Source organism: Cornus florida, unplaced genomic scaffold (genome assembly GCF_030987335.1).
Source record: "Cornus florida cultivar Cherokee Brave unplaced genomic scaffold, ASM3098733v1 CherokeeBrave_3.0.0_Hap2_Chr11, whole genome shotgun sequence".
In the NCBI taxonomy this organism is placed as follows: domain Eukaryota; kingdom Viridiplantae; phylum Streptophyta; class Magnoliopsida; order Cornales; family Cornaceae; genus Cornus; species Cornus florida.
Window position 1 is genome coordinate 72,925,100 of NW_026775581.1, and position 144,179 is coordinate 73,069,278.

General features: G+C 34.4%; 6 protein-coding genes across 25 annotated transcripts; 3 read left to right on the plus strand and 3 right to left on the minus strand.

Moving 5' to 3' along the window:
- Nucleotides 1–15,028: 15,028 nt before the first annotated feature.
- Nucleotides 15,029–17,380, minus strand: LOC132285888 (uncharacterized). Its single transcript, XM_059788115.1, has 2 exons — nt 16,941–17,380; nt 15,029–15,672 (listed from the first exon to the last, which is right to left on the minus strand). The coding sequence occupies exons 1-2, from the start codon at nt 17,106–17,108 to the stop codon at nt 15,127–15,129; spliced, it is 714 nt and encodes a 237-aa protein (XP_059644098.1). The 5' UTR covers nt 17,109–17,380; the 3' UTR covers nt 15,029–15,126.
- Nucleotides 17,381–31,625: 14,245 nt separating this feature from the next.
- On the plus strand, nt 31,626–38,471 carry LOC132284359 (uncharacterized). Its single transcript, XM_059786462.1, has 3 exons — nt 31,626–31,911; nt 32,103–32,361; nt 37,922–38,471. Exons 1-3 carry the CDS (start codon nt 31,822–31,824, stop codon nt 38,311–38,313), a joined length of 741 nt encoding a protein of 246 aa, XP_059642445.1. The 5' UTR covers nt 31,626–31,821; the 3' UTR covers nt 38,314–38,471.
- A 2,721-nt stretch (nt 38,472–41,192) lies between these two features.
- Nucleotides 41,193–79,297, plus strand: LOC132286821 (L-arabinokinase). 6 transcript variants are annotated; one of them, XR_009472868.1, is made up of 31 exons: nt 41,213–41,470; nt 42,837–42,944; nt 43,253–43,321; nt 43,658–43,741; nt 44,163–44,239; nt 46,070–46,136; nt 46,378–46,435; nt 46,560–46,627; nt 46,725–46,787; nt 48,025–48,078; nt 48,181–48,283; nt 48,371–48,480; nt 48,549–48,668; nt 49,268–49,324; nt 52,155–52,327; nt 52,420–52,588; nt 53,271–53,354; nt 58,079–58,204; nt 58,469–58,599; nt 58,669–58,750; nt 62,597–62,684; nt 71,607–71,650; nt 71,765–71,860; nt 71,955–72,031; nt 72,805–73,005; nt 73,332–73,497; nt 76,272–76,343; nt 77,064–77,267; nt 77,953–78,085; nt 78,627–78,690; nt 78,841–79,091. XR_009472868.1 is itself a non-coding variant. In XM_059789218.1 (30 exons), the coding sequence occupies exons 1-29, from the start codon at nt 41,363–41,365 to the stop codon at nt 78,073–78,075; spliced, it is 2,982 nt and encodes a 993-aa protein (XP_059645201.1). In that variant the 5' UTR covers nt 41,213–41,362; the 3' UTR covers nt 78,076–78,085; nt 79,166–79,297. The 6 variants fall into 6 exon arrangements, 5 of the variants coding, with proteins under 5 accessions (XP_059645202.1, XP_059645201.1, XP_059645200.1 ...); XM_059789218.1 differs by lacking the exons at nt 78,627–78,690; nt 78,841–79,091 and adding an exon at nt 79,166–79,297; XM_059789217.1 differs by lacking the exon at nt 78,627–78,690.
- On the minus strand, nt 79,212–81,170 carry LOC132286823 (uncharacterized). Its single transcript, XM_059789222.1, has 4 exons — nt 80,996–81,170; nt 80,158–80,268; nt 79,662–79,876; nt 79,212–79,470 (listed from the first exon to the last, which is right to left on the minus strand). The coding sequence occupies exons 2-4, from the start codon at nt 80,245–80,247 to the stop codon at nt 79,212–79,214; spliced, it is 564 nt and encodes a 187-aa protein (XP_059645205.1). The 5' UTR covers nt 80,248–80,268; nt 80,996–81,170.
- A 43,900-nt stretch (nt 81,171–125,070) lies between these two features.
- On the plus strand, nt 125,071–134,098 carry LOC132286574 (glucan endo-1,3-beta-glucosidase 5-like). Its single transcript, XM_059788925.1, has 2 exons — nt 125,071–126,272; nt 132,918–134,098. The coding sequence occupies exons 1-2, from the start codon at nt 125,929–125,931 to the stop codon at nt 134,053–134,055; spliced, it is 1,482 nt and encodes a 493-aa protein (XP_059644908.1). The 5' UTR covers nt 125,071–125,928; the 3' UTR covers nt 134,056–134,098.
- A 146-nt stretch (nt 134,099–134,244) lies between these two features.
- Nucleotides 134,245–140,009, minus strand: LOC132286575 (uncharacterized). Of its 15 annotated transcripts, none has more exons than XR_009472811.1 (10): nt 139,467–139,806; nt 139,022–139,310; nt 138,628–138,690; nt 138,324–138,366; nt 137,307–137,371; nt 136,960–137,076; nt 136,083–136,211; nt 135,414–135,668; nt 135,174–135,247; nt 134,245–134,852 (listed from the first exon to the last, which is right to left on the minus strand). XR_009472811.1 is itself a non-coding variant. In XM_059788930.1 (10 exons), the coding sequence occupies exons 1-8, from the start codon at nt 139,595–139,597 to the stop codon at nt 135,437–135,439; spliced, it is 888 nt and encodes a 295-aa protein (XP_059644913.1). In that variant the 5' UTR covers nt 139,598–139,802; the 3' UTR covers nt 134,245–134,852; nt 135,226–135,247; nt 135,414–135,436. The 15 variants fall into 15 exon arrangements, 5 of the variants coding, with proteins under 5 accessions (XP_059644913.1, XP_059644912.1, XP_059644911.1 ...); XR_009472810.1 differs by having other exon boundaries at nt 134,245–134,918; XR_009472813.1 differs by having other exon boundaries at nt 134,245–135,247; nt 135,414–135,487; nt 135,581–135,668; nt 139,467–139,805.
- Nucleotides 140,010–144,179: the final 4,170 nt, after the last annotated feature.

Below are 144,179 nucleotides of genomic sequence, written 5' to 3' on the forward strand. Positions count from 1 at the left end.
ATAGTTTGTAGAAATATAGAAATTACGCCGCGGTCAAAGTCAAAAAATTACCTAGTTAGAATAGTTTCTTAATAACACACACAAAAAAAGGGAAAAAATATGTTGAAGTTCAATCTTGTGAATTCCAACCTTTATAGAATGTTTGCAGGGAGTGTATCCAAGATAGAAAAAAATAAAAAGAGTGTATAGTCAAAATGTTATTTTGTTTGCAAATATTGTTAAAAGTACAAGTCTTATAATGGGTTAAAATTGTAAACAGTGTTAGGCACTCGGATCTTTTTTTATATAAAATTTTGTTTAATAAGTTGTTAGAACGCTACACCATTACATCGAAAATGCTACATTGATACCAATGTGTTGCATTCTCAAAATAAAGTTTTTGCATTTCGGTATAATCCGCTATCTACTCTACTTTGAAGATCAAATGTAGGATTGAGCAGCAATCACGCTTAAAGCAATAATGCAGAATGAGAATAAATGTTGCCAAATAGAAGTAAATGTTATAATATAACAATGCAATACATTAGTTTTTGAAAATGGTAAGCACCGAGGGTGTATAAAGAGGACAATATTTATATGTATTGAGGCAAATCGTGACAGATGGTATTAGAGCTCATCCCTTACTGAAAATAAGAAGAGTGTGCACAAGCCCATGCGAGTCAAGCCATCGAAGATATTAGGTCCCAAAAAAGAGTGAATGTGATGTTTCACATTATTTGATAAAGATTTAAAAAATTATAATACGAAAAATGTGCAAAGCACAAACGTCTCACGTTGTCAAAAGGAAAACGGAAAATGCCTCAACTTTTAGGAATTCTTCCAACACTCTAGCACCATATTTACCATCAAAAATACATTTGTAACATCGAAAATGCTACATTGATACTCTTGGGGCTTCTTCCAACACTCTGTCAGTCCGTTTATTAGAATTCTAATATGGTATTAAAAATCCCAATGGTGAGAAAATTTGATCTTTTACTTTACAGAATCTGATTTGTACCTTGCCATACTTGATTGCTAGAAAGTCTTCTAAGGCAGTTTCTGGGCCCTATATATATATATATACAATTTTTTTTTTTAACTGGCTATAGGACAACAACAAAACTTCAAACATTAAAATCACAAGCAGCCAAAGCCAGAATATGAGCAGGAATATGCACAAGGGTTATATCTTGAGATATAATATCTTTGAAAAGTTTAACTAGAGCGTTAGCAACTTCATTACTATGTTTTCGAACATGAATAAAGCTAACTGAAAAAAAAAAAAAAAAAAAAACCTCATATCAAAAGAAATAACTTAAACATCGATAGGTCATGAGTCACTCCCCATCATGCAGTGCATACGGAGACAGAATCACGTTGAAACCACGTAGAATTATAGTAATTTTGTGCCCTGTATTGGCTCCAAGCTTTGTGTGACTACTTTAGTGACACTTTGTTGTGACTTGTGACACCATTCTTAAGGTCCCTAAAAACAGAGGCACTAAAATCTTGCAAAGTCATTCATATGTGTTTTAATTATTCTATCAAACAATCTGGGTCCCACACTAGTACGTTGTTCCCTTTTAGATTCCTCTAACTCGGTTTTAACTTAAACCACTTTAAAAATCACACCATTTTAAGAAACACATATACATGGAATGAAGGGATGTATCACCTTAATCTCACTTAAATCTTTTGATGGGATAGTATGAACCCGATAGATACTGTAGTCTGTGTACCAGGGTCTAACTTTGCAGATTCAACTTTGCGGTAAGTTGGCAGAGGGGTGCCCCCTGCCTGAAGGTGGGGATTCGGGGGCTTGGCCCCGACCTAAATTTTTTTGGGAGTATTTTGATAATTTTTGTATTTGTTATGTTGCCTTAGCAAGGGTATTTATTGATTCATGCAACCCTTTAGACGTAACCTTGAATTTTGAGTGAATTAAATAAATCTGTGTGCTCTTGTTGTGTATGTATTTGACCCATTTCTTGTATTTTCTGTTTAATTTCGCAACATCCTCTAATAATGCCTCTGATTTCCACCTTCTTTGACTAGTGACCTCAATTTGCACTTAACCAACGTAGATATATATGTGAACCAAATAACTTTACCCTTTTTACATGACTAAAAAACTCAAACAATCACGTTATTTTTTTCTTTTCTTTTTTTTTTATTTTTATTTTTTTTTCTTTTTCTTCAGTAAATGAGTATGCATAGAAGAAATAATAATAATAATAATAATACAAGTATACAAGGGTATTCCCTAAGGATGGACCATGTGCCCCTATGTCAAAACAAAAGCAAAAGAAAATAAACAAGTCCAAAGAAAATAAATTAAAAATAAAAAAACAGCCCAAGTCCATATTGGCCTAATGTGGATACCATAAAATTCAAAACAATTACCTATTTTAAGGGTCTTGAACTCTCAATTTTGTACCATCTATTGATTTAACCGTGACAAAATATTACTCCCTCCATCTTAATATAATGACTTCCTAAATTGAGACTCTCATAAGTACTACTATATGATGGAGATAGTACTATTATATAATATATTGGGATGGACATAGTACTATTATATATATAACACGACAAAAATACTATTATGGCTCATGGTAGTGGGTGAGTCAAAAAAAGAGAGAGACTAAAAAAAAAAAAAAAAAAAAACTTTTTCTTGATTTGAGTGTGATAAAATATGGTCTATGGAGGTATGTGAGCCAAAAAAAAAAAAAAAAAAACACTCTTAGAATTGACCATGACGAAATATGGTTGATGGACGTGGGGGCGCCAAATATTCTTACTTGAGATTCTAAAGTCGATCTTGCTAGACACACATCCATCGGATTTGAATGGAGAGAATTTTCAATATATATATATATATGATCAGAACGTCTATTATAAACGGTATCGGAGCAAATTTGCCTTCACCTTTCGAAATAAAGAGTTCAATAAAAGTCGCTAAAAAATCATATTGCAATGATATTATGTTTCCATCATAAACTAGTAGTGGGCAAAAATAAAAAAGACAAAAAGAAAAAATTACCAGTATCTTTCAACACGAACATTGATGAGATGAAGACCTGCAAAATCTAAACCATGTGATTAAAGTACGCGAAATTCAGAAGAGAGATTTAGCTGTAGGTATACTTCTTCTTCTTCTTCTTATGTTTTTTTTTTTTTTTTTTTTAAAGTTAAAATAATTACTCACACGCTCTATCTCCACCGAGATTTGAACTACCAATCTCACTTCTAAAAAGAAAGGAGTGATACCGTTGAGTCAATTGGTCCTTTAGTGATTATAGGGATACTTGTAAAAAGGACGATCTAAGAAAAAATATCATATAATATTAAAAAAAAAGAAAAAAACCAACTGAAAAATAATTGTATTATTAGATTTTGTAGTTGAACTAAATTTGACAAACTATTGTTTAGAACTCGGCTTTCAGATAACAATTGCAGGTTAAATTTTTTCCCAAATTCCTTTTCAAATGTTATGCAGCAATCATAAACATGATTTATATATATTACATTTGTTCCAAAATAAGGATTCTAGTAAGGGAATTAATGACGATCAACAAGGTCACATGGCTGCGTAAGAAATACATATATTTCTACTACAGCGATGAACTCATGACGGATATTTATACTTTTCGAATTCTCATAAACACGTATTCAATACTTCTTAAACATATTCATACTTTTAATATATATATATATATATTATTTTTAGGAATAATTTCACTGACACCCCCAATAGTTTGGCCAAATATCAGTTTAAAACATCTTTCGAAAATAACTATCACTCACATTGCAATCGTTTGCTCCGTTTTTCACTCACACCCCAAAAGTTAGTTTACAGGTGTGTCAAACCACTTTTTACATGTAAAAAGATATTCTTATCCTTTGACTTTAATTTGACCATTGACTTTGGTCCACCCTCATTTTTTTAATTTATTTTTTTCCAAAATATCATTGTTAAAAGACAATATGGCCCCTTAAAAATTTGTAAATTTACAAATTATACTATATATACAAACAGACATATATATACCCCTATATACACACACTGAGACATATATATATACTCCATACATACACAGAGACATATATATATATATATATATATATATATATATATATATACTCCATATATATGTAACAATCGTATAAAAGACGGCGGCCGAGACGTCCGGTTAGGCACAGAGACGATGGCGGCGAAGGGAGATCGGTTGGGCACTGCAGCGATGGCTGAACCAGAGAGTGCGGGAGGGTCGCCGAACGGTGGTGGTTTCGGGGGAAGGAAGATGTCGAACCAGAGGTTGCTGCGCCGTCGACTGTAGATCGCTGTCATGCGTCATGGGTAACAGTCTTCTCGCCGGCGGTTTGCGTGGACGTCATGTGTGGATTGTCGGTGTGGGACGGCGGGTCGTGTTCACCATCTTGTGCCGACTATGGTTGTGAGTTGCAATCACAGGTAGGTTGGGTTACTTGGGGTTGCCGATTGGGTTGTTTGGGGTTGCCGAATTTGGTTGCTTGGGTCGGTCTCTCCTTCATCGTCACCGGAATCTTCATCAATCGTAGTCGCTATTCCTCAGTGGATGCTTCAGTTTCCAATGACATTGGTTTGTAAGGTGACTCGACAAGGGCTTTTCTATCAGTTCCTGTGCTCTCAAACACACCCAATTCAAACCCTTCATCTTCCAGAATTTGCAGAAGCTTCGTTTACAGGAACCCTTGATTTTCTCTGAACGGCGGCCGTTTCGTTTCTCAGATAAAGCATCACTCAAAGCCCTAATTCGAAGTCCAAACCAGTCCAATTCGTTCAATTTCGCTTAGACATTTTTTTTTCATTCAATTCATTCAATTCCAAGCGCCATCCAATTCTAATACCAAATTAGTGTGGACAATTCTAGAAAATTTAAAACGTTAGATTCGTTGATTGTGTATGGGCATGGGAAGGGTTTACAGAGAAACCTCCAAGCCCTTGTCGTCTTCATCGCCTCCGGCACCAGAGATGATGAAGTTACGGATTTTATTTGTGGTATAATTGTCGGGGGTATAATTGTCTTTTAACTAATCTAATATTTTGAATTAAATGTTATTTAAAAAAAAGGGGGCAAATTTGTCTTTTCCCATGCTTTTAACGGAGACTGTGACGGAAAAGCAAAAGTGGACCTAACTGATAGTTATTTTCGAAATATATTTTAGACTGATATTTGGCCAAACTACTGGGGGTGTCAGTGAAATTATCCCTTATTTTTAAGACGTATATGATACTTCTGAGATATTTCAACTGCGTATTTGATATTTCTCGGATATTTCATAACACATTTTTAATAAGTTTTGAACATTAAAATATAACTTTTTCAACAAAAATAACATATTACAACTGATGAGAAAAGTCCAAATTATATTAAGTGATGAATAGAGAATGTTATTTTATATGTTATAAAACAAACTCCTATATTATATTAATGATTTCATTTAGCTAGATTCATTAAATTTTAAAAAATTGACCAAAAAAATATTTTTTTATAGATATAAAAATATAATTTATTATTTTTCTATTGTCAAATTCTGTCGTACTCGTATCCTAATTTTTTTTTTTTTTTTTTTTTTCATATCGTCATACCCGTCTCGCATCGTTTTTGTATTGGTGTATGTGCTTCTTAAGTCTTAACAAAAGTGGTCTATAAATTCTTTTAGGCTCTGTTTAGTTAGGTAGAATCAACTAAAAAAGAAAGGAAACTTTTAATTTTATAACTTTTTTAGAGTTTGGATAGAATGAGAATGAAATGTTCTAGAAAATTTAAATTCTAGCAACCCGTTAGTTTCCCCAAAACACGCGAAAATAAAATTTTCTCGTGAAAGCAATGTCTTTCTATTTTATCCACCAACTATATTGATAATTGTAAGCCACCAATAATTATTTTATTTTATTTTTTACTGAATTTCAAATAATTACAAACCAATAATAACTTTATTGGTGGTAGAGTTTGAATTAGCTTAGACTTCTATAAATAGTAATTTGTAAGTGTCAATTAATTGAAAACTATATTATTATTTTTTAGATATATATTACTACTAATTAATTCTTTATTATTCTACTATTTATTTTATTATTTTACTATTTTTATAAAATAAGAAAAATGTAACATAAGGACAATTTAGGTAAGTACAAATATTTTTAGTAACTTTTATGCTCTTCAATACAATTTTCTTGAATAATTTTTCACCTCAACCAAATGCATGTTAGAAAATTAATTTTATTTTCATTCACTTCACTTTTCTTTTCATTTTTCATTTCATTTCTTTTCTTCCTCGTTCTATCTAACCAAACGAACCCTTAGTCTTGAATTTGTTGTTTTTTTAATTTTGGACCTAGTAGCAACTTTTAATTCCATAATCCGATAAATGTAGATTTTTATTAATATTTAGTTGCTTTTTTGGAATTTTTAAAGGTGAATTAATAAGGTAAATGACATTATATATTGAATTTTGAGTTAATTATAACGACACCCCCTAAGGTTTGACATATTGACAGCCATATATAACTTAGCTTTTTTTTAGACAAAGACACCCACTGTGATAATTTTGATCCAAACAAGCCTTTAAAATGTTAAAAAGACGAAATTACCCTTCAATATTTAATTCAATATTATTGTAAAATATCATAACTCATGAAAAGTCAAATTTGCCCTTATATATATACATTATTACCCTTATATATATATCTATATATATATATATACATATATGTGGAAGAGCAGCAGCCGCCGCTACCACCTCATCGACGCCGCCCTACTACCAGTCTACACTGCTACACCCAATTCCCCAATCTCTCTCCTCCAACCACTGCAAAGCCACACAAAACCCAACAAACATGATGAAGTGGAGGAACGATGGAGTGGTGTTTTTATTCTAAATTTTATCCTCTGTCTCGTCACTTTCTCTCTCTAGAATATACAACAGTAATTATATATAACACCAAAATTGAAAGGGTTATGGGATCTGTATTCAGTTTGAGGGCCATAACCAAAGAAGAACTAGAAAGGGCTCTGTACAAGGCTAAATAGATCATCTCCTCCAACCTCGTCGTCGTCTTTAGGTACTTTCTCTCCCTCTATATATGTATATTTATACATAAGATTCAATTATTCATCCTGGGAACAAATTTAATTTTACCATGGGTGATTGAAATGATCTCCTTTCAGTCCGATAATTGTGCTCCACGAACTGTCTGACCGCAACGCCGCTGACGGAGGCAGGGGTTTTAGATGACGGTGCGGGTTAGGGCAGAGGCCGTTGCCGGAGAGTATGCCGAAGTTTTTATTGGCCAGAGGCCGTTGCTGGGCAAATCAGAATTCGAGCCTGCAATGAGGAATCAGTGGTGATTCCGGCGACGATTTTCTAGTCCACGATTTGCGATTCCTGTAACGGCTCAATGGCATCCTTGTCATCCACATCAGTTGAAATAACCTTCGAGACTCATCAAGGCCAACGGCTTCTTCTCTTCGACAACGATGGTGATCGAGACGTCCTCAACGCAGAGCTCGGAACGGCAGCGGTGGCGGCGCAGCACGGCACAAAGCTCAGCCTTTCCACCACCGTTCATCAAGTTTGGTGAGGATCTATAGGTTGGGTTTGGGGTCTAGGCATCATCTTCTCAAGTGTATGAGATTGGGGGTTTGAGATTTATATATATATCTATAAATTTGTGTGTCTATGCAATTGACTGGATTTTTTGTGGGGTTTTCATGGGTTCAATTGACTGGATTTTTTGTGGGTGGTTGCAATGGTGGGTGGAGAGAGAGAGAGAAGGGGTAGGCAGTATTGATGGTGGCGACTGATGGGTGGTGGCTGCGGTGGTGGCTATGGTAGGGTATTTTGGTCAATTAAAAAATAATTGTATTGGATAAATTGGTAATTGAATGTGTCAAGGGCAATAATGTCAATTCAAGACCATTGGGGTGTCTTTGTTAACTTTATCAAATCTAAGGGGTGTCATCGTTCAAAAATGACCCAACTTATATATCGTTGTCATTATGTCAAACTCCAGGGGGTGTCGTTGTAATGAACCCTTGAATTTTTAATTGTCTACAGTAAAAGATTTCAATTTGTGCTTTCACTTTATTTATAGCCCCGAATGCACTTAATATGAAATACATGAAAATAACAACTGATTTAAAAAATAATAATAATAAAAAATCTAGTACATAAAATCTCATATCAAAGAGAAACAAATTCCATGTAGCCAACTAAAGTTTCTCATACATGACATTCAACTTTTATATTATCTAAGTGATAAAATTTATAGAATAATTTAAAAAAGAAAAAAATGAAAAACTTACTGACTATTTTAAGTTCTTGAAAATTTGGATTCACTAAACTCGTAGAGGTTCTTAGATGATATGATTTCGGGACTATTATCTTGAGATCTCAAGCTCTAAAACTGATTTAAGTTATGTATAGCTTGTAGAAATATAAAGGTTACATCGCCGCCGAGTCCAAAAATTACCTGGTTGAATAGTTTCTCAATAACACACAAAAAAAAGGAAAAAAAATATGTTGAAGTTCAATCTTGTGAATTCCTAAGAGGAAAACAACACTTATATAGAGTTAGGTGGTTTAAATAATAAAATGATCTATTTTAAAAATATATTTTCATTTTGGTTGAATAAAATAAAATAATTACATATGCAATAATTATTGTTTAGGTCCAAAATGCATTCCAAACACTTATTCCAAAATATTAAAAATTATTCTCCTAAAATCAAATACTTTCTTTAAATAATTTCTTTACATGAAAATTGGAAAATAAGATATTTCCTTTAACTTTGAACCATATTGCTGCAACTTTTGTACACACACACACACACACACACACACGTGCGATAACTTATATAAATAATATAAAAGATTCAATATAGTAATATAGTTAAACTCAAGAATATATAAATCGTCTTTGCTGTAGTGCATGCCTTGAGATGATAATCAATTTTTGGCTCAATTAATTATAACTTGTTTTATAAATAAATAAATAAAATAATTGCTAGTGTATCATTTACTGAAGCAACTATTTAGTTTTTTTATAATCTCTCTTTACCGTGGATTGTGTGTGTGTGTATAGGGATGGCAATGGGACGGATTTGGAGAGGGTTTCCCTAAATCCCGCCCTGCCCCTTTTAATTTTTGTCAAGTCTATGTCCGCCCCGAGACCCGCGACGGGTTGGATTTTCATGTCCAGTCCCGCCCCGTTGGGAAATACTATGCCCCCGTGCCCGCCCCGCTAACAAATTTTTTTCTCCCACTTTTTAGAACTTAAGCTCATGCTATTTAAATAAAAAAATAACATGCACATAACATATAAGCCCCGCCCCTAGGATATGTATACTGAACCCTTACCCGGCCTGTGACCCGTGACGGGTACAAAATTTGTATCCATGCTCGCCCCAATAGTATAAAAAATGTTCCTACATCCGTTATTAACGGGGCGGGATAGGGCGGGGCCCCGGCGGGGCGGTAAAAATTGACATCCCTATGTGTGTATATATATATTCATAGAAAAGTTTTCACATTTGCAGTTTTATATTAGTATGAATTAGGAGATATGGTAACAAAAATTCTATACATAATGAATTTTCACTAATTTTTTTGTATATTTCTAAATTGACATTTGCAGGTTTGAACCGATATAGATTAGGGCATACGTCAAAGTTTTTTGCACAAATATATATATATATATGTATTGTTTTTTATTTTATTTATTTTGGTAATATATACACTATATGCAAAAATGCCAAATTGAAAGTCAACTCAAAAATTTTGTTTTTCTAAATTTTATGAATGAAAGAATTATTTGATTTAGAAAGTATATTTTGGTATTTTGAAATAAGAGTTTGGAGGGTATTTTGGACATAAATAATAGTAATTTATGCATATGTAATTATTTTACCAAATTAAAAAATTAACTTTAAAAATAGAATGATTTGTTATTAAAAGTTCATAAATCTACTTTTTAAGTGTAGTTTTTCCAATTCCTAAAACCTTTATAATGTTTGGAGGGAGTGTATCCAAGAGAGAAAAAAATAAAAAATAAAAGGAGGGTGTATGGTCAAAATGTTATTTTTTTTTTTTCAAATATTGTTAAAAGTACAAGTCTTATAATGGGTTAAAATTGTAAACCATGTTAGGCACTCCGATCCTCTTTTATATAAAATTTTGTTCAATACCTTATTTGAAGTTGCACTATTACATCGAAAGTTCAAGTGTGTTGCATTCTCAAAATAAAGTTTTTGCATTGTTGCATCTAGATATAATCTGCTATCTACTCTACTTTGAAGATGAAATGTTGGATTGAGCAGCAATCACACAGTCGCACTTAAAAGTAATAAATAAATATTGCCAAATAGAAGTAAATGTAAATGTTATAATAGAACAATGCAATTCTTCACGTTTTGAAAATGGTAAGTATGTGTATAAAATGGATAATATTTATATGAGTTGGGCAAATCGTGACAGATGGTATTAAAGTTATTTTTTTTATTAAAAATAAAGAGATTGTGAACAAGCTTATGCCAGTCAAAGCCGTTAAATCTCAAAAAAAGGATTTAAAAAGAGGGATTGTAACATTTCACATTATTTGATAAAAATTTTAAAAACCGTAAGTATAAATTAAGAGTGGGCAAAGCACAAACAGTGACGTCTGGTATCATCGAAAGAAAAACAGACAGTATCTTTAGGGCGTCTTCCAACACTTTTGCACCATATTTACCATCAAAAGTACGTTTGTAACATCATCACAAAACCAGTCAGCTAGCCCTAAGTGGGAACTGTCACTTTCACTCTCTCAGTCATTTTAGTACATTCCTTTATTAGAATTCTAATGTGGTATTAAAAATCCCAATGGTGAGAAAATTTGATCTTTTACTTTACCTTGCCATATTTGATTGCTATTCAGTCTTCTAAGGCAGTTTTTTTATTTTTTTATTTTTATTTTTTAACAGAACATTACAATCACGAACAACCAAAGCCAGAATATGAGCGGGAATATGCACAAGGGTTATATCTTGAGAAATATAATTCTTAAAAAGTTTAACTACAACGTGAACAATTTCATTATTATGCCTTCAAACATAAATAAAACGAGCTGAAAAAAAACTCATACCAAAAGAAATAACTTAATCATCCATAGGTATGAGTCAATCCCCATCATGCAGTGCATACGGAGAGAGAATCACGTTGAAACCACATAGAATTATAGGAATTTTGTGCCCTGTATTGCCTCCAAGCTTTGTGTGACTACTTTAGTGACACTTTGTTGTGACACCATTCTTAAAGGTCCCTAAAAACAGAGGCACTAAAATCTTGCAAAGTCATTCATATGTCTTTTAATTATTCTATCAAACAATCTGGGTCCCACACTAGTACGTTGTTCCATTTTGTTTGCATTATTATTATTATTATTATTCATCAGTTACATTTGAGGGAGGAACTGAATAACTATTTTACCGTCCAAGATCGCCTTGTTAATTGCCAAAAATTAAAATTAAAAATCCTACAAACATCTCCACACGAGTGGAGTGTCTCTTTTATAAGTCAAACAATTACAGCTTGATATCTCTGTTATGAGACAAACTACTGGCTTAGAGGAGTTTTTGCCATTTACATGACTTAAAATTTAGATTAAAAAAAATGAAATTAAGCAAAAAAAAAAAAAAAAAAAAAAAAAAAAAAAAAAAAAAAAAAGAACAGTAGACCTGTTCAAACCCTCTTAACTCGGTTTTAACTGAAACCACTTTAAAATCACACCCATTTAAAAAACACACACATACATGAAATTTTTGAGGTGGATGTATCATTATTCTTGCCTTAATCTCACTTAAACCCTTTGATGAGGTAGTGTGGAGTCTGATATATACTGTATACCAAGACTCAATTCTGCTGATCAACTTCATGACAAGTTGGCAAGGGACACCCCTGCTCGAAGGTGGAGGTTTGGGGGCTCGATCCCGATCTGAATTTTTTGAGGGATATTTTGGTAATTTTTGCATTTGTTATTGTAATTTTCGCACTTGTTATCTTACCATAGTGAAGGTATTTATTGATTATAAACTTTTTATTATCATAGTGAAATCCCTTCGACCCCTTAGACCCCTTAAACGTAGCGCTGAATTTTGTGTTTGATCTATTTTTTGTATTTTTTATATAATTTCACAATCCTCTAATAATGCCTCTGGTTTCCACATTCTTTGATTAGTGACCTCAATTTGCACCAAGGACCAGCCTAGATATATATGCGAGCCAAATAACTTTACCCTTTTTTCATGACTACAAAACTCAAACAATCACGCTTTTTTTTTTTTTTTTCAAAAAATAAGTATGCATAGAAGGAAAAAAAAAAAAAATACAAGTATGGAAGGGGTATTCCCCAAGGGACCATGTGCCCCTTTGTCCAAACAAAAGCAAAAGAAGAGGAAATAAGTCCAAAGAAAATAAATAAAAAATAAAAAGCAGTCCAAATTCATATTGTCCAAAATATTGGCCTAACGGGGATACCATAAAATTCAAAACCAATCACGTATTTTGAGGTGAATTAACTCTCAATTTTGTACTATTTATTGATTTAACCGTGACAAAATGTTATATATATATTTAACACGACAAAAATTTGGCTCATGGTGGTGGGTGAGTCAAAAAGAAGGAAAAAAAAAAAAACTTTTTTCTTGATTTGAGTGTGATAAAATATGGTCAATGGAGGCGTGTGAGCCAAAAAATAAAAAATAAAATAAATAAAAAAAGCCTCTCTTGAATTGACAGTGACAAAATATGGTTGATGGAGGTGGGGGAGCAAAATAATCTTACTTTGGGTTGATGCATGGTGACAAAGAATGCGATTATAAAGAAGAAAAGGAGAGCCCTCTGCTACTGCTTATGATTTGCCTTGTTGTCTAACACTTGGAGTTGAAGGCCATTCAAACGACTTAAAAGATTTGAGTGCCTCTTAGCTGCCTATCATATAGGAGATTCTAAAGTCGATCTTGCGAGACACACATCCATTTGGATTTGAATGGAGAGGATTTTGAATATTTATATGATCGGAACATTTGTTATAAGTGATATCAGAACAAAGTCTGTCTTCATCTTTCAAAATAAAGAGTTCAATGAGAATTCTATTGCAATGATATTAAATTTCCATCATAAACTAGTAGTGGGCAAAAACCCAAAAAAATAGAAAAAAAATTACCAGTATCTTTGCTATTTTTTTATTAAAAAAATAAGTAAGTTCTAAAAAAAATTTAAATCACTACAAAATCTTCATTTATACTTTGCTAAATAAAGGTAAAATTTTGTAATTATAAATTTATTCAAGAATTGATATATAAGTTTTTTTTTTAAAGTTCGTGTCTAATTTTGTAAGGGTATATTGAAAGTTTAAGTTTTATATCTTATTTAGCAATGGTATAAAAAAACAAATTTAGTGATTGACGTAGGACATAATTCTGAACAGTTCTATAAGTTCATTTTTTTTCTAGAATTGAGTGTTTTTTTTTTTTTATAATGTATTGAGAAAAACTCACTAGTTTTAGCTTCTGAGTCAAACGGGCCTGTTTGGCTAGTGCTTTGCTTTGTGTTTTTTTACTTTTACTAGTATAATGTAGCGAAGCAAAAGTACGAATAATGTTTGGTAATATTTGATATGCTTTTGAATAGTACCAAAGTGCTTCCAAAATTGTGGCCAAAATCGAAAGTATCAAAATGATGTTTTTGTTTGCTTCTGCACTGTAGCAAAACACTATTCAATTTTTTTATTTTTTATTTTTTTATTTTTATTTTTATTTTTCTAAAATAACAATTTTAACTAATTAATCATTCAAATTTTCAAACTTGCAACACTTTTTACTAAACATGTTTTTATGTTTTTGCTTCTAAAAATTTTGTAACAAATTTACGTTACCAAACAAGCTTCTAAATAGTGTTGAACACACTCTAAAAGTATAAATATTACTTCTACTTCGGGTCAAAGCAAAAGTACAAAGTAACTGTCGTTGCCAAACGGGCCCTTAGTTTTTGGCTAAAAATCGTCATTTAGGATTTCGAAATCACATTTTATTATCTTATAAAACAGGACTTTATGTTAAAAACATTCATTTAGAATTCTGAAATCGCATTTTATTATTTTAAAAAACAGGGCTTCATACTGAAACTCTTCGTTTAGGATTCTGAAATCGCGTTTTATTATCTTAATATCTCTAAATTATTGGTTCTAAATAAAAAATTTAGGACTTATTTGTCTTTTAATAAGAAAAATAAGATTTATGTTGACTTTTTAATAAAAATTTACCCCTACAATGAAAATTTTGTTATAAACTAACAAGATATCCACTTGTAACCCAAAAATATGGATATGCTCATCGTGACCAAGCTGAAGGACTTGGACTTGAATTCTCTCTTTTTCTTTATCTCTATCACGTGCGCGCTAATAAATTGGATGGCTATTCAATAAACTACATTGTAACACCAAAATATATCATATTATACTCAAGCAACATATCATATTATGTTATAAAATTACAAGTTACAACTTTATTAGATTAAAAATTCAATATATTTATATAATTGGTGTTACATCATGGATATTGTGATCTAGACGCGCAAAACAGATACAAAAAATAAATAAATAAAAATAATAATAATAATAATAGTAATTAATACACCAGAGGATTCAGATTCCAATGTTGATAATTTATGTTCAAAAGTTTTGGACCAAGAAGTGATTCGAATCATTAAAAAAATAATTGACCGTCCCTACATGAAAAAATAATTCACCATTTCCAAATAAATAAATAATCTATAAGATTTCAGACTCATAATTGGAAGAAGTTTGTCCACTTCGAGAATGAGATAGAGTGTCATTATATATATATATATATATATATATATATATATATATATATACGGTGCAAACAATTAATATTATAGCCATTGAAGAATCCAATAAGCTCACTTTAATATATAGTGCAGAATGAGATGATTGACTTGATTAATATTAAAAAAGCAAAAAGCAAGCACTAATTAATGCCCAATGACGTGCACATAACTAAGCACTCAAATCATGTTATTAAAATTAATATATAAAACTTGTTACACTGATGATTCAAAGTCACTACTATTTCTATTCTCATCAACCTTTCCACTAACACTTCCAAACACGAAGTCAAGGTTGTAAAGCACTGGGACCATAGTGACTGAACACAAGAACACTAACACAGGCCCAAAGATCCAAAGCAGAAGCGGAAGCGCTGCGTAGAAAAGCCGATTCCCGACCGTGTTCAGCACGAAGCCCTTCTCAAGAAGCTCATACACGTACTCCGGTGTGATCACCATGCACGTGTGGTCCATCGGACAGTTTATGAGGAAGTTCACCTGGTTCACAAACCTAATCGAGAGAGAGTGGCACAGGAACGAAAACAGGAAGATGAGCAATAGTGTCACGTATTTTAGTGCCGCCATGAATTCACCATGAGCACCGTAGATGGTGTCGTTGAGCGGCTTTTTGATGCTGTAAGTACTGCTTATGACGGCAGCCAAGCCCGAACACAGAAGGATGGATGTAGTCGCCATTAAGGTCGACCCCATGATCGTGTTTCGGATGGTTTGGACGGCCAGTATGTTTTTCTTGTCATTGTCCTGCACAGGGAATTTTTTTTTTAGGAAATGTCGACATGCATGATCCAAAAATTAAGGACTTTGTCACTGCTTTTTTTGGTGGTGGCTCTCAATTTTTTCCTGATTGGGATAGCAATATTAAACATTTATATATCACATATAGTGGCTTACATTGTGGCCTACAATGCACAAAGTATCATCATGTCATAAAAGTTGTCTATAGACATGGGACTATTGTGCATGCAAATGTTGAAAGCTAGTCAGATCCTAATTAGATATTGCAAACACAATATGCCTTCCTACACACACAGTAGGAAGGCATCGTGTGTGTTTCCAATATCTATATATGTATCTATTAGTAAATGAAATATATATATCCGTACAAGTACAAATATACATGGGTTCAGTGCCCAAGGCTCCAACTGTTGCGGGATCCAAAAAGGATCAAATATATATATCCATATATATATATATATATAGCCAGTCTTTTTTCTTATCTGGGTTCAAATTGGTTCTTAAGAATTCATATTTAGAATAAAGTAGTACATGCACTTCAAAATCCTACATTTTGGGGTTCCTATAATGGATTGGTCGCATCCATGGTGACAGTGCTCATTATGTGACCAAAAGGTAAATTCAGAGAGGGTAGAACCATCATTTTAGAATAAAGAATCCGTATTTTTATGAACAACATATATACCCATTTATTGATAAAAATAACAATTAATTTAATCCTTCCTTAACCGACCACCATATATAGTCCTTGAATGTGATGCTAAATTACACAATGATTGTTGGTATATCTCACTTCAATCAAGATATTATTACTCGTAAATATATATATATATATATATATATATATATATATATATATATAATACACACTTATAGATGTTAAACCTGGACATAACTTTAATTTTTCAAATTCAAGAAATATTTTTTTATGCATAATGAGTTATAACTAAACCATTTGCTCTTTATATAATACATACATACATACATACATACATACATATATATATATATATATATATATATATATATATATATAAGCTTAGGAAAAGTACTACATGGCTTTGATTTTTTCAAATTCAAGAAATAGTTCGTATTCATAATTAGGTTCTTATAACTAAACCATTAGTTCATCATATATATCTATCTATATATATAAAATATATGTAGTGCTGGATTAATTGTAAGTTTGCAATCAAATGTCACAGCATTAATTACATGTAAACAGGAATGTATATATATGTATATATATATATATATATATATATATAGTTTACCTTGATGATAGCTGAGACCCACATGCGTCGTCCACTGGCATTTGTGCCAATTATAGTCGTCATCGGTTGGGTTCGGACCTTGTGCCATAACCAAACATGGTAAGCCACAGTTATCAATAAACCCAATGGCACCAATATCACATCCAGATAACATTTCTTCCATTCCATCTTTTTTGTTTTTCTTTCTCTCTCCAGAACACACACACACTCTCTCTCTCTAGGCACCTTAATTTGCACTTCTTCTCTATCTAGTTAGCTATCTTCTTTCTGGTGTCTGACCAGCTTGGCTATATATATATATTACGATATAAACAGTAAGAAATATGTATATGGACCTCTTTCAATGCAACATTCAACCATAAAAACTACGGCAGAGTAAAGCAGATGACTACTTTCTTACTAAATTAGAGACACGGCCTAATTCTGGAGTTATCTTTCTTTTTTTAAAGCCCTCTCGCCTCTCGGTTTACAATTATATGCCTCTGCTGTTGGTATATTTACCAAAATGGTACTCAACAGGAAAAACAAACTCAGAGACAATAAAATGACCAAACGAATTTTATATATATAACCCGATAGTATCATTGTCATCACGTGTCAATAATTTTATAGTTGTAACAACTATAAACATGTACTGCATCCTCGCAAAAATTTAAGTTATTAGCTAGTATTACTAATTTATTCTTTTAATTTCAAAACCCTCTATTATTTCATGAGGAAAAAAAAAGTTATGTGTCACGTAACTAGTGATATTTCTTACTTATACCGAAAACGTATAGTGAATCATATTATTATTTTGAATAAAAAAAATAATAAAAAAAGAGCAATACGGGTCTCGTGAATCATAAAGACAAACCTCCTCGCATCCTGATGTGTGGAGGAACTTTTCTCCTTATTGCTTAACTTTTGAAAATGTTAACATTAAAATTAGAGTAAGTGAGGAAACGGGTTAAAATTATGTGAAAAATTGGTGACTTTTTTTTTCATAAATTAAGATAAAGTACTAGAGCTATTTAAAGCTTATATATATATATATATATATATATATATTACAAAGAATTATGTAACAAGTACTAGTATTTCCTAAAATATTATTACCAAGAAAAAATAGAACTACATGTCTGTCACTAAAGGTGAGACATGAATATGTATACCAATATATATACAAACAATATACATAGCGAAAATAGAGAAGAATGCAAAAAATGGAATGGCATGTTCGCAATTTGGATCAACTGCAAGGTCAAAAGTGTAGAATGATAGGTGGGAACATAGTGAAAATCTGACTGGGCTGCTTTGGCTTGGAAAGATGTGGAGGAGATAAGAGGTGGCCATCTGGAGCACTCGCATGCCATTTTCATGAGGCCTCAACAAACCCACGTTAATGGAGAGAAGTGCCGTCAGCAACTTTGTAACGTATATTCCAATTTCCAATACGCGCACATATACATTACACACACATTACACACACATATATATATATAATATATATATATGAATTTGCCATATATTGCGCCTCCCGCACGACAGTGGTGCCATACACGTGTGCCTAAAACCCGTTATCTTAATTGCAAATATGTTCGTTCAATTCTTTATATGAATAGTGGGCACTCGTCTTTTCTTAATTGCTCTTCATTTTACTTGCTTTGGGTGTTATACTTTGTGTTCGAATTATTTAAGTTTGTATTTGACATAATACAACTAAGATTTTGCTTAAATGTTAGGTCACAAATTTATAGGTTAAGCCGCCACGGAAATCAATTATAGTATTTTATTAAGTCGAGAGTTATCCTAAGTCATTTAAAAGACAAAAAAACCGAATTTTAAAAGAAATTAATACATGCCCCCAAAGATTTTTTGGGCCAGCCCTTGAATAGATGATGGAAAAATCATATCCCAAACCACCAAAAAAATTCAGTAATATAATAGAGGATAAACTGCTCTTGGAGCCGCCAAAATATTTCGAATTACTCAAAGAGTTCCACTGAAAAAGTATTAATTAGAGTATCTTTTGCTTTTCATAAAAATATTAATGTAAGCAAAGAAAAATGAATTTACAATTTTACCCTTAAGTCAATTTGAGGGATTTTAGAAATCTAACTTTTCTTTCTCTACTACTCCACCACCACTCTCACACTCTTTCTTCTCTACCACCATTGTCGCCGCCTCTCTCATTTCAACCGCCGTAACCATTGTCGTTACCCTTATGCATTCCCTTTCTTCCCACTATTGTCCCTGCATCTTTCTTCTCTCGACCACCACAACAATTTGTTGTCGCCCCCGCACACTATCTCTTCTATCCACCACAATTACTATCACTCCCAATGTAGGTTTGTGGAACCCTAACCTTCTATCTCTCTCTATATATTTTGTATCGTGTACTAGACTTTTTTGTATCACAGTGTATGTGAATATATAACATGAGAGAGTTGGTTAAAACGTCTCGGGTTAAAGATGAGGATCTAAGAGGGCTTTCTTATCCTAACTCCAATTAGATAGAGATAGAGTTATCTATCATATCTAATTAATTACAATAAACACCACAATATAGATAAAATTAAAATATGTAATCATGTTCAATTTCCTTTGAATTAAACCTTAAAGTCAAGTATAAAGTGCAAAACTTATGGTTTTTAAGGGAAATAGTATAAAAGAACTCGCTTTAGGATTTTCGGATCGAAAATCAAACCGTAAACTTCTCCAACTCCGACAACCTTAAATTAGTTGCTCTACCTTCTCCTTCTTTATCTCTCAACTCTTTCCTCTCTCTTGATTATACGTACAATACTAACCCTGATAATAATGATTCTAAATAAATATATATAATTATAATTATAAAATAAAATAAAAATCCATATAATATAGTATATGGGCTTATATAATAAATATACTATAGGGGCTTTAATTCTGATACAACCCAACAAGGCCCTCCAAATAAGCTAAACCCAAATCCTATGGTCCAACTATATAAAAACCCAACCTATTGAAAAAAAGTAAAATAAGTAAAACAATAAATAAAACAAATAATTACAATTAATAACACATAATAACAATTAAATATACCTTAAGCACATAAGTCATATAATCAAACAAATAAACAAATAATTTATACCTAATTAAATTAACCAAGGCAATTAATCAATAATATCAATTAAATATAAATAAAGGTAAATAAAATAAATAAACTAATTAAATACAATAAAATAAATCCTTTAAAATATAGAGGTATTATAGTCTGCCTGAGAGGTGTCTGAGTTTCCGTCAAATAGAGAGGGTGACTCAATCGCATTCGTCGAATAGACAAAGTGACCCCTTCGCAACGAGAAATTATAGGGTACCCCAGGGGTGCCACGTCAGGGCCACTAACTTGTACCCCCATCCAATAGAATAATGTCATATGTCATATTTTCAAAATATTCCATATCAACCAAAACAGAGAATCAAATAGAGAGAAAGTTAATACCGTTTACACGAAATCCATGAAAACAGAAATCCCGCCCAAAATAATGGCGCCCAAAAATCTTCTCCCCAAACCCAAACCCAGAGAGTATAACAAAATATTTTACTCCATCCCACCCAAAATTCTTCTCTGACCGAAAAAAAAATTAGAAGAATTTTGTGTGAAAGATTTACAGACAAATCCTACAACGAAGAAGTTATCGGAAGAGGTATGACTTTACCAATCATTATTCTATCTTCTCCCATCACTTTCTTTTAATTTTGTGAAAATCTAAAATTACTGCTATATTATATTTCTAATGGACTGCGTTTATTCTTTTTGTTCTATGTGTCATACCAGACACCAGTCATCTGTTTTGTTGATTTATGTATTGATCTTTGCTTAAATAATACTAATAATGAGAATTAATTGAAGTGTTAAAAAAGTAATAGTATTTGCAGGTCATATCAATAGTAAAAATAGTAGTTTGATAGAATCTGATTTTTTAACTTTAGGATGTAATAGTAAAAATATTATATCAACCAACATTCTACCTTGGAAAGATGGAATATGTATAACTTGTTTGGAATTAGGTTGTACTGTAAAACTTGTTTATATGTTTTTGTAAATACAGCTTTCTTATTGTAAATATGTTTTGTGATTTTAATAGGCAACTTATCAAAATGGAGTCATCAGCTTCAGAGTTGTTGAGAAATGAAAATGGAGATTTTAACGAACTTAAAATTGGAATGAAAGTTTTTAGTGATGATGAAGTATATAGATTGTACTGTGAATATGCTTTGAAGAAAAGTTTTAGTGTTCGAAAAGGAAATTATCGACATGGAAGTGGTGGAGTAATCAAGCAACGTGAATATTTGTGTGCATTTTTAGGACATTATCTGTGATACCCCTTAGATCCGAGACACGGGTTAATCAGGCCCAGGCCCAAACCCGAGGGATATCAAACAATTAATATGTAACCGAACACAGAATACAAGATAAGATAAATAATAATAATAAGCTGGAAGAATACTAATTGAAATCCTCAAAATATAATTATTGAAATCTGTTAAATCTAAACTCCAAAACTCCATAAGTTACAACTCGGGAATCCATTCAGTGGACCCCTTATTAAAATCCCAAAAGAAACTAAAATATCTGAAATAAAAGCTAAAGGTAAACATAGCAAAGATTCCTACGTAGTCGGAGGAATGAATGTCTGTATCTGCTCTGCACGTCCAAGCTCTAACCCTGGAACTAACGAACACCTGAAAAATAAAAGAGTGGGTCAGGCCCACATGCAAGTCATATTCTACTACGATCCAAACAGTAATCCGATAAGCAGATACATCCTAGGAAGACTCAACAATATCTAGAGCAGTCCATATGTATATATATAGTACACACTATAGGACGCTCGCTAGTCCAGTAGGACTGTCTCAGCCTGAGTAGAAATACCATGCAAAACGCACATAATGTGGTCATGTGTACCTAAACCTACCAGGGAACAACACCTATGTCCAGTTATCCATTCTAGGCAATATACGCGCCCTAACCATGGTCTTGAGACTCAAGCTCATACCATGGTACCATATAATAAATATATAAAGTCCGTACTCCTCCTAATACAAAATATAATCTATCTGTGTAGTGGTCTAGTATATGTATAATCATCCGTCCTGAAACCATATTAAGTCATCCAACTATTTTGTTGACCTGACACAAGTAGGTAATGGACTTAACCTATATGGTTAATCCGTACCTTAATCCAAATTAGGCAGGACTTAGTATTTGAACTAGTTCATACCTAGTATGTCACCGTCCCATACCGGTACATACCATTCTCCAATTAATACAGTTGACAACACAGTAATAGATAGTCATCAACCATACCCCAGAAAAACATACATACAGTCTAATATGTTTATGATTAAAATACACATCCAATATAAGATTTAGAAACTCTATTACAGTCCTTCAAATTCATAAAATAGGATTACGCATACAACTCCTCCAAACAGTACCATAACTTGATGCAATATACAGTATAATTAAAACATCAATTAATTTCCATTTAAGCAAACATATTTTTTTCCAGAATAAATAATATATGCCTATAAAACGGCTGAGACATGATTTCCAATTTAAGATCATGCAAAGAAACCAATTTGCTAAAACAGTAAGCAACTAAAGTTAATTATTCAACCTTCCACCTACCAGTGTATTATGTAACCGTAAGTTGTCTCATGCTTCAATACTAATACTAACATACTTCCAAATCCTTTTTACATCTCTGGAACAGTTGTATAAACCACCCACAGCCTCTGGAATAAGTTAGAAAACTCCCTACAGGCCAAACCCAAACCCAGAACACGAAAACTAAAGAGAGAAGAGGTTGGAGCCGCTTCCAAAACATTGGAGCCGGCTCCCCCCTTAGTGGAGCTACCTCCACTACATGTGGAGCCGGCTCTACCCCTTGTAGAGCCGGCTCTACACCCTTGTGGAGACGGCTCCTCAAGCCCTAGAGCCAGCTCCCTCTTTTGGTGAGCCAGCTCCCTCTTTTGGTAAGCCGGCTCTCTTCCTTTGAGAGCCGTCTTCCGTTTTTGTTTGTCGTCTCCAACTCCGGTGACTAACAGAGCCTCTGTAATATGTTTTAATTCTCCTTCTAGGTTCAATCTTAGTCCTAGATAAATTTAAACCACTGAGATCCAATATAAACATGCATAACAACACAAGTTTTAAAACCACGCTTACAGAACCACCGTTAGAAACCTTTTAAGCAAATCATCACAAACTTAATGCAAATTACTTTAGTACAATTAACGACTATTCTAAGCACTTATTCTAGAGTTCAAACTCAGTCCCAGATTAATTACAAGGCATCCAACTGTATTACTAATCTCAATTAAAACAACGCTTAATCATAAACCTCATAAGAAAGAAGTACCAGAAAACTCAACGATTATGCAAAGTAGTTAATTCACGAGGTTAAATATGTTATTATGTTTGTTTACCACCGTTTTAACCTTTATTTAAATCCCTGGAGTCTAACTAGCATGCACAGAACACGAATTAAAGGGAAGGAATAGAATAGTAACTTGCCTTGAGTTTCAGTTTTGAAACTCTAAACCACTGTCTTTGAAACTTCTGTCCACGTCTGAGACTCCTACTCTACACCTCAGGTGCTCTTGGTTCAACCCAGAAGCACTCCGTCCGTGTATCCTTGAACCTCTCCGATAACGTCCTAGTTTCCACTCTCTGTATCTCTCTATCTCACGGTATTAGTATCAGTGAATAAGGTTTTGTTTTGTAACCCTAAACCAATATATAATACTGTATTTATAGGCTTCAACACAACCCTAATTCTAATACAAAACCAACCCTAAGTCGGCTACATCCGTGTAAATAAAACCCTAATATAACTATATGTGTGCCTCCATACAGTCACGTTAAAAATAATTAAATTTAATTAACTTAATTCAATTAAAACAACTAAATTACATCAGTTAAATAATTATCTATAATTAAATCAATTCAATTAAAACAAGTAAATAATTAAAGATCATTAAATCACCGCAATGAAAACAATTACAATTAACACATGATCACGTCAACAATTAATACAAATAAAAACAAAAGGCCAGTTAAATAAAAAAATAAAATAAATAAACAATTAAATAAATATAAATGCAATTTAAATAATTTAATAAATACCAGGACTATCCTTTTGAAATCAGGGGTATTACATTATCGATATGGTGATCCTTCCGATCCGAAAAAGGTTAGAAGATTGGTGACACGAATGGGTTATAAGGTTTCAATTAGATTTTTCATTATAAATGGAATGTGGAAGGTAAGTCATTTCAATGATGATCACAACCGTCATTTTGTTGCTCCAGAAGAGAGACAATTTTTAAGAATAAATAGAAATATAAATTCTGCCAGCACTAGCATTATTAATTTTATGGTTGATGCTGGTATAAAAGGGACAAAAGTCTACTCATATATTTTAAAAGAAGTTGGTGGGTCAGAACATGTTGGATTTACTCAAAGAGAGTGTCACAATTTTATCAATGAAAAGAAACAAAATTTGATTAAAAGAGGAGATGCGCAAAGTATAATGAAACATTTTTAGGTGTTGTCGAATTGAAGATCATATGTTCTATCACGATGAAGAATTAGACAATGAAGGTCATTTAGCAAATTTCTTTTGGAGAGATGGGAGATCAAAATTTGATTATGATTGTTTCGGAGATGTTGTGGTGTTTGACACCACATATCTACCAAACAAATATAACATGATCTTCACTCCATTTGTAGGGGTCATCATCACTTAAAAAATATTTTATTTGGTTGTGCATTTTTGTTAGATGAAACTACCGATTCATTTATTTGGTTGTTTGAAACTTTTTTTAGAGGCAATGGAGAATAAAGCACCGAAGACTATATTTACCGACTTGTGTCAAGCAATGACAAATGCCATTAAGAAAAATTTTCCAAATACTTGTCATCGTCTTTGCTCATGACACATTTCGAAAAATGCAAATTAAAACATTGGGAGCTTGTATGCTAAGTATGAGTTCAAATGTTTATTTAACAAATGTCTACATTGTGAAAAAAAAAGAGGATGAATTTGAAGCAACTTGGGATGAAATGTTTGGAAGATTTTGTGATGGAGGCAATAAATGGCTTAAAACACTTTATGGATTAAAAGAAAAGTGGTGTCCCGCTTTTAGCTTAGACACCTTCACTCTTCGTATTAAATCCACTCAAAGGAGTGAGAGTATGAATAATGTTCTAAAGAAGATATCTTGCAAGACCATAACCTTAATAGAATTCGTGCTACATTATGAAGAACAATGTGAGAAGATGCGTTTGGCAAAAACTCATGAAGATTTTCGTTGTAAACATAGAATGGTACAACCAAAAATAAGAAAGAGTGAAATATTGGAACAAACAGCTAGTGTTTATACAACTAATATTTATTACCTCTTTGAAGATGAGTTTCTTTCTAGTTTATATGTGCATTTGGAACAACTTCGTAATCTTAATAAACTCCACAATTATCGTGTATTTTAGGAGCATCACAAAGAGTGCCACATTATAGAGTACGACTATAATACTTCTGTTTTTCACTATTTTTTATTTTCTGGAATTTCTGAATTTTCCGAGGGTATTTCATCTTTTCTCGTTTTGCGTGCCAGACACCGTGGGGTGTGCTGAGTGTGTTCGAGAGTTGGTTGGGGCATTTTATTAAGTTCACGACTCTTTGAAATGCAATGATTGCCATTTGGGCATTTTTTTGTTTTTCGGGCCGGTTGGTCTCGGGTGGGACCCGTTACAGGAATTGTTGTGTACAGGGACTATGGTTGGGTCCAATTGCATCACATTTATTTTATTTAATGTGTTAGATGTGGTTGTGAATTGTTAAGTGTATGCATATATATATATTAGTGGTAGAAAGTTAAAAAGAAAAAGATATTTCATTTTGGTGGGGCCCACCATTATTTTCTTTTCTTCTAAACGGTCATGAGACCATTAGTTGGTCTCATCTTTTCTCTCTCTCTAATCTCACAACTCTCTCTCCCTCTTTTCTTATTTCTTTTTCTTTTTCCTCTTTCAATCTTCAATCCTTGATTTCTCTCCAATCGTCGGGAGTTTGTTGGTGCCGTTTCTGGCAAATTAGAGAGCTCGTTGAGATCTACGATTTGATCATAGTAAAAGTGTTTTTGGTGCACTTTGAAATTTCAGAAATTTGGGCTTGGATTTGGAATTTTGGGGTTTTCTACATCAATTTGAGGTAGAGTTGTCTAATTGTCGATTTTCCTTGGATTTAGTAGTTAATTTGATATTTTTCCCCTCTTTTGGCATGTCAATTTGGTGTTAATTGAATGATGCAAACTCTAGGGTTTTGGTTCATGCTTGAGTTTTGTCTAATTGATGGATTTGATGGAATTAAATGTTTATTTTGTATACGAATCTCTAATGACATGTAAAAAGTGACTATGTGGTGGATTTTATATCTTACTTTTATTATGATTGTTTGGTGTGTGTTGAAGCATGCTTAAGTTATTCAATTATCTTGTTGTGGTCATCAAATTGTTTATTGCATAATGAAAGCATGTTGATAATTGAATGATTGAGATTAAAATGCTCCATATGCATGGCATGAGGATACTGTTGGGTATAAAAGAGGTGAGAGTGTAAATGAGATGTGTAGATGTGTGATAGTGGGGAAGTGAAGTGTGGATACATGATAGTATGGATGGGATATGGGAACAAGAGTAGGTATAGTGTGACGTGGAGTTGCATTAACATTTATGCATTGCATTATATGTGATAGTGATGAGGATTATTTGGAAATTTAAGCGCCATATGTGAAATCCCTCGCTTGATCCCACTTCTTTTACCTATTCATTGTGTGTAAAGCATTGGATTACTTACTTTGTTTGAGGAAGTGCCACTTAGGCAATCTCTGCTGAGCCGTTGTGCTCACTCCTCTATAATTTTTTTTCAGGTCACGTGGTTGAGTTAGTGGGTATTGATCTTCCACGAACATGGACGAGGTTGGAAAGGATTTTCCTTGTATCATATTGTATTATGATGTATATTTTGAAAATTTTAAACAATTCTATGTAATTGATTTATTGTTATAATTTGACAATGTATTTGTATTTTAGTTAATAATTTGATGTATTTTGTGTATGGCCATGGAAGCATGTGACAATCATGTTTGGTATATTGGGATGGGTTAGATGACTATGAGTTATTTGATTAATTTCATTGATGATGATGTCTTGTGATATGTATGACTGTTGTTATGAGTCTGGGATAGGCTGTGCATTGGGTTTGACTCACAAAGAGCCTGGAGTTTTTGGACCTTCAGGTTGCACTTAGCAGCACTTCAGGGTTTATCAGCCGGTTAACAAGGCATGTCAGCCGACTGACAAGCATCTCGAGATCATTCCAGTGAGTTGTGTAGTTGAGAAGCCTTGTTTCGGCCGACCGAACCTCACCGTCGGTCGACCAAAACTCCATCATCAGCTGGCTGACACCCCACCTCTAGCCGGCCGATAGTTCATCTAAAGAAAGTCCCTAGAGCATGCAATTTTTGTGATCGTTTCAGCCGACCGATTCTGTAGGTTAGCCGGCCGACGAAGGTCTATCAACCGGCCGACCTTGCCCTTTTGACCAGTACCTTTGATTTTTCCTCCCAAGTCATATCTTAAAGTACCTTGGACCTTAGAATGACTTGTATACCTCTTATGAGCCTAGTAAAGGATGGTGTTACCCTTAATTAACCTCAGGTCCGGGTAAGAACTAGATTAACGGTTCGGACCCACGGGTTCGGGTTGTTACAACGACTCCTCCAATTATAACGTCAAGTGCTCTTGTAAGATGTTTGAGTCCGCGGGATGGTTGTGTCAGCATGTACTTAAGGTTATCAATTTGTGGAATATCACTGAGATACCATCTTAAAATATTATTGATAGATGGAATAAATGTGCAAAAGATAAAAAATGTTGTTTTTTAACAAGGTGAGTTATCCATAAAGAAAAAAACACCACTAACTCTAGAAAGGAACTTCTTACTTCAACATGCTTATCGTGCTATCAATTACTTGGTTTTGAGTGATAAAGTAAAAAAATGTGGCAAAAAGTCAGGTGCAATCAATGTGGGATGAAACTCAAAAATTGATGGAGTCTTGTAATCTCAATAAAAGAAGTGGTGATTCTAGTTGTGATTATACCACGGAAAGTTGTGGACAGTTTAATGATATTTCCATATTGGATCCTGTACGTGTAAGGGAAAAAAGAGTAACCAATGCACGGTTAAAAGCCATATGGAAAAGAAAAAATGTAAGAAGGCAGGAGGTAACACAATTTTCTCTACATTTACTCAATTTGTTTTTCATATGGAATTTACACAACTAAACTTATGAGTCATAATTATTTATTTCAGCACCAAAAGCACAAACAAGTGTAAAGCATTCAGTTAGCACCTTTAGTAGCTCAGACACTAGAGTTGGCCATGTTCCTATGATGAATGATCGTTCATTTGGTACGCCAATGCATGCTAATTTTTACAATCCAAGTCCTTCCTATGAGGTACACTTCATTTTACTTTAATAACTCAAAATACATTAATAACCCGTCCTCATATAGTAAGTCAATAATTTATTTGCATTTTATGGCTTATAGGCATTCAATTCAATCTGGAATTTTAATGAACATGGTATCACTTTTGCAAGATTACTTCGTTACAACAATCACATGCCACATCAATTTCAAGTAAGGTGCATTTTTTTATTATTTCATTATAGGTTATATATTCATTTGTGCATGACATTTTTTAAAACATTTTTGTAGAATGTCATCTCAAACAACCTCGGTAATCGTGACAGAAGCTGACAAATGCTAATATCTCAAGAGTTCTTAAATCCTATTAATTCCCTAAAAGATGATGATTTAATTGGTATAACTTTGTATATTTTTTTCTATAGTTTATTCTAGACAACATTATTCTTAACTAACCACATACAAATTTTTATTTATTTATTTATTTTTATTTATGTTATGTTATTTATTTATTTTTTTTTGTGCAGGATTTCTACCAATTGGCCAACATGAAAGTTGAAGTTGAATGACTTCTCAAGATCAATAGTCTGATATTGGTTTATTTTGTTTTAGAAAGTGGTACTTTCTTCCAAGAATTCTATCATATTGAGGATACTATGTAATTTTTGGATTGTAATGAGTGATTGCCTTTACTTTTAGTAAATTTGTATCTTATTCCATAATCTGTAATTTGAGGTTCTCATATCATTACTTAAACCCTTAAACCAATTTAAAAGGGTATACCAAGTGTTTTTTTTATAAGGTTGTAAGTGTTTGTGCATGTCTGCATGCCTCAACATAAATTGATTATACAATTTAATGTTGATGGTAGATTATCCGGAACTTGTAAGGACGTAAAGTCTAGATCTGTGTATGTCATTTGGCGAATGGCTCAATACAAAAAACAATAAACACTAACATTTAAAAGCTAAATGGTCTCTCTAATCGTTTGTCAAGTATCTTCCGCCTCCATCTCTCAATTACAAATTTCAATAATAATATATAAGATCAGATTAGGTATGACCAAGCTGGTTGGGACAATCGAAGGAATCATGTTTTCTTTGTCTATTAGGCCTCGCAGAAATTGCTTTCATTCTTTTGTCAAAATCCGAGTTCTTTTTACCATGAAGATCAGGATGTATGTTTGTTTGACATTCGAGTAAATGGGAAGGATGGAGGTATATGAAGCCTTTGACAAGAAGATATAAGTCCAGTGACGTACTTGTTAAAAAAAAAAAAAAAAGAAAGAAAGAAAGTCCCCTGACTTCACAAAATATAGATTTTTTTTATTTTTTTTGCTTTATTTCGCCAAATAATTAATTTAGATTACTCTTGGTAGATGTTTTTTTCATAAAAAAGGCTCAATAAATAAAAATAATAGGTATTTTTGTGAGAAAATTTGTTGTTAATAAAAATAATAGTAAAATTTAGTGGTTGATAATCCAATCAATATAAAAAATAATGGGTATCCTTGGATTACTAATTGGACTGCAAAGCAAACATTCAGATCTATACCGGCCAGTACAGCATTTTAATGAGTTTCCAGAAGAACCACCAATGGGATGCTCAAAAACCAAAACCCCTACTTTTTTTCGGAATTGCCTATATTCAAACATAACATTAATTAACAACAAAATAAAATTATTGACCCATTTAAAGCCAAAAATCAAAATATGAATTCAAATTAAAAAAAATTCAACAAACCCATTGGAAACAATGGACCCCAAAAATTGAGAGAAATACAAAAATAGTGACAAAAGAATTCATACGCAGAGAAAGACAAAACGAGAATCATTTTGAATTTTCTGGAGATCTATGGTGTGTTCATCCGGCAATGGAGGAAAACTCTGGTAGATTTTGATATCCATTTGTGAGATTGAGGAGTAAGAAACAGCTTTATTCCTTTTCCAACCAAAAATTTTTCTTTTATGGTATTTGAGGAAAAAGATTTATTATAATGTGAAATTTGAAATTTGAATTTTTATGGACGGTGTTAACTTTCTGTTTCTTTAATTTCCTTCTTGGTTGAGTTGAAGCTAACATGGAATGTTTTGAAAATATTACATAGGCATTATTCTATTAGGGTAGTTTGGTGCAATGGCAAAGGGAGGAAAGGGAAGGGAAGGTGATGGAGGGAGATTAAAAATTTGTGTTTGACAAAAATTGTTGGAAGGGAAGGGAAGGGTTTAGAGGGTTAACAAAAGCCTTCAACAGTAAATTTCTTAACCTCCTAAAAATAGGAGGAAATGAAGGGAAAGGGAAGGAGAGGCTTGGTGTGTGATTTCATATGCCAATTTTGCTCTTGATTACATGTGAATTTAGTTTGCAAAACAAGAATTACAGACCTTGATTAGTTGATTTAGCAGTTGCAGAGAGAGAGGGGGGCAAGCTTGAGAGTTGAGAGAAAGAGGGGGCAGCGGCTGAAGCTTGCGAACGGCGAACTCGAATTGGAACAGTGGGCGATGGAAACTGATATGGGTTTTGATTTTTTGAACAATCTGATATGGGTTTTGATCGATACGGGTTTTGATTTTTTGAACAATCTGAAATTGGGTTTTGATTTTTTGAATAATCTGAAATGATGTTGATATGGGTTTTGAAGTTTTGATTCTTGTAGACAAATATATAAACCGCAATATATGAGTTTTGAACTTCTGATTCTTGTAGTAGTTTGCAGTTGCACAGAGAGAGAGAGAAGTTCGACATTGAGAATGGAATAGAGAGATGGAGTTGAGAACGAGAATAGAGGCTGAAATGATTTGCCCTAGAGACAGTAGAGGCTAAATTTTTTTTTTTTCTTTTCTCGTGGGCCTAGAAACTGTATATATATATAGGTATAATGGTCAATTTATTAAAATAATTCCCTTTTTTTTCTTTCTCCTTTTTTTCCCAAACGTGATCACTGTCCTTTCCTTTTTTTTCCTTCATTAATCAACTAAACACAATACCAAATTAAAATTATCTTCCCTTTCTTTTTTCTCATAATTAAGGTTATCATTCTCTTTCAGATCTACCCTACCAAACATATCCTTAGATGAGGTACCAGTAGTCGCCTTGACGGGGCATCCTGGGTACCCTATAATTTCTCCTTGCAACAATAAAAAGTGACAGGCGGGATATTATATGAGTTAGTGGTTAGTTCCACCTACTATTAGCTTAGTAAGCTTTCCCAATTTATGTAGGCTCTCACTCACTCTACAAACTATCTCTATTCGGCTGTTTACTTTGTTTTTTTATTTTTCTAAAACATAAACCCTAGGGGAGAGAAAAGAAGTCCTGTCCCGAAACCCTAACGATTGAGATTATACTGATTCATGCATTCAACATGAAGCGGAAGGATCTTGACGATACGTCATTGTACAATGATTTCATAGATATTTCCCTCTCTTCTTGCTACTCAAAACTCAGAAGATTGGTATGTCCCAACACACTCTCTCTATACATATTTATATACACGTATTATACATACAATCTCTATCTATATATTTATATATACACGAATTATACATGTATGCACTTGTTGTAATTTTCCATTAAATTTTAGAAGCAATTTACAATACCCCGTTCTGCAAGTTTCTAATATACTATACCCTCTTCTCTGGGCAGACTGGGCAATTCAAGGATGGCAACTTATATATGAATGTAGGAGAGGAAGAAAATGCTAGGGCTTCTATGTTATATGATCAAGGGTTGGTTTCAACAGAACAAGCCTCCACAAGCTCTAGAATGGTAGAAGAAGAAACTCCGGTTGTGGACGACAGGGCAATTGTCCTCTATAAACCTGCGAACACGCCGTTAATTAAATCTCCCAGTTCTTCGGATTTTTTGTTTGTTCTGAATTCCGAATTGGTACCTGGCTTAAAGAGTAAGTAGTGAATTCCCTGTTGTGGTTTTGATACATAATTGTAAATGGCCATGCATTTTGATTGTTCTGCTTTAATTTGTTCATATATGAATTTGAACCTCGCAATTTAATTTAATACTTGTTCTTCTTGCACTTGATTATGTGTTTTAATAGTATGCCAAAAAAAAAAAAAGAAAAAAAAAAAAGAAGACAAAATCACCTTTGTTCCGCAATTGTAGACTTAGTAGTATTTGTTCCACAATGATAAAGTTAACGATCAGTTAAGTATGTTGTATTCTCCCTTTCATTTTGTTTCTCAGCGAGGGAATTTCTGATGATGAATTGATGTTTAAACAAAATAAACGGCTTGCATATTAAAGATAATGTTGTCTAAATATCGTTCTATGTTTCCCTGCCGGTAAGTTTTTACTAGTCTCAACACACACACACACACACACACACACACATAACCTTATTATATGCATTAAAAATGTATTTTTACTTATTTTAATATGAAAAAATTATAAGCCCATTGTGTGATATAAATAATAGAACTACTAAAGCAAAATTATTGTATCTTGAATCATGAGAAATTCTAATGTCAATTACCATGGATGCAATAGATAAGCTACGGGGAGCAGTTAAGGGAATAAATTAAGGTTTCAAGTTAATTGGGTTCAGTTGGTCAAGTTTATAATGCAACTTTTCGGTCCTGCTGAACCTCAAATGGTCAAGAGTACACTATATTGTCAGCACAATGACTTGGGTTTCTAAAATGAAATCATATTAATTTCGAACTTAAGCATTCCCAAGAATCACTGGAATACTTCCTAATTCCTTTTAGGTCAATGGGATTTTGGTAGACATATTTTGTATTTTTTGTGGTTCAAAACTAGAGCTTGTATTTTTGTTTTTATTTTATTTTAGTTAGACTTATAAAAGTAAGTGTCATGTTAGTTACATCTTAGACAAGGTCAAAGTTTGAATTTAAGGTTCAACGATGGGCAAAAATGTAATCTTCTACATATGGGTACAAAGGTAATTGACACTTCTATATGCACTCACCAAAAAATTAGGGGTCATGCATTAGGGTTTGTAGGTGTCATCTTTTGATTTGGGAAATCCTAGGTGAGTTGATAAAAGTGTTTTTGGAAACTACCTTGCTTGAAGATTTTCTAAGCATAGAATTAAAGAGCACTTCGATTGACCGACGGACCAATCGAAGGCTACTGGATTCATGTCAATCTATCGCATGTTCTTTAATCGATCGAGCCGTTCAAGGAATTGGAAAAGCCAATATCCTTTTCAAATTAGAACCCTAAAATCCTATTCCCTCTACAACTCTTTGTTTGTCTATAAATATACTCCAATATGGCACAAACCTTAAGGTACGCATAGACATATATGCTAGAGAGATTTTAAGCATCATTAAGTGAATATATATATTTTTCCTTTAAGCATTCATCAATCATCACACATGAGATTGGTTAGTGTGATGTATGTGTATTGACTTTGAACTATTGTGGACCTAATTTGAAGAAGTTCAACACCAATAAGCAATCAAACAACCAAGATTGGAGTGAACAACTAGTTTGGAGATCAGGATTACAGTTGAAGAAGCAGACTGTGTGCTTGGAGAATCTCTGTGTGGGTTTGAGGATCAGTCTATGTCAAGAGGTAACTAGGGGTTACGGGGTTATTGAATTGTTAACGTGTCATAATATCTTTCTGATAGTGGATTTTGATATAATTGGACTAAGTCCCATGCTTTTCCCATTTAGGTTTTTCACACAAAAGTCTTGCTGTCCATTTTGCTCTTTATTATGCTTTAATTTGTTTTTGATTGAATGGTTCTTATAATAGGCATGATAGCTTTATTGTTATTTGATATTTAAATATATTTTTTTTAAAATTTGAATTTTTGGTAAGTTAGTTGAATTTCAAAAAGGTGCTAAAACTACCACCAATACCTATTCACTCCCCTCTTTAGGTCAAGATCGCGAACGTTTCGCTATCCCTCTATCAAAGCCTTGGTTTTTTTTTTTGTAAACGAGTCTTGATTCCAATTTGAGTTAATTGTATATTTTTTACGTTTCTGAAATGAAATTCTGTAGCCCCTTTATTTCTCAAAGTATGAGAACTTTTACCATTAAGGTACTCATTCCTCAATTAACTTTGGAGTTCTGAATAATCTTTCTCTCCACTGTAGAAGCATGTACAAGATAAGCAGAAGATAAACAACAGTAGGAGATTTCCTAACTCAAACAAATTTTATACTATAGGGAGAGTGAAGAGAGGAAAATATGTGTATTTCAGGTCTCTTATCTCCTGCTTATTTTAAAATATCAAGAAGTTATATAACTTTTCAGTTCTCTTGGTGAAATTTTGAATGGTCATTTTAGATTTTGTTGACACAATTTGCTACCTTATTCTTCAAGTGTTATTTTTAAAATTAATCATTTGACTTGCCTCAAGTTCAAAATTTACCTTTTCTCAATTAAAGATTTTTTTTCATCTTGAAGTTAAGTTGCTAGAGCCAGATTATTGGACGCTTCTGACTTGAAGATATCTCTTCTTTATTTTTTTGGGTTAATGGGCAGAATTGTAATTCTATGGATCTTCTTTTGGATTTTGTGGATAGCTTAAAGTTATTGTGTCGTTGTGGACTGCTTTTGACCTTTTGTTTCCTTTAGGAGCACTCCCCTTTTGACCGCCTTTAATGAAATCTTACTTAAAAAAAAAAAAAAAAAAAAAAACCACAAACAAACAAAAAAAAAACAAAATCTCTCTTAATATCACAGATTGAACTTTAAGTTTTTTTTTTTGGTTAGCTTTCTTCAACTTATTTTTTGTATTTTATTTTTAAAAAGAAAACAAAATAAACTCATCAAAAGCAACTGGAAGAATATTCTCATCTTCCTCTACTATTCTTTAATGTGTCTCAGTGTCAGTTACAGTGTATTAAAGAATAGAAACATTGTCAGCGAATTTGGAAGATCCTATAAGTGTAGAAGGAAATGCAATAGCAGGAATGCATGTAATTAATTCCAGTGAAACTACAGGTCATGACCATCTTTATCCATTTTTCTGCGAAACCAAGCTGCTGCATCATACGTTGGATAAAGTTCCATTACACTCTATAGTGTGCTTTTGCTTTTCCTCCTGTGGTTCTTTTCTTTCTAGGACACTCACTAGCAAAAACTTAACTCATGACAGTTCAGCATCCTACATCAGGTTGATCGTTGTTCTTGCTATCTTTTTAATCTTTCACAGACCATTATATGACACATCTTTTTCTCTAATGTTCCATTTGGTTAGAGGGATGGAAAAATAGATTGAAGGGAGAGGGGGAGGGATGGATGAGGCATCCCTAGGCAAGGGAAAGTGTCTCCCTCACTTTTTGTTCGGTTGAATGGAAGGGATAGTAGAAAGGATTGGAGTGACAAATTTTTTTTGTTTGGTTGGAAGGAAGGAGAGGAGAGTTTATATATACTTTTACCAATAATCTAACATTAAGTTGATCAGTCATGCGCATTGACTGGTGACTGATCATGCTTAACCATGAGTCCATGACTTCTAGCCAAGACACATATACTACTAATCAACGAATGGATCAAGTATAAATTTAGCAGTTGCTTTTCAAGGCTCTATTGTCAATGCAGCTTGAATTAGGGTTAACGCAGTTCTCGGATTTGCTTCGGTAACTTGGGCAAAACTCACAAGGTAGGGCTAAAATATGTCCTTTTATAAATAGATGAAGGTTAAAATAGGTATTTCATAATTGTTGTTTAATTTTTAATTATTTACCTCTATTCCACCCAATTTTGTGCAGATAAAAAATCAGCGGTTAGGAGGGATGCTTCTCTCTTCCCTTCCCTTCAACCAAACAAGGGAAGCCTCTCCTATCCCTCCTCAATCCTTCCTTCCTTCCTTCCAACCAAACAGATCATAAAAGAACTTCCTTTCTTGAACTTCTATTATTTTACAATCCTTGGGGATTTATTGAACTTACCAGTGAATTAAGTTAACCTTCATCACCAGGAAAATTTTTCTCATTAGATGAATTAGACTCAACTTTTGATGTTTTCAGAGCTATTACCTTAATTTTCTTATGTTATGATGAATTAAGTTAAAAAAATTGAAGAGAGCAAGGCAATTCCTCAACTTTTGATGTTTTTGGTGCTGTTTCCTTATTCTTCTTATGTAATGGCAAATTAAGTTAAAAAATTTGAAGAAAGCCATGGGATTCACTTATATCAAAACGAACCTTGCATTTGTTCTTTTAACCAATTTTAAATTCTGATTACCCTAATAGAATGAAGTCGAACAGTTAAAAAAACTAGGTAAAGAGAAATATAAAGAGACAGACTTTCTACATTGAATACCCTAGACAAGGAAAAACCATGGAGACTCCCCTCTCAAGCTATCGAATGCTCGACTTTGAAGAAGTACAAACCAGTAGACGCAGTCTTACTCCCCATGATTTTACTAGACACATGACTGCCACTGCTTCAGCCTCAAACTTGGTTCCTGCTCGCTCTTAAGAGCCTAGTTGTTGTGCACCTCAGACTCATGCCTGCTCCCTCAAGTTTGATTGTCTCTATCCGTCAACTCGGTCAACCAACTGATCCGTCGTCGGTGAAAGAGTTATGATATTTTGTTGCTCTTTGACTTCGTGTAAAGCGCAGTTTCATGAATGATATGAATTCACACACAAAAACTAACACTTTTGTAGGTGTCTGTAGAAAAGACAAAGAAAAAGATATAATATTTTCGAGAAACCTAAAGGCAAGCTTGATGAATTGGACCTAATCTCAATCAATTGGGTGTCTACTGAGTAATGTGATATATTTTGACCAGCTGCCCTTCATTTATTAGTTAGATGCTAATGTTCATGACCAAACACGCAATAACAACTTAAAAAGTTCATTTATATATTATATTGGTCTGTTTGATCTTTTATAGATCCATCTATCCATTTGCCATCCTAGTTATACTTGCTTTCTAAGTAAATTATTATTGTTTACTGTGTCACCATCTAGTTGAATAATAGAAGATGTGAAGCACTTTAAAAGCCCATCTTCAATCTTCAATCACATCCATTCTTCTGGAACAATCATTGCCGTAACTCAATTTACCAGTTTGGTAGGTACTTTGTTCACAACTTGAAATGAGTCCTAGCACCTGTCAAGTTTCTCTCTCTCTCTCTCTCTCTCTCTCCGTCTTTTGGTCCTTCTGCATTATGCACCTGGTACTTATCCTGACTAGCAAAGCCCCCAATCTTGCAGTTTAGCCTTACAACTTGGATCTGTCTCAAATTGATGTTTTGCATGACATCTCAGTTCATTTTGTTTTTTTTATCTTTCAGTCTTACTTTCTTGTGATCTCAGAAATAATAATAAAGATACAAGAAGCGAAACAATGAAAAAAATAATCTATGTCATTGTTCTGATCATTTACAATTCCTATTTTTTTCCTGAATTGTTAATTGCACGCCAGACTTCTGTTATCTGGAATTCAGATCAAAGAGTATTTTTTTTTTTTTTTTTAATTTTTAATTTTTAAATTTATTTTCATGTAGATCTGGTCTTTCTGCCTGGCAAGTTGAACCCAGCAACGAGAAAAGAGGAAGAAGCAGCTACTGGCACTGCAGAAAAAAAAGATATAATAAAAGACTACTTGGCTGTTGTTCCCTGGGTTGCAAGTCAGTTTCCACCATCCTCTGGATTTGAGGAACCAGTTATAGCTCAAGCAGGGCCAACAGAAGCTGAAGAGGAAGTCGATATGATGGAAGAAGACACCATTGTTGCTGATAGTGGCAGGCAAGCGTTCGGCTTTGGTGGATTGATGGGGGGAGGTGAATGGTTGAATCTCTGGCAGCAACAGCAACAGCAGCAACATTTTTTGCTGCCACAGCTCCTTCGAAATGCATCATCTACTTCTGTCACTTGGCCACAGATTGGTAAAAATTGAGCTTGTTTTCGCAGTGATAAATTAAATTATACGTTTCATCCTATTTCTTGGGTGATAAACTTGCTTGGTTGGACTTTACCTGTTTAGTTAGTGTACATATTGGAGGGCGGCTTCTGTACAAGGATGTTTTTGTTCATATGAGCTTCCATTTTTTCTCATCTTTGTTCTCATGGCTTTAAATTTCTCGCTGTTTGCGGTATCCATCATTCAGGGTCTTTTTATGTCTGAATTACTGTTACAATCGATTCGAACAGAATGTGATGCTGTGCTGTTGACCGATTGCGGTCATCAACCTCAGGCCTGAATGATCTAGTGGGAGAATATATCAAGTGGCTCCAGGACTCAACTGGCCATTTTGGCTAGTTTAGTGATCTTGAATAACATTGTTCTTAAAAAAACGAAAAAAGAAGAAGAATATGCGTGGAATTGATACTGATACGAGGAATCAAAAGCTGTCAAATGTTGACCTATTTATCTTTATGGAGTCATGAAATCTTGATGCTTAGCATGTAAATTGTTGTCCTTGCATGTCTCTGAAACACACTCATAACATCTTTATGCTTAGCATCTAATGGTTGTTCTTATATGTCATGAAATAGACTTTGATATGCTTTTCAATGTGTGATTCGTTTCAATTTTAAGTTATAAAAGTTAAGCCACCATCTATTAAAACTTGTAAACAATTTGGCTTACCAGCGGGTCACATATTGGTACATAAAAGTTGCATAATGGAGCTTTCCCGAGTTTAATCTATTTTTCTTAATTATTTTTAATTTTTAATCAATCGAACATATATTACAGAATACTTCGTCTGTTCGCTAGATTTATTTTAGATTTATTTTTTTATAAACATGATACGATATTAGTGTAATTTTCTCTTAAATTCATATATCATATATTATATACTTTCAAAAGTAGTTATAAGGGTCAAAGTTAAAATTTTCTATGAAAAATGGGGGCAAATTGGAATGTCCAATGAATTAGGTTCATTTATAAATATATTTTGGAAGCCATAAATAAGATTTTGAAAAGATTCGGGGACTGGGTCTTAATGATCAATCAGGGAATAATTGGAATTTATGTAGGACCACCAAGAAAAATATATGTATAATTAAAAGGAAAGTTGATTCACACTTGAAATTTCTAATAATTGGAATGAACAAACTACCACTAAAAAATGGCGTATAAATTTTATTTTCCAACCTTATTGTGGAGTGTGTATTGTTGCATTCTAAGGCTTATGTAATATAAAAAAAGATTCATTGTCATAATGGATTCTGTTATCACATTAACGTCAACAACTACAGCTAATAATGACCTTTTACTTTTCCAACCCAACCTCACACGTTCTAATTAGATGAAGATGCGGGCTACTGGACAAGTGCAATTGACATGACCATCAAATCAAGTGCCCAAATAGTGTGCAGTAGTGCTATAGTTTTGTTAACACATTAATTATTTTTAACACATTTATATTTATTTCTAATACATATATTATGTTATCAATGTATGTTACAAAAATATTTAATTATATTGAAAAATCCTAGGCCGTGAAGAATTTGAACTCATTACATTTTTTTTTTCGAACAAACAAAGGAAGCACTAACAACAACAGGCTTGAGAACAATCAAGCATTGCTACCTGAAACACTTCAGGATGAAGTTGAAAGTTGAAAGAGAACATCATCAGCTTGCATAGCCGAAGATAAGAGTAAAGCAAGAGCATGAGTCACTCTATTGCCTTGTCTGCAGACACGAGAAATTATAGGCCAAGAGAAAAGGCTGAGGTCATGCTTCAAACTCATCACAATTGCGTAAAGGACAATAATTACCTATCTTGACAGCTGATGTTATCTAATTACAAAATTAAAAAAATACTAATAAATAAAAAAAATAATGAATACATAATTGTCCTTATTTTTTGTATTAACTGTTTTCTTATTTTGTAATTAAAGATAACATGACATTTGACTCAATAAAAAAATTCAAAAAGTATCGAGTCATAAATAGGAAAATAATGAATACATAATTGTCCTTATTTTTTATATTAATTACTTTTCTTATTTATTATTTTCTTATTTTGTAATTAAAGATAACATGACATTTGTAATTGGACCACATTAGTGGTAGGGAGTAACACTTACACCTCGGTAATTGTCCCGGCAACTGATTCACTAATATGTGGGCCCAACAATGCTCCACACTAGTATTAGGAATAACATGACATTGGGCAGGAATGAAGTAAATCAGAATTAAGTAAATTAGATGGAAGGGAGAGAATAATTTGATGGATGATACATTTATAGAGAAATGATAGTATCATTTATTTTTTAAAAAATAATTTTTGCACCAAATAATTACAGTGAATTATTAGACTTACTTTTTTAATTTATTAATTATGCAACAAATAAGGAAGTAGAGTCCCTTAGTTGTATTTGGTATGAATAATCAATTAAAATTTATTAGATTAGACAATTCACTATAAGTGTTCGGTGTAAGTATCACTACTCCTATCTTTTTGGGTTGATAGGATGGGAGAAAAAGGGACAGAGCGGTGGAGGTAACACCATATTTTGTTTGTTTAAGAGAAAGAGAAATAGAAATTGTTAATATCAAATTTATCTAATAATTACAAAGAGTAATATTATAATTTAAAATTTATAAAAAAATATTATTTATTTTCTTTTCTCTCTTTCATCCTCTTTTTCTTTCCCACCTTATCTACTATCCACCAAAATAAAAAATAAAAAACTATTAATTCTAAAACATTTTTGGTTCAAATTAAACGGACCCCAGAAACCAATTGGACTTAATTTTCTTCCTTTTTCTTGACAAATAACTCTCAAATGAGGAGGACCCAATTCTCAGATACGACGCAACAAACAAACAAGATAAGGGTGACACGCTCAACTGACATCAGCGGTGAGTCGGAACAAACCTTTCGTTTTCCCCCCTCCAACCCTCTCTCTCTCTCTCTCTCTCTCTCTCTTGCCATAACAAATTTTTTAGAGAGAGAAAGTAAACCAGAGGTTAGAGAGAGAGAGAAGAGAATGAGGATCGAAGACCAGGGTGATCAAGTCTCTGAATCAAGAAACCATCTCGTTTTTGCTTACTATGTCACTGGTCATGGCTTCGGCCATGCCACTCGTGTTGTTGAGGTCCATCATTCTACTTTCTCTCTCTAAAACTCTCTTCTGTGTCTATCATTTCCTTGATGTTCTTCATCAAATTGGTTTTAATTGACTTTAGATTATTTTTTGAACTCTACTTATACCAAATTGCTTTAAAATTTGTTCCGATGATCATAATGTGGACAATTATGTGATGAACTGAAAGTAACTTATGACCCAGAGAAATCAAATTGTTTTTTTCTTTTCCTTTTCCGGTAATTATAATCAAATTGGTCTTAGTTTACTTTAGACTTTCTTGTAATTATTTACTTAAACCAAATAGCTTTAGAATTTGTTTCTGATGATCATGTGGACAATTATATGATGAACTGAAAGTGATCTGGGAACCAAAGAAATTAAATTGTTCTTCTTTTTTTTTTTTTTGGGGATGGGGGTGGGGTTTCTGTCTACCAAACTTAATTGGTAGCTTTAAATTTGTTTCTGATGATCACAATGTGGACGATTATGTGACAAACTTAAATTGACTTATGACCCAGAAAAAATCAGTTGCTTGTTTGTTTCTAAATTGCCTTAGTTCTCTCCTGTTTTGTATCTTATTCTGTGCATAAAAATCGGACTAATACAATTACTATGACAGACGGCACTAGCATCTCTTTAATTACTGAGGAACAAATCGAGAACAAAAGAAGAAAATCTAATGCCTATATTTTTTTTCCCGTTTATTTTCATCAATTTTCTTGGCAACCAAGCAGTGCCCAAGTATAATAGTAAACTGATTGGCTAATATGATGGGTCAACAATGCTCCATTTCTAAGTTTGGTTTGGTACTGGAATATGTCACTTATTGTGTAGTGTATTCATCAGCTGAGCTCTTAACTTCTTGTGTTGCTGCTTAGGTTGTTCGACACTCACAGTCTCTCTTCTTAACCTTAGTACCTTTATTATTATTATTTTTATGATCATAATGTGGACGAATAAATTTGTTTCTGATGACCATTACGCGGACAATTATGTGACAAACTTAAATTGCCTTATTTCTAAATTGCTTATTTGTTTCTAAATTGCCTTATTTCTCTCCTGTTTTGAATCTTAGTCTGTGCATTATAGTCGGACTATTCAATTATGATGACAGATGGCACTAGCATCCCTTTAGTTTCTGAGAAACAGATCGAAAACAAGAGAAGAAGAAAATTTAATCCCCATATTTTTTTTCCTGTTTATTTTATTCAATTTTCTCGGAACCAAGCGGTGCTCAAGTATAACAGTAAATTGATTGGCTAATATGATGGCCCAACAATGCTCTGTTTTTAAGTTTGGTTTGATATTCTGATATGTTACTTATTGTTTACTGTATTCATCAGCTGAGCTCTTGACTTCATGTGTTGCTGCTTAGGTTGTTCGGCACCTCATTGTTGCTGGGCATGATGTTCATGTGGTCACTGGTGCACCTGACTTCGTCTTTACAACTGAAATACAGTCTCCTCGGCTTTTCCTCCGCAAGGTCTGTTCATTTTTAAAATGATGTATGTTTAGGAAGCTCCACTGCTGGTATAATTGATTAACACGTGTCTGTGATCATACTTCTAATTATCTCTCAAACCACTACAAGTAATCAAGTATGATTCAACAAACAGAGATTGCTCTGTGCATAGTTCAAATCTTAACTAAATATATCGATCTCTATTTTTTGTCTTTATTAGAAAAGTCAATTGCTCTTTTGTAGTTTCAGTGTTATTTTTAAAAAATTAGTAACCGTTAGTCGGAGATTGTGTCTGTTTGCCTTTCCATTATATAATTTGTGGACTATAGGTACTACTAGACTGTGGAGCGGTTCAAGCAGATGCTTTGACAGTGGATCGCCTTGCGTCTTTGGAGAAGGTATGGTTAATTGCTGAACTTGTATAAAAACTACCATAAACTGTCATGCCCTTTGGCCTTGGAGGTGGTAAAAGGATGGGGTGAGGTTGGGAGAGATGTGTCCATGGTTCAAATCTTGCCAGGCCAAAGAAATACATACAACTATTAGTTATTTGTTGATTACCTTATGACTTTGACAGATAGAATGAACTTGGCATCTTTGCATCTAACTGTATGTCAGTAAATGTAGAGAATAATCGTAGTTTCTTGCTCATTTATTCCTGTTTGGCATAATCTTTTTCCTTGCATGTTTGTTTTACTAATTCTTTGTTTCAAATATTTGTTTGTTTAAACTAGTATTCAGAGACAGCTGTAGCACCCCGGGCTTCTATTTTGGCAATGGAAGTAGAGTGGCTGAACTCCATCAAGGCTGATTTAGTGGTAATTAAATGCTTATTTATATTAAATTGGGACCTATCTTCTGATTATTTAACAGGCAGTGGAAAAGAATAATACAACAAATAAGCAAATATTATATCTGCTGTTAGTTTGTAATTTCCTGCTGAAGTAGAACCGGTTGTGAACTTGGAGGTATGTTGACATTGTCTTCCCATGAGAAAAGGTCTCAGGCATGGTTTGCCGAACTGGCTGGTTTGCTACTGAATTTCTACCCACCTTTACCAAGACTCACAAGTTTATCAGTGAGTCCCAAATTCACATCCGAACCAGCCGGTTCGGTAAGTAACCAATTGGTTCTTGACGGAGGCTCCCATTTCTGTTCAAAATGGGCCTGCTCGAGCTGGCCCGAACTGGCTGGTCTTCAACTCCCAGGTAATGTTAATAAGTACTTTTATGGAAACAGGTTTCAGATGTTGTTCCAGTTGCATGCAGGGCAGCAGCTGATGCAGGAATTCGTTCTGTTTGTGTCACCAACTTCAGGTAACTTTCCCTTGTCATTATTATCACTCAATCTAGTTTGTTTCTTTGATTTTTTTTTTTTTTTTCAAATCTTTGCTCTTTTTTTTTTTTTTTTTCTTTCCCATTCCCATTTGAGGTGTAGCTCTCATAAAAACGCTAATAAAGTAGCAAATTTTTAGACCATCTTCTTACTTTCTGATCTATAATCTTGTTGGACTTTATAGTTTGTTCCAATATTGGCGTCAAATGTTGGTATTGTACCATTAGCTCTTGGGTTGAGTGGTCCTGTTACATCAAAAAGGGTGAATGAAGAGTTAAAGTCCCGAATGGGAAGGAGTAAGTGTCTCAGATTTACAAAAATGAGGAAAATAATATAGTATTATTATTACTCATAGTCCTTTGCTAATCCAAAAGGGCAAAGGGCAAACCCAGTGCATGAACCTCCCGCCATTACAGGGTTTGGGGAGGGTTAGATGTACATAGCCTAACCTTCGCGTGCGGAGAGGGTGCTTCCGTATTTCGAACCCGTGACCTCTAGGTCAATGGAGCAACCTTACCGGTGCGCCAAGGCTCACCCTCTCCTTGTTGTGGGTTATGTTCCTTCAAGAATCAGGAGGTTAGCATCAATGTGTTATCTGTAAAGGCACTTCGATGATTAACTCAGCAAAAAGGAGAAGAAAGGACTGAAAGTCCTACTAGTGATTCCACGTCACCACGTTTCATCTTGATCCTCAAGCACTCACCTCAAAGGTCTAGTTGTTGCTTACATCAACGCAACACTTCTTGAGATTTACCTTCTCTATATAGTGACTGTCACTAAGAGTCTTCACACACAAGTACGAAGTATGGATCAACCCCTGTTGGTGTTCTTCAGAATCTTCAATTTCAGCACTAAAAAACAATGATCAATGCACACATTCTAGGCTTTCAAACACTCAATAGGTTTATATATGACTAAAGCTCAATGTATGACTCTTATTCAACTCTTGTATTTCTCTTCTACAACTCTTTGTTTCTCCAATTTTCATATATAAACTGTAAGATATTTTTTTTAATATTGATTAGAGAACCTTTTCCAAGTTGTAGACCAAGTCAGCCTTTTCAGTTTAGAAACTCTACTTATCTGTAATCTGATAAAGTATGTAATGCTTAACTTTTTAATGTACAATTAATCCCAGTAAATTACAAACTATCATTATCATATTTAAATTTATGAAATATATTACTTAAATACTTAATACGGGGATGGTCGCTACAATATATTGGGTTCTTATATCAAAAGTGTTTTCAAACTCTTCAAGTTGTATTTGTACCTGAAATAAGAACAATGCATTCATGTAACTGGAATGGGAATGTTGAGATGAATGCTAAGTGTGTGACTAGATTCAATGTGTGAGGGAAAAATTAGGACTGGCGCTTATTAATGATAAGATAAATCAGACCTAGGTGATATAGACATGTACAACGTAGACCTGTAGATGCACCAATAAGAAAGTAAAGATTAGTTTGAACATAATATAAGAGGCAAACGTGGAATAATTATAAATGACTTTTAAAAAAATAAATATATTAGGAGAAATAGCTTAAGGAGAATTCATGCAGTTGGCCCCATTTTTAAGATCACGATGACGATCCCAACTCATTTCAGCCCTTATTCATTTTATCAATTTAAGTGCGAATGAAATATTAATATTGCTGGTATTTAAGTTTGACAAATTAGTATTATTTACCAGTCATCTTGTCTTGATAAATAAAATGAACACACAAGTTTCTAACAAATCTCCCTTAACCTTTCATTATTCATCTATTTATTTTCATATATATATATATATATATATATATATTGTGCAGTTGGGACTTCATCTATGCAGAGTATGTGATGGCAGCCGGTATTCATCACAGGTCAATAGTTTGGCAGGTGACCTTATTTGCTTAATGTTATGATCGTTGTATGTACCTGGTTCTTTAGGTTGTCAGTTTCTCTTTTTAGTTATATAGTCCTTGGAAGGGCTTTCACAGTTTGTCGGTTTCTCTTTTTAGTTGCCATCCCTTAAAATCCTCAGTCTCATGGAAATTAAAACATTATGTCTTTTGGCATTTCTCACCGTTAATGATTTCTAACTATGCTAGCAAAATTTGTCCTTTGACTATTGATTCAGATAGCAGAGGATTATTCTCACTGTGAGTTCCTAATCCGTCTCCCAGGATACTGCCCAAGTATGTTGCTCTAGTACAATTCCTTGAGTTTCTTACTTTCACATCTACTCTTAGTGTTGAAGATCATTAGTGATGTCTTCCTGTTGTTTTTCTTGCTTGTTGAAATGCACCCTTAACATTCCAGTGCCTGCTTTTCGAGATGTGATTGATGTACCTTTAGTTGTAAGGAGGTTGCACAAATCTCGCAAGGAGGTTTGTGATTTCATTTAATTCAGTTCTTCCATGGGAGTGTTAATTCAAGATGTACTTTCTGTAAAAGTATAATTTATTTCGTTATCTTCCCTTCCAGGTGAGGAAGAATCTCAAGATTGGGGATGATGTGAAGGTTGTTATACTAAATTTTGGGGGACAGGTGAATTACTGATTGATCACATTATCATTATATGTGACTGACATTATAGTCATTTTGGTTTCATCTTATTTGAAAAATTTCAGTTAAACAGTCAAACATTTGGAATTTATGGTGATTTCTCTCTCTCTCTCTCGTGTGCACCTGTGCACGTGTTGACCTGTGCCTTGTAACTGCATGCTTCAGACACCTTAACTAAAGTTATAAATAAATAAAGTTATCAGTTAGATAAGTTGTGTTATTTGTTTTAACAACACCTATTGCAGGATATATTACCAGTGCTGCATGCTGGCACTTAATTTGAGTTCAGTATAAATTATAAAGTAACTGCTATGAGTGAATAAACTAGTTATTGAATGGTACATGCTATTAGTTCTCATGGATCAAAAGTCTTGCTATAGCAAGTAGTAGTTCACAGCCTGTTCGTTCAGAATTAGTTTGCCATTTGCCCCAAGTTATTGCCTAGCATTCGCACCTGAGTCGTGGTGAGGAACTTAATTTGATCGCTGAGTGGTAGTGCTAATATTCACCTGCCTTTAGTTATAATAGGTTGGTACAGCATTTTAGCAGCAATTGTGGTTCAGTTATTAATTATTGGTTTTAAAATGGCATATCAGTGACATGATATTTTAGCCATCTCTACACATCCTGGACATCTGAACCTAGGTATACTTTTACCTTTAGTCTTTTGTTCTTCATTTGAATGTAAATGGTTATAGTTGTTGAAGGTGTGCCCAGGCACCCCAAAAGCCTAGGCTCGTCAAAGCTGAGCCATAGCACCTTCTTCTATGATGGTCATGTTCTTCATTCTGGATAACATAGTGGAGCTCTACTTTTGAAAGATATGTGTGACAACATGGTCATTGTCACTTTTTCCCACTTATGTTCCATATTAATAGGCAGCACTTGATTATCAACATATTTTGAAGTATCTGAGGCAAATATATCTATATCTATATCTCTCTCTCTCTCTCTCTCTATATATATATATATATATTCTTCAGTTTGTTGTCAGATTCTACACCATGTCATATGTTGGAACCCATTTGATTTTGAAGATAATTCGATGTTACTGTACTACACAACGTATGTTCTGGTCTGTTTTATTTCTCTGTTTCCAGTGACTTTAAATTATGTCATGTTAATGCACATACACGCAACTTCTTGTATAGTCTACTCAGGTACCAATCATCTGAACTACTTCTAATAGTAATTTTAATACTGCTTCCACCATTTGCAGCCGTCAGGTTGGAAGTTAAAGGAAGAGTACTTACCTTCTGGTTGGCTCTGCTTGGTAACCTTTGTGGCATATCTTCTACATTGTGTTCCTCTGTAATATATGGCCATGTATTTGGCATCATTGTATGGTTTGAAGTGCTTATATCTATATTTTCAGGTTTGTGGTGCATCTACAAACCAGGAGCTTCCTCCAAATTTCTTAAGGCTTGCAAAAGATGTTTATACTCCTGATGTTATGGCAGCATCTGACTGTATGCTTGGTAAGTAAGAGACTATTTGTAGCTGAAATGATTAATGGACTGAAAGCGGATTCTAATAGCAGCCTCATTATTTGCTCATTAATTCAGGAAAAATTGGATATGGCACTGTCAGTGAAGCCTTGGCATACAAGTTACCTTTTGTTTTTGTACGCAGAGATTACTTCAATGAAGAACCATTTTTGAGAAATATGCTTGAGGTACAATTGTATGCTCTTCTTCTTCTTCTTCTTCCTCTTCTTCTTGTAATATAAGTTTTTTTAAACAGTACTATCAAGGTGGCGTTGAGATGATTAGGAGGGATTTACTCACTGGGCACTGGAAGCCTTATCTTGAACGTGCAGTTAGTTTGAAACCATGCTATGAGGGAGGCATTAACGGTGGTGAGGTATTTCCTTCTTCACTTTCATTGTTAAACATTTCTTTCTTTTATTTCCATGAAGTTATATTTTTCTGATCTTGGAATTTTAATGGTTAAAATGACACAAAAACTGTAGAGAACCCAAGGCAATTCTTTCAATTCTTTCATTGAGCACCCATTACATCTCAGAAGTTGTTTGATAAATTAAGCTCTGATAATTGGAAATTGTCAATGGTTTGTCCATTGATTATGTACAACTTCAAAAATAATTCTCACCTGAATAGGTTCCGAGTTTTCAGCCAAGGAGACTTGAGTTTTTAAGTTATCACCGACCAAAACCCAATTACCCTCAACATCATTTCAGCAACTTAGTATCTTTAGTACTGCTAATTATGCACTAAAGTTTTCAATGCTTAGCTTTTCGTGTATAACTTGAATGAGTCTCCCCTTCATCCATCTCCAACAGAAAGACATGTTTCTGTAGTCACTATCATCTTCATGTTGTATTATTAAGTTGTGAGTTTCTTTGTTCTTGATGCTTGCCATGTGTTTTCCTGTCATCTTCAATTGGTGTCCCAGTTTTAGTAGAAGTTTATTTGTCCTGTAATGCAATGTTCAAATTTCAGGTTGCAGCCCGCATTTTGCAAGATACAGCTATTGGAAAGAACTATGCTTCAGATAAGGTAAACAAAGTTATATCTTTTGTTTTATACACTTCATTAGCACCTAGTTTTAAATTTGACTTTTGTTTTCAGTTTTATTGTCAAGTGTTCTATAAGTTGGTACTGCAGTGCTAATTTGCATTTCTTTTGTCATGCTGGTCGAAAAGTAGCATCTTGTATGCCCTTGAGTTATAATTAACTTCAACAATTTCATATACAGACCATTCCTTGCTAGGTTTAGGTGCATATCATCATTCTATGACCTATAGTGGATTCTCCTATCCAATTCTATTGTTGTCCTTGAGAAAAGTCCTCATCCTACCTTTTGAATAACTGTACTTTGACCCTTCAAACAATAAGGGCCTAGATATGGAACAACTCTCCTTAAGGCTGCCCGTGATCAACTCACTAAATTTGAGCAACGTGGCTCTGATACCAATTCCCCATTCATGTGGGATAAAGGCAAGGATGATGATGGCTCTAATTCCAATTGAGAAGTATAGGACTGTAACCCTAGGCTCTGATATAGAGTTGTGCAAGGTCTGTGATCTAGACCTAGCAGGGGTGAATAGGTCTTGATAACTAAATTATCTAACTTAAACAAAATTTTGGATTTCAACTTGATTATCAACTGTTCGAAATCAAAATAACAGCAATAATGAAAACAATACTTAATCCATGATGCAATCAGGCATTTAACCAATCAAACATGCAATGTAATAGCAACAAATAAAATCACAATGGACATAGAGATTTTTAAGTGGAAACCCTAGGGGAAAAACCATGGGACCTGAACTAGGCACATCCTCTGTTACATGGACTCTTCAAAAGTAGTGAAGTACCCGTGTCGGACACATATCCCTCGGACATGGCTATGGGATGTGTCTGACACTTTTGGTTGGACATGTACTTAAAAAGCATATCCAATCATTCAATTACATTATATTATTACTTTAAAATGAGTTAAATGCCTATATTGAACATTATATTAGATAAAAACATTACTTTTCTCTAAAAAATAAAATAAAATAATTAATAAAATGAATATTGAGTTGTGTCCGTGTGTCCTTCTGTTTGGAGATTTGACATGTCCGACGCATGGATACATACCCGTGTCCGACACCCGTGCCCAAGTCCATGTAACATAGGTCACATCAAATCCACTATATAAGAAAACGGTTATTAACTTAGTTCACTGTTCCCAAACGTTAAAAATCCTAGTTACTTGCTGACGCAGACCATAGCCAAACACTTCACTCGAGTCTCCAGACTCTTAATCTGCTTATCACCCAATCTGCTTTTCGCAAGCACTTTGATCTCTGGTCTAGTCATCCATTCCAAGTAGTTAGTTTATCGAAATCAAAGTCAAAACCCCAAGCAGGATTTGAACCTATGACCAGTCTACTTGATGCCCTGCCCAAGAAAGAGACCTAAAAGTTTTTTTGTAAAAAAAAAAAAAAAGGTTCAGAATCTTCTTTATTTTAGGCCTAAATTTCAACTAATCCAAGTTTCATAAAAAGCTATAGACATTTTGTTTGTTTGGGTTTGATTGTGTCATAGCTTTATAATTCGAATAGTCCCATCGGGTCTAAACAATCTTGTTTGTCCGGTCGTCCATTCCAATCTCTGTTGACTAATTAGCTTGTGTTGAACTTGCAATAAGCACACAATAGTAGTTGATCACTACGTATATGTTCACTCATCAAACTAATATGAATTATGAACGAAAAACTAAAACTCCAGCAAAAGACTGCTAGAAAAACTAGGGAAAGAAAAGTGGGTGTGTGAGTCTCAACTAGGGAAAAATAAATAAAAAATCAATCACGCAAAAATAAAATTTAAAGCAGTAAAGCATAAAAGTTGGGGCAGAATTTTTTTACGTGGATAACTCAATCGAGAAAAACCACGGGATCTAGTCCAGGCAAGCTGAATCCACTATGCAAAAGTGATTTACGAATTAGGTTACCAAATTTTCGAACTCTAGAAAACTTCTATTTGCCTCTTGACACAGATCAATCCACCAAACTCTCTATGACTTGCCAGGTACGTGATCCGCTCATTAATAGACTTAGCTCCATGAATTTTCTCCAGTGATTCGGTCTCAGTCAATAGTCGTCAAAGTCAATCTTTAATGAATAAATTGATGTTGGTGTTGAAGCTTGTTACAGCTCTGCAACATTTGATGTCAAAACACTTGAATAGGACTCACAACTAATGTAGATGATGAATGCTAAAAGAAATATGCACTTAAAAACATAAAATATCTCTATATGCTTTATGAATTCTGTGTGTATTCTAGCTGTTTGTAATCTGCTGAAGAGTAGTGGATTTATAGTCAAAATTGTAGTATAGAGAGAATAGGGTTTTGAATGTTTAAAATTGAAAAGGAAACTGAAGATCCAAACAGTTCGATCGATCGAGGAGCTGGTCAATCAATCGGGACAACTTTAGAGAGCTTCGATCGATCAAAATCCTCCATAGACTTGCACTAAAAAAAATTCAGAAAGGTAATTTCCAAAACACTTTGCTTGCATATGAAAAAGGATATTCTGAACCAAATCAAATCAAATCATGAATTATTGGAAACCTTAATGAATGCATGAACCATAATTTTGGTGAGTGCATTTAAGTGTCTATTTACCGATATATCCTTGGTGTAGAAGATTACTTATTTACCCTTGAATGTAGCTTGAATTTCATCTTCAACCATGAGGAAGAGGAAACAAACATAACACTAACTCCGGACTCTAGTTTTGATCAACGAACACATGGCTGGGATTAAATGTATTCTGATACACATATTTATCGCTCTGTAAAAGGTTCCTATTTTCTCTTTTGCCTTGAATTGTAGCTTAGTGGGGCTAGAAGATTGCGTGATGCCATAGTTCTTGGATATCAACTACAAAGAGTTCCCGGAAGAGATCTCTGCATCCCAGATTGGTATGCAAATGCTGAAAATGAATTTGGGCTTCGCACTGGGTCACCAACTTCTGAAATGACTGAGAATAGCTTCCTTATGCATTCGTGAGTTATTTATTTCCTCTAATTTTCTGGAAAACTTCAAGAAAATGGTTGATTTTGTACTTCTGTTAACATCTCCATATTTCTTTCTCTAGATACACTAAGGACTTTGAAATTCTCGATGGAGATCTACAGGGTCTTTCGGATACAATGAGTTTCCTGAAGAGCTTGGCAGAACTAGATACTTTATATGATTCTGGAAAAAGTACTGAGAAGCGCCGGATGCGGGAATGCATTGCTGCTGCGGGTATCTTCAATTGGGAGGTGTCCATTTAAACTTGAACTTGTTGCAATTTTTCTAAAAGTGACCATTATTGATCGATGTTGATAGCAAACCTATTGGGTGAATGTTAAGCAGGATCACCATTGTGTCTTTGATATAATAATTATTCAATATATCATTATACCCAATATAAGTGAGAATAATTTAGACAATGCGTACATTTTATAATCATTTGTTGCACTGACATTATTTATAAAAATAATGGATACTTCTTTGTCTGAATGTGAGTGCACATTGATCTTAGTGATTTGATAGACATTTAAAGTATAAGAGTCTTGCTATGGAATGTGTTTTGTGAAGAAGGCCCAATTTTTCCTTTTTTTTTTTTTTTTACTTTTATTTCTTTCCTTTTCTTCCCCCTCTGGAGGCAAGTCAGACTTCACTTCCAGTCACGAATTACTGCTGAGCAGCACTATATAATGTTTGGCAATGCTAATTAACTTAAAAGTTAAAACACATGATCCTGATATGTTTTCATGTTTATTATAACTGATGGATTAGTCTTAACTATTATGTTGTTTTATTTAATTTTCTTACGTTACTCCATGAATCATTACTTCAAATTATCTTACACATGGATGGAATTATGTCACGATTATTTTATTTTCTTTGTGAAAATTGTAGTCACCTCATTTTTTTACTATTTGAATATTAATTGTGTAGGAAGAAATCTTTGTTTCAAGAGCTCCTGGAAGATTGGATGTAATGGGAGGAATAGCTGACTATTCTGGAAGCCTAGTCTTGCAGGTGAAATTGTTTTGCTAGGCATTTTTTTTTTGGTCTCTGTAGGTTGTTTGTTTCCATGCCATTGTATTTTCTACAAATAAGGTTCATTTCTCCTTTTTTGCATGCGAAGGAATGTTTTTGCAATATCTTTACTGGTTTGCATTTTTGTAATTTTATTTTTGCTCGGAAAGCTTATATTTAAAATTTACATAATTTACCTGTATATTGATAAATCCTGAATGGAAATAATTGGCTATTCTTATGGTCCATCATTGGTCTAAAATACCTCCTCCCACTCACCTCCTGACATATCCCGAATCTAATGGTTTGCAATCTGCAAATCAATTTTTAGAAAGATTGTAGAATCTATAACTAAGTCTACTATATTGTTTGATCCTGTTGATCACTTAATTTTAGAAATTGTCCACGAGCCATCCTTCCTAGGATTTAATGAGGAAAGTATGGCACAAGGGCTAATATTTTCAAGGATGAAATCCTCAGAAAAGAATAGTTCTTTGTGCAGAATACTGACCTTGGTACCATGGCTCAATTTTTCTTGCGTGTCGCGTACATTTTCACACGTGGCAACAATTAGTGAGGAATGAGATCAACTATTACCAACTTGGTATATAATTTAATTAATGATTCAACCACACATAAGTAAAAAAATATAAAGTAAAGAGTAAGAGATAAATAAAGGCACTAGAATTTTTCGTGGAAAACTTCAACAAGGAAAAACCATGGAGATTTGGCCATTATATAGTGAAAGAATATGAATTTCAGTGTCTTCGGAATTGCTCTTCTCGAGTCATTGATCCTAGTGCCTTTGGAATCATTTACTACTGATTTACCTTCACAGCCTAGTGCTCTCTGACTCCAGTGTCTTCAGAATCACATGCAGCAGTGATTTACACCAATGCAATCACTTCATGTTGATCGAGTTCTTTTAGTGGTCAAACATTGTTGCTCCGCAAATATGTGCGGGAGTCTCCAATCATTGTATCCAGACTTGATTGGAAAATTATTGTGTTTTCAAAAATTTCCCTTCTCCGTTCTTCTCATACCTATTCTTGCTTTTTTAATCCATTTTAGTCCATCTGACTGTCCTCTTCTTCCATCTTTCTCATTTCATCCCATATGGTTATGTATTCTCATCCCATTTCCCTTTCCTATGCTGCATCACTAGGCTTGGAAAATTGAGATCAGAGGCGAGGAGGCTTTAAAACGTGCATAGGAGAAAGAAGTTAATACTGTTACGATTATAAATAGCTTTTGCACAATTTTCATTAAGGATTTACTTTTAGAATTAGACATTACATTAGTTCATGAATCATGATAAGAAGCCCATCTGATGCAGAGCAAGTGGAAGAGGACTATCTTCAAATGGTTAAACATCCTAAGAAGACTAGACCAAGTTTCCATAAATATGGGCAGCCAATGATGAGTCAGATTGTGTGATTGTTTATGGGTCTAGAGTCTTTTATACAAGTCTTAAGTCTTTTATTTCATGTTTAGGGTATTATTGTCATTCTGGTTTTATTTTACAAGTCATGTGCCTTTTAAGTGAGTCATTTGACTATTTAAGGACTATTTTGTCATTTAATAGCTCTTATTCTGCTGGACATAATACTAGCCTTTAGGTTACATTTAAATGAAGGGCTAGGATTTAATCTTTGCTAGGGCATCCCTTGTGTCTTATAAAAGGGTTGTTCCAATTTGTAATCAGCAGTTTTTGATGATTATCAATATATTCAGCTGCTATAGCAGCTTTCTACCTCTCCCTTTCTTTGGGATTGAGTTGTGGGTGTTTAACTATTTTTTAGCTTGAACTAGCTCTCTGTTTTCCCTACTTAAAGATTTTTATTTTCTTTCATAAGCTGATTACATTACGTTCTCTCTAAATATGTATATAGGAAATAAGTATAGGAAAGAAAGTACAAAAAAAAACCAAGGAGTTATCTTTTATTATTATTTTTTTTTCTATTGCAAGGAAATTTTTTATATTTTGTATATTTATTTTTTCTTAGAAGTCATGGGTTTGAAGGTAGGATTTTTTTTCCATTTGCTTTTGAATGTTTGCATCGATTGGTGCATGAATTTTAGTTGTATTTAGTTTGTTAAGTTCTTTATTGTTGAAGGATTTAAATATATAAGTTACACCCTCTCTAACAACTTAGCTTTTGGAGTAGATGGTTGTTAACATGGTATTAGAGCAGGCAAGGTCTTGCGTTCAAACCTCACTGTCACCCTGATAATTAAAATTGAAACACATGTTGAAGCAAAAAGGAGGCCACACATGAGGAGGCGTGTTGAAGGATTTAAATATTTAAGTTACACCCTCTTTAACAGGTTAAGCTTTTGGAGTAGATGGTTGTTAAATATTATTATACTTTGTGATCTTTAGTTTTCGTTTTCAGTCATTTTTCAAAACATGTTTTAGAGTTTGAATAAATTACTGAAACTCCTCTTAAACTATTAATTTTTTCAAAATTCCCTACTCTCATGATAAAAGAACCCCTGAATTATTGAAAATTTGCAAATATGGCTAATGGTATTGGCTTTACTTGTGAAATGAAGTACTAATTTACCCTTTAGTTAGACAGCGTCATATTGTTAAAATTTTCCTTTACAATCAATCTATCCAGTGTAATTGCGCCATATGTCCAAAACTTTAAAAGAAAAAAGAAAAAAAGAAAAAAAAAAGGATGACAAATTGGGACCATTACCCAAGGCTCCAATATGTCAGAGTACGAACAGTTTATCAGACCCAGAGTACTAAGTTCTAATGTTTCTATTAATTCTTGTTCAATTTTCAGGTAGTTAATTAAACACATGTCTAAATTGCAATTTCACAAAAGCATAGCAATAAATAAAATGTAGCAGAGATGCGAGATATTTTACATGAAAAACCCTAGAAAGGAAAAAATCACAGGGCCTAGTCTAGCAATGAACAATCCACTATGAGAAAGGTATTACACACTAGGTTAACCAGACTCCACCCCCAGAATCCCCTAGTTATCTTTGACTCACCCTCTTGACAGATGATTCTCCTCAACCTCTCAGTCAACAGACTTGATCATCCCCAAGCATGTTCTCCATGGTTTTTCCATCCTTGATCTTCAAATTTTTCCCAGCAGTTGCTCTGTTTGATAGTCTCTGATATGCTCCTTGCTTTGAATCTCCAATCACATATATAGAATGATCTAGGGTAAATCCTACATTGAATCACAAAGCTCTCTCTATAAAAGAAAATTTTCTCTCAACAATGTGTTAGACTTGTAGAAATGCCCTAGACTCATTATATCCAAGATTATAACCCCATCTTTGTGGCCAATATAGGATTCCTATGTAAATAGGAAACTAAATCCTTTAAAATTTTTATTGTCAGAGAGTTCCAAAAACATATTCCATCGCAGGTTGATTGGTTGAGGCACTGATGGAGTGCCCCCAGTGTTGCTTCGATCAATCGGCATATCGATCGAGCACCAGTCTAAGTTTTAACCGATCGAGACATTCTGGACTTCAGAACCTCTCCTCACAATGTTGTTAACTTTCTCATTTCCACTTTTATTGCATGCTATTATTTTTTTTACCATCATGGTGTGTGTTTGATTCTCGAAAGATATGGATGATTTTCATGCATTCAGATTTGGAAGGATTTCAAATACCGTCTTGTGGCATGGAAAAAAGTTTATATTCCCTTGCAATCTGGGGGGTTTGGAGTGAGATCATTTTGGTAGTTTAATCAAGCGTTGGTGGGGAAATGTCTTTGAATACATGCACTGCAAACTTGGAATATGAATGTTTGTGGAGTGTAGTTGCGTATATATTGCTTGTACATGAGTGGCACCCTTCTGCTGTTTCTGTCTGTACATTTACTTGAAGAATTATAGACTAATGGATATTGGGCCTCATTTTAAAAGCTGATTCTAATTACTTCTTTATCCAGTGAATGAGCTGCTGTTTGCCTTACAGTTACTGGACTTCTTATTTGATTATCATCTGACTAAAAAATATTTAAAAGAACTGGTGTAGGAAAATTCCACTTTATGGCTACAAAAGGTAGAAAATAAAATAATAAAAAATGTTATAAATTTGTTCATTCCCTTGGCCAAAAAACAGCAATGTTATTTCTCACCAGGGGAATTTATTTGTATGTCAATATTTCTCCTCGCCTTCAATGTCAAGAGAGAGAAGGTTGGAGAAGTTCACTTCTACTTCTATACATATTCCATTTTTACCAAAAGTAAGGGATATATATGCAAACTAATTGAGTAATTATAACATTAAATCAGAAGAAAGTGACAGTTTTCATTGATAAAAGGCTTCTCTAGTCCGTTGATCATTGTACATAGTTTAAGGACAAAAGGCATCTCTTGTCCGATGATCACTGTATATAGTTTAAGATGAAAATATCTTATATTGGTAGAAGTTTGAAAGGATGAGAATCAAAGATCAAATCCATAAAAAGGTTGAAGCTGATTCAGGTCAGAAAAGATTCTTAAGTTTCCATAAATGGTGACAATAACATGGACAACTATTATACTTCATACATTTCATCTTTATTGAATCATTTATAATTAGATTTTACTGCAGCTATGGTTGGTGGAAACTCATTTCCTTGCTTTCCTATTCATTGTTCTGCCGCTTAGCTGTGTAATTCCAATTTATTGATTTTCTATAATAATTTAATTATTTTTATATTCTATTGTTCTTGATTTCTATTACTACTTAAATATCAACAGATGCCTATTAGAGAAGCCTGCCATGTTGCTGTGCAAAAGAATCATCCCAGTAAACAAAGGCTTTGGAAACATGCCCAGGCTCGACAGCATGTCAAAGGGCAAGGACCAACACCCGTTCTACAAATTGTAAGTAATGGGGAATATGGGTTTATTTTTTTGGTTTAATATATATCGCTGTTGCACTAACATATTGATCCTTCTTAAAGTTGATTCTTCTTCTTCTTTTGGGGGATGGAGACTGAGGAGCCTACATCTAATTCAAAATATACATCAGAAGAAGTTGCTCAAATAATTTCAGAGCAAAAATCCTGCTCAATTGTAGAGCATATCTAGAGATTATTTCTTTTCTTCAGTTGATCTCTTTGTCATGTGCACATTTTGGCATATCAGGTATCATATGGCTCAGAATTGAGCAACCGTGGTCCGACGTTTGACATGGATTTATCTGATTTTATGGATGGAGAGCAGCCCATGACATATGAAAAGGCAAAACAGTACTTTGCCCAAGATCCATCCCAGAGGTGGGTTAGTCTTCTGTGTTTAATTTATCTGTAACTTTGTATTATATACTAATATAGTCCTTACTTTAGATGGGCAGCGTATGTGGCGGGGACAATTCTGGTTTTAATGACAGAACTAGGCGTACGCTTTGAGAACAGTATCAGCATGCTGGTATTCTTCCTTTGCCAGAATACTGTTATCATGCATAATATATGTAAATCTATTATTCTATAACACTTATAATTGTTGGTATGTAAATTTTTTGATTGTGTTTAAGGCTAATTATTTTCTTTCATTTGAAGACTGTTGTTTTCTTCTAAAACTTCTGTGGGTTCCTATAAGTATACTATTTGCGAACTGCCTGAATTGCTCAAGTATTTGAAACTGTTTATTTGTAAGGTTGAACTGTATTTGAAATGTTTTAAGTTGATATGTTTTCTGCACCTTTTTATTTATTTATTTTGCGTTTCTGGCTATTATATACTTTGTTTGGACACTCAAGATCTTATATAACGTACTTTTAAAATATCCACTTTCAGGAGTACCAAAAAGCTACTCTCTGTTTTTCACTGAATTGTTGAAGTATTTGATTGTTTTTCTATCCTTTTTCATACTTAGAAAGCACTTTGTAGTAAATACTAAATTTGAATTTATAATCATGATTTCATCAGATCAAATGTGTGCGTATGTGTAATTTTCTATTTTATTTTCAAATGAATAAATATAAGAAAGGTACAGTTTTACCAAATGTCAGGCAGTCAAAAAATCTTCCTAGACAATGAGAGCCTCAGCAATGAGGATATGGATATAGGACGAGCCTGTAGACGATATATGATGTCATTAGTATATGAATTCTTTTGCATTGCATTGCATTGCTGTTTGTAAAGCAAGGCTTCATTATTAAATTCCAACCTATCTTTACTGTCAAGTTCTTCGTCTTGAGTCTCTTGGCCTACATCTACTCATTCAGTCCGATATTCAATTAACTGGTTTTGTTGCCTGATTTCAATCATTTGTCATTCAATTCAGTCTCAGCTCTGTGGTCATACTGTCATGGTCACAGCAGGAATGAAATTACATAGCACGTTGGGATAACTGCTCTAGTTCACAGTTAATAATCTCATTCACCTTTAACTGAATTTAGTGCCCAAACTTCTCCATCTGGTTCAGTACGAGTTTGTCAAAGATGAGGGTATAACTTATTGATTTACCACCTCCCTCCTCTGTTGCTATGCATCTTCCGAGCATGTGCCAGTTCAGTTTACCAGATACAGGTGCAACAAATCACATGATGCTACACCTACCCTATTTTATTTTCAAATTTCTATACCATCATAGCTACACGCACTGTTATTGCTGGGATTTGGGAGTGGTTCCCTTTTATAAATTAGACACATAGGCAGAAGAGCAAAACTGTCATCCATGAACATGAAGTCAGAAGAATCATGCTTCTGTGGGACTCGATGTAACTAAGGACTTCTTTTTGACTAAAAAATGTAACTAAGGACTTCTTTTTGACTAAAAAATATAACTAAGGACTTCTTTTTGCTAAAAAATGTAACTAAGGACTTCTTTTTGACTAAAAAATGTAACTAATGAAACACTCACAGTTTGCTATTTATTTGGCTTGAAGCTTGCTGTACTAGTTGGGATGAGGACAATTTTGCCTTTCTAATCTGTAGGATCCTCACATGTTTAGAGCAAAAGAATATGTGGGTCGCTGCAAGTGTAAGCTGTTGTTTTTTAGAGAGAAAAATTCTCTCTCTATATATAATATGTTTACATTTTGTACAAGTATATATAGGAAAGAGGGAAAAACTATACAAGGAAAAAACAAAACCCTACAATCTGCTCCTAACTTACAACAATCATAATAATTAAATCCCTAAATAAAGGAGCTAAATCTGCTCCTACTTACAGCAATCATAATAATCAAATCCCTAAAATAAAGGAGCTAAATATGACAGCTACTATAGAAAGTCTTAAGGCTGGATCTGTTGCAACTAACATCTTTCAACATGACTTCTAATATTTACTGCTATGACTGCTACTACAAGCACTAGTTGTTTTATTTCCTTTTGGGTATCAGTGAAATTAGGGCTAAATCAATTTTTAAGACAGGTTAATATGAAATAACAAAAGAAATTTTTACAGTACTATAAACTGAGGGCAATGTTATTTTGGAGTATTATCAATGCTACCTATATCGTGGTACCCACTCTTGGATTGATGAAGCGTATTTTTTAATTTATTGTCGTTTTCCAAACTCAATGAAAAACTCTGGTGACCTCAAGTTTGAGGGAGGATGAAAGAGGGTATACTAAAAATACTAGAGATTCTTAGTTTAGGAATTGAGAAATGACTTTACTTCAATCATTCCTTGCTAAAAGATAGACATGTACCTATTATCGATATTTTTTTTTATGTTTTATGTGTATATGATCCATGTGTATTTTGCAAGTATATATATTATAATTATATAATATTTGTTAAGTATGCTCGGCATTTCCTGTGAATTAATTGTTTAAGCCATTCATTCATGCTTTCTTCATATAATAGCCTTGATCTCTGTTACATGGACTCTTCAAAAGTAGTGAAGTACCCGTGTCGGACACATATCCCTTGGACATGGGTATGGGATATGTGTTTGACACTTTTGGTTAGACATGTACTTAAAAAGCATATCCAATCATTCAATTGCATTATATTATTACTTTAAAATGAGTTAAATGCCTATATTGAACATTATATTTGATAAAAACATTACTTTACTATAAAAAAATAAAATAAAATGAATATTTAGCTGTGTCCGTGTGTCCTTCTGTTTGGAGATTTGACATGTCCGACGCATGGATACATACCCGTGTCCGACACCCGTGCCCGAGTCCATGTAACATAGGCCTTGATTGCACAGCTTCAAACAACCTTTTTTCTTTATCACTTGAAAAATATAAAAATTCAAGGCTTCAGGCATCTTGCAATATTTGTGTTATAGATCGACATACTTTTTGGGCCCATTTCTTGCTGCTTAAGTTTTTTGGGACAAGTGGTTGTTTGACATGATATCATAACTTCAGTCTAAAAAGGTCTTAGACTTAAGTCTCTCAGTTTGCACCTGTTTCTACTGTCAGTCACTGAATGGGTCAATATTACCTTCACTGTGTCTCATATTTTTTAATTAAAAAAAAAAAAAAAAAGAAGGCATGGAAGGTTGTTGCAGATATCTGGGACAGACAGGATTTATCCTAACACTAGGAGACCACTTGAAGATACCTGGACCAGAGAATTTCGTGAAAGAAGTCACCATGGGTGGGCATGCTTGATGGTGTCTCTGAGGCACAGGTGAATGTAGATACCATGAATGTGAGGTGCAGGTTACCAGGCTGAGAATTTCGTGCAATCATTCCGCTATTTGCCAATCGCTATTGCATCCAGGGCCACAGTGGCTAGCATTGCTAGAGAGTTGCGTTTGAGAAAGGTTTTGAGAGCTTGATATACATAGATGATAGTTGGGTTCAATTTCTAACAACTTAAGCTATATGCAAGTGGTTGTCACAGTTTGAAGGTCTACGACACATTTGTGCTTTGAGTAGGGCTTTCGCGTCTAGGTTTGGCCAGTTAATGTCAAGGGTTTCTTCCTTTCTCATTTGTACCTTTGTGCTAGATAAAATATCTATAACATCTGCTTGGAACTTAACCCTTAGCTGTCATCAGTATCTCTCACTGTGCCCAGTGCTACTGCCTGCGATACAAACTTCGATACAGCACTTTGTTCCTGTTTCTTATCATCTGTTCAAGTTGTTCTCACCTTCGCATATTTTGACAGGATGTTTTTAATTCTAACATCTTCATTCGTCATCTTATTCTCATATGTTTTCCATTTTTGGCATAGGAAATTTATTTCATATGAGGACCATTGGTTTTCAATAGAGACATCCATCTCTACAATTTAATCTGTACACAACACAGGCTATGGATAAAACTTTGTTTTATAATGTTCTTTGTTATGAACTTCAGGTTTCTTCTGCTGTTCCAGAAGGCAAAGGTGTATCTTCTTCTGCTTCCGTGGAGGTTGCTAGCATGTCTGCTATAGCTGCGGCTCATGGTAATTATAACACTTCCATTATATTATCATTAAAAAGTATTAACTTATTGTTTTGATTTGTTTGATTAGCTTTTATAGAGTTGGCTATTACTTAGCTTGTTGCATTCTTATTGTTTGTGGATGTGGTTCAAATATATGTAGATAGCTTTGGATTTCATTTAAATTCTACATCAAAATCTCAAATGTAACTGGTTATGTGGGGCTAGTTTTTCTCTCCCCTCCTCTCTCCTGACCTACAGATTTCAGCAAAAGGGAACTTAAAAAACATGGTCCCTACTATATCAAGTGTCCTTATTGAAGTGATCCTCATGCCAAGAATCCATATCCTTCCTTGCCTTGCCCACAATAGCTGATAACTTCCCGTTTACCTTGGGATGGATCTTTCCAAAAGAGTGTGTAGAGGACACCTTGTGTGGGTAATGGCTGGATGAGCACCACATCTCCTAGAAGAACTAGTTAGGTGTTTATCCTGTTTTATTTCAAATTGTCCCATTGAATCTTTATGTGGATTCAAGAGGCAATATTTACACCTTACCTAATGTGCTTGATGCAGTTTAATAAGTTGCCATGTAAGTTCATCAGATGTCGACACAGAGCATGATCATTACACAACACCTTGGTGTTCCTCTAGATGCACTTCAGGTTGAGCAGATAGATATTTCAGCCTCAGAGTAACAGCTGAAGGTGGCTTGGGGACTCACAGACCAATATCCCCTTCATATATGACAATTGGTTAGATAATGTAGTGAGTAACGATAATGTGCCAAGTGTGAAAGTAAATGGTCTCGAACAGTGAACACCCACCGGCTCCACAAAAACATCACAATCAGTTTGCTGTATGAACTTGGAATAGCGTTTTTGAAGGGACATCTGGCCTAGAAAGGAAGTGACTTGTCTCTTCAATACTCACCGAAGTAACCATCCTAACTCAACCAGAGGAGAGATTTTCTACATAGAAGTATAGCCCACACCCACCTAACATTAATATTCCTGCGATGTGTCTATCCTTAGCTGAGCCAAGCCTAGTCTAGCCTAGCATAGGATAGCTTAGCCTTAGATTTGTTGTCGCTTTTCATTTTTCTTCTCAACATGTACTCAGCTCTAATCGAAGAACCACAGATATAAATATGGGACACAAATATGATATAATACAGAAATGGCAGCAATGCAAATCCTAAATGGACACTGTAGGGACATGACTAATAATAACTATTTTTTCATATATGACATGTATTATAAGATATTATTTTTCATCAACCTAAGAATCACTGAATCACTAATCCACAAATTATAGTCGCTAATGAGTTGCAATAGTACTCTCTCATTTTAAGAAGAGAAGAGAAGAAAAGAGAGAGAGAGAGAGAGGAATGGGGTAGAATTTCTAAACTCCTTTTATAAATTTTATTTTAATCAAAACCCAAACTTAAACAAATGGCTGCAGTTTTACAAAGAAACAAACGGGGATTTTGTTAGGAGAGAAAGATTCAGTTAAAGAAAGAAAAAATTAATGAATAGAGAGAATTAGGGTTTTGTTGGGAAAATATAGGGTTCTGTTGTTAATAAAAGAGAGAATCCGAAAGAGGTTTGTGATGGGAAGAAGAGCACAAAAAGAAATGAAAAAGGAAGAGAAGAGGATTTGTTAAAGAAGAAAAAGGAGGCGGCTAAGCAAGAGTCAACCTTCAACGATCGTTCGTAGCAAATTCTACGCCAGACTGTTCTATTTCTTCTTTTTGATATTTTACAATTTTAAACAAGTAATGACCATAAAAATCAGGTAAATGGTATTGCTTGATAAATTTTAAATAAATATTTGTTATCCATATTATTGAAACTTTTCAAAGAATTTTAAATGCGTTATATTTTAACCCATCTTTTTTCGAAACACTTTTTTAAAAATTTCTTTTAACCCAACATGTGTGTCCACGTATGTGTTTATAAAAAAATATCGACACTTTTGGTGTGTCCTATAGGTTCCGCGTGTGGTCGTGTCTGATACTTTCAACCTTTAGGTGTACCCATGCTTTCTAGATTCACATCACTTTGTTCTCCATGTAAACTGAACCTGCATCTGGTGAAACTTCTATTCAGCAGTATACTTGATGTATCCTCAAGGTTATACAATGGATGAAGTTATAAATAAGTTCCCCTTAGGGTTTTAATGAGGTTCTAACATGTTCTGTTCATTTATTGTTGGACCCAATTACTTCGCATAACAGCAATCGCTGTCTCAGCCTAGCATCCTTATTTCCAATCTATCTGATTAAACCCCATTGGTGAGGTAGTCGAACCTCGAGAAAAGGATAATTCCTTTTTATTAACAGTCACCTACCCTTCAACTCCACTTTGATCACCACAAGGATAGTGTTTTCTTATTCACACACACATTTGAGTGTATATGGAATTTGGCTATCCTGCACAATCACCCAGCCCAGGGCTAGGAATTTGGCAAGCAAGCACAAGGTTTCCATATATTTGGAACCATTTTTATGTTTCAAATGTGATTTGGTTTAGAAATATGATCAGTAAGTACATACTGCAATTGCTCTATTATCATTTCTCGTGTTTAGATTGCTCATGTTTAGATTGCGTTGCATAGATACTTTGAACACATGGAAACTAGTTTTAAATTGAAAAACCAAGGTTACATTGAAACATGGCACTCGATCTATCCTATTGATTGGCCTGATTATTTTAGTTTGATTGATGACCCAATTGATGGATCATCAAACCCTTCGGGCAAGTGTTTTGTATTTAGTCTTAAAGATTCAGATCCCTAATCCCTTCAGCCCTAAAACCTATAGAAACACTCTTTAGGTTCATAACTATACACACATGTAATCTTTTGAGGGCATATAGGCAATCTGGAGCTTTTTTCCTTTATTCTCATCACCATCGTCATGCATGCTTGCATTAGATGGTGAGTGTTGAGTTGATCAACCCTGGGCAGAAAACAACATACTGAAGAGATTGGATGGCTTGCTAGAGGAGAACAATTAAGGTAGAAGAAATGAATTGCATAAGTAGCAGATTCATTGATAAAAAACAGCAGAACTCGACAGGAGTATCTTGCATCACTTTGGATCAAACTTAACTTTGGTGATTCTAGGATAAGAGTCTAATACGTAATCTAGTGTTCTTTTGTGATTGCTTTAATTCTGCTCTATTTATCACTATCTTGGTGGTAGTTGAATAATTCGTTAAGTTTTTAAATTTTATTTTTCAAGGCCTATTCATTCCCATAGTTATTAAAGGCCCAAGGCGCATCAAGGCGCTAGAGGTCCTTTGGAGCCTAGGCGCGAGGCGCACTGCGAGGTGCGCGCCTGAGTGAAGTGAGGCGCACAATTGAAAATTTAAACTACCATAATAACATTCATATCTCATAAGTCATATCAATATTCTAAAAATTAATATCAAATATAAAAAAGTAAATCCATCAACTATACAAGCATCCAGCAACCATAAAGCAGAGCATAAATTGTTTTCTTGAAAGGCAAAGCAAAATGTGTTTTTTGAATGGCAAAACAAAGCACAAACAAAAATAAATATGTTAACAAAAAAAAAAAAAAAAAAAATTGTTAACAAGAAAAAAAAAAGAAAAAACAGAGCAAAAAAAAGAAGACAGAGAGATGACAGAACTAGACGAAGAGAGAGATGTAAACAAAGATAAAGAAGAGATGAGAGATCTAGAGGAGAAGAGAGAAAAAAAAGTAAAGAAAGAACTGACGTGGCTTCGTCGTTCATCTCTGCAACTAGGGCTTCGTCTTCGTCTGACAATCTCATTCTATCGTTGTTCGGTTAACACTTTCGACTCTTGGGCTTTCTTAATTTTTATGCTTTTGAGCAAAAGTTCCTCATATCGTATGATTGAGCTTTCTTTTTTGTTTATTAAGTTGCCAAAAGTACCCTTTTTGGTTTAAGAAATAGAACAATCGTATTTTTTTTAAACAAATATCAGTGAGGCGTGCCTAGGCGCACCTCACAAACAGGACGAGACACAACTGAGGCGCGCACCTAGTAAACATCAGTGAGGCTGGGATGACAACAGGCGCTAAACCTGAGCCTCGAGCCTCACGCCTAGGCGCGCCTTTAACAACATTGTTCATTCCCCTCCCCACTTCCTTCTTTTCTAGTTCTAGTCCTGGACATTGCCTACATTGACAAATTAGATCCTAGATGTGGCAGTTTGTCCCTTTATCCCATGCACCCCTGTTTTACAAAACTGTTAAAAACTGTAATGACACTCCATCAATAATTTAATTTCTAAAGTTTCGTCTAAAGGTATAAAGGCAAAATCCAATTTCGAAATGCTGAACAAAAAAGGCCACCTCACTGGAAATGTTAAAGAATGTAATGAACTTGACAGCTCAGTTGGCAAATATGCCTAAACTTTAGCTACTTTATTAAGTAACTCTATTCCATGACAGGTTTATTAACTTACTTGTTTACTCAATGAACTTACCAATTAGTAACTTCTATGACAGGATCCAGTTTTATCTTATTCACTTAGTTTGTTAAAGAATGTAATGAACTAGACAGGTTAGTTGGTGTTGAGAGAATATCGTAGGAGTTATTTTAGCCTATGATAGAATATTGATTGGAGTGACTTATGGGATTGATTTTAGGAATCCTCCATTAATGCATTTTCCATATTGATCACTAGTATTCTTTCGCTTATAAATGGAGGTGCTCATTGTAAACAATATTAAGAGAGAATATAATGAAAGTGATGTAGTCCTTTGGGCTTTGTGTGTCGCAGTGGCCAAACCACATTATATCTTGTGTTATTCATGTTTAATTTCTCTCTTCAATTTTTATATCTTTCAACAGTTGGCAAATATGCTAAAGTTTAGCTAGGTTTAAGTTTATCTAATTCATTTGGTTTGTTATTTCCTTATCTTCTTATAGCTTGCTTTTTAATCAGGTAGGAACGACGGACATGTCTAAATGGTCGAAGTGTCCGTGTCGGACTTGTGTTTGACATGAACACAGCCCGACAAGTGATATGTGTCAGAATACTTTTGTTTACGCCATTGACATGTGATAGACATGTCGTGGACATACGTCTGATTAAAGGGGATATTGAGAAAATTTTGGGATAAAGTATGTGGAATCTGATGAACCGGGGGGGGGGGGGGGGGGGGTGTGGGTGGGTGCCGGTGTTTTGAATTGGTTCTTTTACAAAACTTTTTGCAACACTTAGAATATTTTCAATACACACAATGCTCAAACTTTCAACTACATCTCAACTAGAGATTAAATACCTTGGTTCTTAGCCACAACCAATGTAATCTCCACTAGTTGTAATGCAAGTAGATACGCACACACAACTGTCTCTCACTCTGCACACACCCTAGCTCACAACAATGCACACAAGCACTCCCCTTGTCCTAAGCAACCCTGCTTGGACCCTAAGAGCTCTCATAACTCACAAATACATTGAAATGTATGAATATCAACAATACTTAAGCTATTACACAAGATCAGAGTGAATGTACAACTTAAAGTATCAAACAGCAGCAACAAAACATCATTATGCAGAATTTGTGATAGAAGGGTAAATATGGAATTTCCTATCAACACAGAGTAGAACTTGATTCTTTTACAAAACTTTTTGCAACACTTAGAATATTTTCAATACACACAATGCTCAAACATTCAACCACATCTCAACTAGAGATTAAATACCTTGGTTCTTAGCCACAGCCAATGTAATCTCCACTAGTTGTAATGCAAGTAGATACGCACACACAACTGTCTCTCACTCTGCACACACCCTAGCTCACAACAATGCACACAAGCACTCCCCCTGTCCTAAGCAACCCTGCTTGGACCCTAGGAGCTCTCATAACTCACCAAATACATTAAAATGTATGAATATAAACAATACTTAAGCTATTACACAAGATCAGAGTGAATGTACAACTTAAAGTATCAAACAGCAGCAACAAAACATCATTATGCAGAATTTGTGATAGAAGGGTAAATATGGAATTTCCTATCAACACAGAGTAGAACTTGATTCCCACAGCCTTATATCAACATCATACACATGCTCAAATGATACTCTCAATGGTTCAAGCAAGGTATACTACAATCACAGCTCAATGGGGCTTATATCTGCAGAAAACCCTGAAACCTAGGGTTTCAAAGGTCAAAACACCAAATGATCATTTCTCTGTGCAAAGTTCAACTTGAACAGCCTTGAATCAACTATAAAAACTTGCTTAAATGATAAAAATGCAACTCACAGCAAAATATCAACTATATGTACTCGTATCAGAAGGCTAAACCAGAAAATGCAAGCACAGATGAAGGTTTGAGACATCAAAATTAACTACAACAAGAATAAGCACATGATTACTGGTTTTGCAGTTGTAAAATGGTAAAGCAAACTTGCGTAAACCCTTGGACACCTTTGAAATGGCCTCAAGCATGGAATGAACCTCCGAACCAGCCCTTTGCACCGGAAAAACAGCAACACAAAGCCTTGTCCAGAATCTTCAAATACACACTCACATTATATGGATTACTGAGATGATTAGCTCACAAATTAGTCTCACAACTCAGTAAAAGTTCATTGTTCTTAGTGTCTCGAGTGCTTGTCATAATGTAGCTCAAGGATGCTCACTCAAATGGCTTAGGAGGCTCATTGCTATAACAGGATACATATAGGTGACATTTGGAATGCAGTCCTTCCCTAATGAGGAAATCCTCATGGCACCATTAGCTAATCATTGGCCAAAGTATATTCTGACATTCTCTCAGTGAAAGGACCACAATGCCCCTGGTACAGCTCACTATTTTGTCCACTAGTGTGCTATTTGACAGCTTGTATATGGATGTATATCAGCAATATATATCAAGCCGGGTCACTAAGAAATGCATAACAACCTTCATTTTCTCACACTAGGACCACAAGACACGTGTCACACACTTGTTCATCGTTTGTAAAGACCAAAATACCCCTGTAAGGGATGTTTGTCAATATATACAGAATTCTGTAGCTACTGATCAAATTGTAATTCTGAGCAATGAAATACAATGCACTATCCCAAGCAAGTCTAAAATGCTGTTATACATGAGTAAAATGACCTAATTGCCCCTGTGAACCTTTGAAGCCAAATTACACCTTCTCAACCCAAGACTGAAACCCTAGAAGGCTTGTAAAATGAACTTCCAGAACAATGTACCTTCCTCAAGCAATATGAATTGATATCTCAAGAGTGTAAAAGGACCATAATACCCTTGAAAGTCATTGTAATGCACTAAGCACTCTAGAATCACTTAAGGTTCACTGAAATGAACCCGTGACAGTATTTTGACATTTAAAAGGGCAAACCCTAATTCGAAAGTAGGACCAACAGAATCCCTTTAAAAGTTTCAATAATATGGAATTCAAAACATAAAAAATAAAAAGCTTTTATATGAAATTTTATTTACCTTGATCTTCCCATGCTTATTACTTGTTCTAAATTGTATATGATCACATAGAGAAAATTGTAAGAATCTTGTTCTCTGTTGTAACCAAACTTTGAACTTGCTAAGACCAATCATCGAAGCTTGACTTTTGGTGAGCCTCCATCTTTTTTAATAAATCCTCTTTCTCATTTTTTTTTTCCTCATGCTGTCCTTTTCTTGTAACAAACCCCCTTTCTTTTTTCTTTCTTTACAACTTATCTCTTTTATTATCAACAAAGTGCTTTTTTTTTTTTTTCCAACAAAATCTCAATTCTCCTTATTTCTTTATTTTTTCTTCCTTTGCCAGTTCTTTTCTCCCAAATAAAGTACACTTTCCTTTTCGTTATCAAATACCTGATTTTAGAGCGCGTTAGAAATTCTACTTAAAACATATTCTCTTTTTTTTTTTTTTTTTTTCTCCTCTTTCATTATTTGTGCAACTATAATCTTTTCTTAACTTAGTGATTTATATTGCAGCAAATTTTATATAGGGAGTTTATAAAATTATACTTCAACCCGTTCTCTCTCTCTCTTCTTCTTCTTCTTCTTCTTCTTAAAATAAAAGAATTGTTCTTGTAGTTCATTGGTTATTGTGATATGAGATATTTTATTCTTAACTTTATGCAAAATAATATTACTCACCACCAAGGACTATAGCGTATTGATACTTCCTCATCTTCTAAAGTAGAAGTTTGAGGGTTCAAATTCCTATAGAGACATTGTGGGGGTGTGAGTTTCAGATAAGGGGAAAAAAAATGTAATATGAGACTTATAATATATTAACAAATATAAAAATATGTATTTATTGTTCGTTGTGTCGCCACTGTGTATGTGTCATAGTTTTTTAGGATTTGCTGTTTCGCCATGTCCATGTCGTGTCATATCTGTGTCACCAATAGGAAAGAAAAAGTAGATAAAATATAAGGTAAGAGAAGAGCCTGCAGTGGAAAATTACATATATTAAAATTTTGAATTGTGTTTTTAAGCTGACATTAATGATCTAAATAAGGATGATAATCATTATCAACTACTTTTATATATTTCGAGCTAATATACAGTTCTACTTTTTGATATTTGAAAGGTATCCATTGCAACTAATACTTTCTGTAGTTTTTCCGAAAGTTTATATTTTATTCAACTGAACTTCTAACATGATATGGTGCATTTAGAGCAAATACTTGTTTTTGAAATATGGTTGTTTTTCATGTAAAAGTTTTTTTGTTCTCTTTCCTTCTAGTTTAATTTGGATGTGCAGTGAGTTTGAATTTTTAAGCTACTTTTAAACTTGGTTACCCTTTTTTTTTTAATTTATTTTTATTATTATTATATTTTGGTGGTATAAGAGGAAATGAAAGAAATACTAATTGCCTCGTTTTTTCATGAAATCTGTTTCTGCCTGCCATAAACTGATTATTTTTTTAACTGGAAAAATACTTGACTTGTACCTTCATATTTATTGTGTAGGATTGGATATAAGCCCGAGGGAGCTTGCTTTGCTCTGCCAAAAGGTTTACGTTTAACATTGCCTTTGATCAATTATCTTTGCATTTTCCTGTTATTGTTTTCTAACATCCCATGTTAGTAATTTTCCTCTTACCTATTTATTTGAAATTATTTCATAGGTAGAGAATCACATTGTTGGAGCTCCATGTGGTGTAATGGACCAGATGACTTCAGCATGTGGTGAAGCCAACAAACTTCTTGCAATGATTTGCCAGGTATGAGTCATAACTGGTTCAGAAAACAACTCTTGGCAAAGATAATTTGAGATTTAAGGAGCATTACCCATATTTTTCTTGCAAATTTTGGCAGCCTGCTGAGATAGTAGGGCTTGTGGATATTCCTACTCATATACGAGTTTGGGGAATTGATTCTGGAATACGACACAGGTATGAGGTCTTTGATACTTGGTTTTTATAGTTTTTTGTTAACAAGTGTTGATAGGCCATGACCTTATTTGACATCCGGAACTTTTTTCCTGGATGACTACACAATGTTAGTTTTGTAGTTTTTCCTTTGCAAGTGACTTTAGTTGATATTGGTTTGCAAAATTATTCCTAGATAACTAGGCCATGTTGATTGCATTCATTGTGTTATTCAAGGTGTCATACTAAACAATTTGATGTTGGGATCCATGGTGCATAATTTATATTACTTGGGAGATTACCTTAAGCTTTGGATTATTCAAAATCTAGTACAATTTATTATCCTTGTATTCTGTTTCTGGTGTAGTGACCTAGTGTCCTACTGTAGTATTTGGATTGAAGGATTCATCCTTTTGAATCCCTATTTTCTCAATGTAGTAAAAACGTTCCTTTATGGAACTTATTAAGCCCTTCTTCAAATTCAGTATTACATAACTCCCTCATTCCTTCTTGCTGAGCATTTGCCACAACTCAACTCTCAACACATTTCCTAATCCATTAGTATAATGTTCGTTTCCTCGCTTTCTGTTTCCTTCTTCAGATTATATGTGATTCTTGAAGCTTCCATACAGCACTAGCTCTACTTCTCTTCATCCTATATTGATTTGTTGAGTTGTCACTATCTTGTATAACCAAGTTCAGTATATAGTTAGAAATCTCTGTGTGCGCGCGCGCGCGATGCGTGTGCATATGTCTTAAATTTCCTCAACTCCAAGATTAATTGGCAATTTTTGCAGTGTTGGTGGTGCAGACTACGGATCTGTGAGAGTGGGTGCCTTTATGGGTCGAAAGATGATAAAGTCTATTGCATCTACGATGTTGTCACGATTATTGTCAGGTGAAAATGGGATGAACCCGGGCGAAATGGATGAGGATGGTGCTGAACTACTTGAAAAGGAATCTTCATTGGATTACTTGTGCAACCTGTCACCTCACAGGTATCAAACCTTTTCTCTATACCTATTGTAAGTGGTAAAAACATGTTATTTATTAATGTAAGGAGCTTGATTCCGTGAGAGATGTTTTATACATCTATAATGTTTTGGATTTTAAAAACTGTTTCTATTTTTTTTTTTCTTTCCTTTTCCTTATTATCTATTCTTCTGATGTCAGTCGTGCAACCTTTTTGGAAAAACATAAGCATGTGCTGATGCTTCCAAATTGAGATATGTTGGAAGACGATACTTTCAATGCAAGTTCAAGTTTGTGCTCGGATTATATGTTAAAGGCTATGACATTTCTTATCAATTTCTTTTCTTTGTAGATATGAAGCTCTTTATGGTAAGTTTCTTCCTGATTCTATACATGGTGAGACATTTTTGGAAAAACATGAGGATCATAATGATCCAGTCACTGTCATTGATCACAAGCGTGGTTATGGAGTGAAGGCAGCTGCTAGACATCCCATTTATGAAAATTTCAGGGTCAAGGTTAGTAATTTAATTTTTCTGGTAATTTGATACTTGAAGCAACTTGATTTTCTTCGCTATTTGAACTCTGTTTCTTTTTGCATATGAGTTTGTATGTGAACTTACTGAAATTGAGGTCTTTTGATTTTATTTATTTGGAGTTCGTTGTATTTAAAAACTTGATAATTTCTCTTGACAATTTCTTGAACTTAATTATACATTCTATAAGAAAAATTAACTCCCGAAAACATCTTGAATATTTTTTCCAAAAAGAAAAAACAAATACTGTTTTTCGAAATCAATTATAGAAGGCACAGGAGCAGTTGAATCTATTACAAACTCAAATGCTTTTACTATTTAATACTAGAAGAAAGACCTATGACCTATGGATTTGGACTCCTACAACCATATTAAATTTGCGAGAGGTTGAAGGTTTTTCTGCTATTTGAAAATTGTCCACATCATTCATCTATACCAATAATTATATTTTTGACTAGACTAGATGAAATTTTATTGCATTTCTTATGCTGATCCAATATTTCTGATGTTTGAGATTTATAAATTTTCAAGTTTGTGAAAAGCATTGTAAAGTGTCCTGATGAAGAGTATTGAAGAGGAAAATCTTTCAGTAATTGATGTTGTTTCCTAGTATTGAAGATTTGGTGTTTCTAGAGGAATCAATGGAGAAAAATCCTCCATTAAATCTTCAATAGAGAGAAAGGTGTCAAGCATCAGTACTTTTTCTGAAGTTTAAGATTTATTGTATTTTCTATTCAAATATCTTTATCATCAACCTCTTCAGCTGAAGTGGAACTTTCAATATTTAACTTGAATTATTCAGAAGAAACCAACTCTGGTACATTCTCTTCATATCGCTCTCCCCGGCCAACCTCTTATGTATAAGTGTGTCCTTCAGTATTCACTCCCCTCGTTTCCAAGCCTCCATGTTCTTTTTACTCATTCTAACTAAGATGGAGAATAGTTTTTGCAAAATAATGTCACTTTCTTCTTGTGCAAGAGTTATGATTGTTCCCATAGACGAAAAGATGCTCTATGGACTATCATCCCTTGTTTATTTTCAAAGAAGTGCGGCGGCTGAATCTAAACAATCAATTCATCAGATCCCAATTCTAGGATTACCAGGCATGACTTGGTTTCTGGGACATTGTGAAGCATTGATATAGTGTTGCTATAACGGTGACTAGAAATGTTAGACAGCTTCTCAAAAGCCATTACAGTTACATGAAACATCTCCACATTAGTTAACCACTAAAAGGCACATTTGGCAAGATGATCCTCAAGAACTTGGTGAGACAAGAGATTAAAAAAACTCACAGATTCTCGATTTGGTCGCTTGAATAATTCCTTCACAAGTAATGCCTTCATTGACAGAGAAAGTGCAATTTAAAAATGGATCTAGATGGTGCTTGTCCCACCTTGAATAAAAGAAGCTCAACCTCTTCAAGCACACTGAGCTCGTGAACAGAGGATGAAGGCATGTGGAACCTTTTTCCAGGATCTGTTGTTCTCTTTTCGCAGCTGTCTTTGTTCTGCTTTCTTCTTCATACTAAGGGTAATCACTTTCAGTCTCAATAGGATCTCTAGGTGACAGAGGCTTCGAAGAACGCTCTTTCAGTCTTAGTCTTCCCTTAACCAAAGCCATTAGAAACACAAAACCATGATGCTTTCTACAGAAGAAACCATTATGAGATTTGACGTTTACGTGCTGTTTATTTCTTCTGCTGGTTCAGTTGGTTTGGATTAGTGAGTTCATACTGTTCCAGTTTAGTCTGGGCTGGTTCATTGGTTCCTGGCCATATTTTTATTCAAGGTTGGATTGGGTGTAGAACTTGGGTTGACTTGGGTCAAAACTCCAGGTTGGGTCTACTTCTTCTTCTTTTTTTTTTTTTTTTTTTTTTGTTGTTGTTGTTGTTGTTGATTATATTTTTTTGATGTTTTTGTTTGTTTACAATACAAAGTTTAAATTTTGACTTCTTGTTGTGTTATATCTGATAGATCCCATGAACTCCCATATAATGTGAATAGGTGTTCTTTACTTCTACAGAAGTTAAGCATTCATTGGGTTTCCTTGCGTGCTTCTGCCTAACCATTTCTTTTTCACATTTTTGGATTACGGTCAAATGAAGTTTTTACCGTTTTCATTTCAAGCTTCTAATATGTATTATTTTCAAACTATTCCCAATTTCCAACTTTTTTTTGTCCTTAACCAACTTCCATTAAATGTCCCATGTTTGCCTTGTCGCAAATTATCTTTCTTCTTTTAGTTTATAAAACATTCAAAACTCTTAAAGTGGCAGTAAATTTTTGTTTTCTTTATATACCTGTAAGTTATAAGTTACTTCCCGTTATTTAAAAGGAGAGAGATTGGATCACTAGACTTCTACCTTTGGAATGGTAGTTCATGCTTTGGAAGTTACTATACTTCCTGAGCAACATCTACAACCACCCAAGAGTAACTGGTGAAAACAGCATTCGGAATGACATAATGAAAATCAGTTAATCATACTGGTATTACTCGTGATTTAATTAGTTCTACTTCTAGTAACTAGCAGTCACATTTAGGAGGTTCAAAATTCCTCTAGGCATTTTATACGCTAAATTATTCCGTAACTCCATCAATTGTTTCTTTTCTCCTACACTAATGTTGAGAATGTCTTGCAGTTGGGTATATGACACTTGCAATATATTATGTTGGTATATGACTCTTTTAAAATAATGAATTCCTTAAGTCTATTCTGATTAGCTGAATACCTTTTATGTAACCTGATGTGTAGGCCTTCAAAGCGCTACTAACATCTGCATCATCAGATGAACAACTTAGCACTCTTGGAGAATTATTGTATCAGGTACTTATCGTATCATCAAATAATAAATAATATTGGTGTTTAATTTCCAATTTTTTGGCCGAATATTTATGTTTGCACTTTTGGACTAAAAAATCTTAATGGGAATTAATGCAGCAACAAATACAATGTTTACAATGATACAGTATCATTAATTTCGATGGAATTCAACCTGAATGACAGACAAGGATCATTTCTGGAAATTGAAATATATTTTCTTTGATTCTGTAATTTCTTTTGGTTGGACTTGTGGCAATGTTTATTGGAATCTGATTACCTAGTTCTTGCCATCAATAGCCCTTATCAAGATAATAATTGTTAGTTTTAGGGTGAGGACATTGAGAGTATGGAGAAAAATAGAACATGCAATCAAATAACTAAATAAAGTTAATATGGAAGAAAAAAAAAACAATAAATAGTGACAAAAGCGTATTTTTCATGTTTACTAGTCCTGGCTTTGCTTGAAGTAGGTCCAGAAAGTAACTCTCAATAGCCTCCTTTGAATCAGACTTCCAAAGAGATGGACTTCTCTAGTAAGTCTGTCGCAAAAGTTTCACTGAACGCTTGTGTTTCTTGGGGATGTACTTTGTGGAGTTTAAAAGCCTGTTATCAGGTTGGAGGAGGCTCCTTACACAGTACCTATATCTTTTGACCATATTAGGAGGCTCTTATCATTTGAATTAAGGACACTGGATAACAGTTACTTTTTATCCTTGTTTACAGTGCCACTACAGTTATAGTGCTTGTGGACTTGGCTCGGATGGGACAGACAGGCTTGTCCATTTGGTGCAGGAAATGCAACACAGTAGATTGTCTAAAGCTGAAGATGGAACTCTATATGGAGCAAAGATTACCGGTGGTGGTTCTGGTGGAACAGTTTGTGTCATTGGCAGGAATTGTCTACGGAGCAGCCAACAAATTTTCGAGGTAATTTTACTCCTTTATGAGAGATGACTCAGCAGAAATTTATCTTCTCGGCATATGTTAGGTCCCCTAATAATTTAACATTCTTAGTGGAAAAGTACTTTATAAAAATTCAGATGGTACTAATTCTAAGCCACTCTTTTTATTCAGAATTGTGGTTTCGTAACCATTTTGCATTCGAAGTATTCCCTTAAAAATTTGTATCTAAGCAAATATGTTATTCTATAATTGTTTATTAAAACACTAGACCTCTTTTGCTTCAATTTAAAAGCAAGCTTGCAATACCCAGTGTATGAGTTAACCTAATATAACTAGTATGTTTGCAAATATATATGTATATATGTTACAATCATATGTAATTTAAATGTATTGATATATATAGAAACTATGCTTTTAGATCTAATAATGTATGTAAATGTCCTGAAAAATATAAAGTTAATATAGGAGATTATTTTATAGGAAAATATGTTTATGGGGGCCTTTGTGTACTTTTATTTAATCATTGTCCACTTTTTTTTGTCCCTTTTGTCCTAATAGTTTATCTCATGATCTCTCCTTGTAGGCTTTTCCATCCACTTTTTTTTTGCATAACAATGTTTAACTTTATTCTTAGTGATGAATTTCTTGTCAACTCTAAAATATTATAGCTTGTGTTGGAATAATGTCCAATTTTCCATCTAATATCCAGATTCAGCAAAGATACAAAGGTGCCACAGGATATCATCCGTTTCTTTTCGAGGGTTCATCACCAGGTGCGGGAAAGTTCGGGTATCTGAGAATTCGTCGCCGCATCCCTGCCGAACGACGTTAGTTTATTCGTGGTAAGAAAATATAAGCATACAAGAGAATAATAACAGATCATTCTGGACCATTATTTTAATGAAGTACCAGTTATGATTTCTGAACAGTTACGCAACTCCCATTAAAAATGTTGGGTGTAAAATATAGCCAAGACTTGGTTGAATTTTTGTTCTTTCTCTATTACTGGGTTATCTACTTGTGAAGTTACTGATTAGATATCTAAAATGTGGTGATCTTCTGTAGTCTATGTAGATTGACATTTGGTAAAATGGACCATGCACTCAATTGTTGGTGCATTACCCGTGTCCCCAAAATGGTTTGACTATATATATATTTATGTAGCTCTTCAAAAATACTGTAACAGGAACCTAGGCTAGTAATACATTCAAAAGACTTGCTATGTTTGGTAGCACCAAATCGGCACTTTTGAATTGGAATTGGAATTGGAAAAAAATTAGTGATAAGGCATGTCAAGAGAGCAAGTACTGCCTCCGTTTACCAGGGTTCTCTCTTGCTTCCCATAAAAATCCTTTCTAAGATGGCTCACGTTATTCCTTGTAGCAAGACATGTGGCTAAGTTGTTCTTCAGGGAAATTGTCGGTTCTTTTCCAATTCCAAATGCAAGGTACCAATTCGGTTCTCCCAAAAGCAAACCTTAATGGATTTTAATCTTTCATAATACATCACATTTTATGAGTAACACTGGATTTATTTTTAAGGGGATTTCCTACATGGTTGGTATTCATATGTGCATCCCCCATTTTTCCCATTTCAGATGTTGAGGCAGGAAAGCAAAAAAGCTCCGTATTAGTACTAGACCAAATGTAGTAGGATTTATTTGCATATTGCAATGTAATAAATGTTCTTGTACAGTAACTTTTGTGGTTCTTTTTTTTAATTCTTTTGTATTGCTAAGAAAATCATTTCGACACCATAAGATTAAATTTATATTACATTGCACCACAATGATATGTACAAGAAGATACAGAAAGAATGAAGGATGGTGCAGGTGGTATTTTGCTGATAGCCATTTTAGGCTTTGAACATGTTTAACCAATTGAGACAACCTGACTCTGGTCCTCCTTCTCGGCTTCTCCAAGAATGTGCAGGTGGTATTTTGCTGATCGCCTTTTAGGCTTGGCATGTTTAACCAATTGAGACAACCTGACTCTTGTCCTCCATCTCAGTTTCTTCGAAGTAGTCCTCCCGGGTGTTGCACCCCACCATTAGGGATACCAACCAGAAGAGGGACGCGTCCAGAGACACGAAGGCAGCGCCACCAAGGACGCCCTTCTTAGAGATGGGGCAATCTTCCTTAAGGTTTTCGTGAACGTTGTGAATGAGATGAATGTGCTCTGTGATTGTTGTCCATAATAGCAATGCTGCTGCGAGTCCAGCTGTAAAACTGTCATGGGTGATTGTTTCCAAATGATCAGAACCAGATTCATCACATCAACATACAACAAATTAGGGTTGTGTTTGTTTTCATGGAAAAACCACATTGAAATGCTACAAAGCAAGGCCATGTAACATGGTCTTCACTGTGTGCGCGCGTGTGGTTTATAGAAATATGATAGAGTGAATGAGTGTGCTCACACTGAAATATTGAAGGATGTCATGAAGGTGCCATTGTGAAACAGTACAGATTGTGGAATAGATCTGCCTTTGTATGGATAAAACACAGAGAAATACCCAACTCCAGTGGCTGCCACCAGAAATACAGTAGACAGATATCCACAAACTAATGTTGTATAAGAATGGTACTTGCAAATCACTACACCTTTGCCAGCGATCTTTTCTCCAGCAGCAGGCTGTACACACCCAAGCAAACAAGACAACAAAATTAGCCCATTATTAACATATATATATATATATATATACACACACACATACATATACTCCCTCTGTTAAAAATAATTGAGTACTTTGGGAACTGTGACGGTAATATTTCTGTTATTAACTGATCATTTGTTCAGTGGTGTAGAAATTTTAACCATTCGGTATAGAAACATAAATTGTTATTTTGAATACCCAATAAAATCTTATGGTTAATATTTCGAATTAACATGATTATTGTAAGAAAGAGACATACTTTCTTGAGTTCAGCATATATTCCTAATATGAAGGACAAAACACCAAGAATGGCCACAATGAGAGAGAACATTTTGGGACCAAGTGCCATTTTTCAATTTCCTGATACCCCCTGCAAGACAATTTAAGTCAGCCAATGGCCATCAATCATCATATGGAGAAAAGTAAAAAAATAAATAAATGAAATGAAACAAGAATGAAAAAGTACATACCAACAAAATGCACAAGAAGCAAAATAAATTTCTATTACCTTGTTAAAGTAGGTACATATAATTTGGGGGTTGATTCTTATCATTGATCAAACAAAATATGATTAATTACAGCCAAACTATTAAAAGAACCCAATACAAAAAGTAAAATATGATGTATAAACTAATAATCTAATTGTTCTCTGGCCTTTCTGAACTGTCTTTCAAACACATAACGAAACCTATCAACCTTACGGAGCCAAATGCTAGAAAATTCATTTCTTTTGGAATTTTGGATTCAGAAAAGAAAAAGAAATCGTATTGGATTTGAAATTCCATTTGTGTGTTTCAAATAAATTAGAATTTAATTATAACAAAAAAATTTCTTTTTCCTTTTTATCAATATTAATTAGAGTTGCAATCTTATGTTTCAAGGGTGAATTTAATCCTTTAAATTCCATAAATTTCTTGAGGATCAAGAACACCATATTTTGAAATATGAAATTCAAATTTCATTTTGAATGTCATTAAATTTCATTTAAAATGTTAAATCCTACCAAATCCTGCATTCCAAACAATGTGAAAGAGTTTGATTAATCAATCAAAACATTGAGGAAAAAAAAAAAAAAAGAGGTTGAAATTATATTATACCTCTTTTGCTTCTCTTTGGGGCCTTGGGAGTATCAGGAAATGGTGGGAATGGAAGGTGACCTTTTGAGAATGGATGGCAATTTGTGACACTTGAGAAAGGAGGGTTTAAATAAGAAGATAATTTGCATGAATTTTGACTTTTTATCGGCTTAGATTCAGGGGTTCTTGTTGGAATCTACGATTATTAGACACTATTATCTGTCTCATGCACCAGTTGTACTTTTATCTTTTTAGTAATAATATTTTCCTTTAACCTATGTTCTCCAACTCAATTGTTGACCACAATTTTTTTACTTCACTATGTCCTTTATTTGCGCTACATTTTCCAATTTAATCAAAATTGATTTATAGTGTCAATAAAATCACAAAATTATGATAGTCTCCAAATTTGAAATAAATTATGGATGAGCATCCGCTTCACAAATGCCCTCTCAATAAATTTTTATTTTATTTTATTATTTATTATTATTTTTTTTTACAAAAAAGGTACGTATCATCACATTTTACAGGTGAGCTAATTAATCTCAGGACACACGTAATAATACTCTACAAACCACGTGCATCGAGTAAGACCGAACAAATTTATGTCTCAGTTCGATTACAACTTAACCCATGCGAGTACTCTCACAAAAATTATTTACCGATAAACTTTAATCTGAGACCTGATACTTCATGAAACTTCTGGGAATCTTTACGAAAATTTGGTTGTATTCATTCACTTACTTAGATTAGTATATCTCTTTTTTTTTTTTACTGTGAAAAAATAAAAACACGGCTCACTTACACGAAGCAAATGGTGTATCTTGTTGTTTGTCTTCTCCATGTAACTATTTGAGTAAACGGTCTACGAACTAGTCCCCTCATATTTTAGGCCTCTAAACCATCAACAAGTGATCAAAAAATGCAGAATTTGAACTTTAATCAATAAATGATGTAAAATATGTGACCAAATTTAGGTAAGGTGTCTGGAGTATCAAGAAATGAGTTTGGTGGAGAAGACTAAGAAAAAACAATCATCGACTCTTTCATCAACTTCCTAAGTAATTCCTTATACATTCATATCTCGTTTTTTTTCTCTTTGCGAATGATGTGTATGTTGAAAAACATGCAAATTTTAAAAACTTTTTGAGGAATTTTCATATATAGATCTTGATTCATCACATAGAAACAAGTTTTATACAAAAATAAAATATAATATATCATTCAATTAATAGATTGAATACTTACATCAAAGGTTTGAGTAAACCTTTAAATCTTTCCTCTAAAGTGAATGTTCTCACTTATTGTAGATCCATTTGCAAGATTCTTTCTCCTTTTTGTTGATAGTAATTTTCCCTTTAGGAATCACTAATGTACCTTGATGAATGACCTTGGAGACAAGGCTTGTGGTAGCCTGTGATACCCCTCGAATCTGAGACACAGGTTGATTAGGCCTAAGCTCAAACCCGAGGGAATATCAAACAATTAATATTTTAAAACGAACACAAAATATAAAAAAGATTTAGGAATTAAATAATGAAGTTGAAAGAAATACTAAATATAAAATCCTCCAAAGTTAAAAATTTATAAAAACCCAATTCTCCAAAACCTCTAAGAGTACAACTCGGGAATCCATCTAGTGAACCCCTAAATCAAATCCCAACTGAACATAAAATAACTGAAAATAAAACCAAATCTAAAACATGGAATGAGATCTTACATCGTCGGTAAAGTGAACAATAGTCTCTGCTCAGCATGATCAAGCCTAAGACAGGAACCGTCCATTACCTGAAAAATACAAGAGTGGGTCAGACCTATGAACAAGTTCTAATCTAACTGCAATCCATACAGTGACCCGATACACAGATACACCCTAGATATCTCACAATATCTATCTAGTCTATATATACATATATATCCACACTAAGGGACATTCACTAGACTACGAAGGGGTCTCAACCTAAATAGAATGTAACATGCAAAAATGCACCCAAAGGTGGACATGAGTACCTAGACCTAACATAGTACACCTCCACCTATCATAGTCAGTTACGCATCCACTGCATATACGCATCCTGACCAACGAGCATGAGACTCAAGCTCATCTCGTGGTACCATAACCATATATTTAAAGTCCGTCCAAAACCAGAGTATATCATTCAATTGTTCATTGATCTGACATACAATTTATAATCCAGTTAGTCACTCAACTTATTCAGTTGATATGACATAACTGCAAATAACTAATCCAGGAAGTCATTCAACTTAGTCAGTTGATCTAACTTAAACATAATTAGGATTCAATATTTTACAATCCATTCCTTTATTCTAATAGGTTAGGTCTTAGTGTTTTGAGCTAAACCATCCCTAGTATGCCACTGTCCCATACCGGTGCATACAATCCACAACATCCATAATGATTACAGAACCTAAATAACAGTTCAACAATTAAAGTCCAAAACCATAATCCAATTCAAAACCATAATCCAGGAAATTGCAAAATAGTGTATAATATTACAGCAATTTAAGTTCGAAACTAAAATCCCGTTAATATCAGAATAATGTATAATTATTTCAACAATTTACATCTAAAAACATAATCCAGTTAATTGCAGAATAATGTGTAATATTTCAGCAATTAAAACCTAAAGTATAGTCCAGTTCAAAACCATGTAAACTACAGAATTATAAAGAGTAGTTTAGCAACCAAAGTCTAAAGCATGCATAGGTCCAATTTGTTAATTAAAGTACCCTACTATGCATTTAAAACAAATTTTAAACTCATGCTATAATCCGTTAAATCACTAATTTAAAGTTAGGCAATTAACTCCATTCCATCCGTAAATAGCATACAAAGTTGTTTAATTCCATACTGTTTATTTTATTCGCATAACTGTATAAACTATACACTGAGTGCTTTTAATAACACCTGTATTATATGTTAAATACCTCAGTCTACTTCTAGAACAGTTCAAGACACATAAATCATCCCAACAGTTCACCCGGACAAACCCAAAACACATCAAAACATGGGAGCCTGCTCTTAAAACAACAGAGCAGGCTCTGTAGAGCATAGAGCCGACTCCATCACTCTTAGAGCTGGCTCAGGAGGGTTAGGAGCCGGCTCTGGACTCCCCAGAGCCGGCACTGAAGATGAGGGAGCTGGCTCCCTCTTTCATGGAGCCGGCTCTCTTCCTCTCTGAGAGCTCTACTGCATCTCCGACTGTCTGCTTCAACTCCGGCCACTTCCAACCTTTCTGTTTGTTTTTAAAACTGAAGCTAAGAGTCTTATTTAAACCCAGTAGCATCCCAATGGTTTGTTTACAACAGTTGGAACTAACTACAATGATTAAAACTGCTACCGATTTAACATGCTTAAAGAACAAACTGAAACCCAGACTTACAAGAACTGTAACAAAATTGATTCAACGCATACAGATCATCAATATAACATATAATAAACATGTAAGTTTCAGTTAATGATCAATTAAACCCTAGAGACTATCTAGGTGCATAGAACACAGGCTAACGGGAGAGAGAAAGAAAAGAACTTGCCTGTGATTTCAGTTATGAAATCTCGGCGTCGTGTCTACGTTTTCGGCAATTACTGAATACCGTCAAGCCTTCTATTGTTCTAGTTTAATCCACCACAACACCTCCCTGGTCCTCTCTGTTTTCCTCCCTGGTAGCCCTAACTGTGCTTCTGTCTTTCAACCTTCTCTACGTGAACAAACCTTAGGTTTATGTTTCTGTGTTATAAAACTCTAAACCCCCGTAATGATATATTTATAGGCTCAGAACAATAAAACCCTAGGCCTTGTATAATTAGAGACAGAACCCTAATTTAAATCCTAGTCGGCCACAACGTGAATTCTAAGAATCAAACCTACTTTTTAACATTATAACAGTTATACTAATTTAATTTAATTAAACAAGTGAATTCCAAATAAAAAATACAAATAGACAATTAAAGAAAATAAAAACACAATAATTAAATAAAAACCATTAATCAATTAAATCAAATAGTAAACCCAAATAAATAATTAAACAAATATTAATTAATTAATTCAAATAATAAATACAAATAAGCAATTAAACAAATAAAAATGCACTTAAATTTAAAATACCAAGACTATCCTTTTAAAATTAGGGTTATTACATTCTTCCCTCCTTACAAAAGGAATTCTGTCCTCGGAATTCGCTCTTACCTTCTTCCAATATTTTAGGAAACTGTGAGCGAATGACATCCTCCTATTCCCAAGTAGACTCAGCCTCATTGTGATGACTCCACTGAACACGAACCAAAGGGATAACCTTGTTACAAAGGATTTGATCCCGTTGGTCAACAATACGATATTGTGGCTCCAAATAAGTTGCATCCGGCTGCAACTCAATCTCCCCAACATTGATATGCTGATACCGATCCTCATCTTGCAGAAATTTCTGCAACATGGAAACATGAAACACGTTGTGTACGCGATCCAAATTATCCGAAAGTACTAACCGATAAGCGATAGCTCCAACTCGATCCGTAATCATAAATGGACCGACAAACCGCGGTGACAATTTTCCTTTTTTCCTAAAGCGCATGACACCTTTCATAGGTGACACTTTGAGTAGAACCTGATCCCCAACCTGAAACTCCAAAGCACGTGTGCGACGATCGACATAACTCTTCTGTCGACTCTGCGCAGTGCGCATGCGATCCCAAGTAAAAACAATTTTCTCAGAAGTATCCTTGATGAACTCAGGACCCAAGAATTTGCTCTCGCCAACCTCCATCCAACAAACAGGCGATCGACACGGTCGACCGTACAAAGCCTCAAATGGTGCCATACCAATAGTCTTCTGGAAACTATTGTTATATGCAAACTCCACGAGTGACATATAATCCTCCCAGTGGCCCTTGAAATCAAGAACACACGATCGAAGCATATCCTCCATGATCTGATTAACCCTCTCAGTCTGTCCATCAGTCTGAGGATGATAGCAGTACTAAAATGCAACTCTGTACCCAAAGCCTGCTGAAAACTCTTCCAAAATCGGGACACAAAGCTCGAATCCCTATTCGATATAATAGACAACGGAATGCCATACAACTTCACAATCTCTGTAATGTAAAGTCTCGCCAACTGCTCTGATGTGAAGTCAGTGTGAATAGGCAAGAAATGTGCTAATTTAGTCAATCGATCCACGATGATCCAAATGGAATTGTGGTCCTTAAAGGAATTAGGCAATCCCTCCACGAAATCCATAGAAATGCTCTCCCATTTCCACTCCGGTATCAGTAGTGGCTGTAGAGCTCCTGGCGGCCGTTGATGATCAATCTTGACCATCTGACAAGCACTACATCGAGAGATAAAAATAGCAATGTCCTTTTTCATACCTGCCCACCAAAACTGCCGCTTCATATCCTGATATATCTTGTCCCTTCCTGGATGAACAGAAAACTCAGAGTGGTGAGTTTTCGTCATTACATCCTTCCTCAAATAGTCAGCAAAAGGTACCACTAACCGTCCTTTGTACCCCAAACCTCCATCAGCCCCAACATAGTAAAATGGGACCTCTTTAGAAGTCATCTCTGTAATTTTGTCAATGCACTGCTGATCCGTGAGTTGTGCCTGCAAAACCTTATAAATGATAGAAGGTGTAACTACCATGCAAGTCATGAAAGCTTCCGATAACTTATCCACCGTCTTCAAAGTATTCCACTCAGTAGTGAATAGAGCAGAAAGACTAGCAACGGGTCGGCGACTGAGTGCATCCGCCACCACATTCGCTTTCCCTGGATGGTACTGTATAGAAAACTAATAGTCTTTCACAAACTCTAACCATCAGTGCTATCTCATATTCAGCTTCCTCTGAATGAACAAATACTACAGACCCTTGTGATCGCTAAATAATCTGAAAGACTCACCTAACAGATAATGCCTCCAAATATGTAAGGCAAAGACCACAATTGCTAACTCCAAATCATATGTTGGATAATTAAGCTCGTGAGGCTTAAGCTTACGAGATCCATACGAAATTGGTCGCTTCTCTTATATCAAAACACATCTAAGACCCTACAAAGAAGCATCTGTGTAGACAAGATACTCTATCCCACTCTGTGGGGTAGACAAAACTGGTGCAGATGTTAATTTGCGTTTTAGCTCATCAAAAGCCTTCTGACAGTGCTCATCTCACACGAACCGTACATCCTTTTTAGTTAAATGAGTGAGTGGTCCCGCTATCTTCCAAAACCCCTGGATGAACCTACGATAGTATCCTGCCAATTTAAGGAAACTCCGGATCTCGGTAAGCGAAGTAGGCTGTCCCTACTCAACCACAGCTGAAACCTTGGCTGGATCCACCGCTATTCCCCTTTCTGACACCACGTGACCCAGAAACTTCACCTCCCGCTGCCAAAATTCACATTTCTCGAATTTGGCATATAACTGGTGCTCACGAAGCGTCTACAAGACTATCTGAAGATGTCTAGCATGATCATCCTCTAACTTTGAATAAATCAAAATGTCATCAATGAAGACAATGACAAATTGATCCAAATAAGCCCTGAAGACTCTATTCATTAAGTCCATGAAAATCGCAGGTGCGTTAGTTAGTCCGAAAGGTATGATATGAAACTCATAAGAACCATATCTAGTGAGAAACGCTGTCCTTGGAACATCCTGCACCCTAACCCGAAGTTGATGATATCTAAAACGAAGATCAATCTTAGAGAAGAATGTAGCTCCCTTTAACTGATCAAAAAGATCATTAATTCTGGGCAAAGGGTACTTGTTATGAATAGTAACATTGTTCAACTCCCTGTAATCTATACACAGGCGAAGTGAACCATCATTCTTCTTCACAAACAAAACCGATACTCCCCAGGGTGAAGTACTCCTACGAATAAACCTATGGCTAAGTAATTGCTGAATCTGATCCCTCAGCTCTCGCATCTCCACTGGTGCCACCCTATATGGTGCGCTAGCAATAGGCGTAGTGCCTGGAGCTAAGTCAATCACAAAGTCGATCTCTCGACTAGGTGGCAACCCTGAAATCTCCTGAAAAACATCTGGGAAATCCTATATAATTGGTATGCTATCTAATGATACAGTAATCCCCTCCTCCGTTTCCTCCTCCATGTGGAACAAATAAGTGCTAGTGATCCTGTTAGAATGTGGCATAGCAACGACGTAAATATCCTGACTAGGTATGGTGAACACAATAGACCTATCCAAAACAATTAACTTGGGTATGGTAGTGAGATAACCAGTCCATCCCAAGTATCACATCATAAGTGTGCATATCCAGGACCAAAAGATTAGATAAAAATCTGAGTCTACCAATATCTAGTGTCACAGACCTATCACTCTCATGTAAAATAGCAGTATTGCCTAACGGTGTAAAAATACCCTGAGGTCTATTGCATACCCACGTCGTCATCCCTAAACTATATCCAAATGTGTCTGAATACTTCGTAGAGCAAAAACACCTAAGGTAAAACAAAATGTTCCGTAATCTCCCCATTTTTAGATTATCGTTCTATCCTGAGAATTCCTCATTCTAAACCAAACTTACCATAATGATTTACACAAGTTCTTTTATAAACTCCTTGGTAATCATCCTGTCTTAACACAATGTACTTACACGTAAATATTTGTTTACTTGTTCAAAAACCCAATCACTCTACTGTGATAATCATTTATTATCGCAACATACACATCCCAATATAGTCTAACAAAACCATTTGTGTACATATCACAAAAATGCTATCACAAAACATAATAAAGATAGCCAAAACCGCTAGTTTACTTTATTAAGAACTTTTCCACACCATAAATTGTCAAACAAATAATCGTAAGATATTCTTTAACAAAATAATAGTGTACGTGATTAAATCCATACTACGCTTTTAGTAATATCTCCACTACTACTAGTAATTAAAATTACTTTTAGAAGAGCATTCATCCTTGAACACCGGTGCCCTCCATCTTGGATGCTCCGGTATCTCCTTCATCCGAATCTTCTTCGGGGTCTTCTGTAATACCCCTAATTTTAAAAAGATATTTCCGGTATTTACTTGAGTATTTTTTTAATTGTTTTGTTACTTGAATTATTTAATTGGCTTAATTGTTTCATTTGATTTAATTAATTATTTGAATTCTTTGGATTACTTGAATTAATTGGTTGGTTTAATTGTTTTTATTGGATTTAATTAAATTATTTGAATTCTTTGACTTATTTAAATTAAATTAATTGCTTATTATTATGTAACTTGTTTTAATTACTTTAATTAGTTAATTGAGTCTTTTAGTTAATTCACGGTTTCGTTATGTTGTTTATCTTAGATTAGGGTTTTAGGATTTAACGTTGGCCGACTTATAGTTAGGGTTGGAATAGGGTTTTGGTTTTCACCTATAAATATACGTTGTACTGTGGTATAGGGTTATAGAAAAATAAACGTAAATTCTGTAGAACAGAGATACAGAAAGGTACTGAGATAAACAGAGGAAGATAAAGAGAGGAGGGCTAGGTTTTGGTCTATACCAAGGTTGAATCAAGAAGGAGGAAGGAGAGGTTGTTTGTAGGTGAAACCAAGAGCAACAGAGGTAGAACAACAGTCGGGAATCTCGTCAGAAAATTCAGAGACGACAGTTTAGAGTTTCAAACTGAAACTCAAAGGCAAGTTTCTGTACTTCTCTTTCCCGTAAACTTGTAATCTGTGCATGCTTAGATGGACTCCAGGAGTTTAATGAATGCTTAAACAATCTGTTATGCACGCTTAAATTGATAAGTAATCTCGTTCAATAAAACTGATATACCAAAATTCTTTATATTTCAGTTAGTTGTCTCCTTCTGTAAACATGTTTAATTCATGCTTATTTGAGATCAACGATTCATGTGGTTTCCTAGTAGTTAATCTAGAATGCTAAACGAACACTGGAACAAAAATTGAAACACATTACAGAGGCTTGGAAATCACCAGAGTCGAAGCAGACAAGGTGAAAACGGAAGACGGCTGCCACGGGAAGGAGAGCAGGCTCCCAAAACCATTGGAGCTGGCTCCCATTGAGGTGGAGCCGGCTTTAGGTGCAATGGAGCCAACTCTTAAGGACCTAGAGCCGACTCTAGGTGAATTAGAGCAGGCTCCAATTTTTAAAAGAGCCTGCTCTCGCTTAAATGGTCCAGTTTTTTTTATCTTTAGGGGCTGTTTGGGCTATTCAGTCTATCTACACTTCGTTTAAATGGTTTTAAGTGATGCTAGGGATTGTAATAGACCTGTATTATGATGGAAAAAGATTAATTCATAATTGAACTAAGGATTGAACCAAGTGGCAGTTAAGGAACAAAGGTAGAATGCACACTGTTTTGGGATATTTAATTTATTCACTGAAACCTGATGGTTCTGTGTTACATAATTTATCACTGTTTAAATTGTATATAATCAGGTTTACCAGTATAGTAAATTAGAGAGATCATCTATACTTGGTTTGGTACAGAATTAATGTGTATGTTATGTTAATTGTATTAATATTTGCATTTTATGGAAGATTTAAACACTGTGGTTCATGGTAGCAAAGTTGGACATATGGAATGTGATATTTAGGGTCTGTGATGATTGTATAATATCATGATATGGGTATTAAACTGTATTATGCATATCCTGGCTAATGGTTGATAAATAACAATTATTGTCTTAACAAGTATGTTATTTAGAGGATTGTATACACCGGTATGGGACGGTGGCATACTAGAGATGGATTAGTAAAACACTAAATCCTACCTGACTTGGAGTGAGTTGGATTAACTATAAAAAGTTAAGTCCTACTTACATGGATGGATATACACCGGTATGGGACGGTGGCATAATAGGGACGGCTTAGTTCAAAACACTGAGACCTACCTAGTTTAGGGACGGATTAGTCTAATACTAAGTCCTACTTATATGGAAATAAGATGGATTAACTGTACAAGTTAAGTCCTATTTATAATTAGGTGTGAGGTCAATAAAACTTTTGAATGACACATCTGGAATGGATTTTATATATCTATATTATGGTGCCATGGTATGAGTTTGAGTCTCAGGACCATGGTTAGGGTGCGTATATCGCCTAGGATGGATAGCTGGACAGTAGTTTTTGTTCCCTGGTAGGTCTAGGTACACATGACCACGTAATGTGCGATTTGCATGGTATCTCTACTCAAGCTAAGACTGACTTATTGGACTAGTGAACGTCTTATAGTGTGTATTATATACATATATGGACTATTCTCGATATTGTTGATTTTATCTAGGAAGTATCTGCATATCGGGTTTATATTTGGATCGTAGTAGAATAGGACTTGCATGTGGGCCTGACCCACTCTTTTATTTTTCTGGTGTTCGTCAGTTCCAGGGTTCGAGCTTGGACGTGTAGAGCAGATATAGACATTCACTCCTCCGATTATGTAGGATTACTTTCTTTATTTAGCTTTAGACTTGTTTCATTTCTTTTTTCTTCGGTTTGGGATTTTATTAGGGGTCTATGAGATGGATTCCCGAGTTGTAAATAAATGGAGGTTTTGGATTTTTTTGGTTTTACAATGATAACCTTTGAGGATTTTGTAATTAGATTTCTTTTCAGCCATTTTTATTTACTCCTTATTATTTCATCTTGTATTATGTGTTCGTTAAAGTATTAATTGTTTGATATTTTCCTCGGGTTTGGGTCGTGGCCTGATCAACCTGTGTCTTGGATCCGATGGGTATCACAGTTGGTATCAGAGCACTCCAGATTCAAGTGTCTCTAGGATGTTTCGTATTAAGACTTCCACGTAGCGTTTTCTCTTGATTAGAGCTTAGGTTTAGGATTCATAGTATTTCTTTACGGTTCGTTTAGAAGGTGCTAATGTCAAGTTTATTCTGTAATTTCAGAATGTTTGGCACTAGGAAGAGGCTGTGGTCCACGATGAAAGCAAAGAAGGACCCACGGAAGAAGAAAGTTACTCCGATGATTCCCCTATGAAGGCCGACTAAGAAGGCGGCATTGAAGACCAGGGAGTTGTTTCCAATAGGCGTTGCTTCGGAGTATAAGTCAAGGAAAGTTTCTTATGTGCGGGATTGGCCACCATACTGTGGACCTAACACAACTTCGGTGGTGCTCGAAGTTGAGCCAAGCGGAGAGGAAGACCTTGAAGAGGATCAGGATGGAGGAGTTACCGGTGCATCCGAGATGAAGGGCACCAGAGTTCAAGGGTGACTGTTCTTTTAAGAGTACTGATAGTTACTAGTAGTGGAGGAGGTATTAGTAAGAATGTAGTACGGGTTTAATCACGTACACTAGGATTATGTTAAAGAATAACTTACGTTTATTCGTTTGACAGTTTATGGTTTGGAAAAGTTCTTAATAAAGTGAACTAGCGGTTTTGGCTATTTTATTGTGTTTTGTGATGGCAATTCTGTGATTTATACACATATGGTTTTATTAAGCTGTATTAGAATGTGTATGTTAGGCTAATAGACGATTGATCACAGTGAAGTGATTGGTTTTTAAATAGGCAAACAGATATTTGCTTGTACGTATGTCGGGTTGAGATAGGATGATTACCAAGAGGTTTACAAAAGAATTTGGGTAAATCAATATAGTAGGTTTGGTTTGGAAGGAGGACTTCCCAGGATAGAATAAAAATCTAAAATGGGGAGATTGCGGAGCATTTTACCTTATGTGTTTTTGCTCTACAGAGTATTGAGAAATATGAGTTTTTCATGGTTTGGTTGGCGACACATATATGCAATAGATCTCAAGATATTTCTACACTGTTAGGCAATACTACCATTTTTTTTTTCCATGAAAGTGATGTGCCTGTGACATTAGATATTGGTATACTCAAATTTCTAGCAAATCTTTTGGTCCTGAACATGTACACGTATGACGTGATACTTGAGATGGGTTGGTTATCACTGCTATGCTCAAGTTATTTGTTTTGGAAAGGTCTATTGTGTTCACCATACCTAGTCAGGATATTTTACGTCGTTGCTATGCAACGTTCTAGCGGGGACATTAGCACCTATTTGTTTCGGATAGAGTACGAGACGGATGAGGGGATTACTGTATCATTGGATAACATATCAATTGTACAGGATTCTCTAGGTGTATTTCAGGAGATTCCAGGGTTGCCATCTAGTCGCGAGATCGACTTTGTGATAGACTTAGCTCCAGGCACTACGCCTATTGCTAAGGCACCGTATAGGATGGCACCAGTGGAGATGCGCGAGCTGAGGGATCAAATTCAATAGCTATTCAGCCAGGGTTTCATTCGCAGGAGTATTTCACCCTGGGGAGTGCCAGTGTTATTTGTGAAGAAGAAGGATGGTTCACTCCGCTTGTGTATGGATTACATGGAGTTGAACAAGGTTACGATTCGTAACAAGTATCCTTTGCCCAAGATTGATGACTTGTTTGATCAGTTGAAGGGAGCTACCTATTTCTCTAAGATTAATCTGCGGTCTGGATATCATCAACTTCGGGTTCGGGAGCAGGATGTTCCGAGGACAGCGTTTCTCACTAGAGATGGATCTTATGAGTTTCGGGTGATGTCGTTCTGGTTGACTAATGCACCAGCGGTTTTCATGGATTTGATGAACAGGGTCTTCAAAGCCTATTTGGATCAGTTTGTTATTGTTTTCATTGATGATATCTTGATCTATTCTAGGTCTAAGGACGATCATGCTAGACATCTACGGATAGTTTTGCAGACGCTTTATGAACACCAGTTGTATGCCAAGTTTGAGAAGTGTGAATTTTGGCAGCGAGAGGTGAAATTTCTGGGTCACGTGGTGTCAGAAAGGGAAATAGCGGTGGATCCGGCCAAGGTTTCAGCGGTGGTTAAGTGGGGACAGCCTACTTCACCTACTGAGATTCGAAGTTTCCTCAGTTTGGCAGGATATTACAGGAGGTTCATCCAAGGGTTCTCAAAGATAGCGGGACCACTCACTCATCTGACTAAGAAGAGTGTATGGTTCGTGTGGGATGAACATTGTCAGAAAGCTTTTGATGAGCTGAAGACTAAGTTGACTTCTGCATCGGTTTTGTCTACCCCACAAAGCGGGATAGGGTATCTGGTTTACACGGATGCTTCGTTATAGGGTCTTGGATGTGTTTTGATGCAAGAGGAGCGACCGATTTCGTATGGATCTCGGAAGCTTAAGCCTCATGAGCTTAATTATCTAACACATGATTTGGAGTTGGCAGCTGTGGTCTTTGCCTTACGAATATGGAAGCACTATCTGTTGGGTGAATCCTTCAGATTATTCAGTGATCACAAGAGTCTGCAGTACTTGTTCACTTAGCGAGAGCTGAATATGAGACAATGCAGATGGTTGGAGTTTGTAAAAGACTATCACTTTTCTATACAGTATCATCCAGGGAAAGCGAATGTGGTGGCGGATGCACTCAGTTGCCGACCTATTGGTAGTCTTTCTGCTCTATTCACTACTGAGTAGAATGCTTTGAGGACAGTGGATAAGTTGTCGGATGCTTTTATGGCTTGTATGGTAGTTACACCTTCTATCATTCATAAGGTTTTGAAGGCACAACTCACGGATTAGCAGTGCATTGATAAAGTTGCAGAGATAGCTTTCGGAGAGGTTCCATTTTACTATGTTGGGGCTGATGGAGGTTTGAGGTACAAGGGACGGTTAGTGGTACCTTCTGCTGATGATTTGAGGAAGGATGTGATGACTGAGACTCACCACTCTGAGTTTTCTGTTCATCCAGGAGGTGACAAAATGTATCAGGATATGAAGCGGCAGTTTTGGTGGGCAAGTATGAAGAGGGACATTGCTCTTTTTATCTCACGATGTAGTACTTGTCAGATGGTCAAGATTGATCATCAGAGGCCACCAGGAGCTCTACAACCACTGCCGATACCGGGGTGGAAATGGGAGAACATTTTTATTGATTTTGTGGAAGGGTTGCTAAATTCTTTCAAGGATCACAATTCTATTTGGGTCATCGTGGACAGATTGACGAAATCAGCTCATTTCTTGCCTATTCGCACTGACTTTACTTCAGAGCAGTTGGCGAGACTTTACATTTTAAAGATTGTAAAGCTACATGGAATTCCGTTATCTATTATATCAGACAGGGATTCGAGCTTTGTGTTAAGGTTTTGGAAGAGTTTTCAGCAGGCTTTGGGTACAGAATTATACCTTAGTACTGTTTATCATCCTCAGACTGATGGACAGACTGAGAGGGTGAATCAGATCATGGAGGATATGCTTAGGTCTTGTGTTCTTGATTTCAAGGGCCACTGGGAGGATTACTTACCGTTTGTAGAGTTTGTTTATAACAATAGTTTTCAGAAGACTATTGGGATGGTACCATTTGAGGCGTTATACAGCCGACCGTGTCGATCTCCTGTTTGTTGGATGGAGGTTGGCGAAAGTAGATTTTTGGGTCCTGAGTTCATCAAGGATATTTCTAAAAAGATAGTTCTTATTAGGGATCGCATGCGTACTGCCCAGAGTAGGCAGAAGAGCTATGTTGATTATCGCACTCGTGCTTTGGAGTTCTAAGTTGGGGATCAGGTTCTACTCAAAGTGTCTCCTATGAAAGAAGTCATGCGCTTTGGGAAAAAATGGAAGTTGTCACCACAATTTGTCGGTCCATTCATGATTACGGATCGAGTTAGAGCTGTTGCTTATCGGTTAGCACTTCCGGATAATTTGGATCGCGTACATAACATATTCCATGTTTCCATGTTGCGGAAATTTCTGCGAGATGAGGATCGACATCAGCATATCGATGTTGTGGAGATTGAGTTGCAGCCGGATGCAACTTATTTGGAGCTACCGTGTCATATTGTCGACCGGCGAGATCAAATCCTTCGTAATAAGGTTATTCCATTAGTTCGTGTTCAGTGGAGTCATCACAATGAGGCTGAGTCCACTTGAGAACGGGAGGATGTCATTCGCTCGTAGTTTCCTGAAATATTGGAAGAAGGTAAGAGCGAATTTCGAGGACGGAATTCTTTTTGTTAGGGGGGAAGAATGTAATACCCCTAATTTTAAAAGGATATTTCTGGTATTTACTTGAGTATTTATTTAATTATTTTGTTACTTGAATTAATTGATTGGCTTAATTGTTTCATTTGATATAATTAATTATTTGAATTCTTTGGATTACTTGAATTAATTGGTTGGTTTAATTGTTTTTATTGGATTTAATTAAATTATTTGAATTCTTTAACTTATTTAAATTAAATTAATTGCTTATTATTATGTAACTTGTTTTAATTACTTTAATTAGTTAATTGAGTCTTTTAGTTAATTCACAGTTTTGTTATTTTGTTTATCTTAGATTAGGGTTTTAGGATTTAACGTTGGCCGACTTATAGTTAGGGTTGGAATAGGGTTTTGGTTTTCACTTATAAATATACGCCGTACTGTGTTTTAGGGTTTTAGAAAAATAAACGTAAATTCTGTAGTATAGAGATACAGAGAGGTATTGAGAGAAACAGAGGAAGATAAAGAGAGGAGGGCTAGGTTTTGGTCTATACCAAGGTTAGATCAAGAAGGAAGAAGGAGAGGTTGTTCATAGGTGAAACCAAGAGCAACAGAGGGAGAACAACAGTCGGGAATCTCGTTAGAAAATTCAGAGACGACAGTTTAGAGTTTCAAATTGAAACTCAAAGGCAAGTTTCTGTTCTTCTCTTTCCCGTAAACTTGTGATCTGTGCATGCTTAGATAGACTCCAGGAGTTTAGTGAATGCTTAAACAATCTGTTATTCATGCTTCAATTGATATGTAATCTCGTTCAATAAAACTGATATACCAAAATTCTTTATATTTCAGTTAGTTGTCTCCTTCTGTAAACATGTTTAATTCATGCTTATTTGAGATTAATGATTTATGTGGTTGCCTAGTAGTTAATCTGGAATGCTAAACGAACACTGGAATAAGAATTGAAACACATTACAGAGACTTAGAAATCACCGGAGTCGAAGGAGACAAGGTGAAAACGTAAGACGGCTGCCATGGGAGGGAGAGCAGGCTCCTAAAACCATTGGAGATGGCTCCCATTGAGGTGGATCCGGCTCTAGGTGCAATGGAGCCAGCTCTTAAGGACCTAGAGCCGGCTCTAGGTGAATTAGAGCAGGATCCAATTTTTAAAAGAGCCCGTTCTCACTTAAATGGTCCAGTTTTTGATCCTTAGGGGCTGTTTGGGCTATTCAGTGTGTCTACACTTCGTTTAAATTGTTTTAAGTGATGCTAGGGACTGTAATAGACCTATATTATGATGGAAAAAGATTAATTCATAATTGGACTAAGGATTGAACCAAGTGGCAGTTAAGGAACAAAGGTAGAATGCACACTGTTTTGGGATATTTAATTTATTCACTGAAACCTGATGGTTCTGTGTTACATAATTTATTACTGTTTAAATTGTATATAATTAGGTTTACCAGTGTAGTAAATTAGAGAGATCATCTATACTTGGTTTGGTACAGAATTAATGTGTATGTTATGTTAATTGCATCAATATATGCATTTTATGGAAGATGTAAACACTGTGGCTCATGGCAGCAAAGTTGGACATATAGAATATGATATTTAGGGTCTGTGATGATTGTATAATATCATGATATGGGTATTAAACTATATTATGCATATCCTGGCTAATGTTTGATAAATAACAATTACTGTCTTAATAAGTATGTTATTTAGAGGATTGTATGCACCGGTATGGGATGGTGGCATACTAGGGATGGATTAGTAAAACACTAAATCCTACCTGACTTGGAGTGAGTTGGATTAACTATAAAAAGTTAAGTCCTACTTATATGGATGGATATACACCGGTATGGGACGGTGGCATAATAGGGACGGCTCAGTTCAAAACACTGAGACTTACCTATTTTAGGGATGGATTAGTCTAATACTAAGTCCTACCTATATGGAAATATGATGGATTGCCTATACAAGTTAAGTCCAACTTATAATTAGGTGTCAGGTCAATAAACCTTTTGAATGACACATCTAGAATGGATTTTATATATCTATATTATGGCGCTATGGTATGAGCTTGAGTCTCAGGATCATGGTCACGTATATCGCCTAGGATGGATTGCTCGACAGTGGTTGCTGTTCCCTGGTAGGTTTAGGTACATATGACCACGTAATGTGCGATTTGCATGGTATCTCTACTCAGGCTGAGAGAGACCTATTGGACTAGTGAGCGTCCTATAGTGTGTATTATATACATATATGGACTACTCTAGATATTGTTGAGTCTATCTAGGATGTATCTGTGTATCTGATTTATGTATGGATCGTAGTAGAATAGGACTTGCATGTGGGCCTAACCCACTCTCTTATTTTTTAGGTGTTCGTTAGTTCCAGGGTTAGAGCTTGGACGTGCAGAGCAGATACAGACATCCACTCCTCCGATTATGTAGGATTACTTTCTTTATTTAGCTTTGGACTTGTTTCAGTTCTTTTCTCTTCGGTTTGGGATTTTATTAGGGGTCCATGAGATGGATTCCCGAGTTGTAAATAAATTGAGGTTTTGGATTTTTTAGTTTTACAACGATAACCTTTGAGAATTTGTAATTAGATTTCTTTTCAGTCATTTTTATTTACTTCTTATTATTTCATCTTGTATTCTGTGTTCGTTAAAGTATTAATTGTTTGATATTTCCCTCGGGTTTAGGTCTAGGCCTGATCAACCCGTGTCTTAGATCCGAGGGGTATCACATCTTCCTCTCCGCTGCTCAGCTTCGAGCGCCACCGAAGTTGTGTTAGGTCCACAGTATGGTGGCCAATCTCGCACACCAGAAACCTTCCTTGACTTGTACTCCGAAGTAACACCTATTGGAATCAATTCCTTGTTCTCCAATTCTGCATTCTTGGTCGGCCTTCGTAGGGGAATCGTCAGAGTAACCTTCTTCTTCCTTAGGTCCTTCTTTGCTTTTATCGCGGACCACATCCTTTCCTAGTGCCAAATATTCTGAAATTATAGAATAAACTTGACATCAGTACTTTCTAAACGAACCGTAAAGGAATACGATGAATCCTAAACTTAAGCTATAATCAAGAGAAAACGCTACGCGGAAGTTTTAATACGAAACACCCTAGAGAAACATGAACTTGGAGTGCTCTGATACCAACTGTGATACCCGTCGGATCCGAGACACGGGTTGATCAAGCCCAAGCCCAAACCCGAAGGAATATCAAACAATTAATATTTTAAAACGAACACAAAATATAAAGAAAAAAATTTAGGAATTAAATAATGAAGCTGAAAGAATTACTAAATAAAAAATCCTCTAAAGTTAAAAATTTATAAAACCCAATTCTCCAAAACCTCCAAGAGTACAACTCGGGAATTCATCTAGTAGACCCCTAAATCAAATCCCAACTGAACATAAAATAACTGAAAATAAAACCAAATCTAAAACATGGAATGAGATCTTACGTCGTCGGTAGAGTGAATGATAGTCTCTGCTCAACACGATCAAGCCTAAGACTGGAACCGTCCATTACCTGAAAAATATAAGAGTGGGTCAGACACACGAACAAGTTCTAATCTAACTACAATCCATACAGTGACCCGATATGTAGATACACCCAAGATGTAATAACCCTAATTTTAAAAGGATAGTCTCGGTATTTATTTATTTGTTTTAATTGTATTTTTTAATTATTTAATTAATTATTTGACTAATTGCTTATGTGTTTAATTGAATTAGGTATTACTTGATTATTTGATTATGTATCTATGTATTATTTGTATTTGTCTATGTGTTAATTGTTTAATTAGATTATGTGCTTAAATGGTGTTTTGATTAATTGTAAATTAAATGTTTTCTTTTCTTTTATTATTTTATTTTATTTTTCTTTTATGGTTATGGTTAGTAGTAATGGGCCAACCAATTGGGTCCCATGGACTACTTGGATAGGAGGTTGGATATGTATGGATTATTACCCATGGATAATGTATGTATATATATTATATACATATATAAAAAGGAAAGTAATTTATTAATTATTTCTATGGTAACTTGGGTAGTAATATTTAATCTGATGTATATGTTTTATATTTAAATATTAAAAATATACATAGATTTGATACGTGTTATGTTTTAAGTTACTTTATAATATTATGGTAACTTAAGTATTATTGGATAATCCATTAATAAATAATGAAATGTGTATAATTTATTTATTTAATAAACATATACATAAATTATATACGTAACATATTTTACTTACCTTTTTAATATATATATATATATAAAAGAGAAAGTAATTTATTAATTACTTTTATGGTAATTTGGGTATTAATATTTAATCTGATGTATATGTTTATTTAAATAATAAAAATATACATAGATTTGATACGTGTTATGTTTTAAGTTACTTTATAATATTATGGTAACTTAAATATTATTGGATAATCTATTAATAAATAATGGAATGTGTATAATTTATTTATTTAATAGACATATACATAAATTATATACGTAACATATTTTGCTTACCTTTTTAATATTTTTATATTCATTTTTTTTTTAGTTGACTTGCATTGGGAAAAGGGTTAGGGTTATTTTATTTAGCCTATAAATATATAGCTATAGGTTGTAAAAGGGGGTTAGAAATATTCACGTGATATATACTAGAGAGATAGTGTTAGAAAGGGAAGGAGGAAAAGGAAGGAATGAGGAGAAAAATCCTGTAGAGAGAAGATCAAAGAAGAAGAAGTTTAACTTTCGATCCGAAAGTTTAAGGCAAGTTCTTCTTCTATCTCTTTCCCTTTGATTCGTGTTTCTGTACATGCGTAGGAAATTTCAGGATTTATTAAACACATAAAATTAAATAATTATGCATGTTTAATTGGGTTAGAATATAGGTTTTATGAAATTGGTTCATATCTGTTCTTGTGTTATGAATTGATAAAATACATGATTTTGATTTGATTTCTTATGTGAATTTTTACATGTTTAAATTATGTATTTTTCATATTTGTGGAATGATGGAACGTAGAAACATGCCTAGGATTCCTGAACATTAAATAGGGACTAGGTTTGGGTTTTAATAAATTTAAATAGACTCAATCATAATGATGCTTGCTATTTGAATGTTTTAAACAAACGAATGGATTTAATCTTTTAAAATATTTTAGCAATTGAGATTAAATGTGTAGGATGAATTGGATATAGAGAATCCTTATTTAACGGTATAATATAATATCATCATGTATAAGATTCAATTTGTGTAGGACATATGATATAGGAGTTTAAAGAAATAATAAGTCATTCCTATTATGTGATAACTTGATATCATATTTATCATAGTTATTTATGGAATGTTTGATGTATTTCCTTAATTGTTACATCAATTGTTGGATTGTGTGGTTTAATGCACCGGTATGGGACGGTGGCATTCTAGGGATGGATTAACTTATCAGTTAAGTCCTACCTATTTTATATAAGGGAATGGATTAACTAAAATGTTAAGTCCTACTTATATTTAAGTCAGGTCAGCTGAACAAGTTGAATGACTTATGGAGGATTAATTTATTATATATGGGAATGGATTAACTAAAATGTTAAGTCATACTTATATTCAAGTCAGGTCAGCTGAACAAGTTGAATGACTTATGGAGGATTAATTTATACTGGATAGGATGGTTACTAGATTATATATATATAAGTATGGTGCCATGATATGAGCTTGAGTCTCAGGATCAATGGTTAGGGCGCGTATATCGCCAGGGATGTGTAGCTAGATATAGTATAGTTGTGTAACCTGGTAGGTCTAGGTACTCATGCCCACTATATGTGCATTTTGCATGTTGCCTACTATTCAGGTTGAGACAACCCTATAGTCTAGTGAGGTTCCTTTAATGTGTGTATATATATATATGGACTACTAGTTACTGTTGGATTGACTAGGATGTATACGTGTATCGGATCTCTGCTTGGACTGTAGTAGAGTAGAACTTATTTGTGGGCTTGACCCACAATTATTTTTCAGGTGTTCGTCACGAGTAGAGGTTGTTCGTGCTGAGCGGGGATCAGTTTACTTCATTTTTCCGATGCTACATAGGAGTTCCTTTATGATTTAGTTTCCTGTTTTAGATTACTGTCATTTGTTTAGTTTAGATTTTCTAGGGGTCCACACAGTATGGATTCCCGAGTTGTATTTTGGAGGATCAGTTGTATCAGAAGAGTTTATTAATTAATGGAAATATATTATGAGGTTTATTATTAGATTATCATTTTAGTTTCTTGTCAGCATTTTTTTTATTCTTCTTTATTCTTTTGTACTCTGTGTTCGTTTATTATCAATTTATTTTGATATCCTCAGGTATTCGGGTGTGGGCCTGGCCAACCCGCATTCGGAAATTCGGGGGTATCACACTAGATATCTCACAATATCTATCTAGTCCATATATACATATATATCCACACTAAGGGACATTCACTGGACTACGAAGGGGTCTTAACCTGAATAGAAGGTAACATGCAAAAATGCACCCAAATGTGGGCACGAATACCTAGACCTAATAGGGTACACCTCAACCTATCATAGCCAGCTACGCATCCACTACATATACGCATCCTAACCAACGAGCTTAAGACTCAAGCTCATCTCGTGGTACTATAACCATATACTTAAAGTCCGTCCAAAACCAGAGTATGTCATTCAATTGTTTATTGATCTGACATGCAATTTATAATACAGTTAGTCACTCAACTTATTCAGTTGATATGACATAACTACAAATAACTAATCCAGGAAGTCATTCAACTTAGTCAGTTGATCTGACTTAAACATAATTAGGATTCAATATTTTATAATCCATTCCTTTATTCCAATAGGTTAGGTCTTAGTATTTTGAGCTAAACCATTCCTAGTATATCACCGTCCCATACCGGTGTATACAATCCATAACATCCATAATAATTACAAAACCTAAATAATAGTTCAGCAATTAAAGTCCAAAACCATAATCCAATTCAAAACCATAATCCAGGAAATTGCAAAATAGTGTATAATATTTCAGCAATTTAAGTTCCAACCTTTCTGTTTGTTTTTAAAACTAAACCTAGGAGTCTTATTTAAACCCAGTAGCATCCCAATGGTTTGTTTACAGCAGTTGGAACTAACTATAATGATTAAAACTGCTACCGATTTAACAAGCTTAAAGAACAAACTGAAACCCAGACTTGCAAGAACTATAACAGAATTGATTCAACGCATACAAATTATCAATATAACATATAATAAACATGTAAGTTTTAGTTAATGATCAATTAAACCCTAGAGACTATCTAGGTTCATAGAACATAGGCCAACGGGAGAGAGAAAGAAAAGAACTTGCCTGTGATTTCAGTTATGAAATCTCGGCGTCGTGTCTATGTTTCCGGAAATTACTGAATACCGTCAAGCCTCCTATTGTTCTAGTTTAATCCACCACAACACTTCCCTGGTCCTCTCTGTTTTCCTCCCTGGTAGCCCTAACTGTGCCTCTATTCTTTCAACCCTCTCTACGTAAACGAACCTTAGGTTTATATTTCTGTGTTATAAAATCCTAAACCCCCGTAATGATATATTTATAGGCTCAGAACAATAAAACCCTAGGCCTTGTATAATTAGAGACAGAATCCTAATTTAAATCCCAGTCGGCCACAACGTGAATTCTAACAATCAAACCCACTTTTTAACATTATAACAGTTATACTAATTTAATCTAATTAAACAAGTGAATTCCAAATAGAAAATACAAATAGACAATTAAAGAAAATAAAAACACAATAATTAAATAAAAACCTTTAATTAATTAATTCAAATAGTAAACCCAAATAAACAATTAAACAAATATTAATTAATTAATTCAAATAATAAACACAAATAAACAATTAAACAAATAAAAATGCACTTAAATAATTTATTAAAATATCAGGACTATCCTTTTAAAATTAGGAGTATTACATAGTATCATTTAGAAGAGAGAGCAAATCCTAAAAAAACTAGAGAGAGAAAATATATTCCTTTTCTTCTAAAAGTCTACCCTAAAATATACATGGACCCATGTATATATATAGGCAACATAAAGATAAGAAAATGAAACAATAAATCTTTCTCAATCTCTAATTAACATATCTCAATTCTAATAGGACTCCAATATCAACTTGGGCTATGGGTGAGAATCGTTTGGGCTTACTATTTTCTTAGTTACTATAAATTAATAAGTGGTCTGGTCCATTAAACCATTGACCCAATTCAATTAATTTATAAATTAATTTCTACTCCCCTAAAAGAAATTAATTGCACTCCAATTAAATAGTAAATAACCTCCAAGTCAATGTTACACTTTGACCCCTTTGTGCATAATTATTTATCGGATTATAAAGTCATAAATCCGACAACATAATTAATATAATTATTTTGTTACCTTTGAATATTTCTGGCTTAATCATAATAAAATATTTGTTTGACAAAAATAATAATTTACTAAATAAATATATAGAAAACATTTTGTCTAAAACATACGATGGCCTTCAAATTTAATTTGTGATCAACCATAATCAATACAAAATAAATACAAGTAGTACTGATGCAAATATTGAGAATATAACCCTCTAACTATTAATTACATAACAAACTAAAGTGTCGGTTTAAGGATCCCGAAGTATCTGCCGAACAAATCAAAGTAATTATTAATTAATAAAAGAGTCTATACTTCTCTCATGCTTGAGAGTCAAAAGACATGACTGTGATAGAGAGCAATTACATACGACGGCTCTCGCAATATATTTCAACTTATCATGGATTCGGTTCAAGTCTTCGTCAATTAAATGTCCATCCATAATTACCGACTTTGAACCATTTATGATTACTAATTTATAACTTAGTATCAATAGCCATTACATACATATATAAATATATATTGTAATCAAGTGGACATAATCAATTTCATAATGAATCGAAAAAATAATACATTCCATTTACCAATTGTAAACTTCAGAAGCTCTTTTGAACTGAGATTCGGCATCTCATCTTTTCTTTTTTCTATGAATAAACCTTCCCTGATGCCAGAATTAGGAGTCCAGTTGAGCCGGGGAAACGGAGATGATGATTCTGATTTAGCCTTGATGGACTTCTTTCTTTCTGCAGTGAGGACCTCCTTCCCTTCTGCCCACTCTCCGTTCACACGGTTCTCAAAGCAGAGGAGGAAGGGTGGGCAGCAGAGGTACCACGAGCCCTGAAGCAACCTGTCGCTTATATCAGTTCCGCGTATCCAAGTCACTTGCATCCACCGAGATCTAGAGCTTGGACTTTCACCTTTCCATGGGGAAAGAGATTTCGTCAAAACAACAGCTAGATAAGGAATTTACCTAGAAGTGCCTTAAACCCGAAGTTGGCCTTTCTTTTGTCGAATGCTTCCAAATGAATCGTTTTCTGGTTTCTTTGCTGTTATTTCCTTTTTTCAGTGAATTGATCGGCGAATCTGACTCATCGACTAATGGATAGAGTCCAAGACTACGATGAAGCAAAGGGATAAGCACAAGTAAGTTCATATCTCTAAAAAGATATAGTAGAGCTCTCCTCCCGTTAAGTACAGGATGTTAGTGTTATCCTTTTGCCTGGTTGTAGACAAGACCTTTAATCCGTTTCATTTCGTGTAAAATGAGAAGAGAATTAATGCCTTAATAATAATATTCAGATAAGGAACCATAACTTTTACAATCCAAATAAGAATTTGCTATGCTAGGGCACACAAATCCCAACAGCTCCCACTTGCCCTTATAGCTAATTCGAATCACATCTAACTCCCATGTTTTCCATATGTTGATTAAACATCTTGATCGGTAAAGCATTTGTGAATGAATCAACAAAGTTGTGTTCTGATGCAATCTTGGTCACAAGTATATCTTCTCGCTTTATTATATCACGAACCACATGATGTTTCCTCTGAATATGTCTTGTTCCTTTATGAAATTTTGGGTCCTTTGTTTGAGCTATAGCCTCACTATTATTGCAATGAAGCATCATAGGCCGATCTATATGCTCCACAACCTCCAGTTCAATTTCTCAACCAAACAGCTTCTTTTGATGCCTCAGAGGCTGTAATGTATTCTACTTCCATGGTTGAGTCAGCAGTACAACCCTGCTTTACACTCTTTCAACTAACTGCTCCTCCATTAAGTTTAAACACATATCCAGATGTAGATCTCCTGGCATCTGGATCCGATTGGAAATCAGAATCCGTATATCCGATTGGAACCAGATCATCACCTGCATAAACGAGTATTAGACTCTTTGTTCTTCTAAGGTATTTTAAGATATTCTTCACAGCTGACCAATAATCAAGTCCAGGATTGGACTGATATCTACTAACAATCCCTATAGAGTAGCAGATGTCTGGTCTGGTATAGACCAAGGCATACATGAGACTGCCTACTATCGAAACATATGGTATCTACCTCATTTGCTCAATTTCCTTTTTAGTCTTGGGAGACTGGTCATTGGAAAGAGCCAATCCATATCTAAATGGTAAAAACCCTTTCTTAGAGTTTTCCATTCCAAACTTGGTCAGAACTTTGTCAATGTAAGACTCTTGAGATAAGCCTATTTTTTTTTAAGCCGATCTCGCAAAAGCTTGATCCTAAGAATATAACTTGTTTCTCCAAGATCTTTCATCTCAAATTTATTAAATAATGTGATACCCCTCGACTCAGAGACATGGGTTGATCAGGCCCAAACCCAAACCCGAGGGAACATCAAACAATTAATATGCAAACAAGTAGGAATACAAAATGAAATAAGAAATAAATAATAAGGCTGAAAGAATTAATTAATATAAAATTCTCAAACCTTAAAGATTAAAATAATCCAACTCTCCAAAACCTCCAAGAGTACAACTCGGGAATCCATCTATGGACCCCTAAACAAAATCCCAACTGAATACTAAAGAACTGATAATAAAATCCCAAGCTAAAACATAAAGAGAAATCCTACGTAATCGGATGAATAAGTGACTGTCTCCGCTCAGCATGATCACGCTCTAAAGCTAGAACCATCGAACACCTGAAAAATAAGAGTGGATTAGGCTTACGAACAAGTTCTATTCTAACTACAATCCAAACGGATACTCGATACGCAGATACATCCTAGATATCTCAACAATATCTACCTAGTCCATACATATATATATATCCACACTAAGGGACATTCACTGGACTACAAAGGGGGTCTCAACCTGTATAGAAGGCAACATGCAAAACGCACCTGAGTGGGCATGAGTACCTAAGCCTAACATGGTATACATCAACCTATCATAGCCAGCTACGCATCCACTGCATTCCTTTATTCCAATAAGGTAGGTCTTAGCGTTTTGAGCTAAATCTTCCCTAGTATACCACCGTCTCATACCGGTGCATACAATCCATAACATCTAGATAATTGACAAAATTTCATATAATAATTCAGCAATTAAAGTCCAACACATTAATCCATATAATTGACAGCACATATTTTAATAGTTCAGTAATTAGTAACCAAAACATTAATCCGTGTAATTACAGAACATAGTTTATTATTTCAACAATTAGCATCCAGAGTAAGCATAAATCAAGTCTGATAAATAAATGACCCTATTGTGCATCCAAAACAAGTTTTATAATCTTGCTACAGTCCGTTAAATTATTAAAATAAAATTAAACAATTTAATCCCTTCCATCCGTTAATAGCATGCAAGGTTGATTACTTTCATATTGTTCCATCCATTAGCTTAGAGGTATAAACTATGCCATAAGAGGTTTTAATATTACTTGAAACTGGTATTTAGAACCTCTCAGTAAAGTCCCAAAACAATTCGGGAGGAACAAACTGTCCAAATTGAGCCAAAAAATTCTAGAAAGTGATAACTTAAAAGAGCTTACTTTCAAAACTTGAAAGCAGGCTCCAACCATGCATGGAGCCGGCTCCATGCTCCTTGGAGCCAGCTCCAGAGGGGTGGGAGCCAGCTCTCTAACCCCTGGAGCCAGCTCTGCACTTGAGGGAGCCGGCTTCCTCTTCCATGGAGTCGGCTCTCTCCCTTCCTGAGAGCGCTGAACCATTTTCCTTCGTCTGCTTCGTCTCCGGCCGCTTCTAACCCTTCTATTCTTCCTTAAAACTAAACCTAAGGGTCTTAAATTACATCCAGTATTATTCCAGTCATTTATTTAAAACCGTTTACATTAAAACAACAATGAAAAACAATTACCAATTCATTATGCTTTAAGACCAGACAGTGAAAACCAAACTTGCAAGAAAAATTTCGGATTCAATAAAACACATACAGTCGATTAATTTAAAATATACAAAGCATGCAAGATTCAGTGAACGTCCGATTAAAATCCTAGAGACCATCTAGGATGCACAGAACACATGTCAAGGGGAGAGAGGGTTTTAAATCAAAACCTCGTCGCCGTCTTCCTAAGTTTCCCGAAGACAACTGTTCACTGTCAACCTCCTACTGCTCAACCTTCCCTCCTCCTAGGTCCGTCCTTTAATCCACAGCCGAAACCCTAACGAAAATCTCTCTGTTTTTCTCACAATTCCCTCTCTGTTTCTCTCTATGTCTCTGAACATGAATAGGGTTCTCAAAACCCCTTTGCAGACTTATAATAGTATATATATAGGCAAAAATAAAACCTAAGTCTACTTGAAATTAGAGACGGAAAACCTATATAAAACCTAGTCAGCCAAAACGTGAATCATAAAAGAATAAAACCCTAATTTCACATTATAATTAATATCACTCATTTAATCCAATTAACTCATTTAAATAAACTAATAAACCATTTAAACAATTAAAACTAATTTAATCCATTTAAAGAAAATAAAAATATAATTAAATAAACAATTAAACAAATAATTCAATTAAATAAAATAATTAATCAATTAATTAAAATAAATAGGCAAATAAACAAATAAAAATGCAATAAAATAATTATTAAAATGCTAAGACTATTGTGAAACCCCTAGATTTCCGAATGCAGGTTGGCCAGGCCCACGTCCGATTACCCGAGGATATCAAACCAGTTAGCAATAAATGAACACAGAATGCAATTAAGATAACAACAATTAATAAAATTTGCTGAAAAGAAACTAGAATGATAATCCAAAACTGAAAACCTCAGAATAAAATTTTATAAATTAAGAATTAATCTGATACATCCAACCTCTCCAATTCTAATATAACTCGGGAATCCATCTGGTGGACCCCTAATAAACTCCAACACTGAAGACAACAACTGAAAAACTCCGATGCTAGATCATGAAGAAACTCCTACGTCATCGGAAGAATCAGAAGCCGTCTCTACTCAGCACGAACAAGCTCTAAGACCTGGAACCGTTTGTTACCTGAAAAATAATGGTGGGTCAGGCCCACGAACAAGTTCTATCCTAACTACAATCCAAACAGAGACCCGATATGCAGAAACATCCTAAATGTCTCAACCATATCTATATAATCCGTAACAGATAAATATATATCCACACTACAGGACTCTCACTAGACTACGCTGAGGGTCTCAACCTGAATAGAAGGCAACATGCAAAACGCACCTGAGTGGGTATGACTACCTAAGCCTAACAGGGTATATCTCAACCAACATAGCTAGCTACGCATCCTACTGCATATACGCTACCTAACCGTCGACTATGAGACTCAAGCTCAGATCGCGGTACCATAATTATATATACAAATTCCATCCAAATACAATGTTGTGCCAGTCAACTGTTCGCCTCTCAAGACACAACATATAATTAGGATTTAAATGTTTTAATTAAATCCCTATCCCAATTATATATATAAGTTCCCTCCAAATACAATGTTGTGCTGTTCAACTGTTCATCGCTCAAGACACAACATATAATCCGGATTTAAATGTTTTAATTAAATCCCTATCCTTCCGAATACAGAGATATAAACAACCATCAAATATGTCGTTCAACTGTTTTAGTTGACAGGACATGAAACCATGTAGGATTTAACTGTTTTAGTTAATCCATTCCATATGTATGAATGGGTAGAAATTAGCGTTGTGACCTAATCCGTCCCTCCATATGTCACCGTCCCATACCCGTGCATACATGCAAATAATTCGTAAATGATGCAACATTTGATACAGTACATCATACAAGGTCCAAATAATCCAAATAGTTGATAAATGCAGAATGTAAACAGTTCATCAACTATAAATCCAGAATCCATTCACGTAACTTAATGAGACAAAGTTTAATAGTTCATCAAGTTAAAGTCCAGCATCCATCCAGGTAATTGACAGAAAATATATAATTAATTCCAGGCCAACATCCAATTAGATTGACAGAACCTAAGTATTAGTTCAGCAATTTAAGTCCAAACCATAATCTAAATAATTTCAGGGTAGTGCTTAATATTACAGCATTTAACACCCAAGCTCCATTCCATGTATTGCAGAAAAGAATATAGTATTTCAACAATTAACATCTAAGGTATGCATAGATCAAGCTTGTTAATTAGATGATTCTAGTATGCAACCAAAATAAGATTTATAAATATAAACATATTCCGTTAAATTGCTAAAATTAAATTAGGCAATTAAACTCCTTCTATCCGTTAACCGCTTATACCATTGTATACTTTCTTATGGTTAAATCCATGGGTACTAAGACCTTAATTTATTAAAGGTGGCTCTAATATAGTATGGTATAATGTTTGGAATCCATGTTCCAACCCTATTAATTGCTAGACACAGTTTGCACAATTAACTCCTTCCAGTTTATTAAGTTCGTAAACAGCCTACGACTTACTTTAGATTTTCCTACGGTTTAAAACATTAGCATATAAATAAATTAATGCATCCTAGGGCTTTAATACTCTATGAATTAATATTTAAAACCATCACATTAACCTAAACACAGTGGAGAAAAAACACAGTTTGAACCAAACAAGGCGTAACACAGCTCCAGAACATTACAAGATTTCAGAGCCTGCTCTTAGAAACATGGAGCAGGCTCTAACCTCCCTAGAGCTGGCTCCCTTAACCTTGGAGCCGGCTTTAATAGAGTGGGAGCCGGCTCTTTGCTTCCCAGAACCGGCTCTCCCTCTGTGAGAGCCTTTTCCGTCCATTTTTTTTGCTATGTTGCTCCGTCTTGACTATCAGCTTCGTCTCCTGCCATTCCCAACCTTTGGTTCATCTTTAATACTGAGTTTAAAGTCCTATTTACACCCAATATTATCCCTATGACTTGTTCACAATAGTTCAAATCAATTATCGTGATTACAACCTTTACCAATTAATTATGCTTCAAATCCAAACTGGAAACCAGAGATGCAGAAACGATAACAGAGTAATTCAATGCATACAAATAACTGATTTAGCATATACAAACATGTAAAATTTAATTAATAACCAATTAAAACCCTAGAGATTATCTAAGGATGCATAGAACACAGGCAACGGAAGAGAGAAAGAAAAGAACTTGCCTTTACAGTTTTGGATTCAAAACCATGTTGCCATCTTCCTAAGCTTTCCAACGACGTCCGAGTACTGTCAACTCTACCTCCTACTGCTCAGCCTTCCCTTCTCCTAAGTCCGACCCCTAATCCGCAGCCGAAACCCTCACCTAGGTTACTCTGTTTTCCTCAAACCCTCTTTCTATTTTCACTCTAAAAGCTCTATGTAAAATAAACCCTTATATATGTGAATAGGGTCTGTGTTTATTTTTCAAAACCCTAAATGACCTATTGTTGTATTTATATAGGCTTAAAGAAAACCTAACTCTAATTTTGAGAGGAGACGGGAAAAATAAAATCATACTAAGTCGGCTAACTCGTGAGATTAAACGAAACCCTAAAATTATAATATTCATTTAATAATAATTAATTCTAATTTAATTATTAATAATTCCTAATAATTAAATTAACCCAAAAATACATATATTCCCATAAATACATGAATATAAAATCATGAGTATTAACCGTACCCATGTAATCCAACCCATCCAATCGGATAAAATAAAAAATAAAGCAACTAACCACAATTAAATTAAATAGACTAATTAATCAAATAAGGCCAATTCAAATACACAATGAACAATTAAATCAAATAAAAATAAAACAATTAAACACATACACAAATAGACAAAAAATCAATTAAGCAAATAGACACAAAATCAATTAAAAATGCACAAAAATAAATTTTAAATTCCAATTTTATCCTTTTGGAAAATAGGGGCATTACAACTATCCTTTTAAAATTAGGGGTATTACAAACAACCACCTTTTAACTGATGACAAAGCTTATACATCATTATCAATGAGTAAGATGTCATCAACATATAAAACGAGAATCATGATAACATTGCCCTGTTTTTTCTTATAAACGCAAGGTTCAAACACGTTTTGTTCAAAGCAAAATAATTTGACTGCCTGATCAAAACAAATGTTCCATGTGCATGAAGTTTGCTTAAGTCCATAAATAGACTTATTCAACTTACACACACAGACCTCATGACCTTTAACCATGAAACCGTCTGGTTGCCTCCTATAGATGTCTTGTTCAAGATGGCTATTTAAAAATTCTATTTTAACATCCATCTGCCATATCTCATAGTCATAATGAGCACTATTGGCCAAAAGAATGCGAATAGATTTAAGCATTGCAACTGGTGAAAATGTATCCTCATAATCAATACCTTCACGTTGAGTGAAACCTTTGATAACCAGTCTAGCTTTGAATGTCTTAACATTCTCATCCATTCCTTTCTTTCATTTATAGATCCACTTACAACCAATGGGCTGAACCCCACTAGAAAGTTCTATAATTTCCCAGACTTTGTTAGAATACATAGATTCTAACTCTGATTTCATGGCATCTTTCCAACGATTCGCATCTATATCAGTCAACGCTTCCGCATAATTTACTGGGTCCAACTCATGCTTATTGGGGACGGCCTGATAGACTTCACCCAAAAGTGTTAGTTTGTCGGGTCGGATGATAGTCCTCCCACTACGACGAAAAATCGGTGCAGGAATCGATGTACTAGATGATGGTATTTCAACAGGGACTTCTTGTGTCTCATCATTTTTAGTATTTATATTAGGTGTGTCCATGGGGGGTATATCTGATGTGCCAACCATCTCCTCTAATACTATTTGGCTACTAGGTATGTGGTTCATAGTATAATCCTCCTCCAGGTATACATCATGAGTGCTGACAATAACCTTATTGTCCCTGGGATCATAAAATAATCCACTTCTAGTGCCCTTAGGATAACCAACAAATAAGCATGCATCTGATCTTGCTTCCAACTTGTCTGCCTGTTTCTTACGCACGTGTGCTGGACACCCCCATATATGCATGTGATTTAAACTAGGTTTCTGTCTAAACCACAGTTCATATGGTGTTCCTGAAATAGACTTGGATGGAACAAAGTTCAAGTTGTACATTGCTGATTCTAAGGCTAATCCCCAAAATGATAGAGGTAATGTAGCAAAACTCATCATAGATCTAACCGTGTTAAACAAAGTTCTGTTTTTCCTTTCTCCCACTCCATCTGTTGGGGGCAGTCAAGTGCGGATAACTGATGTGTCTAATTTTACCACTCGCAATAGTACAATTCGGTGTAGGATAGTGCTATAAAGAGAGGTGTCAAACCCACAGAGAGATGAGATTTATATTCAGTTTTCAATTTAGTTTTATTAGTTTATAGGTAACTACTTGAGAGATTTGTTGGTTGTCACGATTGAAAATGAACTAAAATTAAAGAAAAAATATTAAACTAGAGTAAATTAAATAATCAGAGAGAGAAATCTTAGGGCTTTGACTTCACCACAATCATCATACTATGGTTAATTATACTAACTCTGGGGATTTAACAATTATGTTTTTCAAATGAATTGAACTCAATAACATTTGTTCAATTTGGGTTTTTAAAGAAAAATGTTTTACAAAATTTAGTTAACTGTAAGCTATCTGCGGTTAGCGTGGACTATCCACCTACATACTCTAACTACTTTAACTACTTTGTAAACAATCCACCTTTCTTAAGCATAGACTATGAAAACATTCTTTTGTAAAAAACATTGGAAACCCATTATATGACTTCTATTCTCATGTTCGGTAGGGCTCCGCCAGATACCGTCCAATAAGATAGGTTGAGAATAGAAAATAAACAATTATATCTAAGACAAGGTAATAACGGTTTGTAATCTATTAAAGCATGAAAACCAATTGAGTTGTCTCATTTGCTTATAGTCATATAATCAAGGAAACATAATATATTAAAATAAACCCAGAGTTAAAATAATCAAACCATAATACTAGATTGGGTTACATCAGTGTCCTTAGAGAGGAATTAGTTACTCATGACGATGTCGGATATCGTTGTCTCCATCGTCACGGACTGCACTTTTCTTCTCAGGATCTTCACTTTCTAAGGTTGTGGGAACCCTAAAAGCCACCACAGTCAGCCTTCTGAATCACACGGCAAAAAAGACTTGCAATTTTTGGACCTCTTCTATCAAGGCTTAAGCCTTCTTTTATAGAAGAAAAAAAGAATTCGGTGGGCTTTTAGGTCTTCTGGCCCATCTGAAATGAGATACAGCTTGAAAAGAGAACTTTCCCGTAACTTAAATCTAACACGTCATGGAAGGCTCAAGCTTTAGGAACAAAGGCTCGAGCTTTAAGGTTCATGCTTGAGCTTAGTGAACAGACTTGAGCTTCTCTGGATTGATGCTCGAGCTTCAAGAATTGGTGCTCCATCTTCACTTTGATACTTAGCCAAATTTCTTCAATTATTTTTCGAAGCGTCTTTTTCTTCAACACTTAGAATATTCTTGGGATTGAAATCTTTTACCATTGCTTGATCAAAGCTTCATGGGCTCAAGCACTAGGTACCAGGCTCGAGCATTTGGTTCTCAAGGCTCGAGCTTCAATGGATGGTGCTCGTTCTTTGGGTTGAGGCACGAGGTCTGAGGCACGAGATTTGGGAGTTTGGAAATCAACTCTTCAAATTTTGACACATTGTGCTCGAGCTTAAGGGTCAAGGCTCGAGCACCCTATGGTCAGGTTGGAGCACCCTTTGTTCAGGCTCGAGCCTGAAGGTACAAGACTCGAGCTTTAATGCCTTGTTGATTTTTTTTTTTTTTCTTTGACTTGTAAGGCTTGAGCCTCATGACTTGGGCTCGAACTTTGGATTCTAAATTCTTCTAAACTTCACCATTTAAGCTCTCGACTTGCTCTGGATGATCGGCAACGACTCTGTAAGCTTCGATATCATCATAAAGTCCCGGTTTTAACCATTTCTCTGGGAAAGTACCTACAAACACATATTAAACATAAATCAGTCTAACTATGGATAGAAGTACTACTTTAGGCCTTAACATATGCTTATTTAGGGGCTCGAATATACAATATTCAACGCTCATCAATAACTGGCGCACAATACCCTCATTAACTATATGATCCTTGAACTCCCCTAAGAGGTATTCACCTCTTCAATCAGATCAAAGTGTTTTGATAAGTTTACCTAATCTACGCTCCACTTCCACCTGAAACTCACGGAAATTTCCATAAGCTTCAAACTTGTGTCGCATTAGGTAAATATATCCAAAACGTGAATAATTATTAATGAAAGTGATGAAGTACTTAAACCCTCATCTCGCTTGGGTGTTCATAGGACCACACACGTCTGTGTGCACCAACTCTAATTGTTCTTTGGTTCTATATCCTTTGGCTGAGAAAGCCTTTCGAGTCATTTTTCCTTCAATACAGGATTCACAAGTTGGCATAGGCTCCTTTGCCTCACAAGGTAATAAACCTTCTTTAACCAACCTTTGAATCCTATTTTGATTGATGTGACCCAATCATAGATACCAATAATACAATGAGTTTGGAAAAAATGTCTTTTTTTTAACATTCAATCTAGATAAAGTTGCATTTAATTCATAATTTTGCATTTGATATGAGATAGGAGTTAAAATGTATAGACTATCTTTCAATGCATCAGAAGTTATAACACAACCATTCAATTTAATTAAAACAGTTTTTCCAAAAGTAAAAATATAGTTTTTGCAAACCAACGAAGAAACTGAAATTAAATTGCGCCTAACATTTGGCGCATAAAGATAATATTTTAAAATAAGACTCCTCCCACTATCAAGCTGCATATAAACCACTTCCATTGCTTTAGCTTCCACATTGGCATTAGATCCCATATACAAGTATATATCTCCTTCATTGAGGCTTCTGGACTTCTGGAATTCCTGCAATGAATTGCAAACATGATTAGTGGCTCTAGAATCTATGCACCATGAATTTATAGATTCAACCACATAGCATGCCTCAACAACGAATATACCTTTTCCTTTGCCTTGCGTGCAAAATGTTAGGCAGTTAGGTTTCCAATGACCCAGTTGACCGCAATGGAAGCAGTTTCCTTCGCCTTTAACCCGCACTTTCTTCTTTCCCTTATCTTTTTGGATCATTTTGTTTGGCACAAGCATAGTTTGGGCACCATCCTTCTTCTTCTTTTTGCCCCTCCTCTTGGGCCTAGAAGTGGATGGTCTAGCAGACTGAGTATAGTTGATAGATGCACCCTTACTTTTAATTATCCCTTTAAAGGTTACCAACTCATTTAGAAGTTCAGCGAGTGAGTACTCAAGCTTATTCATAGAATAATTAACCCTAAAAAAGTTAAATGAGTCTGGCAATGAAGCGATAATCATGTCAACCTGAAGTTCACCATCCAAGTTGTATCCAAGGATCTCAAGTTCATTTAGAAAACTAATCATTTTTAAAGCATGATCCCGAACTGGAGTACCTTGGACCATCTTGGTGGTCATGAAGTTTGTCATAGCAGTTTGGCGTGCACTCTTACCAACTTGCCCAAACATTTCCTTGAGGTTAAGCATGATGTCTGCAGAAGTGAGATAATGAAGATGTTGACTTTAGAGCACATTTGAGAGTGAAGCAAGAATGTAACACCTAGTCATCTCATCTGCTTTATTCCACTTCTTAAAAACTTCATGCTCCCAGGAAGATCCTCAAGCAAAGGTGGAGAAGGTCGGAGAGTAGTAAGCACATAATTGAACTCCTCATATGTGAGTACAATATCTAGTTGCTTTTTCCAATCGGTATAATTTGGTTCAGTTAATCGATTTTCTCTTAGTATGTTTGCAAGTGGACTGAATGTACTAGTCATGATAAATCTAAAAATAAAAGCATTCAGACAATAAATAGGGTGAATAAAAATAATCATGCAAAATAAAATAATTAATTAATTGTGGGTCCCTTAACCACATTGCATGAAAAATCGAACAATCAATATGCCAATAACTTATCAAGTTGGCGGAGTTCATTATTGATATTGACAAGAAAAACTCATTATTTCCATATTTCTTTAGATAATGCCTTATCTATATATGAAATAATTCCCGATTTTATTTAGCCTTCCTAAAATCACCTAGTATAGACCACTCCGTTGGGGAGCTAATACTATTGATTTTAGATTGAGTGTATAACGTTAGTAATGCTCCAACAAAAAAACAAATATTAAATATATTGTCATTATAAGTTTAAACTCTTTAAATCATGCGTGGGGCCTTAATTTTAAAGATCTAACTATAATGGACATTTAATAAATATATTTTCGTGAGACCAACATTCTTGCAATCTAGACTCTTTAAATCATACGTGGGGCCTTATTTTTAAAGATCTAATCACAATGTTATAATAACGAAGGCTATGGGGTAATGTATAAAAATCCCCGCTCCTACTCAATTTTTAATTATTTATAATTAAGGTTTTCAATTCATGATTTAATGCATGCAAAACGACTTGATTTTAATCCAATTAAATTTAAAAAATATCTGAACTTTTAAATGATTTACTAATATTTAATTTGAGGCACACTTTAAAAATAATTTACAAAAAATAATTTTTCGTTTCCCAATAAATGCCTTCTAATTAATTAGTAATAAAATCCAATCAATTTTTATAATTTAATTAATATAAATCAAGTCATTTAAATAAAAAATCATGGATCTAATGCATGAACAATAATAATCAGCAATTAATTATTCTATGCATCACATAAATAATTAAACAACCGACAAAAGCAAATAAAATGGCCAATGGAATCAGCTTTTAATATTGAAATACTATTCATGTTGTACGAGTGTCCACCAACGGCTTGTAAACCCCTGTAGGAAGCTGGTACGCGCTTGAAAAAGCAAAATAGTGCTTGGGACGCACCTGGAGGGACCTGCACGCACTAGCACGTGCCTCGGGGTGCTGTAGCGCGTTCCCATGGGCTGGGGAGATCAACAGGCTCGTGGCACGAGCTGACAAGAGCTGGTCAAAGTGGTCAAACTTGCTGACGCGTGAGGACCACGCACCAACTGGATTAAAGGCGTCGATTGCACTATTGTTGCGCTCAATGGGATAATTTCCCATGATCCTTCAACCGCATCCTTAATCCAACGGTTGTGGATCCGGGTGCATGGTACACTGGTATACCGCACCGCACTAGATCCAATTGCATTCCTCCGGCGCCGCCCTCGCCACTGATGATGCTCCGGTCGCCAGAAAATTGCCAAAAATCCAAAAAATTAATAAAAATCCCTAAATTTTTTAAAAAAATTCTAGAAAAATCCAAAAAAAAATCCAGAAAATTCTAGGGACCTTATTAAGTACTCTTGGACCTTCTTAAAGCTTCATAGTACTCATTGATGGAGATTACATGACTTTGAAATTAATTATACATATGAAATACAATGAAAAATAATTAAATTACGTCATTGAATTTTTTTAATGGTTAAATTAAAGCCTTAATTACATTCATTCAAAGATAAAATTACATTAAACCTATAAGCTTCATCCATAGCCAAAAAAATACATTATTATCCATTCACAATTATACATACATCATCATCATGTATCAATATATATCAACATACTAAATCATACATCAACATACATCAATAAATATACATATAGGCATATATAAATTGGATCCATGAATGATGATTTTCATAAAAACATGATCTCTAATAATGAATCAAACCAAGCTCTGATACCACTGTTGAGAAACATGCAAGTTTTAAAAACTTTTTGAGTGATTTTCATACATAGATCATGATTTATCACATAGAGACAAGTTTTATGCAAAAATAAAATATGTTGTATCATTCAATTAATAGATTGAATACTTACATCAAAGGTTTGAATAAACTTTTAAATCTTTTATCTAAAGTGAATGTTCTTATTTATTGTAGATCCATTTGCAAGATCCTTTTTTCCTTTTTGTTGATAGTAATTTCCCCTTTAGGAATCACCAATATACCTCGATGAATGACCTTGGAGACAAGGCTTGTGGTAGCCTCCTTTACACGAGAGAACAAACCCTAAAAAAACTAGAGAGAAAAAATATATTCATTTTCTTCTTCCAAAAGTCTACCCTAAAATATACATGGACCCATGTATATATAGGCAACATAAAAATAAGAAAAGGAAATAATAAATCATTCTCAATCTATAATTAACATATCTTAATTCTAATAGGATTCCAATATCTACTTGGGTTATGGGTGAGAATCCTTTGGGCTTACTATTTTCTTGGTTACTATAAATTAATAATTGGTCTGGTCCATTAAACCATGGATCCAATTCAATTAATTTATAAATTTATTTCTACTCCACTAAAAGAAATTAATTGCACTCCAATTAAATAGTAAATAATCTCTAAGTCAATGTTGCACTTTAACCCCTCTATGCATAATTATTTATCGAATTATAAAACCATAAATCCGACAACATAATTAATATAATTATTTTGTTACCTTTGAATATTTCTGGCTTGATCACAATAAAATATTTGTTTGACAAAAATAATAATTTACTAAATAAATATATAGAAAACATTTTGCGTAAAACATATGAAGGCGTTCGAATTTAATTTGTGATCAACCATAATCAATACAAAATAAATACAAGTAGCATTGATGCAAATATTGAGAATATAACCCTCTAACTATTAATTACATAACTACCCAAAGTGTCGGTCTAAGGATCCCGAAGTATCCGCCAAATAAATCAAAGTAATTATTAATTAATAAAAGAGTCTATACTTCTCTCATGCTTGAGAGTCAAAAGTCATGACTGTGATAGAGAGCAATTGCATACGACGGCTCTCGCAATATATTTCAACCTATCATGGACTCGGTTTAGGTCTTAATTAATTAAATGTTCATCTATAATTACTGATTTTGAACCATTTATGATTACTAATTTATAACTTAGTATCAATAGCTATTACATACATATATAAATATATATTGTAATCAAGTGGACACAATCAATTCCATATTGAATCGAAAAAATAATACATTCCATTCACCAATTGTATAATGCCTTAATAATAATATTCTAATAAGGAAGCATGACTTTTACAATCCAAATAAGAATTTGCTATGCTAGGGCACACAAATCCCAACAGTGTACCCATGGCTTGTTTTTTATATATCATTGTCTATATTATATATATATAGTCTTTGGAAGGAGGTGAAGTACCAATTTCAGTTGAATATATATATATATCAATTTTAAACTCTATAATACTTAAACATGAGTATAAAATATATGTCCGAGTAGCTAGACAAAATTAGTTGGACATGCACCTCAAGAAACATATTTAAAAACAAGTGAAATGCTTATATTAAACATTATTTAATAATTCAAATGTTAGCATAAAAACTCCCTCTACTTTCAATTTGACATAACCTCTGAAATATTTAATTGTTGCAAAGTAATGTTATAATAATGAAAAAGTCTCTTAATATAATTTTTTAAAGAATGACAAATAACTCAATCGAAGTAGCATTATTAAAAATTATTTATATAAAAAAAAAAAAAAATCAATGGTGCATCTATAAGGAAATAAAAATACTTTGGAAGGATTTTCTTAAATTTTTATTTTTTTCAAAATTAAAAAGAAAAAGAAAACCTAAAATAAAATTATTTTATAGAAAATCTAAATTGAAAAAGAAAACCTAAAATAAAATTATTTTATAGAAAATCTAAATTTTCTTAAATTTAAATTAAGGGGTATTTTTGTCATGAAAATATCAGTTTAACGATGTGTAATTTAAAAATAATAATAATAATTAAAGTTCTATTTTAAAAAAATTAAAAAGAAAAATAAAACCTAAAATTTCTCAAGTTTATATTAAGGGCTATTTTCATCATTATGACATTACGTGGTCAAAGCATTTGAGAATTACCGATACCTTTCACCATTGGCAACCATAACCTGCTGCACTCCCTTCGCCATCTTCTTTACTGTCGGCAACCATAAGCCTAAACTAATTGCTAAACCATGGTTGTCGAAACTCTGTAATCTCGCCGACTTCACTTATAGGCAATCAACAAATCCACTACCGGCACAATCATCGTTGGAGGTGCCAACTTAGACCATGATTGCACACCACCGATGTAATCGGGCACCAAGTGGTAGTGGTGGTGAGGATGGTGGTGGTGGTGGGGTTGGGGATGGTAGTTATGGCTGTGATATAGTCCCTTAGAAAATGGTATAATAGGGATAAAAGGGCAAATTAGGGTTTTTAAGTTTATTTTTGTCAATTTTAACCAAAAAGTGATCAGATTGGTTTACTTGCACCTTTTTTTTTTTCTTTTTCTTTTTTCCTATTTTATTTTATTTTATAAACTAAAATGCACATTTTTAAGAAAGAGGGACTCTTTGTACACAACTTATATTACATGATTTTTTTTTTACACTTAACCCTATTTGAAAATTATTGAATACATGGTCGAAATATCGAATGCATGTTAAAAATTAAAAAACATAATTAAAAATTATGAATACATATAAGAAGTACCAAATATTTGTCAATATTCTATACAAATTAGGTAATAAAAGTATCAATGCTTCTTAGATTTTCATGAATTAGAACATTGATGAGATAGAGATACGCGTGGGATGCTTTTTGGCCATGTATGTGAATAGTTTGATTTAAATGACTATCCAAGTATGAGGGTGACCTTACTAGGAAGATGCCTATATATATATACACACTTTCACCTTTAAATAAAAAAAAAAGGCTTGGGTTACAAACTAAGTTAAGGCCAACATGAATGGTTGGACATGTTTGATATTTTATTTCACAAAAGCAAAGATAAATTACTTTAATAGAAAGGAGTGGTGTTTCTCCATATTCGAAGGGACAAAAGTATCTTTAATAATATCGATATCTTCAATTATATGATGAATGGTGACTCAGATGCTAGCTTTGTTGGATGCATCTCCATTTTTTTTGTAATATTAAATTAGTAATTTGTTCAGTGCATATCCATGTAAGGTCACCATTGTCATATTTCTTCATGATGTGCATTTCAAGTAACAATTTTTTATTGATGTCACCTTCACTGGACAAATTTAGTGGCCCTATGGTTGGTGATAGAGTCCCAACCCTTCGGTGAGTGTCTACAAGTATATCCTCCGTTGATGATCTCTTGCGTATGTTTGGAAATACTGAATTCGGTGTTCTAAAATTAGAGTCGCATCATTTTTTTATTGAGTCGTAAGAATTATATCCATTTTTGCTTTTCTTTATGTCTACCTAAATTGTAAAATTAATCAAGTTACATAAAAAATGCAGCATCAAGTTTCATAGATTTGATGAACTGAGTGTTCGAGCCCAGCTTACCTAGATCAGTTTTGAGATGGTATTTGTAGATGATACCCTAGTATATTCTAAAACTAAGAATAAGGATGAGTGTCAATTGAGTATTTGACATCGAGTGAGCATCTAGTTTATACCATGTTTGAAAAATGTGAATTCTGGAAAGAATGAATCCAATTCTATAAGAATTAATGAATCCAATTCCTAGTGCATATGTTTTAGAGAATCTTATTCAGTGGCAAAGCCACGTGGTGGTTCAGTGGGAACTTAAGTAACATTAAGCAGGACTGGAAACGGATGCGAGAGCAAGAGTGTAAAAGTGGCAAAATTTGAGCCACACAATATAAAATGAGAGTTAGAGTTCGCATGAAGCGTAAAAACAACGGTCTTCAATGAACTTTTTCATGTTAAGTTATTATTGTATGTACAAATTTGAGTATTTATAAAAATGTTCGGAGTGAAAACTTAAGAAATTCTCAAAAAGAAACTCAATGATGTTCTAAAAGAAACTCAATGATATTCTAAAAGAAACTATTATTAAACTCCAAATTCAAGAGCGATCCTTAATTTTTCTACTAATACACAATTAATCTACCATTTAATTTTTTTTTTTGAAAGGAAGATTTCATCCATGCATGCGTGTATCGGGCTTGGGCCGAGAAGGCCCAAATTACTCCCACTGGAATAAATTTTTGGGATTATTACATATTAATGATACTATTGACCCATATTTACTATTTGATGGAGTCAAAATCTCATAAGTTCAAAAAAATGAAGATATGGAAAAACACTGTTAATTGAGTACCATTTTTAGGCACATATGTATCACTTTTTGTGCATGCATGTATCACTTTTTGTCATTAGGTACCACTTTTTGTGTTGCACAAAAAAATGATACCGGATAGGCAAAAAATGGTATCTATGTGAATAAAAGTGATATTTCTATGCCCAGAATAAAAGTGGTACCTCTGTGTACAAAAAGTGATATTTATGTGCCTAAATATGATACCTCAGTGAGAATAAATAATGTTTTTTGATATCCACGTCAGTATTTTGGTTAACTTTATTTTTTCAAAATTATGAGACTTTAACTATATTAAATAGTAAATATGAGTCATTAATACCATTTATATGTAATAATTCTTAAATTTTTGACTCCACCACTGATCTTATTAAGGGTAAAGCCACATTGAGTACAGACCTAATACTATTTTAAAGAGATATCTTAGGTTTGAATCGAAACAATTGAGGCTTATTTGAGTGTGGATTTAATGAGTTTTAGGATTGATTAAGTTTTGCACTAGTCCCCACAGTGACAATGGATTTAATTTTGTATAGATATTTCACCTATGGAACGCGAAAGACATTTTTTTTTATCTAGGCAACTTAAATCAAACTAGTTGCACAAGCTAACAGATGACTTAAATAGATTAAATTGTCTGAATTGAATATGTAGAGAAGTTTAAAGCAATCCCAACTTGAATGGATGATTTAAGAGGTTTTAAATGTAATATAATTAGTGATAATTGTTTCTAATAAATTTTAAAGTGTCAAACTTTGACTTTCTATATTTATTAATATAACTTTTAACACTTCTTATCTTTAAAATAATAATAATAATAATTATTATTATTATTAGTCCAGGTGCTTGACAGTGGCATTTTTATAAATAAGTGAAACTCTGAAACCTTAGATGTACCTTAGGGCATCAGAATCGTGATGATTTTGCTAGCTCTTGGGTCCTGTAATGCCATCAGATGGAATCGCAGGGTGCTGGCCATTCATGATTGGCTGCAATAGCAGAAAAAAAGTAGCTGTTGCAATTTTCTAGATACATAGTTGCTTTTTATTTTTTCAAGCTATGGGCCCATTTTCATTCCCAATATGAATGCTACGTGCAGCGATTACCTTTGCTAACATTCACATAGGGTCCACTGTTTGTCAGCCCCGTACCATCCATACCAAACATCGAGCTAGCGACTTCCCAGATCAATGTATCTAGGAAAAAAAAAATTTCTACGTCAAATACAAATTAATGATCATTAAATCTGTTGGAAGTATTTATATTTAACGCTAATATTTTATAATAAACAAGAAATGTGATAGTAAAAAAAAAATTAAAACAACTTGATCTTCATATAATTATTGAAACTAATAAAATTTTACAATAATTAATACTATGTATTTAGGTAACGCACATGAATCTATTCAAATATATATATATATATATTTTTTTTGGAAAAAAGAAAATATCAGGCAAGAAAGTGGACACGTGCGCAGACAAACATTGGAAGTCCAGGAAAGAAATTAGACACGCAGACAAACAATGTAACTGAATGACCGTTGCCTGCGTCTGTTTGGATACATATATATCAGACACAAGTTAGTACTACTCACAATCGCCATGTCTTCTGGTAAAATCGAAACTGATGATATAAAGACGCCAGACAGTTCATTTGTCCTCATCATCCAGAATAAACAGGCAAACGGCTGATTTAATTTAATATCATATCATTTCATACATACCTGAGAACACATACAAAAATATTAGTAATATTATATATATATACACACAGTATACATATATTAGATGATTAGACTTTAGAATATATTAATAGGCCTACTGATTCAGACCCAAAATAAGATTAATTAAGTGGATAATTTCATCCATCATTCAAAATCTCAGATTTCATCAGACATCTCTCTCAACCCAAATCTATAACCCCAAAGCATATATCAAAGCTGTAGCTTTCTTTTATGACTGGTTTTCGGTGACTTTTCTTCTTATCTTCTTCTTCCCCAAAAAACCCATGTTCAGAGAGTAAAAAAAACCAATATCCAGATAGCTTCACAGCTCAACAAAGTTACCTTTTTTATTTATTAAACTTTCTCTTTCATGACTTTTTGTCGCCGTCCAATTTGTTTTCTTGTGGGCAAAGTTTTCAGCTTTTAGGATCACTATTTTCATCTTCTTCTTCTTCTTCTTCTTTTTTTTTTTTTGGTCCTTTATTAGTTAATTCCATGTAATCTGTTTTTGGTATGTTCCTATCTAGAAATTCTCGCTCCCTGTTACCGTAATATTCGATTATATTTTTCAAATTCCCTTCATTTTGAAGGCTGTTTTGGAATTAGACCCCTACTGTAAAAGCACTCTGTTTTGGGTTTTGATTCTCTTAAAACCCTAACAGTCAATCTCAAAGTATTGCGTTTTTTTAGGAGTTGTGATAAAGGTTGGGGTTTATGGGGTTTATGGGGTTTTGGGGTTTGAGTTATGGAGTGGTGGTTGCAGTATTGGTGTTTATGGTGGTGGGTTCAGTGAATGGGATTGGAGCAAACTGGGGAACACAAGATACCCACCTTCTGCCTCCTGCAACTGTGGTGAAGCTTCTGAGGGACAATGGGTTTCAGAAGGTTAAGCTATTCGACGCCGATTCGACCACTTTGAATGCTCTTAGTAATTCTGGATTAGAGGTCATGGTTGGGATACCCAATGACATGCTATACACACTAGCCAACAGTGTGGGTGCTGCTCAGAAATGGGTGGAAAAGAATGTTTCTGCTCATGTCTCCTCTGTCAACATAAGGTGATTGCTTTCTCCATCTCTTATCCATACCTGCTGCTATTTTTATTCCAAAGTATATATATATATATATATATATATATATATATATATATATATATATATGATGCTTGTATGGTCCAATTTGAACATGGAACTGAATTGCAGCTTTATATAATCATTGACAAATTTGAACACTATGGTTTGTGGTTTGCTAGTTGTGAAGTGAATGATGATGAATTGGATTTTGTACTTTGAGTAATATTAGGATTTGGTAGCTGTATGTGCAGAAGAACCTCATTTCTTCTTGCTCCATGTACTTAGTTAGAAGTGTGTAATTGCTACTCGATGAAATTAATTAATACCCAACCCGCGCTGCCCAAACTCCTTCTTGGCCAATTAGCTTTCTGTATTCTATCATACAAGAAAAATACCGAGAGATGCATGCAAATCCATAATGGCTGGAGAATTTGATGCCTAACTGTATGACCGGAGACCGTAGCCCAGGAATCAGAAATGAATACGGAGTATCCCTTTAGGAAGACAAATATAAGATAAGAGATGAAAGTTCTATGTTGGACATTTTGACCAAAAGCCCTTTCTTTTATAGGTAAGACAAGTAGACAACACAGAAAAGTACCTACTTTGTTGAATTTTGAACTTAAACCTCTACCTCTTACACAGAGGTGATACCACTCCAGCTGATTCTTTATGGTTTTTTTTCCTATTAACTTGCACATTTCACTAGAATTTATACATCGCGTCCAGTTCAAATGAAAAGTTTGATAAACACTTGCATGAACTCTTGTTCTTTTACCTTCTTTCATGTGAAGACCTCCTCTATTTTGAAAAGGACACACCAGAGCTTTATTTCCCCTGGTAAATAGTTTCCTAGATCCACGGTCATTATGCATGAATCTTATGACTTCCATCAAAAGTCCTATTCTCAATTGACACTAAACCAGCAGTTAAGATTATGAGATATATACGGATATGTAATTATGTTTCATTTGCTGCATCTCAAAACTCACTTCTTTCAGTCCCACAAGCATGGGCATGTAGAGACATGGTTGCTGCAGTGGAATTTATAAAAGATGGGTCTATTTGGTAAGGGTGAAAGAGGTTTAAATTAATAATAAGTGACCCCCGAAATGACAAAGGCATCGTGCACTGGGCTAGCCCTTCTTTAAGTGACCCCTGAAATAGTTTGAGAAGTAAAGTGTGGGTCAATGTTTAATATCAGAAAGTGATAGAAAAGTTCTAACTGATTAAAATTAAGTCGAAATAAATTTAACAAACTATACCTTCACTCTTTTAACACTTGGATTTTTGTTTCAATTGATTTAAGTTTCTCAGTTGTTTGGGAAATATTTGTGCTTTTATGGGATCAATTATTTGAATTCTTTACTTGTATTAAATTAATTTTACAGTTTGGGGTTTTAATTTCCGTACTTTTCACTGATAGTTTTAAAAAATGATATTATGACGGTGTATTGCAATGTGGCTGAGATTTGTATATTAAATAAGAATAAAAATTAATGTTGTTAGTCAATTGTTGACTGACTGCACTCCCTTAAGAAAAGTCTTCCTCCTTTCCTACCTATAGAAGGCAAAATATCCATATCAGGTACTTAGTGGACTGGAGCATCTTATGGTCCAATTGGCATTATTTATTTTTAAATCCCTAAGAGACTGAATTGCAGCTGACATAGTCCTTGAATTTGAACAATTTTTGGTTTTGAGGCTACTGCATATAAATTATAATTATTTTTTGTTTATGCAGAAGCAATTAAATATTCTTTGCATAAGACCATTGGTTTTGAGTAGCGTCGGAGTTAATAGCTCTATTATGTTGGATCTCATTACTTTTTATTTTATACACTTATTTAGATGTACAATTGCCACTCAATGGGTGACCATACTACCAGTTTGTCAATTAGAGTGTATTTAGAACACTAAGCTCAAAAGAATTTCTGTGGAATGTTGTTACCTCATCTTCATTTTCAAAGTCATTTAAGATGCTAGTTTGATTGATTTTACATTTTTAAGAAAGTAAACTCTATTTACTTCTTTAAGTTGACCTCTTAACCGAACATGTTTTGTTTCTTTACTATGTTCACCTCTCATCTTTTTTCTCTCTATACTCGAAGTTTTTCTATATTGAGAATTGTAAAATGGAAAAAGAGAGGGGGTGGGGTATTTTTCAACCATAGCCTTCTCAATTTTATCTTTTTTTATATGGGCACAAAAGATAATCCACTATAGGGCACATCCCAAGTACACATGAAACATATAGGAGAGAACCTCCTAATATCACAGGGAGATACAATCCAGGTACTCTACAAAAGAATAAAATGAAAAGAGATGGAACTACAAATGCCCAAAGAAAATCATGCTCAACATCACTGCCTCAATTTATGAGCAGAGTGTTCCACACCCTAAAAGACGGCATATTCCTTTTCTGCCATATGCTCCACAACACTATGAGGGGGGCATCCCAAGCCTTCCTAATTCTCAATACACATCTCCTACTCCAACAAGCAAACAACTCACTCACGCTCCTTGGAATAGCAGACAATTCCAAATGTAGTAAACAGGAAATTCCGTAGTTCTCAAGCAACCACACAATGCAATAGCATTCTATTAGATGATAGGAATATCAAAAAAACATATCCGAGATATAGATCCTACAACAGGTAGAAAGTTAGATTGCCAAATTTCATGTTTAAAGTTACACTAGCCTGGGACTCACCACTAAGTAACGAAAAAAATATTAATGGAAGAAAATAAAAAAAAAAAGAATTTGAATTGAAAGTAATTTTTTTAACGGTCAGTACTCCTATTTAAAGTTACACTAGTCTGGGACTCACCACACTTGGCATGGATGTAATAATACCAGAAATGCATAAGACTACAAAAGTTGGTTACTTTTATGATTTTATCGCACGAAGTACAATTCATATGTATTGGTTGATTTTCCTACAAGAATCTGTGTAAACTATACCATGGTCACTAGCCTGGGACTCACCACTAAGTAACGAAAAAAATATTAATGGAAAAAAAAAAAAAAAAAAAAAAAGAATTTGAATTGAAAGTAATTTTTTTAACGGTCAGTACCCCTATTTAAAGTTACACTATCTGGGACTCACCACACTTGGCATGGATGTAATAATACCAGAAATGCATAAGACTACAAAGGTTGGTTACTTTTATCGCACGAAGTACAATTCATATGTATTGGTTGATTTTCCTACAAGAATCTGTGTAAACTATACCATGGTCTTTGTCTGAGTTTCCACTTTGTAGTTGTATTGCTTCAAGGTTTTTGTCACGCTATAACTAGGACATTTTTTTAATTTATTATCATTTTTTATGGATAAACGTTAAGTTGGGTGGTTTAGAATAGACCCTGATCGGCAGATTACTAAAATCATAATGATAACACAAGCATAATGCTTTGGGTTATATTCTAGCCCAATTTGTGGTCTAAATGATATTCATATAGGCGTTTGGATCTACTTAGGAGCTTGTGGTGTGTTTGTGAATTGAAATTTTGCTACTTGAAATACTGGTAAAATGATCTAAGAAGAAAGCCAACATGAAACTGCTAAGCACAAATTATTGAAGAAATCTACCTTTCGCATCACAGAGCCTCTTGTTGTGGATCCCAACCTAAATTTAAAATAGACATTGGTTGTGTGAAATATAGGATGGGGAGCTACGGCAAGATCTCTCAAACACGCTGCTTAGATGTGCTAAATGATGGACCTTGATCACTGCAACGCAATATCTAGATCTGAGAACAGATTAGTCAGCGAAGATATTTACTAGGACATTGTTCCGAGGAAACATTGATCGTAATGGTCAGAAATATCCAAAGTACAGTCAAGCACCAAATTTTAAAGCCATATTTTTCACTTTTATCAAAAAAATGTGGTGATTGAAAGTGTTTTAAAATAAGATATCCATGTTGACTAAGTTGATGGGAATGCAAAAAGGACGGCTTCTAAAGCACTGTGATCCAGCAAAATTGTCTTTTTCTCCCATACCTAAGTCATAATCATCATAAGAATACAGATACTTTGCCAAGATTTGAGAAGGGCACTCAGAATTTGAGTTAAAGCTCTGGTCTCTGTGGAGAACATGACCATTCTGTTTTTGAGTGTTATCCAAGTGTTCTGTGAGAGAGTTTACCTTTCCCTTCTAGGTTTACAGGGAAATTTGAATTCTGTTGTCGCTGTGTATTTCTATTTCATCCCATGTCAATCACACACCTTTCGTCAACTCAAGTATCTGCTACATTATAGAAGGTTTACATGTCAACTCTACCGTTACATTCTGTCCTTGTTGAAATTGAAACAATACCCAGAAGTTTACCTGGATACCCCAAATATTGGAGACTTTGTATGGGGAACAAATTGGCCAAAAACTTGAAATGTCAAATTCTTGATATCATTTATACTCTGTTTATTTTCCTCTTCTTAAATTTGTAGAATTTTTTTTGATAGATGACTTTGATGTTAAGCTAGCATTTGCTTCATAAAGGTGCCAACTTACCTACTACTATAAAAAAATTTGCATTAAGTTTTTATTTCCTTTTGGGAAAAGATAACTTGTCATCATGGAACTACATTCTGGTTATTTACACATGAAAAGATTTTGGGTGATTAATGGCGCTGGTATTTTGGATATCAAGTCTGATTGGCAAACTGACTTTTACTATTTATCTGCTCTGCGTAGGACTTTTTTTTTTTACTAGTTGGTGTAGGACTTTCTAAATGTATTATTTATATAGCTGTAAGTTTTTCTGGTTTTAATGACAGCAGACACAGAGAGAGAGAGAGAGAGAGAAAAGCTTTGATATTGCACCATTTCAGCTTCTGATTTGGTTTCATGGAAAATAAGTACAAAGTTTGGGGTACAATTCTTGTTTATATGGAAACATTCGTACAACATCTTTGAAGATGCATTTGGGAATGTATAACTAATCTGTACAAGATTAGTTGGCATTATCTTCCTGGAATCAGAAAAGAGTTCCAGTGCTCTCTTTCTTTCCTAGGTAGAGAGACTCTCCCAACATTACATAATCTAAGGTTTGTCGTTCTCCCATCCATTTTTTGGCGTAAGCCTGGCATTGAAGTGGTTTCTTAAGTTTAACTATAATGGTTCTTTGTTACTTCAGTCAATTATGCAAAGGATATTAGTATTTATCCCATACTTACCTTCACTAAATTTTAGCCAACGGCTAACTTTATATGGTTAGCTTATTTGGTCCTACTTTTCCAAATTATACTAGATTCTCTGAACCCATATCTCAAATTTTCACCTGAATGCTATTTTCCCTAGATTCTTTTTATAGTTGTATTCTTCAAATTTTTCCTAAATTTACTATGAAAAAAGATATTGGTGAAAAGAGACATTCCTTTATCTATTCATCGTTTACCTTGAATTTGATTTTAACACCAATACTTTTTCCTGGTAACGCTTCCATTATATCTGATCAACGAATCTTTGAACCATGCCTTCAAAATTATCATAGTAACCCATACCCTTAATTAAAATGGACTCCCATTTTGATTAGCATACAGACTATTTCAATCTGGAAGCTCTGGAAATTCAACATTCATCTTATTTGCTGGTGTCATCATCTCTCTCTTTTATTCGTGTTTGTTTGATGGCTAGTTTTCCACATGCCATGTTGCAAAGGAATGTGCTGCTTACAAGCACAAGCAAAAGTTGGAACTGGAGTAGGAAATTCTTGTTCAAGGGAGGTTTCACTAATTTCAGGCCTGTAAAGACATCCAAAAAGGCACACATACATCTGTATAGATACATCCATTTTATAAATGTGTTTGGATGCACATGTGTGTGTATCTTTATATAGAAAAATGGTTGGATAGATGGATATATATTTTTGTAGAGAAATGGATGGATAAGTAGGTAGATGGATTGATGTGTGTTGGCGTTATGTGTGTGAGGGAGAGAATCTGATTACTGCAAAGTGGAATTCCCATCTTTTTATGGACTATTTTGATCATAGTTCTTTTCTCTTCGTTTTAAAAATGTAGCCATTAAGTAATTATTATTATTTTGATAGTATAGAACTTTCTCATGGCATGTCAGAATCCACTTATCTTTCTTTTCTTTTTTTTTAAAAAAATAATTTATAAAATCATGTTCTGTGGGATAATGTACCTGAATTCAATCAAAACTCACTACATATTCCAATGCAATGGAGTTCCTGGAGAAAATTTTCATGTAATTCTGAACATTCTTGCAAGTAGTGCTAATTTTGTAGTTATCATAGCAGCTCATTATCAATTTCTAATTTCTGAAGTTTGCTATCTTTATCTGAGTGAATTAATCCAGACTAAACTGCTGATCATATATGAATTAATCCTGACTTTTGTGGATTATCAATTCTTACTTGTCAATGATTTTGTGTTAATTTTTTCAGTTTGGAGAATCATAACATTTGTGGTTGGCAAACTGTCAACTGCAAACTTGGTAGTGACGGGAGCTTATTATAATTTACCCGACTCTTTTTTCCTTCATTCTAAAAGTATTAAGAAATTAAGGAATCTTGTTTCTGTATGGCATAACATGAGTTTCTTTGTGTGTTATACAAGATTTTGTTCTTCTGTTAAACTAATGATTTTGTTTTTGAAGGTATGTTGCCGTTGGGAACGAACCATTTCTGTCAGCATACAATGGAACCTTCCTTACGACAACTTTTCCTGCTCTTCAAAATATTCAGTCAGCCCTTGTAAAGGCTGGTCTGGGCAATCAGGTGAAAGTCACTGTACCCCTCAATGCTGATGTATATCAGAGTTCAACAATCCTTCCTTCTACTGGCGACTTCCGACCAGATATTCATGACCTCATGGTGGAGATTGTTAAGTTCTTGAGTGATAATGGAGCTCCTTTCACTGTGAACATATATCCTTTCATAAGCCTATACAATGACCCCAGCTTTCCTGTTGACTTTGCCTTCTTTGATGGCTATTCGCCAGGCATCAATGACAATGGAAGAATCTATGACAATGTGTTTGATGCAAACTACGATACGCTTGTGTGGGCCTTGCAAACTAATGGATATGGAAACTTGTCCATAATTGTTGGAGAAATTGGATGGCCTACTGATGGAGATCAAAATGCGAATCCGGTTTATGCTCAAAGGTTCAACCAAGGCTTCATGTCACACATTTCGTCTGGTAAAGGGACCCCAATGAGACCTGGCCAAGTCGATGCCTACTTATTTAGCCTCATTGATGAGGATGCCAAGAGCATTCAACCAGGAAACTTTGAACGCCACTGGGGGATATTTGGCTACGATGGGCAGCCCAAATACAATCTCAGCCTAGGGACAACAAACTCGGGAGGTATGGTAGCAGCAAGCAACGTTGCTTATCTGGCCCAAAAATGGTGTGTGATGTTGCCATCAGCAAGCCTGGATGACCCACAAGTGGCCCTCAGTGTGAGCTATGCTTGCGCCAATGCTGACTGCACCAGTCTCGGTTATGGGACATCATGCGCAAATCTAGATGCCCGCGGCAACATTTCCTATGCATTCAACAGTTACTATCAGCAGAACAACCAACTTGATACTGCCTGCATGTTTCCCAACCTTTCGGTTGTCACTACTAGCGATCCATCAACTGGAAATTGCAAATTTAAAATCATGATCCAGTCATTTAGTTCAGGTGTGAGTTCAGGTGTGACGGGTAGGATTGGGCTTCTCTATAAACATTTTAGCATGCTCATCTTTATGTCGTTATTGATAGTTTCTGTGACTTTTGGTGCTTGATATAAAATTTAAATATATACTCCGTGTGATTTTATTTTTGCAATCTCCTTGCATGGTTGTTAAGCAGATTACTTCGTGAACCTATTCAATGTCAAAAGCAGATGCTGCTTTGAGCAAGTCCAAAAAGGGTCCCACTCAAATAAAAAACTAGCCACAACAAACTGAAATGGACTCTTATATTTGGTGGTATAGAATTGAGCAAGTCTATGCGATCGACTTTAGTGCCTCCTTTAAATCATACAAGAAATGTCAATTAATTGCATGCCTTTTTTTGTATTTTGGCAAGTAAGCAGATTGTATAGAACCATAAACAAATGTACAGGACTCCAGAGGGGGGCATACCCCCCTTTATGCACAATCAAAGAGCAAAACAAAAGAGCTAATGCAAAGACCACAGCCTGAACAAAACAGCAACAAGAGAACAAAGAAACAGAACTCGACAGTAGTAGCAAAACTGCACCATCAAAACTATAAATAAAAACAGCTTCACTAAACTGCATCCGTCCTGTCTCAAAACTCATTCAGGAACAATTGGGTGAAAATTTTGAATTAGATAGTGCTACTTTGAAATCCGATGGTGTTTTTTGTAGCAGTCCGAGGTGTGACTCTTTGCATCCATTGTTGGGTCGAGAGTGATTTAGGTTGGAAATTGAGAGCAGTCTGGATCTCAACACTTGATCATCTGGATTGTGATAGCATCCTTGAACTCATTCTTATGAAACCTCCTGTTTCTTTCCGAATATATGCAGAAGATGGCAGCAGCTCAAGTGAGTTTGTTGCTGACAGCAACCAGATTCCTACCATTGAGATTAGAAGCATTCCAAGACAGCAGAGCATTGAAGGTTTAGTCGAGCTGTATAGTTCTTGGAGAAAGATGACACATAGGACCAACCTCAATAAGTGAAAGCATTAAAAAAAGTGATGAACTATGTGCGTAATATTATGCTTTTCTAAGAATGCATTCACTGGAGCAAAACATATATCTATATGTTTAAAATAAAGTTAACAATCTTGTTGATATCATGATATCATGATTGATACACAAAATCTTGCCACTAGAACCTAATATGCATGAAACTCTTTTTTGTTTTAAAATTGTGCAAAAGAAGTAGAGCTACCAAGTTCCATTGATGTGCTGGCATTTCTACCATAAAAAAATGGGCATATCACCTTATTTTGCATGTATTGCAAGCTGCAAATGAAATGTCAAAAATGTTAGAGTCATTAGTCTATTAGTGACAAGAAAATGAGAAGTAAAAAATATGTGATTTATTTTTTTATTTTATATTTTATTTTCTATAAAATAAATCAATACAAAAAGAATGAAATGATAAGAACCAAAAAAAAAGGCAACCAACCTAGTAAGTGCAGTTACATTGTATTAACAAACCCATTGATGCTTCCGAAGGTAGTCTCTTGATCTTATATCAGCCTACAATAATTATCGAAAGTATAAAATGGGGTTAAAAATTATAATATCTTTGATATAATAAAAAGAATAAACTAGGGGAATTCTTGAGTTCACCGGTAGGAGTTCTCATTGTCAAATGTGTGAATATAGACTTGAAAATGAGACGACTCCTCTTGGGTGCAAACAATTCCTTGGGTATCAACTAGGGAAAAAAAGAAAGATTGAAAATAAGAGAAAACACTTGTACAAATAATTTCAAAAGATAGGTCTACATCCTGTCCATTCGTCCCAGCAGCCTCGACTAATGTCGAAAGTTATGTCACTGGTTCAGATCTTGTCATCCCTACCTATCACATATTCTTTGACCAGTAATGAAGGATCAATGACAGTGATCAAAACGAACATACATATTCTTTTGGAGATATCTATAGCATGTCAATTTCAAATGTTACATAAGGGGGGAAAATGTAGGCTTAATAACAAACTGAGAACTCTCCTTGCCTTTTTTGAGCCACACTTTTGGGTTAAATAATGATGAACCAAGTGTAGAAGGGTCTATGTTAAATATTACCACAAAATAACAATTTTTAGTGCTTACAAAAGTATAGGATATTACCTGCCGGATTGGCTCTGGCACACGGTATTTGCAAGTCATTTTAGCAATCTTGACAGCGGAAGTAAGAGATATTCGGTGACCAACTGAAATAAATATTGGCTTCAACGAGCCCTGAGTCGATCGCATTGCCTGCGTAAAATTTGATTAAGAACCACATTGCTTTACTTTGAAACTCAAGACAAGTTGGCATGAATATACTAACCAGATGTCCTTTGGCATTAGAAAGCAAAAGCATGGAGTCACAGCTTATACGTTGTACTATAAATGTGGGAGATATTGGGTGATTGAAATCAATAAATCATTAACTATACTATGACCGTATGACCATCTGGTGTTGAATTCACAGTTTATCAGTATTAAGTTGATAGTATGACTGCAAGAATGAAGGAATATCTGGTGGAAAGCTAGAAAGACGACAAAAAATGACATCATATTCATACAATCGTGTGGTTCCCTCTATTATGTCCATATTCCAAATAAACTGGACCTATTTTTTTAAATTTAATTGCCAGAAACATCATTAACGTGATAATATCAAATTGTCATCATAACATACTGATGGCATAGTCAATGCACTGGGCCTCACAAACTGATGGCATGTTTGCCCAGATTAGGAGAACAACGGCAAGGCCTTGAGAGGCAGATATAGTCATTTACATATACTTCTTCTGAACAACAGAAGACATCACACAATAATTCTTTATCATTTAATATATTAAGAGTGAAAAATGCGCTACGTCTGGAAATATTTTAGATTAAAATACAATCAGGAAACCTGGGGCAGTTTGTCTTATGAAAATTTTCTAGCTCATAATAAGTGTGTTGAGATTTTATTTATAGTCTAAAGGAGAGCAATAATTCATATTCTATCACTTACTGCTCCCAAAGTCTGCCTAGAGTCACCACTTAGAGTAATAATATCTTCCACGAGCTTTCCTTCTGGTTCAAGGAGCTGTCTCACTCTAGATTGGGTAAGACCATCCACATGATGCAACTGTCATATATCAAAGTTAAACCTTTATCGTGCTATTTTCAATATATTTTTTTAAAAAAGTATTTTTTAACTAAATTCATGGTAACATGGTCATATCAACAAACAATTCACAGCCAAAGGGATATCGAACCACATCACTAGAATTCATAGTACTATTCAAAGAAGAGAGATAATATATTAAGGATTTATCTTCAATATGAAAGAAGTTACAGGGAAAAATCAAAACTCACATTCTTTCCTATCCCAATGGTAGGAAGATCAGCCAGAACGCCCAGATGACAAGCCAAACCAAAGCCTAAACAAGAAACTGGATAATTATAAATTTCTCTAATGGAGAAAATTCAGGTAACAAAATCATGTACCATATAGAAGCAATGAATCAGTAAGCACTAGCAGTATATATTAAACTGTAATTCCAATTCATCGTCAAGTATAATTACAACAGTCCCCAAGTTCAGCACCATACAAAAGGATGATTCAATATAGTGTTTTATCGAAAACTAATTTTAACTTGTAAAAGTTCCACACGCATCTTCTCCATAGCTTCTTGATTAAACAGAGTAAGAATCGGAAACTATGAAATAACATATTCAGGATACAGATATGACTGACACAACACATACACGAGAATATGACAAATTCTTAAAAAGCAGGAACAGATATGACAAGGATATAGCAACGATATATATATGTTTAATAGATATTAAAAAATTTAAAATTTGTATAAGTCTAAGTATTCCTTTACAAAAAAAAAAAAAAAAATGCTTGTCATGTTATATGTACATATGATGTGACCAAATTTTGCACATAAAAAGAGTTATGACAAACAAGTAATTGCTGTTTTTTTATTTTTTATTTTTTATTATTTGTATGACTATCAATTCTCTATGTTGTCCATATAATATTTTTTTCTTCGACTCCAAATTTATCACTGAAATTTCCTTAAGTGATCTTATAACAAACAAGAGTTTTTTCATTGTAAATTCATACAAAGCAATAAACAAATTCTATCTCCGTGACCAAATTTTCGTATTCAAAAGAAGAGCTCTTTTCTTCATTAACTGAACAGGAATGCATCTAAAAAACATAGTTGAGAACCTAGTCTTGTATACAATATGCTACTTCCTTTCGTTAACCAAGTAAGACGGTTATAAATGAAAATTTGTTCTCATTGCAATTAAAGAATGCAATAAGCACTATTTCAAAGAGCATCAAGCAGATATTCATGTCCACGTTGAAATACTTGCCTCGAGGATGAAGCAACCCATTTCCATCAACCATCAACAACTGCTAACACTTGTAAGAAAACCAGTATTAGAGCACCAATGACATGAATTTGATATACTAGAAAAATAAGTAGTGAAAGCAGGTTGAAAATTTTAATAATTAAGTACATTTTGAACAAACTTCAGTGCTAAATAAAAACATTATCGAATAAAATTGAGTGCCAATCTTAATTTACACATATTACAGTTTGGCAACAAGAATCGGATTCAATTTGTAAGCATATAGAAGACAAGTAAACTAAATTTAGCAAAAGAAAGCAAGCACCTGAGGGTAAAAGGGATGAGAACTGCTCTTCATTTTCTCTAATAGCTCTAGAAGAACAGGAGCCTAAAATAAAGAAAAACAAACAATATATATCAAACAAATGTATCTCCGGTCACTTGTATGAATTATACCATCTACAAAATGATTCAATTCTTGCGTAATAGGTATACTCCGAGTCCAGAGCCACATTTTCTGGTTTCCAAGTCTAAGCAAGTACGTATTGCAATATGAGGGAATCAAATACAAATACACAAACACACATACACATGTGCATATGCGTACATAAACAATTACTAATAAAAAGAAAAATGAAAACTCTGCAAATGTTGGGTATGAAGAAAATCCCTAAAATTGGTATTTGGAACAAAAGGAGAAAAAGGGTTTGTGAATTAACCTCTCTGAAGGCAAGAAAGCCAGGAACATATGGGACTTGGAGCCTGACAACAGAGTAATCATCATAGACAACATTGAGAGTTTGGAGGTCCAAAACAACAAGGGTAGCACATGCAATGGATTGGTCATCCTTTGAGAAGCTCATATCAACCCCACCCACATATTTCAGTGCTCCACATTCTTCTTCTTCTTCTTCCTCCTCTGCTGTGGGTGTCTGTTTTTCTGAATTGGGTAATTGCCATGTGAAATCATCTTCAGCAACTAATCTTCCCTTGAGCGAGTCCTGAGCCCTAAATTAATTGAAACCCAAAACAATTGTACAATAAATATAACACATGTATATACATATATATAATCAGATTGAAGGTATAGAAGACGTAGTATAGAGTATATAATCAAATTGAAGGTATAGAAGATGTAGGATAGAGTGTAAATGAGATACATACTGGATCCAATTATTCTGAACCTCATGAGAACAAGAGATCTCTGTAGAAGATGCTTCCTTCCACTCGCTTATATGTTTCTCCATGCTAAAACATCTGTGGGTATGTGTGCGTGTGGGAACCTCTGTGTTCATCAAGTACGCCTAATTAGACACACAGTAGTGGCTTTTATCATTTTCCATTAAGACAATCTGTGTGTATATTGTTAAAATAAATAAATAAAAATAAAATATATATATATATATGTGTGTATATATGATGAGACAAGAGAACTAAACAAGCTGAGAAAGAGTACTAAAATAATTGGGCAAAATGATATTTAAGCCTACAAAAATAAAAAAAATAAAATAAAAATAAAAATACAGAACTCACCTATGACCTTAATTGACGATATATCATGGAGTGCATATAATCCTTTGTTTCACTTTCACCTGCACTAAATAAATATGGAAATATTTTTTGTAACTCAAAGAATTAGATATATACCATTTGTAGGGTCGTAAAAGAACTAGGCAAGTGGTATTTGAGCTTGTAACAGTCATGGAGCAAGAGTGTTTTGGAGCTTTATTCGTGCTTCCCAGTTAGTGCTCGGGGCATGTTAGAGTCTAAATCAATTCTTAGATAATCAAGTTTTATTTGTATGCTTGATGCAATCGATAATGATGTTTGAAAGTAAAGATGACCATTCCCTCTGGAACGAGGACTACAAAGTACAAACATACAAATTTACATGAAAATGGTAAAAAAGAATACAAACAAATTCAAACTCATTCTACTAATGTGCATCTCCGTTACAATTAGATAATTCGAAGATGGAATTGCATATGAAATTCAAGTTGAGATAGGCTAGGGTTATGGCCAAGTTAAACTAGGGCTAAGCTATAATCAAGCTACAACTGTGACTAAAGACTAGAGTTATGGTAAGATAAAACTAGAATAGTAAAATGAAATTGCTAGTTGTGGTCGAGGGACCCTTCCAATTTCAATTTGCAATTTGTTTATGTAAAAATTCCATGTTTTGAGACAAAATGAACCTTAATGGAAGGGTGTTTGCATCCAAAAAATGGCCCATGCCGTATTATGACCCCTGCAATGGGCTAAAGTCGAAGCAACATGACCTGATGTACAAGGGAGTTATTGTTTTTTTCTTTCGTACAAGAGAGTTATTGTTGAGACTGATACTAATAGTAATTGAGTGAGAAGTGAACAAATTGTGGGACATGTAGCAAATAAAGAAGTGAGGTTTCGTATGCATGGATAAGCTATCGAAGGGTCGTTTTTGAGTAGCCTAGTTGATAGTAGGTCCAGACTTTTTAAGTTAGTGTATCCTTATCCGAGTATCCGTCCTCCTAATTTATTATGTAAAAAATTTCCCAATATACTTGTCGTGACCGCCCAAGGACCAAGGTCCTACGCCACGTCCCAAAAGTTTTACGTTTCATTATCTTAGTCTACTTTTAGCCTCAACCAGCAAAAATAAATAATGTTGTTTTTCTCCTTCCTTTGAAGAGTGAGACACAAGTGCCCGGTTCAATTTATATCTTTATCTCCCCATGCATTATTTGTTTGTAATTAATTCTAGCTTTAGTCGGAAAGTTATATATTAACTAGGGGTAACAATTTAAGCACAAACTTATTAAACTGTTCAAGTCTATTCACTAAAATTAAATCATTTGAATACCCAAATTTAAATGAGTATGTTAATAATGAATAAAAATAGGTATTCATTCAATTTAAGGATTAATGGTGGGTTAAAAGTTGGTACCCATTTTAACCCGCTCAAACAATTTTTTTTTTTTTTCTCCTCTCTTTTTATGTCATAAAAAAGAAAAAAAAAATTGTAACGCTTAAAATGAAAAAATTGTAAATGTTTTAATATTATTAATATTAATATTTTTTTGTTTCCATGTCTCTCTCTTCTTCTTTTTCTCTCTCCTTCTATTCTCCCTCTTCCCCCCATTTCTGTCTCATCCATTTTCTCTCCTTTTTTTTTTTTTTTTTGGTTCATTTCTCTCTCCTCCCTTTTCTCTTATGTTTTTCTGTTTTTTAGGTTGTAATAACTCTCAAAGTAAGTTATATAGTAACTTCTTTCTCCAAAAAAATAAAAATAAAAGGAAAAAAAATTGTACCCAATGAGACCAAAAAATTAATAAATTTAATATAAAAATATATTTTTTATTTTTTTATATTCAATAATTAAAATAATTCGACAATTTGTATCTAAAATTTTATGAGCATCAAGTCATAACGATTTTTTGATGGAATTATTGCAAAGAAAGTTATTGAAATTACCAATGCAACAGCAAAAAGAAGGACAAATTGTCTATAAAGTTGCTTATTGAGTTCTTTTATTTTACTTATTTGAAACAATCAATAATTTGCTCAACTATTGTTATTATATCAATATTAGACGATGAATGTTAAATTTTCTTCGTATATTATATATAATAAATCTTTTGGTGTTTCATGCGTGGCTTTGTAATTTAATTATGGAATTGTGATTTAAATAAAATTTGGCAGGGTATTATGACTATAACGACGATTAATATCTAAAATTTCATGGATGTTGCCCCAAGGAAAGCAACTTAAAAAAAAATGTATGATGTAAGTGTGTTGACGAGTACATTATCTGTTGTCCAAAACTTCGGTCTAATTATACTATATACTATAGTATTATTTATTTAAATATTATCTGTAAATATAAAATAATAATCTATAATTATATAATTTCTTATAATATATAGTTTAATATAATCAAATAAAACTATAAATAAATGAACCTAATTAAAAGTCGAGGCTAGAATTTGATTATATGTCCTTAAGACAGATTTGCCCTACTATGGTGCTAACGGACTCAGTGACGTCTATCTCTCAAGATACAACGACTTATCTTCATTCGGTAGTAGCACTGCAAACCAAGGAATAGGCGAACTTACTCAGTGTAGTACTCTCTGACTCGAACTCGGACTCGGAGTGACTGACTAAGGCTCGAACCCAAGTACTAAGGCTCGAACCCACAGACTAAAGAGAGAAGGAGGAAGAAGAAAATTCAGAAGAAAAAAAGAAGTCTCTAAATTTTTGTGTGATTTGGAATGAACCCAAGGAGGGTTATTTATAGGTTAGATGGTGCCTTTTCCGAATGGGTGCAACCATTGGTTTACAATGGTTCAGGAAAAACTACAGGTGGTTTATTTTGCAAAAGGGTGCAACCATTGGTTCATAATGGTTCATAAAAAAACTGTTTTATGGTTTTAATTTAAATTAAATACCAAAACTGTTTTAATCCATTATGAAGCCCAGCAAACAAGCCCAATTTAGCCATCTTAATAAGCCCAGCAAAAATAAAATTAAAATCCAATCACACAAGCCCAATTTCGTTTAATAAAAAATTAAACGTATTTTATAACCAAGCCCTGCCCCGCCCCGCCCCAGCCCAAGCCCGAACCGGATCGGCGGAGCGCGCGTGTGTGGTAGTTGGTTGGGACCCCAGCTTGCCTCGGTCCTCCCCCTCTTAAAAACTTGGGTGCCCTTGGGCCAAACCCAAATCCCATACTAAGCTTATTTAAACTTAAATTGGTTTTAATAATTTTTCGATGTGGGACAAACATTTCCCACATTTTATAAACCCATTTAGGCTTTATCAAACACCTTACTTTGGAGCTAATTTCTCATTCACCCGAAAACGAATTTGAGAAAGTAAATATATCACGTTCATCTCCTTACAGAGAGGAATGTGTTCGTCTATAGATCCGTAAAAAATTCTTAGTAGTATCTATTCAAAATCTCTTCCAAAGTTTATATTTTAAATGCCCCTGTTTCCAACAATCCCCCACATAAATGGAAATTTACGTAAATTGCAAATGAAGCAATTCCTTCCCACACAAAGTCGGTTCTCACGTTTGTGTTCATATAGCCCTGAACAACTCCTAGTATTTCATGAGTGCTCTAGAAAACTTAGCCTTAGAAGTTCTCATAGAAGCAGCCCCACTTCACACTCATATAGGTGACTTCTTATTAAAAGTATCCTACTATACCCCAGTTGAATTTTCAAGATATAAGAGTCATTAAAAGCATAGCTTATCTTACTCATCGCTGTAGGTAGTACTGTCTTATCATAGAAATGGGTTCCCAGTGCTTCTGGTGAGCCATTCAGAATTTCTGTTATCCCTTTGAACCTAGATCTTGGGATCTCTAGTCAACTAGGTTGGGTTTCCATTAAGATGAAACGTTAACTTTCGGCTTTAATCCCATTCCCCTCGATGAACTATACACATGCTCTCTTGTCAAACCTTTTGTAAACGGATCGGCTAAATTATCTTTTGACCTGATATAATCTATTGAGATTATCCCACTTGAGAGCAATTGTCTAACGGTATTATGTCGTCGACGTATATGTCGAGACTTACCGTTATACATATTATTTTGTGCCCTTCCAATTGCTGATTGACTATCGCAATGTATACATATAGCAGGCACAGGTTTAGGCCAATTTGGAATATCTTCTAAGAAATTACGAAGCCACTCAGCTTCTTCACCAGCTTTATCCAAAGCAATAAATTTAGATTCCATAGTGGATCTGGCAATACAAGTTTGTTTTGAAGATTTCCAAGATATGCCACCTCCTCCAATAGTAAAGACATAGCCACTTGTGGATATAGAATCATTCGTATCTGATATCCAATTAGCATCACTGTGTCCTTCAAGTACTGCTGGATA

Coding starts and splice junctions, on each gene's coding strand:
- LOC132286823 (XM_059789222.1), bottom strand. CDS start 80,247: ATGGCACTTGGTCCCAAAATGTTCTCTCTCATTGTGGCCATTCTTGGT. Junction 79,877..80,157: donor TATATGCTGAACTCAAGAAA/GTATGTCTCTTT, acceptor GGGTGTGTACAG/CCTGCTGCTGGAGAAAAGAT. Junction 79,471..79,661: donor ACATCCTTCAATATTTCAGT/GTGAGCACACTC, acceptor CACCCATGACAG/TTTTACAGCTGGACTCGCAG.
- LOC132284359 (XM_059786462.1), top strand. CDS start 31,822: ATGAAGCGGAAGGATCTTGACGATACGTCATTGTACAATGATTTCATA. Junction 31,912..32,102: donor ACTCAAAACTCAGAAGATTG/GTATGTCCCAAC, acceptor TTCTCTGGGCAG/ACTGGGCAATTCAAGGATGG. Junction 32,362..37,921: donor ATTGGTACCTGGCTTAAAGA/GTAAGTAGTGAA, acceptor ATTTTCATGTAG/ATCTGGTCTTTCTGCCTGGC.
- LOC132286574 (XM_059788925.1), top strand. CDS start 125,929: ATGGGGTTTATGGGGTTTTGGGGTTTGAGTTATGGAGTGGTGGTTGCA. Junction 126,273..132,917: donor GTCTCCTCTGTCAACATAAG/GTGATTGCTTTC, acceptor TTGTTTTTGAAG/GTATGTTGCCGTTGGGAACG.
- LOC132285888 (XM_059788115.1), bottom strand. CDS start 17,108: ATGGAATGGAAGAAATGTTATCTGGATGTGATATTGGTGCCATTGGGT. Junction 15,673..16,940: donor GGGTCTCAGCTATCATCAAG/GTAAACTATATA, acceptor TTCCCTGTGCAG/GACAATGACAAGAAAAACAT.
- LOC132286821 (XM_059789218.1), top strand. CDS start 41,363: ATGAGGATCGAAGACCAGGGTGATCAAGTCTCTGAATCAAGAAACCAT. Junction 52,589..53,270: donor CGGGTATCTTCAATTGGGAG/GTGTCCATTTAA, acceptor TTAATTGTGTAG/GAAGAAATCTTTGTTTCAAG. Junction 58,205..58,468: donor CAACACCCGTTCTACAAATT/GTAAGTAATGGG, acceptor TTGGCATATCAG/GTATCATATGGCTCAGAATT.
- LOC132286575 (XM_059788926.1), bottom strand. CDS start 139,597: ATGAACACAGAGGTTCCCACACGCACACATACCCACAGATGTTTTAGC. Junction 138,691..139,021: donor GCTTTCTTGCCTTCAGAGAG/GTTAATTCACAA, acceptor TCTTTATTTTAG/GCTCCTGTTCTTCTAGAGCT. Junction 138,367..138,627: donor CTCATCCCTTTTACCCTCAG/GTGCTTGCTTTC, acceptor TACAAGTGTTAG/CAGTTGTTGATGGTTGATGG.